The sequence below is a fragment of the Scophthalmus maximus genome, chromosome 2 (assembly GCF_022379125.1).
Source record: "Scophthalmus maximus strain ysfricsl-2021 chromosome 2, ASM2237912v1, whole genome shotgun sequence".
Lineage (NCBI taxonomy): Eukaryota > Metazoa > Chordata > Actinopteri > Pleuronectiformes > Scophthalmidae > Scophthalmus > Scophthalmus maximus.
Genome location: NC_061516.1, coordinates 25,760,451 through 25,901,432, shown reverse-complemented (window position 1 = coordinate 25,901,432; position 140,982 = coordinate 25,760,451). Strand labels below are relative to the sequence as shown.

The window sequence follows — 140,982 nt, the reverse complement described above, 5'->3', positions numbered from 1 at the left end:
ATAAATCTTATCCCACTTAATATCAAATATTGAATCTGATTAAAAAGCATATATAATTCAGCATTAAAAACCTCCTATTCGAAGATAAATTCAAATATTTATTTTTCAGAACTACAATTCCCTGCTTATTAGAACCACGTTTGTAGTTTTTCCGCTTACGGTCGTAAAAAAAGAAGTATTTGTCCTCATTGTCAACACGGTGATGGTGAGGAATTCTAGGCGGAAGTACATCAGAGCTGAGTTTTCTTTTCTCCCTTTTATTTTGAAATAAACATAACGGGGCGGAAATACAACGTTAGGGTTTGTTCTCCTCCTCCTCTCTGATTGGTCCTGACGAACCACCGCCATCGTTTTTTAACATTTAACCAGGGTCAAGTTTGCAGGAATATTACTAAGTTTCCCTGGGAAATTGTCAAAATAAAATATATTTTCAATTATATTTAAATATTATAAAATGTATCATACTTTAGTTTGAAGGATGATTGATTTGGACTTATTCAAATCATTTATATGTGATTAGGTTCAACAACCTTTATCAATATGTAGGCAGGCTTACAGTAAAACACAATAGAAAATGTAAATGATGTTAGAAATTTTATTTTAAAAAGTAATAATTTGAACAAGTATTTTATTCTTTTTTTTTAGAAAATTCACTTGTTGGCAGTTTCATAATTTTGCATATTTCTTATTATCAAAATCTCTCTTGTGCCTATCAACATCCATTCTCTATTACATGCAAATATATTATCATAGTCTTTGTTTTAACTGTCCTGTTGTCCAAAACCCACAAAAACATTATCAATACATTATATTATTATTTTACAGACAAATTAAATGACAACCATTTTGATAATCTACTAATCTTTCTCTGCAATTTTTTGAAAAATAAATACTCAAAAGGTTTTATCGTCATCACCTTATTTTACATTAATGCAAAAATATATATGTTCGGTGTCTCACTGCTGATCGGACTGAACAAGACACATGAAGATATTACCATATCATTTTTCTCCAGGTGTTGACGTTTCATAGACCTAAATTTCATGTACATTCTTTATATTTATGGTCCATATTTTTTTGTGTGCAAATTTGTATATTTTTAGATTAGGTTTTTTTGTATATTGTATATTTTATAAGATAAGATGACATAAGATAAGCTCATATATACCTTTATAAGAAATTTACAAATAAGTAATAGTATGTACAAAATATAACAAAATAATCACATTAAATAAAAAGATATATACATATATATATATAAGGTGTGCTGTGTGATACCTGCCGCTGTAACACCAGAATTTCCCAACTTGGGATCAACAAAGTATCTTATCTTATCTCGTATCTTGTATATCAATGAATTAATTGGATTAAGCAACAATGAAAATGAGTTAGTTGCGCAACATTAAAATACTTCAATCATAATTCACACCTGTCGCTTACATCAAATTCTAAACAAGCCTTGATTCTCAATTAAAACTTGCACTTTTTGATTCCTGATTAGACCTCTATCTTATTTTATATATTTTTTTTTTTACTGTATGGGATATAAGATATGTAATTTAATTATTTGAAATTCTTTTATTTTTTGATTGTTTGATTTGTCAAATGTTCTATTTTTTATATTCGCTCAGTCGTTTTGCACTACGAGTGAAAATATTGTATGAGCCTGTTTTGGTTGATACTCAATAAAGATATGGAAAAAATAATAATAATACAAAAAACAAGCATGGAGAAGCAATGTTTGGAACTTGGGCTTTTATTTTGAAGGCCAGCATCGTGTATCCGGTGTGGACTCGTCGTTCTGTCTACCTGGATTCAGCTGTTCGTTGACCTCGGTGTCAGGTTACGAGTGCGTCATCGTCCACAGAGGTGTCATGCGAGTGTGTGCACAGGTGCGTCCACGTGCACCGTCACCGCGGTTTGTGTTGATCGACTCTGCGCCTTGTTGTTTCCTCCCGGTCACCGTCTTGCTCAGTCCGCTAGCGAGCGAGCTAACCAGTTAGCCAGCACCCATGCTAACGTGGCGGAGGCTGCACGCCGCCAGGACGAGGACGACCCCCGGACTGTTCGTCTCCAGACCGGCGACAGAACAGCGAACGGGACCGCGCGGACGTGCACCGTCGTGCCGAAGCCTGAGCACGAGCTCCCCGCGGCGGAATGACTTCTTCAAGGGTGAGGAGGGAGGACCGGGGGGAGCTTTACGTCGGGGGACCGGGGAGGACCGGGGGGACCTTTACGTCGGGGGACCGGGGAGGACCGGGGGGACCTTTACGGCGGGGGACCGGGGAGGACCGGGGGGACCTTTACGTTAGGGGGGACCGGGGAACCGGGAGGACCGGGGTAGGGTAAGGAGGGCGGACCGGGACATCCACCGACACGTCACAACTTTACGTTCAGAAACCGCCCACATACAACTACAGAACAGGGGAGAAAGTACAGCTTCTTTTGAAAAATATCATTCTTTGCATAAAAATAATACCAGAACAGAACGATTAACTAAAATTAACAATTAATTCAAGTTAACATAAAGATTGAACTTTGGTACCTGCAGGAATTTTGAGGAAAAGTAACAATCTGTATAAAGTTATGAACAGATTATTTTCTGGGGATATTGCAATATATCAGATGATTTTTTTTCCTCATATTTTCTACGACCATAATTCACGTTCACAACAACAACGCGTTCAGGGTTCTGAACAGAACTTTGATTGAATAGGTGAACAGCTGCAGCAGCGCAGCTCAACTACTGCAGGTCACGCTTTACCGTTTCAAAAAGAAAGTGCAACCAGCAACAGAACGGGCTCTTCACCAGCTTACTTTATTCTCCAACATAGCTAATTACTACATGTGCAGCATTGGAGAGCGATGCCGTAAGATTCAGACAATATCCTGAGTTGTGAGAGTTTGAGTCAGCGTCTCCAACACGATGACGAAGGGGAGTGTAAAGTTTGTTCTTTCTCCGCGACAGAGCTGGAGGCGCAGCTGGCGGCCGCGAGGAGGAAGGCGGCGGACGTGCTGCCCGGGAGCCACTGGGATCTGCTGGAGCGGCGCGAAGCGAAGCTGCCCCCGCATCAGGCCGACATCGTGATCGTGGGTGGCGGGGTGGTGGGCTGGTCCGTCGCCTACTGGCTGAAGCAGAAGGAGCGGGTGCGCGGAGGCGTGAAGGTCGTCGTGGTGGAGAAGGACCCCACGGTGAACATCCACATCATCTACATCAGGGATGGGCAGCTTTGATGAAAGGGAGGGCCACACAAATTTTCACCTCACTACCAGAGGGCCAGATATATCAACATGCACTTCCACCATTATAACCGTGTCACTTAATTGGCCTACTGTAGCTAACTAATTTAATAAATAGAACGAAATATATACTGGCAATCAAAGTTTATTATACCAATTTTCAAAAATTGCAGATGATTTGGCTCACTCAAGAACACATGACCCAGACAAGGCTCCTAGTGGGCCAACATTTTTAACATTTCTATTTTCATAAGAAAAACCATTTCAACATGGTTAAGCTGTGAACTTAACACAGAAACAAACCTCCACATTCCTGAGTCATATATTATTTCAGTGCAATGGGTTCTCAAACAATTATGCTACAAAAACCAAAACATATCTCTTTGTTCTGTCTTAATGAGACACTTGTGGCCTCTCCTGCTGGCGCACAATAGACTGAATGTCAATCTCAATATTAGTGCATCCAATCTGCATGAGCTGAAAGAGTGTCTCATCGATCAGTCGGTTTCTTTCTCTTGATTGGATGTGCTTCTTCATTGAGAAGTCGCTCTCGCAGATGTAAGTGCTCCCAAACATGCTGGCCATTGAGAGTGCAAAATCCCTGAGGATTGGATATCGGGACTCTGGTAGTAGTCTACAGAAGGAGATTCCCCTCTCGTTGCGGTTTGCTTGAAAAAACGGGTCTGCCTGTAGTTCGCACAGTTCAAGCTGCAGCTCAGGGGGCTGCTCGCCGACATTGTCGGGGAGCGCCTTCTAGCGGCTGACAGAATGAATTACAGCTGGGGTCTGGATCAAATGTCATGAAATGATAATTTTTATAAATGGACTCACAGGTCGCACAGATAGAGGACGAGGGCCGCCAGTTGCCCATCCCTGATCTACACGCCTCGAATCAGTTAGAAGGACGAGAACAGCAGGAATAACCACATTATTGACATAATCAAACATCATACCTGCTTCTCTTTCTTTCGTTAATCCTTCTTTACATTCCACACTTCGACTCCACGGAGTCAGTTTTCCTGCCAAAACAATAGAAGTTTTCCTCTCAGATGATTTGATACGCCTGTGATTCTCTCCACAGTACTCGCAGGCCTCCACGGTGCTCTCCGCCGGGGGGATCCGGCAGCAGTTCTCCCTGCCCGAGAACATCCGCCTGTCGCTGGCCTCCGCCGACTTCATGAGGAACATCAACGTAAGGGCCACTGCCGGCGCGTCTCTCTCAGTGACTTCAGAGTTTACGGCACAGTTACATTAATGTGTGAGCCGCTTGTATATCAGCCGAGGTTGGACCAGTATCATGTGCTGATATTTCTTGTATTTAAGCTGCAGGTGTTTTCTGACCATGTTATTCTCAAGAGAATTGCATTTAAAATTCTGTCTACGGTGATTTTGTCTTTATATATACGCTCTACGGCGGGATAAGACAGTTAAGCTGTGAGAAATGTTGAACTATTCCTTTAATAACCGTATTGTCTTTGCTGTAGTTCCACCCTGAGGACATGTGTGTTCTTTACAGGACCAACACTGCGACAGCTCTCAGGAGAACACGCACTGTATTTCTACATTTATCAGCCGTAAGGCAGTGTGACGGGAAAAACCGGTGTGAAACTTATTTTTCCAGTCGCTGTCACGTTGCCCCGTCTGTCTCCCCTCAGGACCACCTGGGCGTGGCGGACCAAGACCCCGTGGACCTGCAGTTCAACCACTCCGGCTACCTCTTCCTGGCCAGCGAGAGGGCGGCTCACATCATGGAGGAGAACTACAGCACCCAGAGGTGCCCACTCCCCTTTTATAGAAATCACTTCCTGCTGAGGGGGAAAGTGCCGAAAGAGAAGCTTTGTCCCATTCAGAACTTCAGCCGGAGATGTTCCGATACCATTGTTCTCTTCCCGATACCGTCGCCGTTACCCTGGCCTTTGCGTATCGGCCGTAAATATTGTTGTATTTAAAAAAACAAAACAACGTCTACAATGTATTTGAACAGCTGTTTGCTACCAACCCCTGAATGAAGTGATGTTTATCATCACTCAGGTTAAAGCCTCGACAAACAGACACAGACAGAGAGTGATTGTTGTAGAACTTTTTTTTTTTTTTTCTAGTCATAACACAAAAATAAATTTAGGCATAAACAACAACGACTACCTTTAGACAGCTGTTACAGTGAAGCCACGGCTTTTCAAAATAAAAGACATTTAAAAAGTTTTAAACTGAACAGAAACAGTATAAAACAGCACAATTACCTCTTTTTTAAAACTGTGGACGTGCAGCCGCAATTTAGAAAAACAAATTCCTTTGGTCTGTATCTTTCACAGTAATAGTATGAAACGACAACAACACGTTTCACGTCAGCGCGAAATATTTCTGACATGTTCGCCAGCTCTGGCTTAACGCTTCACCAAAGGAAATCACTTCTTCTTCGCTGCTCTATAGAAAAGTGTCAATACAGCACAACTGCTGTATTGGAGCGACGAAGAAGAAGAAGATGAGATTTCCAGGAAACTAGTATACTTCAGAGATGTGGTATCGCATTGGTACACAGAGTCACGTACTCGCCGATGTCCCAATCTGGCGTTTTTCCGCAGTATTGGAGGATTTTACGATTCTGGTATCGGAATGGGAAACGTCTCTAGCGTTTATCTATTATATATATTTATATATACGTTATTCTGATTCCAGGAATGCCGGAGCCAAAGTTTCTCTTCTCTCTCCCACACAACTCAAGGAGAAGTTTCCGTGGCTGAACACAGACGATGTGGCGCTTGCTTCGTACGGTGAGCGCCATTAAAAAAACAAAAACCTCTCCACCTGATATGTAACTATTTATTACGCACGAAAGACTACAGAGTCATGTTTGCGTAGAAAACGGTGTCATCTCGCCCTCACTCTCATCCCCTCTGGTCCAGGGCTGGAGAACGAGGGCTGGTTCGACCCCTGGACTCTGCTGAACGCCTTCAGGAGGAAGGCCATGTCGATGGGTGTCATCCAGTCCTGCGGCGAAGTCATAGGTTCGTCACGCCGGTCGTGTTCTCTCTCTCTCTCTCGAAGAGATTTTCTTTAAGACAACAAATCACTCACTGCACAGTCGAGCTCCGCATTCCTCCAGTTTGCCAGTGCCGCTGTTGTCGGAGCCGGCGTGTTAAACAACAACTAATTTCACCACAAGACATATTATTCTTTTTCTTTTCAGCTTTTCTCTCTCCTTTAGTGTTATGTTGTTATTCTTGTACAGTATGTAAAAGTTCCTCGAAGTAAAAAAAAAAGAAAGCCCAAAGTCTGATCTGAACCTCTGCCGTCGTGTCTCGTGTGTTTCCTCTTCCACAGATTTTAAATACACGATAAACGCGATGAAGTCGGCCGACGGTGAAGATATGGAATTCAGGAGGATACAGTCTGTCAAAGTAAGAGGGAATGTTGAGTTTGAGTCGTCTTTCTCTTCTTTTAGGTTCAGTTAACATTTTGTGTGATCACCGACGCGACGGGACACTTTTCTTCAGCCTCAGATTCATACATAACGGCTCCGTCCGGTGATTTTTTCTGACCACGAAAAGTCAAAAATGAAAAACTGGAACGTTTATTAGCTATTAACTTATGTAGCGCTATTTTTACATTATATAAAATTAACTCAACAATCTGTACAACGCATGACACCTCATGTACATCCTCAGGTCCTCCATTCAGTTATTTATATTTCATTAATTATTTATCTTACAGGACATACAATATTTTATTTATTTTTAAGTATTTATTATGTAACAGTATATTTAGTTTACATTTTTTTTTAAACATTGGACATAATTATAAGACACTTATGATTAAACTAAAGGATTCACTCTTCTTTTGTAGAAACCTGTAATTTATTTATATGATAAGTTGATGTCTTCAATCAATTTTTTTAACTCAACAAACTGTCCAAAACTTAAATATTCTGAAAAATATTTAGTTAAAAAATTATACAATAAATTTGTCACTTGGTTAATAAATGATTTAAAAAATTTATGGAATATCAGAATTGTTTGCTGATTTAATTTTGCGTCTATTGGCAGTAGTACACCAGTGTAGTGTGTGTGTGTGTGTGTGTGTGTGTGTGTGTGTGTGTGTGTGTGTGTGTGTGTGTGTGTGTGTGTGTGTGTGTGTGTGTGTGTGTGTGTGTGTGTGTGTGTGTGTGTGTGTGTGTGTGTGTGTGTGTGTGTGTGTATTCTACCCTCTTTCAGATTCTTCCCAGCTTTTCAAAATAAGGCACATGTCATAGTGATTTGTGTGTTTTGATCTTTAATATTTTTTTAAATAAATCCTTCTAAATTTGCATATAATCATCTTAAAATGTGACTCAAACATGAAAATGTTTCGTCTCTCAGCCTCTGAGCATTTGTCGGGTCAATGCGGTTAATCTGCCGTCAAATGATGAGGAAGTGCTTTGCTCCTTTGTCACTGGGAACATCAGGGTGTTAACTGTGGCCTTGTGTCGAGCAGGTGCAGATGCCCAACAGCCTGGAGTACCAGCCGGTGGAATGTGCCATTGTGGTGAATGCAGCCGGAGCCTTTTCTAACAAGCTCGCACAGATCCTGGGAATCGGCTCCGGCCCCAAAGGCACCTTCGCTGGAATTCCTCTGCCTGTGGAGCCTCGGAAAAGGCAGGTTATTGACTTAACGGGCGTATTTTCCCTTTTAAAAACCCCAAAACCACCGACGTGCTGTCAAAGTGTCTGCAGCCTCATTAGTATGCCGGGTCCCTGGGCTCCAGTAAATTGGAAAACTGTCCATCTCTATAGAGCCGGCTCTATAGGGTGTTTACTTTCACATTTGATGAACTGTGTGAGAGTCATCCCACCCGACCCTCGATAAGTGGCCGATACATGGATCAGCCGATGAAAAATAAGGACAGTCCACTGTTGTAGCAGTGCTGCTTTTAGTCTATAGGTGTAACAAGAGTCTCCTGACGAGCCACAATCCAACACAAACACGTAGGATCATTTATATTTACTCCGGTGAGAAAAACACAACCAGAGACTATCCCGCATCTACATGCTAAGTGGCTTTCACAACATTACGTCACTTAAGTATTTGGCTCAAGTTTAAACATTTGAACTCGAGTGAATAATGCCAAGACGGGAAATTCAAGAATGGAAAATTTAATGATGCAATTTTCGTGTCACTCACGCCGGGCGACGCGAATGCCGTGAATCTCGTGTCTACTCCGTCCGTGCGTTGACTTTGTATGTAATGTCACTGCATGAGATTGTAAGACATTTCACGACCTGCGTATGCCCTGACCCCGTCTACAGGATGATAAATCTGCTCAGCACCAATGTGTTTGTGATGAAAAAAGTCTTCACAGGTCAAACAACTCATTATTATTATTATAAATAACCTCATTGTCAGACACATTTGGACGTGTGGACCAGCTTCTCTGTAAACCGCGCTCACTAAATCCTTGGGGATTGTGAAGCCCCCGGGACGATCGAGACAAGAGTAGAACCTCCGGGAAAAAGCATTTAAACTCCACCACGGCAAATTAAATAGAACTGAATGACATTATCAGCAGCTTCAGAGGGATTTTACTCTGTAAGAAGTAGAAAAATATGACCGTATGCTGAGGCATGAGCAACTCTTTGTTCTTTTCGTCAGGTTTGTGTACGTGTTCCACTGCCCTGACGGTCCGGGTCTGGACACTCCCTTCCTGGTCGATTACTCTGGAGTTTACTTCAGGAGAGAGGGGTTGGGAGGGAACTACATCGCCGGGGCGTCGCCAGAGGAGGTGTGTTGCATCTCTTTCCTTGTTTTCCTCGACCGTTTCCACACGTAAGAATTGACGTTGATCGAAGATCCAATTCTTGTCCGTCCTCAGGCGGAGGAGCCCGACACCAACGATCTAGAGGTGGATCACCAGTTCTTTGAGGAGAAGATATGGCCCCCCCTGGCCCATCGTGTTCGGGCTTTTGAGAAACTTAAGGTGAGGGGCCGATTCTTCAGACTCCATTGTCCAGAAATCCAAACAGTACGACGTGACGCGGCCTGTTCTCTTGCTCCTCCCCGCAGGTGACCAGCGCGTGGGCGGGTTTCTACGACTACAACACCTTCGACCAGAACGGCATCATCGGTATGCACCCGCTGGTCAACAACATGTACTTTGCCACCGGCTTCAGCGGCCACGGCCTGCAGCACTCGCCCGCGGTGGGCCGGGCCGTGGCGGAGCTCATTCTGGACGGGAACTTTAAAACGCTGGACCTGAGCGAGTTAGGCTTCCGACGGATCCTGGCCCAGGAGCCGATGTTGGAGAGGAACATCGTGTAGAGGGTCTGGAACGTACCCTCCTCAACGCTCTGCAGCCAGCGCCCAATCATTACAACTTTGGTCTCACTTTCGTATGTGTGAATTTTATTCCTGTCAGAAAGAATAACATTGTGCTCTCGAAATCAGTCGATGGAGAGCGGTTTCCTAATGCTGTCCACACCAGACGTGACGCGAGAAACGCAACCCGAGAATATTCTGCCGTTCTCTGTCGGACGTGGACGTCGGTGACCTCAACGCAAAATGTCCTTCGCCACAAATGTTTTGTTCAAATATTTCACTATCATCAGCGTACGGAATGATTCCAAAAACCCTGAAAATGAGACGCGAGTTACATTTTTCTTTTTGTTTAAGTACATACCTGGTAGAACATCAAAGCATTTAAAGACCCCTCCAGTCAAAAAAGTGTTATTGTTTCTGTTTCTGTCCTTTAAGATGTCTGACATTGACTATCGGGACTTGTATCAGAGCACATTTTGTCACTATTGAGGGATTTTCACATCCCTCTCCGTCACAGTCTGAAATGTCAAATTGAAACGAATCCTGTTCAAGCTAGATTTGGTACGTCACTAATACGACAAGCGATCGCCGTCGAGGGCAACTGGGCTCCAGACTGCAAGTCAGCAAAAAAAAAAAAAATATTCAAAAATTTTCTTTGAATGACATCAGTGGTGGAAAATCAAATAATGAAGTAAAAGTACTAATACAAGAATACAGAGGTACTCCATTGCAGGTCAAAGTCATGCATTCAAACTCCAAAGTGAAAGTACACACGTATTATTGGCTACAACTAAAATAAGCTGTTTAAATGAAGCATGTTGAGTGTTACACACTTTGAGTGTCGAACTTTGACATTTTGGAAAATGTCAATTCTCGACGAGAGTTGGATGAAGATAAAAACAGCCCGTCTCATGTTTGTACAATAAAATGTGAGGCTACAATCCAGCTCATTGGCTCGTCCGACGCTCATCGACTAACGCGTCAAATGTATTTGTTTAATCCGAACACAAAAGCCAGAGAGCAACAACGACAAACAGAAGTTTTACACGAGTGTGAAATCATAGAAAATCCATGGAATGTTACGTCGATCGTCGGCCATCTTTAGAATTGTAGGAGTAACGTGACAATGCGAAAGTTGTCCTATTCGTTTGGACTTTTTCTGTAATGTTTGCTCTTTTTTTTTTGGTCACATGTTGAAAGGCTTTATGACTTTGAACACATCTGTCGTGAGTGAAACCGTTTGACGCCCAGCCGACACGATGAGAACCAGATTTAATGAGTAGATCATGAGGCACATGTCCACTCTCGATCTAAATGTCTATCTGTCAATCAAGGAGAAAAGCCCTTTTCTGCAAAGTCTGCGTAGCACACTGACGTTTGGCCCCGATGTCGTTTCGACGGCCGCGAACGTTCCAGTAGTTGACTAGAAGATCAGAACGGCAGCAACACAGTTTTGCATCTTGAATCGTTGTCAATCGTGGCTTCTCATCAATCCGAGACGACTCTCGTGTCACTGCAGGTCGTGGAAATGTGCTCGGCAGATCCGAAGATGCTCCAGCCGGCGGAAAAATGGAAGAGACACTTTTTGTCCCGGCGGCTCTTCATTTTGATGCAAATGTGAGGCGGCCTTGCAGGTTCAAATAGGGGGGGATGGGGGACCTCTGGGGGGGGGGGGGGGGGGGGGGTGCAATTGAGGGATTTCTTTGTGGGGCCCGACGCAAATCCCAAATGTTCTCAGGGTTGAAAACAAAAACAGCATGGGTGCTCCACCGGCCACGTCGGCCCCTTCCATAGATTCACCTTCTGCCACACAAAAGCAGCGGCGGCTTCCCGCGGCCCACAGATGTGCCCCTGTCGCCGTGCTGGTCTGAGAGCCGCTCGGGCCGAGGGCCGCGCGCCGTCACGAGGCCAGTGTTGCTCAAGTCGCTGGTTGCGTTTCCAGACTTCTCCATCTGGGCGATGAAAGGAAGCCGCGGCCGCCACTCCGAGACAACCGCCGTCCTCTGGCAGCTCTCGGTGGCTGGTCCCCGGCGTCTGTGTGCGTGGGGGCATGTGGCTGGGATTAGGGAATTTCACTGTGGATTAAAATCTCCCCCCGACAACGCCTCCGTGGCCACTTGCTGAAAGAAAAGGAGTCTGTGCGGTGAGCAGCGCGAGAGGTCCATGGTCTCAGGCCGCAGGTACGTTCGAACCCAACTCCCCTTGTTTCCGTCAACTGAACTGAGGCCGTCAAACTCTCTTTTAGACCTTTTGAGTGTGTTTTTGAAGTCTTGAGGCAAATTTTGGACATTCAGTTCTGCAGCGGTGCAGACGAGAGCAGCGCCTATTGTGACTTGAGGATCACGGCTGCTCACACATTTGACATCATTTCGAAATAAAACGTGATGGTGAAGACGCGTCTCGCTGCGGTTTTCTCGTTGTGGTCTTCAGCTGAATGTACACTAGTCATTCTGCCAACGATGTAACGGAGAAACGCAAAGAAATGAGGAAACCATCCGTAGCAGCACTTCTGCAAACCCTGATTTAAGCTTAATAACTTAAAAAAATCAAATAAAAAAACTGTAATAGTAAAAGCAGTTAACAACACCATGTTTTAAAAACAGGAGGCTTGAAATATGTGAGTGGAAAAAGTTAGTTTAGTGGGATGACAAAGAAGTTGTTTGTAAGACAATTAGTAACGTGTGACAATCTTTATTCCCCCAAAAAATCTTTACATCAAGTTTTAAAGTTTGTTGAATCTGAATCTTGAGTCTAATGAGCGACTGTTACGTAAGACTCAGAGAAGTGAACCACACACTTCATGGTACACACACACACATACACATACACACACACACGTCATAACTACCCTCAAATAAGTAATACATTTAAATATTTGACTTTTCGTATCCTGTTGTACAGTAGGTCAAACATACCTCTACTGTAATGATGAATCAGGGAAATTAGACGTAATTTCCCTGATTCACTCCCTGTATATTGGCAAACTCTATATTCTTACTTGTGAAATGGATACAAAGTCAAACATTTATCAATTAGCTTTTTTTAACGATAAAAGAAATCATAGAACATCACAAGACTTACGGGGACACAAGTCCACAGGGGAGGAGACCTGTGGACACAACACGGCAAACAACTTCCTCCTTGTGGTCATCAAAGTGAACTGATTTCAATAATCAAATAATAATTAGGTTGTGTTATTGGGGGTTTTTTTCATAACGCGCTCAACCAATCTTGAGGTTTATTCCTTTTTATTTCCACGATAATGAACCGTCCTGATTGTGAACATCTGTGAAGCTAAATTGTAGTTGTGGGAGAGAAGTGTCTCTGAATCACACGGATGCGTCTTCATCCCTCCAGCTCCAGGATGCTCCGGCTGCTCCAGGGCCCCCGAGGTTGCAGGTCCCGCCTGGTGACCAAGGACGGGCGCTGCAACATTGAGTTCGGCAACATCCAATACGGCAGCCACTTTGCGTACCTGGCCGACTTCTGGACAACCTTCGTGGAGATCCGCTGGCGCTTTGTCTTGCTCCTGTTCGTGGCCTCGTTCACGGGCAGCTGGTTCATTTTCAGCCTGCTGTGGTACTGGGTCGCCAAGAGCAACGGGGACCTGACCGGACAGAACCGCACGGAGGGACACGTCCGCTGTGTGGACAATGTCAGCGGCCTCACGACGGCGTTCCTCTACTCCCTCGAGACGCAGACCACCATTGGGTACGGCGGCAGGGCGCTGACCGGGCACTGCGCCGGCACGGTGGCCCTGATCGTCGTCCAGTCGCTGGTCGGCGTCTTCATCAACTGCTTCATGTGCGGCGTCGTCTTGGCCAAGATCTCGTCGCCCAGGAAAAGGGCCAAGACCGTCACCTTCAGCGGCACGGCGGTCGTCTGCCTGAAGGAAGGCAGCCTGTGTCTCCTGATCCGAGTGGCCAACCTCCGGAAGACCCTGTTGATCGGCAGCCAGATCTACGGGAAGCTGCTCAAGACGTCCGTCGCGCCGGACGGGGAGACCGTCATCCTGGACCAGGTGGACATTGACTTCACGGTCGACGCTGGCAAGGACCACTTGTTCTTTGTTTGCCCCCTGACCCTCTACCACGTCATCGACAGGTCCAGCCCCTTCTACGAGCTGTCGGCCGACACCCTCCCCCAGCAGGACTTTGAGTTGGTGGTCTTTCTGGACGGCACGGCCGAGTCCACCGGCTCCTCGTGCCAAGTGCGAACCTCCTACATCCCGCAGGAGATTCAGTGGGGATACAGTTTCCTGCCCATCATCTCCCGCACCAAGGCGGGAAGGTACCGCGTGGACTTCTCCAACTTCTCCAAGAGCGTCCGCGTCGCCACGCCGCACTGCGTCCGCTGCTCCGAGGCCGACGCCGACCAGAGGAACCACAACAGCCGCGGCCGGCAGAAGACCGGCATCGACAACCTCGGCTTCCAGGTGAACGAGCCCGGCGACTTCGTGGACGTCACCAGAATGTGAACGGAGCCCGAGAGGAAGTTGTCCTCAGACTGAGAGTGAAAGCTTGGCGAAATCGGGATGCGGCACACGCATAGTGTTTGTAACTTCCTTTCCGGTGAAGTTTCACTGTTAGTCAGACTTTGTGGAAAACGCAGAATTCCCCGGGGGCGACTTTTTTCAAATTACTGTCGACACTTTTTGCCTCGAAGCGGCGAAAACATTCAACGCTGTTAAACGAGAAAAAAAAACTTGAGCGAGAGCTGAGCTGCTCCTTTCAATGGAAGCGTCCATGGGACTTTGTGACGGTGATGTGTGGAAGCTGGAGGACGACGGATTGGAGGTTGGACGTGTAGAGAAATGAAAGGGGTAAAATACTGGATGGCACAGCGGGCGCCACCGGAGGAGATTAGGGCCTGAGCCTTTTATGATGAAAAAACTGTGGGCTGCAACGGCTGCGCCAGGACAAAAAAGAAATTAGGAGAGGCCTTTAGAGTTTCCTCATTATTCCTACTAATTTGCTAACTTGTTGACTCGTGTGCCTTGATAATAAGGAAACTGCGAACGTAGCTCCGGTGAACGAGACCATTTCAACTGTGACCAGTCTGCGATTCGTAGGTCAGGTTGTGTAACACAGGAACTTCTCAGGGAAACTAACTTCTGTAGGCGGAATAAACTTCTTCTTATCTCATGGCGTACAGTTATTTTCTTTGTCGGTTTCTATGCTGCTTTTCTGCACCACATTTCACAGGGCATTATGGCACGTCCCCACTTCTATCTGACATGTATTGTTGTGTTGAGAAAAGATCGAGAAAAACTCAAATAATATGTTGATTTATTGGACACATTTAAGATAAGATAGCGCTTTCAAACAGGTCTTTTAATTGCAATATTACTATTTTTACATTTTTTATTTTTACAGTGTGTTATTACTACTTATATATAAGATATAAGATATATTAAGGAACTCTGAAAACTGCATTCATCAGTTGTCCAGGATTCAGTTAAGTTTTTGCTGTTGTCCAAAGTTACACATTCTGAGCAACAAAAAAATGATATTTTCCCCAAAAGTGCCACAAAGGAAATGATGACATTTAATAAATCTGGAGAAGAGGTGGTTCAGCACGATTGTCAGCTTGTCACATATTTTAATTTTCTTCAGATATTATTATTATGTGAGTATTCAATGGTGGGAAATTGACACTTTAATAAAAAATAGAATATTGCTGAAGTGGCTCCAGACTTAATATGTTCGTACATGTTTCGCATTCATGGTCGCGACGCTTCCAACAGAGACTGTGTTGGTTTGTTTGTTGTGGAACAAGTGGGAACAAGGTCGAGTTACAGAAGCATTAAGAGATTTATAATACAAATACAGTAACTACATTGTTTGTCGGTGCACAGTAACAGTTCACTGCCGACTACACTGACGCACTGATGAGAGATTCTGCATCTACAGCAGCTGCTGCATTGATTCAAATCATGTGCATGGAGGCATCTGTAAATATTATCCAGCAATATAATATTATACCTAAACTTAACCACATGTTTGCTCCAAATGAATTGATTAGTCAGTTACTTAAGGAAAAAAAGGTAATAATAACTAGTTGCAGCCCCAGAATGAAGTGTAATCCATCCATCGTTATTATGGAGGGCCTTGCCTAGGGCGCCACGCTGGGATGACCTGGAATTGAACCCCCGGCCTCCTGTGCCATGGTCAGCGGTGTGATCCACTGTGCGAGCCCACAACCTTCTTGCTGTGAGGCAACGACGGCGGCCGGCACCGCACCACCGATCCAGGAAGGGGAAAATGACTTTGAAGCAGCTTCTGATAGTTTTTCTCTGAATCGTTGACATGTTTTAGACGATCATGTGGAGGCCTGCCCAGCCGTCTTCCAGTTGTTTCAGATTCCTCTGGACGACTCCGCTTTGTGAGACCTCCATCGCTGGTTGGTCTCGTCCCCACGATGACATGATACCATGAAGGTTCTCTCTGTGAAGCACGCCGTGGCAGCTGGCCCGGCCACCAGAGGGCAGCGCAGCGCCGCTGTGATTTACATCAGACGTCGCAATGAACAATTAATGCTGCGGTGAAGATGTCCTTTTCTTCCCAAACTGTCCCAGATCTGCCAGCAGTCTCTCTTTCATGCTTTCAACGTTCAGCCCCGCAAACTCTTGATGTTCCCCACTTGTCCCCCAAAGTGCCCCGCAGCAGTTCACTGATGGAGGCAGCAACCAAACCACCACCTGATACAGTCGTGCACCGCCGGAGGGATGGAGCTGGTTGTTGAGTGTCTCCGGGGGAGGGGACACACACACACACACACACACACACACACACACACACTAAACAACTGTCAGCGAGGCAGAGACGCCTGGAAAAAAAAAATGGCTTTCATCCCATTTGGATTTACAGAGGCTTCATCTGCATCACAATGAACAGAAGTGATGAGGGGACAGGACGGAGGGAGCCGCAGGGCAACAGTCACACGTTGATGGAGACGATACACTCACAGTCCAGATCTTTCAATCTGGACATAAAACAGTGGACGAGACATTGAAGTGCCGAGTCTCAGCTGTGACACCAGTGGGTTTGACGTGGGCGTAGGAAAGAAGTGTGTGGGCGATGAGGCCGCAGCACGCGACGCAGCGAGGGAACTCAAAGAGTTGTTTCGTAACCACGCGGATGAACGAGCAGACGCCACGGGGAAACACGAGCCGACCGTCCTGACGAGGATCTGGTGCAACCGGCGGGGACCAGGAGGAAACTGGGAACAAGGCGGCGATGCGACAGGATGGAGGATGGAGGCCAACATTCATTTCAAAAATGAGACGGGAATGGAGACACGAAGGGAGATTCCCACAGTCGACAGACGTCGGCGTACAAACGGTAACTTTACAGTAATGATCAGATCTGAATCTAATCTAGAGTAAAGCACCCGGTCGAACACTTAATATGAAAACATTTGTCAGGTAATATATGCTAATAACCTTCGAGTTAAAACCAAAAGAAGTATGGTCGTTCTATTAATATTTCCCCAAGTTCTTTGGGTCCTTTTTTGTGAGAGTGTGTTCGATTAAAAAACTTCAGATTAGATAGATATGAAAAAATTCCTCATATCTGCATGTGAAACCGTTGAAGTGGTGACGAACTCAGACATGTTCACACGTGTGAACATGTCGTCCGAGTCCCTTCTTCACTGTCCCGGCGAGAGCAACGCGTCGACGCGATCGTGTCACGTTCATTCAGCGCAGCAGCACAGAGGAAGTTTCCCAGCAGCCTCCACTCCACCCAATCAACCAATGAACCGAGGGGCCGGTCTGAGGCCCGAGCCTCATTCCTCTCAGCTCAAACATTTGAGCAGATTTTCCATCAGACGCTTTTGACGTGGATGATGTTTGACACCAGCAGAGGCCTCGTATAGAACCGGAGCAGCGTGAGGAGAGGGTCCGGGATTTATGCCAAAAATCTGCTGACAGCTCAGCGACGACTGGGCCCAGTCGAGGAACACGCCCGGTCGTCCGAGACCATCGATCCTCTTCTGTGGCAGCTGATCAAGAATGAGGACCTGAATATCAACTCGCCACATTTCCATATTTCGCAACATCGACTGGCTTAAGTCGTCGAGAGAACGAGGACAGAATAGCTCGAGGTTAAAGGGGCCGATACACTCATAAAAATATGTTGTTACTTCGTTAGTATTTGAATTAATGTCAAAGCAAATCGTGTCGACAACAAAAGGAACGGGTGTAATCACGTTTTCCGCAAATATTTCTGTAGCATTACGTCACCGGTCTTTGTTTAGGAACACCCGTCTTCTTTTTTTGTGATGATCCCATTGGAGCATCTGTGCTGCCTTTCAATTAAATATTAAATGATTAATAATTCATAATTGAGGACCTATTTTTCTCTCTGTGTAATCACCGCTGAGCGTTTCAGTTCCAGCAGCTCGTTCATCCTTCAAAGAACTGAAGCTGCGTCTTCCTGATCGCAACCCTCCACTGAAGGGTAGGAAAGGTCATGAGCCCCGCCCCCCCTACGTGGCAGGAAATGGACCAAACTTAAAGGTCAAAATAAACGTTAAATTCTTCTTTTCCAAAGATGGTTTCGGTCATTTCATTTTCAGGGAAGTTTGACTGTGATTTATAATTTGATGCAATGAAAAAGGGGCCAAACGTCATGATTGACAGCCGAGACTGACTCGTGATTGGTCCGGTGTGTGTGTGTGGGCGGGACCTCGATACCACAGTTCCATCACCACAGCACAGACTCTGGTTCCAAATGATAGATGCCTTGCTCAAGGGCTCTTCAGCCGGGGATGATGAGGGGGAGGGGGAATCCTCCCCCACACCCCAGGGGGGGTTCAACCACCTCTGGGCCCCCCGACACGCAGCAGGGTTCATCCTCTGGGGACCCAGAGTCGCAATTAAACTACATTTTCAGACCAGTTTCCGACACAACTCGCCCAAAAAGAGGCGGGTTCCAGCGGGCGAAGCAGCTGTGTTGACCTCTGCTCAATCCCCCGTGTGGCGGCGGCGGCGGCGGCGAGGAGATTTTGACATTTCAGATTCTGAGACAGAAGAAGAAAAACGTTTACAGTGTTGTTCTTGACGGTATGTCTCGGCTGAACATATTCAACACACACACGCACACACGCACGCACACGCACACAGAGCAGTTGTTGCTCACCGTGTTTCAGTAAATCATACGTTCCGACAGCGTCTCCGTCGACCAGCTGCTCAGCTGCCGGCCGACATGTTCGTCACGTTTATGGTCCAGCAGCTTTTCAGCCGCCCGGGGAGACGCGGACAGCGGCCCCCAATGTACTTAGTATAAATATTTGAGCATGATTTGCCCTCAGCTGTGTCCTAAACACCGGCTTAAAAAGGGTCCGCGGGGACGCGCCCAGGCTGCGTTTCATTCACGTCCAGCATATATCCAGTGTTCTCGAATCCGTCCCGCTTCACAGTAAATGAAGGTCGTCGTCGTACGACACACACTGACCTCCCAGTCAAACGCCTGCTGCCGCGAGGACGAGCACTTTCATTCCTTCTGCCCGTCTCACAGTTGCTGCCTCCGTAAACGTCTGAACCGACGGCGCGTTTCGGCCTCCGGCTTCACGCTCGGAGTCGCGTCGTCCTCCTCGAACGCTGGGTGTTCTCGTCGGGGCCGGATGCCAGGCCGCAGGTACGCGGCGGCCTGCAGGAGTCTCCTCCCGTAACCGAGCGACGGGGTCTGGACCCCTCCGCTGCGACGCTCAGTAGAGGTCTCAGAGCTGCGGGCTCCGGCCGCGCGTTGAACGCAAGGATTCGTGACGTGTGAAGGATTTGGAGTCTTTGTGCGGCACATTGGACAGATTCGTACTCGTTTGTCCGACGTGAGTCAACAAAATACCTGAAGGTAAACGGTCCGTGAGGAAAGTCGAAGTTGGCTTCCAACGAGGGGAAAAACGTGCCACGTTGTGAACACACAAAGTTTCAACACCCTTAAAGTCCCTCAAGACCCCCGCCGATCGATCCGGCGACCCCTTCTGGGCTCCCCGACCCTCCCGTTGAAAACCACTGTCCTGTGCTACTTCGCAGCCACGTCACGTATGTTTGAGACGTTCGCTTTCACTTCACTCGCTGTGGAGCAGATGAATGCAGACTCCGCCCCAGACGTTTGCACCCCGTCGCCATCGAACGGGCGTAACGTGGACGAGAGCAACGTTGAGCTTCGCCGTGGTTGAAAAGAGCCTCCGGATGTTTTCGACTTGCGAAGCGGCCGCCGCGGCGCAGCGCCTGCGTCAACTCAACACGCCTTCAGTATTCATTCATTCATTCATCGTCTACCGCTTTATCCATTTAAGGGTCGCGGGGGGTCGCTGGAGCCAATCCCAGCTAACATTGGGCGAGAGGCGGGGTACACCCTGGACAGGTCGCCAGCCTATCGCAGGGCCACATACAGACACGGACAATCATTCACTCTCACATTCACACCTACGGTCAATTTAGAGTCTCCAATGAACCTAACCCCATTCTGCATGTCTTTGGTGTGTGGGAAGAAGCCGGAGAACCCGGAGAGAACCCACGCATACACGGGGAGAACATGCAAACTCCACACAGAAAGGCCCTGGTTGAACCGGGATTCGAACCCAGAACCTTCTTGCTGTGAGGCGAAGGTGCTAACCACTACACCACCGTGCAGCCCCGCCTTCAGTATGTATCGCATAAATCACAGCGCTGACGTAGACACACATGAACAGTCTCAGCGTAGACGGCGCCGACTCCCCGTGAAGTGTCTCCGGACACTTGGTGCCACTTTGCCCTGTAACATGAATTCATGGCGGTCGCCGTTCGCATCAGAAGCATTTTTCCTCCAACCGCCGACGACCTCCGACCTCCGACACGTGAAATCATTCAGTACGAGGAATCCAACCAGAGCCACGTACGAGGCCCCTGCGGTTTAGTTTAACCATCACTTTAATTTGAACGGACGGTTAAGAAGGAGGGAACGCCCGCCGCTGATCACATGACCCCAAAGGCAAAACCAAACACAACCCCACCATAGAGTCAAACGTTAGCCTCGTCATCTCTTCCCCCTCTCTCGGTGTCATCAGATCGCTTCCCTCCTCCGACTCGTCACCCTGAGAGGCCGTGACGGTCGCGCACAGTGCGTCTGCTGATGTGGTGTCTCCGCACGCCGCCGGAGGAATAAGTTGGCGAGGATGTTATTAGCTCACGTTCACTTCGACATTACTCACGGTCGCCTGGTCGAACAGGACGGACGCATTTCAGTACAATCTTCCCAAAAGAAACATACATTTTTTATTTATTACTGTATTATTATTAAGATTAAATGGATATTATTATTCCACTAGTCATGTACTATTATTCACTTACATACAACACAATTTCATATTTCCTTCCTAAAAATATTATGAATAATTACTGTAGCAAATTTCAGTACAATCTTCCCAAAAGAAACATACCTTTTTTATTTATTGCTGTATTATTATCATTATTATTTGTTTCTTTTTCTAAAGCACATTTATGTTTGGTGTCACATGAATTATCAGACGGGCCTGATTACAATGGTTTTTGGTCGATGTGGATTCAGACAGCACTGTAAAAAAAACAACTAACAACTTGTGTTTCAGTCCATTTCCTGGAAGATTTCCTGAAATTCCCTCCGTGAATTAGCTGTAAAATGAAAAGATATTTCCAAGAAATAACATGACATAGCATGTGTTTCTTAACAAAGCTGAAATGGACAAAGTGTCATTTGATAATTGTTTATCAGAAGAAGAAAAGATTGAAATGTAGGTTAAGAAGAATTTTTTCAATTACACTGCGAAAAAAAGGAAAAGCGAAAATAAAAGAATTCAAAAAGAAAAAGAATTTGAAAAGAAAATGACTTAATAGGTGAAATCATCTGTCCATGCAGCAAAATAAGACACATTCATAATGAATTCAAGGAATATACCATGAATTCAGATAGATACAGGCAAATAACTTTCCAAACAAGATAATTCATAATAATGATCTTCGATTTAAAAGCCACGTATATGGCGTGGCACGTATATTATATTCAACAGCTCCCGTCTGTAGAGATCAGATCACAATATGTTTCTAAGCAGAAGTGCAGAAGGTTTGTGACTCTTGATAGTTGCTGTTGGAGGTGACAGAAGGACGCAGCTGCTTTTCTTTAATTTAATGTGCGATTGTACTTTGGCACAATGTGTTTGTTTTTTTAATAATCTCCCCAGCTGTGTTTTTATTCTGGACTGTATAACTTCTTTCTTGTGGCACAGAGACAGTTTTTGCTCAGTGGTTAAAACTAATGACCCATTTTCCCCTGGTGAGTCTGTCAGGAGCAAGTTCTGTGGAGTTTGCTCCCAATATATGAAAAATCTTACCTTCAGCTTTTATAATGACAACGTGCTGCCCGATCTATCTTGCCTTCATCTGTTTTTAAAGAGAAAATATCTGCTTTGTGTCCTTGTTTTGTAGTTTTTCATTATTTTGTTTGTTCTGCTGAGACGTGAAGACGTTACAGCCTGGAGGTAAAGTTTGATTTCTTCATCATCAGTTTGAAATGCAAAACTAAAACAATTCCCATACTGTTAAAAACTACATGAAATGAACCCGTTAAAAGAATATTTACGGATGTGGATCTATAATGTATAGCAACTTAAAGTCACCAATTATTAAAATGAGGTTAAATGGATATTATTATTCCACTAGTCATGTACTATTATTCACTTACATACAACACAATTTCATATTTCCTTCCTAAAAATATTATGAATAATTACTGTAGCAAATAGCACTTCCACCATTTCCCCTCATAATTAGTGTGAGTCCACGTTGGCGTTTCTTGGAAATATCCCTGCAATTTACAGATCAATATCATGAAAATGCTGTGGAAACATGGGACCAGTAAAATGAGGCGAACAATTGCTGTAGTACAAGCTTTTTTTTTTTTTATTGTTATTGTCATTACAACATTCGGTCAAATCTCAATGCAACGATGGAATGTCAAAGGTGAATCGATGTCATGAGTCTCTCTGACATGCACCTGTAAAAGAGTGTGTGTGTGTGTGTGTGTGTGTGTGTGTGTGTGTGTGTGTGTGTGTGTGTCTCAACGGGTCCGTCTGCGACAGGTTTAAGAAGCGGCACCACATGTATTGATTGTTTTTCCTCTAGAGACCCTGAGTGGACACAGAACTGCATGTTGGGTTGGAGCCGGCGCCCAGTTACATCCGGAGTTCACTCACGTACGTCTGCACTTTAAATATGAAACTACAGCCGGCGGCCGTTAGCTTAGCTTAGCATTAAGACCAAGAAGAACTGAAAAAGACACGGTGTGGGAACGGATTTTCACTTTTCCAATGTTCATAGATTTATGATGAAAAAAATTCAAGTCACTATAAAAAATTCATTTCAAATAAATTTGACTTGCTCAAATTCAATAGGCCAAATTCAGATGCAGAAATCCCTTTGTGTTCTTTTGAGTGATGCAGCCACGTCCACAGACCTCAGCAGTCGACCTTGAGCCGGAGGAAGTTATGGCCAAAGTTAATAAATGCCACCCAAGTTGTAAGATATAAAAGAAAGGAGCTACCCTATAAAGAAATCCTCAGAGCCTTGACATCTGTTTACAATTCATACTTTGAGACATTTCCCAGGAAAACAACGTAATTTAAATGTGAACAACTTGTTTGAAAGTAGAAATATGAAGAATGTTTTGTCAGGACTCTTTATGCAGCTGGGCACCGGCCTACGAAAAAAGGCATTTTCATGTACTTAGTGGAGCTGTCGTACTGTAAGCATGCACTTATGAGTTATTAATGAGCACAAACGTTATAACTACAATCCAGAGCGTTTCCCTTTAGATGCTGAAGGACGGATGGTGAGAAAGAGGAAGACGGGGGAAGAACTGCTCCCGATGGGTTTTTTTCTCATAGAGATTAAATTCCATCTTCTCTCTGCAGCTCAGTTCCGAGTGGGGGCGGGGGGATAGAAATTAAAATAAAATATACCGTCTGCCTTGTGAAGGAGAAGCCGCTCGCTCTCTCCATTTAGCTCGGCGAACGAGGATCTCTGAAGTCAGCCATTTAAAGTAGGATTTACATGAATAAATAAAAATGGCTCGCCGACGTGTGAGCGGCGACACTGTTCGTGAAATTGCACGAGAAGGCTGAAGGCTTTGGGTGATCACACACACACACACACACACACACACACACACACACACACACACACACACACACACACACACACACACACACACACACACACACACACACACACACACACACACACACACACACACACACACACACACACACACACACAGCCTCTCGCTGAACGAACAATGACATACAGGTTTCTTCCTTTCGTCGATGTGCTTCACATCCCTCAGCTTTGAACGTATGAAAAATATGTTAAAATTAAAAATAAGACTAGGGGTCGGGGCTCGATGGCGTTTCATTGAATTCAAGTGAAGGACGAGGAAACTCTTCAGTGAAATGCATCCGACGCGTTTGACTTAACAACTGGAGTCGACTGAAGCCGCGGACGTGAAGTTATTCAGACGAATGATTTGTATTAAAAATGTGATTTTGAATTTTTTTAGTTCGGTTTTATTCAGATTTCGTGGCAGATTTTATATCGTGTCGAATGATGTTTGCCTTTTGTATGAAAGTAAATGTCGCTACTCAAACGGACGTTCTGAAACACTTTACGTATAAAAGGCTTAAACGTGACTCAACGTGCCAAAGCAGCGATCAATCATCAACAAACTTCTCTCAGATATGCTTCGTCATAAACACGTACCACTGTCAAAAAATCTAAGCCTAAATCCTATAGTTATGGACGTTATCTTACATTAAGTCACGTCATTAACCTTTTCCTGTTAATGACTTCTTTTGGGAAAAAGCCTTAATGTAAGATAATGTCCATAATTATAGGTTTTCGAGTTAGATTTTTTTGACAGGCGAAGGTTTTATGACGAAGCATATCTGAGAGAAATTAGGTGATTATTGATCACGTTAAGCCTTTTCACGTACAGCGTTTCAGAACGTCCCTCACTTAAACGGAAAATGTTTCCCCAAAGTTGGAAGGAAACTGTGATGATATTTGATAAACGATTCCTCACGACGTCCCGCTCTCTGTGCGTTTTCCATTAATCTTTACAACTAAGAAAAAGGAACAGGGGGGGGGGGCGAAAGGTTCATCGTGAGGTTTGGTGGCGTTGGAGCTTATGGAGCGTTTCTCCAGCTATGGAATCGCACCCCGAGTCGCCCCCGTCCCGGCGGTCTGCCGCCTCTCCCTCTGCTCCGCTCGCTTCCCTCTGATGGTTGAAAGTTGCGCGTCGTGGACGGAGGACAGGAACGGACGGCGGCGGCGGCGCCGCCTGCCTCTGGGTCCAGTCTTTGCTCACGTGATTTGTGACAGCCCCCGTTTGGTTCCTCGTCTTGGTAGACCTCCTCTTCTTCATCCTCCTCCCCCTCCTCCCCCCCCCCCCCCCCCCCCCCCCCCCGGCCCTCCTCGAACTTACCGGAACGGCGGCTCGGGCTGTTGAGGGTTGGGCCTGTAAAGCTGCTGCACTCGTACCGGCCGCCCGTTAGCCGGCCAGCCGCCCGATAGCTGCCCGATGACCCTGAGGCCGACCGGCTGGCCGTGTCCTGGGAGCGGCGTGCCGGGGCTGAGGATGTGGGTCTGTCCCGGCTGGGGTTCCGGCGGGGGGGTGCCGCTGCCCTGATGGGCCGGGGCCGAGGGAGACACGGGGTAGTGCGGGAGGAGGATGGCCGGCGTGAGGCCGTAGCGCACCTGGAACACTCGCAACGGTCCTTGTGCCACGAAGCCGTTGGGCCGCTGAGGCTCCGGCGGCGGCGGCTCCGAGTCCCTCTTCACCTCCGGGACTCTACTCTCCTCCCCCCCCCGCTTGCTTTTGCACGGCTGCCGCGTGGCCTGGGCGATCTCCTGCGTCTTCTCCGCCTGCGCCCGGCGGACGTGGTACGTCTTCCTGGAGCTCTGGAACGCGTCCAGGAACTCGTCCACGCTCACGTTCCCCTCCATGAACTTCTCCAGCAGCTCCTGTGAAGCAGTGCAGACGAGTGAGGAAGAGAAAAGACGGCATCAGCGGGACGAGGACAACACGCAGCGAGGAGGTCCGAGGTTCAATCAGCTCGGGGATGTTTACCCACGAACCTTGGCCCAGTTCGCCGGCTGCAGCGTCTCACAGTCAGAACATTTTAACGCGGCTAACAACGGTCCGTGTGCTGCAACTGTTACATTTGGCAAACGCTGGAGAGCCGTGTGATCTGCCCCTGCTCCGCGTTCCCAGGACGGGAGAGACGCTGCGTTTCTCATCTGCTCGAGCTTGAGAATCCTGAGAGCAGACGTTGTATTGGTGGATCACCGTCATTGTTTTAAAAAGCCAAAATCTGATTCAGGTTGTTGCGAGGGGGAGGGGCCGGGGACTGGAAGAGCCTCAGGGATTCACTCACACGTCCTTCGGTTTTTCAAACGGCTGCCACAGATTCTTTCTGTCCGTAGACTAATCGATTGTTTCGGCTCTAGATGCGTTCCGCATGTATGTAATGTGATTTGATCCCATTGACCTGGTTTCTGCTGCGCGTGAACGGGCCAATCTGACGATTAACGGCTGTTAAATCTGTGTTTACTTGACAAAAAAAATAAATAATCTGCTCATGGGGGTTTAGATTAATTCTAGTTAATTTGATTAAAACGATATGAAATGTCAAATGGCTTAAAGCTACAGTGTGTAATATTTAGAAGAACTTGTTCACAGCAATGTAATATATTGTCCATAACTATGTGTTCATATATGTATAATAAGTTAAATATAGTTCCATGAGGTGGACCCGACCTCCGTGTGAGTCTCCGTGTTTCTACGCCGTGTCGAATACGGTTGTTGAACTAACCGGTGCAGGAATACGTTGCGTTGAATTTTCAGACGCTGGCGTTAACCGGAAATGGAATCAGACGAAGAAGTGTCCCCTGTCGGTCGCTCAGCCGGTCGCGGTTCGCAACTTCACCACCAGATGCCGCCAGACAATTAAGAAAATTATCCACTGGGGCTTTCAAACTTGTGTATAGATTTGTTTGACATTGTCAATCTGGTTCTTGTCACATTAAAACGTTCCTCACACTAACAGAGCGATCATATAATGATTAATTACTTTCTCAATCAATCCATTAAGGACATCGTTTCCTGGACAGTGTTTGACAACAGCATTTCTTTAAAACCGCACAGTGTGTGTCCACCACCAGTCCGCCTCTAAACACTTCTGCGGCTCTCGGCCTCGAGCGCATTCAGTCCTGCTGAAGATGCAGATCGTCAAAAACACCTCGGTTTTTAAGCACACGTCCCGAAAAAAAGAGCGGTTGTAAAAGGTGCATTTGTTGCAGCTGCGAATTGATACGATTTAACAGCTCTGTTTCTCAGCTCGTCGGCGGTTTTATTTTTTTTTGCAGTGTAAAACTCTCACTCGGCCTCGTTCGCTCGTCCGTCCGCTAACGAGCCGCTTGCCCCCGGTCGACTGCACCGTGTGATTGGTGGACTTTCTGCTTTGCTACACTCGCTCTCCCGCTGCGTCTCCTTCGGCCCACTGTGACGCTGAGAGCTTCTCCATCTGGCGCCGCCGCCGAGTAACCCCGGGTTGCAGCTCGGATGTATTGGCCAATATTCGCCAACCGATGAACAACAGCTGTCACGGGGGCACGTGAGGCAGCGACACAAACGTACGGTGAAATAACAATGACATCGATAATAATGATGGACAGCAAACGTGCGGTTGAGTACCACTCTAAGTGAGAAAAGATTCTGCAGATCAATCAGAAATGAAAATGACTCTCAGCTGCAACTTTTATCAGATGAACAAATATCCGACCCAGTTTTTTTTTTATGCTATTTATGGCAGATTATTTGTTCTGCTGCAGACATCCCATTTATTTTACGACTGTCGGTTGACGAGTCTGTTATTCCAGTCGCAAGACATAAGCTTGAACGGGGGAACGAAGGTGGGGAATCGAGCACACGATGTGTTGCACGTGCACGTTTTTGGAGTTCAGATGTGAACGGCGCGAGTTGAAAACCGCCGGTTCGGGACATTTTCAAATCTGAGCATCGGTACAAAATGGCGTCCACGACTTCTACAGGGAAGATGACGCGCTCATCGTGTAATGTTAACTGACACACAAGTGAAGGGGAGACAGGAAGTGGTCGGACCAGGGACCAGCTGATCAACATTGGGTCGCTCCTCCTCCACGAGGAGAAAGAAGCTGCTCAGAGCATCATCGTAGATGTTCTGGTGGATCTCGCCGTTTGGAGCGAAGCCGTTTTCAGGATTGACTCCGGATACTGTCCGGGAAACAACTGGGTCCCGGTTCCAACTCGACTCGTTCAGTGGAACGTCCGGTGTGGGAGCGTCCGACAGGACAGCGATGATAACCGCTTAAAGCTTAATGATTTCAAAATAAAGCGTAATGAATTTCCTGGTCTATGTCAACAGGCAGAGCCGCTGCACCGTCGGCTCCTGATGTTTGTTTTCATTCACAGAGTAAACCGCTGTTAAACTCCGTCACAGCTTCGCCCCGAGGAGGCGTTTATGTAGATTAGTGCAGGGAGTCTTCAGTAGATTATGTCAACAAAATGTATTATTAAAATCTTTATTTATTAAATGTTCATTTCTCCACCGTTTCCTCGATCACATGAAGGAAATGAGAGGATCCGTCGATGAGTCGCTGGATACAGTGAACCAGTTAGTGTGTGAGTGACAGACAGGGTTGGGTGGTAACAGATTACATCTGGATTATGTAATCAGATTACATAAAAAAAGGTAACTACAATCAATTGAAAAGATGTGTAATTAGATTATAGTTGCAATGTCAAAGGTCTCGAGGATTACATAATTACATTTTAATGATGTCTTTAAAATATCAATAAAATCAATAAAAAAATATATATAACATTAGTCAGTATATTACTGTGTACAATACTCCTCTCAGGTTGTCTGTTTTGTTAATGTTTTATTTTATTTTTCTATGATTTGTAGATAATGCATGAATGAATGAATTTTTTTGGTAAACGCTGAATATGTTTTTGATGTTTAAATACGTTAAAGATTAATTTGTGGAACTCAAAATGTTGCGTCCACAAGTGACGCAAAAGTATTCATATTATATCAGATTATTTTTGTAATCCAATGGATTACATTAGTAACCGATTACATTTCAAAGTAATCTGACCCGACCCTGGACACAGACCACAAGGGAGAGTGACATCATACAGTTGAAACGTTTGTGTCCTCGGTTCTGCAGATTCAGAAAAAAACGAGCTCCGTTTAAAAGCTGCAGGCGGATTTCTGAGCCAGGGAATTTCTGTGGTGAGCGATTTCACATACGACCGCCGAGGACGACAACAAGTTAAAAGTCGCCCCCTTCATCAGATAACTTAATGTGAAACGTGCAGTCAGAGGAGATGGAGACAGAACACGAGGCTGACGAGAGACGAGTCTGCGCCGGAAAAGAAATGTGACGCGACGAAGAAGAAGAGGAACTAAGGTCAAAGGTCGAATTATTCCGAGACGGCGGCTGAAGCCTTCACGTGAGCGGTCGGCGCCACGCGGAGAAAGAAACTAAATGCTGCTCAAACACGTTCCATTTTTGCAACTAAAATTAACTTTTCATTTTGTTTTGTAGCCTCATCTGCGTCCCGACACGCGCCGATTTCACAATGAGCGCGTTGGTGACTCATAATTCCTCAATGCACCACACAATGTTGCAAAAGCGTAACAGACTCGGACAATCTCCGAGAACGGCAAATGTCCTGATTTTCAACGGTTCGTGTCGGAAAACGGCTTTAAAGAACAAAAATGTTCATTTGGAGGAATATTAGAAAAATGGATCCTTTTGCCTCAAACCTCTGACTCGTCGGATCAAGACGACGCGTAAACGAACCTGTGCTGCCGTCGTTGGCATCGACAGACGGTTTTTAAAGCTGTAATAATAATAATGATAATAAGTCCTTTAGATTTGAATAAAAATCAAACCCAGCGTTTTAATGAAGAGGACATCAAATTTCCGTCACGTCACATAAACCTCTCTTCTGGAGCTGCTCAAATAGTCAATCTCATTTGAATTTCAAACTGAACTCTTCATGCAACTACGTTTTAAATTAAACGCTTATTTTAAATGTTGCTTTCCTCCTCCATTGGGTTTCCAATTATATAATCTATTTATAATCTATTTATAATCCATCCAAGGTCCAAAATGAACAATGTCTATAAACAATACGTTATGTTGTCTTTGTCCAAGAATCACTGCAGCACACAGAAGGAAGTCTACTCATTGTAAATGAGACAGAACTGTAGATCTGTCTATCCACAGCTGTGTGTGTGTGTGTGTGTGTGTGTGTGTGTGTGTGTGTGTGTGTGTGTGTGTGTGTGTGTGTGTGTGTGTGTGAGAGCAGATGTCGGTACATGGTCACGTTACGATCAGAGGCAGAACATCAGCGAACCAAACGTTCCGTCTCGTCACCGAGGTTTAGTGGTGATTTGGCACATTGAACATTAATATCCCAGCTAATCTTGCGTTTGCGCCCGGCGCGATTATCGCTTTTCGGAAAAAGTTGGCCCCCGAATGTGACTTTTTTTTCCCCTTTACTCATCGAGCTGCGTGTTTTATAGTTTTAAACTGCAACACAGTTAATCAGATTAACGGTGACTAACTGTTTGGGATGAGCACGTTTAAAAACCTCTGTATCGGAGCTGGGATTTGGATTTTTGGATTTGGTTGATCCGTCCGACTGAACCCGAGCAGCGATGGCCCCCCCGACCTTTTCGCCTCGTGATCCCTTAAAGGAACAGTTCAACATTTTGAGCAACATTTGCATTCATTTCTCTGAGAGCTGCTACACGGACGGATTGGTACCACTCGGTAGCGATTCGAAGCTACAGCAGCCTGTTAGCTTAGCATAAAGACTGGAAACTGCTAGCAGGGCTCCGATTGGACGGTACCAGCTGTCAATCACGCTGTATCCAATACGTACGGTGCTTTATCGTCTATTTGACGCTAAATGGACCATAATGTACAAAATGAACATCATGTTGTATTGAAGAAGACCTTGAAACTAGAGATTGAACCATAAACTCCTCAGGAAAATGTTTTGCTGACGTTTTGAATCCAGTGAGAAGTAGAGTCACTTTCTCATAGAGTCGCCCCCTGCTGGTCAGTACACAGAATACAGGCTTTCTTTTTTTTAAATCAATGATTCAAGCCCAAACATCTAAGATCTGTCTTCAGTATCTAGTGGTAAATAGAAAACTAACTCTACTGTCACTTCTGACACCTGTACAGTAGATACAATGGTCTCCATGGAGACTGCTGCCGTGGATGTTTCTCTCACATGTTGGTCGACTGCTCACTGTACTGTACTGTACTGTACTGTATATTCCTCGTGTCTCTGGGGATCAGGCTGCACAGAAGTGGTCGGGCTTCCGGCTACACTGCAGGAACAGAGCAGCCGACGTGATGAAAGACTCGCGAGAGAGAACATCTGGCCAGTTCTGTTTAGTTTATATATTTTTTTCTCCTTTTACCTCTGAATGCTCCTCAGCGCGCGCCACCTCCTCCTGCAGGAGGTTCTGCACCGTCTGCGGGCTGCGCTTCTGGACACGAGCGTCTGCGAACACAGAGAAAACAATCACTGACGCGTGAGGAGGGCGAAGGGGGAGGATGAGGTACGACTGCACTGAAAAAAATCCAGTAACCAAGAAAACCGCAGCAGAGAAAGAGGATTTTCCAAATCACAAAGAGCCCTTTTGGACTATGTGCTGACGAGGAGGTGGTGGTGGTGGTGGTGGGCTCTTTCTGGCTGGGTTAGGAGAAAAAAAAATGAGGGAATTGTAAATATTCAACTTTGAGGAGCTGGTCTGGAGCTTCGTTGACCACGAAAGTGAAATCCGTATCTGCTCGCGTTCCTTTCTCAGATGCAATATTTGGATTTTCTTCTCTTTCTGCAGGAACACAAATGAAGAACTACGGGTAAATGTTTGAATTTAGCACATTAGCGCTTTTTTCCTACGACACTGTACCTCTACAAGAACCCCCTCCCCTCACAGACCAGTGTTTCCCCTACCGTGGAATTGGGAGCCCCCGCCCCCCCCCGAAATGTCAAATTGATTTTAATAATATATTTTTTTTTCTTTTGTATTTTACATATAATGCCAAGCAGAAGTCATTTCAGGTCACTTTCCTTATACACATTATTCCTCATTCCTGTATGAAAGATTGTAACTTAACGTGATTTGTGAAACATAACCCTAACGAGCCCCCCCCCCCCCCCAAACCAGTAAACCAGTAAACCAGTAAACCAAGGGGAAACACTGCACACTGTGTGAATTACTCATGTCCATGTCAACACGAGGACAACGCAAGGAGCCTTAAACCAAAGCGGAGGGCACCAGCTCACAAGACCATGAGAGAAACCACCGGAGAAAAAAGAAATCTGCCACAAAACATTGGAACCAGCTCGTGTCGACGTGACATCAGGAACCACGAGCAGCGACGTGACGACACGTGACACGCTGAGGTCGGCGATCCGGGGGAGACGCTGACGAGAGCTGAACGTCCCCGGGGGGCTTTTATCTAAGGAGAATAATTCAAATTTTTTTTTCAATCTTGCGTTTCCTTTTGACCCAACGTTTCTATCGGTTGAGAAAATGTTGACGTTGCGTCCACAGGTGCAACGTAGCAAACAGGAACTGCTGGTAGCTGATCCAGTGTCATTTTTAATAGTGTAGATACAAAATATGGGCTTTCAAAATTGTTAAAACTAATAAATGCCTGTTTTAAAGGCGTAAATTACACAAGAACATAATTATTATGGAAGAAAATAGATACAAATCTTAGAATATTTAACTTGGCAAGTGCAACGCCCTTAATCTCCTTCATCAAATAAATAAAAGTATGTCAAGAAACAATGAAAATGAGCAAATGATCCGTTAAAAAATTGATTTCTGGTAGTTGTAGCTTCATGGAAAAAAATGAACCTACACCACGAAGAGCCGCTGAGGCCGAGTGTCACCAACGGCGAACACGCACACATAAGCAGAAATGAATAAACTGTGCGTGCGGCGCAGCGCTCGTCGTACGCAGCATGCGTTCACCTCCCAGGGAAGCCGCTCGTTCGGCCGCCGACATCATGAACAAGCTTGACCCAGCTGACTGGGAAGTGTTGTCTTGTCCCTGCGAGAGACGCCGTGACAACCCCCCCCCCCCGAGTCAGACCGGGTTCAGTGGAAACTGGGGGGCAAATAAAGGTCACAGCAATGACTCCAATAACTCCAGGCCCTCCGGGGAAATCTCCGCACCCCCACATCGCCACAGACAGGCACGCGGCTGCAGTTCGAGTCAAGACGTTCACTCTTCATGTTCCCTGCTTGTCACTCGGCGATGAACTCATTCAACCAGATCTTTGTGGGAGATACAAGACGAAGGACTCAGAGCTGGAAACGCACTGCGGCTGCGGCGAACCTCTTCCGTTGAAGCGGAACAGTCCGTTCCTCAACGTTAATAAACCGCCCCTGCTCGTGTTCTGGCCGCTGTAGTGTGAACACGGACTCTGTTGTAGTGAAAAAAGCGAGTGAGCATTAAGGAGCGGCCCCTTTCTCCGTGACCCCGCGCTTGCAGCTGTTGGGAGACGGGGGCGTAATGCGAGGTGACAGCCAGCCAGGCAAACAAATAGGCACGGAGAAGCTGTGCGTGGCCTACATCTGGGGAGGTGGGGGGTCGGGGACCCGGAGGCCCAACGGATGGTGTCGCTGATGGAGCGACGCGCTCCGTCTATGACACGATGAGTCGATGCAGCGCCGCCTCGCTGAGTCGAGCTCCGTCCCGGCTGCTTTCTTCTCCCACAGTCCAGGGTTCCCATGTTTAAAACATTTCGATCGTCGACTCGCAGACACATCGCAGCCTCCCCCACGTCACTCTTTCTGGAGGAGTTTAACCCTGTGCATGCTGGGAAACATGTGGATAAGTGCACAGGACTTAAATCTGGTGAGCTGACTGAACGACCGATCGGACATTCAGGGCGTTTTCACACCGAGGTCCGAACCAACGCTCGTGTTTTTGTTAGATTGAATACATTCGATCCGATTACTTTTGGTTTCACGTCGCAATTTTTGCGACTTTGCATGACAAACCTACGTCCTGTCGTCGTCACATACGCCCGGCTGCGTTTCCCTGATTCTCGACTCTGATTGGTTTGTAGACTGGCGTGTGTCTGACGTCGGCGTGTTGTCAATTTCCTCTCAGAAAATAAGGTAGACATTTCCTCCATTTGTATAAAAATAGTTTTTCAAGTTGACTTTTTATCGTTATATCGTCTTTAACCATGATTAACCGTTTTATCGTCGGACCAAACGGCCATTCAATATTTCGTCTCCTCCTCTCCCCAGGTGTTAACTTCTTCTAGCTACTAGCGGCCTCAACTTCCTGTAATTGATCCAAAAGTCTGAACCATCCAAAAACATGTTGGAACCAGACCGAGACCCCCAATGTTGGTCGGACCAAACTTTGGTCCGTTGGTCCGGACCGTGGTCCGAGGAAACTTTCACACCTGTTGATTTGGGTTGGGACCAAACTGAAGAGTCCGAAGGTCCTGGACCAGACGGGGTAGACACGGAAGCTCCTTCCTCATTTTTGGGCATTTCTCAATAGCAATGCAAGTTAACTCGTAACTGTAACCCGACGTGATACGACGGGGTTAGATATCTCTTGTGATGTGGAACTGCCCCGCTGCCGACCAAATCAAACACGTTCCAAAAATCGTCCTGTCTGGCTTGCGACAGGTCCCGCGGTCATTAAAATCATAAGTCACCGTCTCCACATCAGAACGATCGGACCCGACCCCTCGAGCGTCGCCCCCCCAACTGTCAAGGTGTCCGGTCCCGTCAGAGTGAGTCGCTCCACCGCGACCTGAGACAACGTGCAGTCAAGACCTACGTCGTCTCGGAGGACTCGCGCTGCGGGAAAACGCTGATCGATGTGACAGTCGCTGTGAACGCACAGTTGGGCTGAGCACCGGCCTCGCAGCCAACAGCTGATGTCCACATGCTAATGGACCCGAGTCCTGTGGTAAACTGAGACACAGGACGGGAGGAAATGTTTAGATGCTCAAAACCCAAAACAGTTCCTCTTTGCGACAACACTGAAAGGTCACATACAAGTGACCTGGTGCATTATTCATAACCCAATTCATATGCATTGTGTGACCGTGTTTCTTTGTCTCACCCACCAAAGGTCGGATTTATACTGTATAAGTACAGACGGCCGTTGAATCAGGAGCAGCTGGACTCGGCTGTAGATTCCACTTACTCCTAATTCAACGAGCTTTTGGAAAACCTACAGTATGACCTGGCCGAAGGAAAATCTCCAAACATATTGGACCACGTATGACTCCATAGAAGCTGTGATGTGCGTCACAATTAGAGCTGCAACTAACGATCCTTTTCATAATCGATTAATCTGTCCATTGTTTTCTCCATTAATCGATTAGTTGTTTGGTTCATAAAATGGTGAAAAATTAAAAACGTCGCCGGGCGAGCATCTGCAGCGGATCCCACACAAATGGGTCATGGTCTTACAGACGGGGCCTCGCAGGGCCCGGACGTATCCCAGGCTTGAAAATGAGCCAGCGACTCGGCAGTGAGTTTCACGCCTGCGGCGCCGCCGCCTCGTGTTCGTCCTCCTCCTTTTTTCCCCCGCTGCTCCCGACTCACGAGTGTGTCAACGGCGTCTCGTGACGCGCTCCCGAACCGAGAGTCGCCGCAAAGTTGCCGTCTTTTGTCGTCGGTTCGTTCTGGGACCATCGGCCTAAAAATGCTGCCACGCTCTCCACTGAGAGGATGACAATCTGAAATCAGAATGACAATAGAAGTGGTTGGGGTTTTTTTTTCTTCCACCATCTGTTCCTTCCATTCTCTAAATGCGGAGCTGCGGTGAGTCCCGTCGATCAAAGGATGTGATCGGCACCATGACATCTTATTTTCCTTAAGACTTTCTTGCTGTTTTTGTTTTTTTCATGGGGGTTGATGATCTTTCCTCAGCCTGGTCTGTCATGGTCAGTGCTGTTCATGGGATTAATCTTGGCTTTGAAGACAGCCGTCTCATGCCAGACCCCATATTTCTAAAAGTGGAAGGCCACATCTGACAGCTTTATATTCTATTTTAAGGATTTTCCCCCCGATTCTCTTCCCATTTGGAAAGAACCGGTTCCCTACGGGCCTCAATCCATGTCACTCCTGACTCCCTTGTTGGTCCGGGGAGGGCTGTGCAGAGTCCACGCCAGAGCATAAATCAAATCCTCACTGTCGCCGAGTGGCTCGTACAAACCAGTCGGATCGTCAACAGTGCTGCGGCAAAACCTACAACAGGGATGAACACATCTGATCCGGGGCCTCCGACGTGACTGAGCCCCATGAAATGAGTGGTCTTGGAGGATTTACATTCGGGAAAAAGAGGGAAAAGACACTTGAGGCTTGATCCTCGGCATCCAAACGAACCGAGGATCTCAACAGACCGACCCGCCATCCACAGAGTCACGCCAATAACACGGCAGAAGAAAGACGCCCCAAGTCATTTCACACCGCAGCTGTTTGCATGTGCTTTTTTTATTTATTCATTTATTCAGGAGTCTCGCGCTTCCAATTTTAGTTTGACGCTGAGCTCTTGTTCCCCTTGAGTTCCATTATATCTATGTCACCGTTAAGCACCAGCTCGTTCGCCCGGATGATGCACGAGTGAGCGAGTGTCTCCGCCGCAGTAGCTGGAAACTCTAAACCCTGCGGTCTGTCCGACGGCTTCAACACTAACCTGCTACCGACTCGACTGTGAGCAACAGCCTCAGCATCTTCCAGGACCTTCAGATATGCATCGGGCACTAAGGCTCACTTCTTTCTTTCTGTTTTTGAATCTGCCCCGAGAGCAAAACACCTCATGAATGTCTAAACCGGCCGCACACGGTTCAGCGAGAAACATGAGGGAACGCTCAGATCTTTCGCACCCTGAGAAACCACGAGCGACATGTTGACAGTGAGCTACAGGGTGTAATCCTTTTATTCCAACTCTCGAATAGGGAAAGTCCCAAAAGTGACTAGAGTCACTGTATGTACTTTGTTCCCCGGCTACAAAGGGGAGGAGGAAGGGAACATAAAGAGCCTTCGCTGTGGTGCGACGATGACGCCACTAACAAACGCCCCCTCAGAATCCCACTGAGATGAACCGCGCCCGGCATCGCAAATACAAAACAATAAGACAGAGCAAGTTCAGTCCTGCGCTGGGACCCGACGCTGCTGACCCCCGGTTGTGCTGCACTAGTGGGCCTGAAGGTTTAAGACACCATTTCTGCATGTTCAAGCTCATCGAGTACAAAACACATGGATTTAACAATGAGGAGTACAGCAGATTGAAGAAGAACCGTACCAGACAGGAAGGTGCCGTCTTTAAAAACAACAGTCGCTCAAACCATGCGACGCAGTCGACGCACAAAGGTTTTGACTAGAGCGAAGCCAGGAGCCGGGCGTGAGGCTCTTCTGCTCGTGGAGCCGACGACCGGTGTTCCGGTCGGAACAAAGCTGTCGAAGGCTTTGTCTCGGTTTTCACGTTTTCCATTGCGCTGTTGTTTTTAAATAGTGAACGTGACACTGAATTGACACATCTGAAGGTTTTAACAAAGACTTCATGTTCATGGCGAGTTGTCACGGTGATTTCACAAGGTACCTCGTTCGCTCCGGGACCTTCTTACTTGCATGATTCTTGCACTTTTTGGGTAATACCTTCATGGTTGAACGCACTTATTTTGAAGTTGCTTTGGACAAAAGCATTCGTTTCTTTCTTGTCATTTAGTGTAACGCAAAACATCTCCTCCCGATAATTGTTCAGGAGAACGTCCGGACTCGCCTGAAAGCAGCCTTATGTTTTTTTATTGTCTAATCTGTGGTGTCAAACTTTTACATTCGCGGAAAAACATCCGCGTCGGTCACTTACTGGGTGCATAAGAGATTTTTATAATGTTCTGGGGATACATTCTGGGGAAGGTTGTGTATCTGATGTAACGGAGCCAGTCGGGAATCTTATAATGAATCAGTTCTGGAAAATCAAATCTGAGCTTGGGATCATTGTCAATATCAGCCGCAAAAAAAAAATCTGTGGATTATGGAGAAGATTACAGATTGGAAATTTGTAATAAAAGTGCACAGTGCAGCACATCAGCTGACATCCGGCATCTGTGTTGAACATTGGTTCAGCGCATCACGAGTCAAAAGTTTCAAACGTCGGAGCCAATGTTTGTGAAATGGTTTAAGCAGCAGGAAGAGACGGATGCCAAAAAACAAAACCAAAAAAAGCTGTGAGAAACTGTCCGAGTCTCAAACTCCACCTGGGAACCACCAGCCACTGCCAACATTCCCCTGGTCACAGATCCGTCCACCGAACAGCAGGATGTACCAAAACAATATCTGTCGGCCTCGATCCACTGCACAGTTTGTCTCTCCTCTCCAGAAACACACCCCCCCCCCCCCCCCCCCCCCCCCATTCACCTTTCTTTTTCCCCCCACTCCCCCCCGTTCTCTTCCTTGCTGCACCAAAACGAGAATCAGATGTTGTGCAGAGGAAGGAGGGACCCCCGCCCATCCTGCTCTGCTGGGGAGGTAACAGGCACGCACGCACACGCACACGCACACACACACACACACACACACACACACACACACACACACACACACACACACACACACAGGAAGTTTAACATTCCTCCCGACTTCCATCGGGCCGGGCCCCGGCAGCTGAGGCAGAGAAATCCTGGCGATGCCTTTCCACGCGGGGCGAAGCCGAGCGCTGCCGGGGCCCGTTCCATTCCAGAGCTTTCACTGGCGGTGGTTCGTGTAGGCAGCAGTTGACATTACTGCTGGAAAATGAATGCTGCGAGATTCATTTCATGTCACCTGCCCCTCGGCTCGGCTGGAAGAGTGGAAGGAATCTTTCTACACTTTGCCCGTGGGGGGGGGGGGGGGGGGGGGGGGGGGGGGGGGGCTTAGAACACTAAGGAGTCGAGGCTTATGAGACATCCTCGGTTGCCGCCCTGTCAAGAAGCTGGACTCGCCTAAACAAAGACGAGGCCCCTCTCTCTCTCTCGGCCGCCGCAAATTCCTTGACAACTGCTGCAAGCTTCCCGCTGGCGTTCGATAGGCTCCATCTCGTTCCCACGGCTACAACTGCAGTCACGCTGAGGCTCCAGGCGACTGCTCGTCTCGCTGACACTTCTCTCGGATGTGAAACCCCCCCCCCCTGACTCTGCGAACAAGTAGCGGGACTGTCACAGCGAGTCAAAAGTGATTTGGCTTTCCTTGCTCTCTATGCCCCAAGACGGTGCAGCACAGACGGACGGGAGTCAAACTGCAATTACGAGGGAAGACAACGAGGAGCCACTGTGGGACACGCCACGTATAATTAGTTTGAACCTTCAGCGGTTTGGGACAATCGCAAAACTTTATGTGATTCATTCCTTTTTTCTTTGTTTTGTGTTCGTCGCAAGCAGTCAATCAGCTGTTCGAGGTCACATTAAGAGCAGCGCTGTCGTCGGAAATTCACTTTCCCCGAGCCCAGGACCCCGTCAGTGACCTCATCAGTGACCCCTTCAGTGACCTCGTCAGTGACCTCGTCAGTGACCCCTTCAGTGACCTCGTCAATGACCTCATCAGTGACCTCGTCAGTGACCCCGTCAATGACCTCATCAGTGACCCCTTCAGTGACCTCATCAGTGACCCGGCCATGACCCCTTCAGTGACCTCGTCAATGACCTCGTCAGTGACCCCTTCAGTGACCTCATCAGTGACCCCTTCAGTGACCTCGTCAGTGACCTCATCAGTGACCCCCACCGGCGTCTTCTCTACCTGAGACCAGCACCAGCCCCTCCCTCCGGCCCCTCTCTTGTCTTTCTGGGTACACTCACCGAGCTGACTCTGTTTCTCCCAGCATGCGGTTGCCAGGTTGGACAGTTCCCGGTACTTCTCCGCCAGTTGGAGCTTGCCGCTGTTGAGGCGCGGCCGCCGGGCGAGACTCTCCTCGGCCACGCTCCGGTTGGAGGTCAGCAGCGTCTCCCGGTCCACCTGGAGCTCCTGAAACTGAACAGAGGTTCAAAGTCAAAAAAAGCCATCTGATTAGATATAGAACTGCAACAGTCAATCGATCAGTAATCAGCTTTTATAATGGATTAATCGGTTCAAGTAGTTTTTATGGGTGAAAAAGTCAGAATTCTCTGATTTCAGCTTCTTGCATGTGAATATCTTCTGGTTTCTTTGCTCCTCTGTGACAGGGAACTGAAAATCTTTGGTGTGTGGACATAACTTAACATCATCTTGGAGTTTTCGGGGAAACACGATCGACATTTTTCACCATTTTATGGACCAAACGACTGATGGATTAATCGATTGTGAAATGAATCGTTGGTTGCAGCCCTACGAATAAAAAGTCGATCGCTTCGTCGCACGACGCGTTTGTCAGCAGAGCGAACGGTTGACACCGTGGTGCCTTCACGGACCCCTGATCATTTCTGCGAACGAGAACCTCGCGAACGCTTAGTTTCTCCTCGGCTGCGGGGAGCGGTCCAGACGTCTTCTTGACATGAACTTCTGTCCCGCTGGTTCACGTGTGTTAAACACACAACAGAGTCCCACCAACTGCAGCTGCATGAGTTCGTCCCGTCTGATTAAAACTCTCCGTGTTCCGTCCCTGTGACGTTCAGACCGTCACCTATTCAAACACGTCAACAAACGGCGGACAAGCCTAAACTTTCCCAAGTCAACGGAACAACCGCAAATATTTGAAGGAGGCGACACAAAGGGGGCGGCGGGAGGGAAAGACGGGGGGGCGGGGGGACGGGGGTCCTCAGCCGACCACCTGTGTTTTCTTTCCCAGCGAGCCGTCGGATGGATTTTAAATGTGGTTTCCTGCATTAGTTCCTGTGTCGTTTCCTGTCGGCACACACACTTTAAAAATTCCCTCACGGGAAAAGTCGATTCCACCGGTGAGAGACGAACTCCAATTATATCAGGGGGCGGGAGGGTCGAGTGAATGTGGCAGGCGATGTCTGGATTTAACCCCTTTGTCGGTAGAAGACCAGTGATGAGTGTCGGTTGTACGTTCCCCTCGGCACCCAGCGATCAGCCAGTCTCCTCTCAGATATCACACGAGCTGCTTCCTGACGCCCGGACTTTTCCGGAAACTATCCGAGAGAAGGCAGCGGGAAAATGTCTGGAAGACGGACTGGAAACAAAGGAATCAGATGTAATGGCCATGTCCCGCCTCCTGCGTGCTCCGCCCCAACACCACGCAACGTTCAGGGAACGTTCCCGTTGTCGCGAACGCGTCGCGCTCGGACAATCTCCCGCTCGTGCTCGTCACGCGTCGTTTTCCAGACATGTTTCCCGGAGGTTCACGTCTGAAAGCGGCTGTAGAAAAAGCAGAACAATCCTGAACCTTTGAGACGCTGCGACCAGCGAAGGTTTGATGCTTTTTGCTTAGAAAAAAATGACAAAAAGATTTGAGTTGATTATCAAAATGGTCGCAGATTAGTCGGACAATGTTTCCGTTGACTAACTAATCGATTATCCCACTAATCGTTCGACTCTGTTACAGAATGAACATGTATTGATCGGCTCCTGTAGCAAAAATACTGACTAATGAGTATCAACAAAAAGGGGTTCAGTACAGGACTGTAACCAATGATTAGTTTCATTATCAATTACTAATTGACAAATGTTGATGACATGATGTTTTGTCCACACCATCCATCATCTACCGCTTTATCCATTGAAGGGTCGCGGGGGGGCTGGAGCCAATCCCAGCTGACATTGATCGAGAGGCGGTGTTTGAATAGGTGACGGTCTGAACGTCACAGGGACGGAACACGGAGAGTTTTAATCAGACGGGACGAACTCATGCAGCTGCAGTTGGTGGGACTCTGTTGTGTGTTTAACACACGTGAACCAGCGGGACAGAAGTTCATGTCAAGACGACGTCACGACCGCTGACATTGATCGAGAGGCGGGGTTCACCCTGGACAGGTCTCCAGCCTATTACAGGGCCACATACAGAGACAAACAACCACTCACTCTCACATTCACACCTACGGTCAATTTAGAGTCTCCAATGAACCTGACCCCATTCTGCATGTCTGTGGACTGCGGGAGGAAGACGGAGAACCTGGAGAGAACCCACGCACACACGGGGAGAACATGCAAACTCCACACAGAAAGGCCCTGGTTGGTTCGAACCGGGACTCGAACCCAGAACCTTCTCGCTGTGAGGCTGAAGTGCTAAACCACTACGCCACCGTGCAGCCTGTTTTGTCCACACGCCAAAGATATTCAGTTCATGTCACAGAGGAGCAAATAAAAACAACTTGAACCGATTAATCCATTATCAAAATAGTCTGCGATTAATTTAGCGGTTGATTACTAATTGACTAATTGATTAACTGCTGCAGCTCCAGTTCACTATGATCTAAATCTGACAGATTCTAAGTTTAAACATTAGAATCAGAAGGTCACAGTTCTGGCTTCAATATGTTAAATGTAGGCTCCGTGCTGGTAACGGGGGGAGGGGGAATGTCACACTGTTACTAGACCATAAGAAAAGCCATCAATTATTAAGAGGACTGCCACTCCCTCGTCGTGTCTCAATACTCAATGCAGTCGCCGCATTTACAGCGAAGAGACGTTCAAGTGTCGCCGGCGCGGACACAAAGCGCGGACACAAAATCCCAAACCTCTGTGAACGCTCCATCAGTCTCGGCATTCCTGCCATTCTGGCCAGCGCGGATACATTTCTTCGCTCAACTGCTTCCTTTCAACGGCCGGTCCCACTCTGGGCCCCGGGGCCCGTTCCATTCGGTCCACGCCGCTCGGCGCATCTGTCTCGCATTTAACGGGTCATCAAAAAAAAAAAGGGGGGGAGGGGGGACGGGGGAGGGGGGGGACGTACGAGTTCCGAGGGGGGAATTTGCAGAATGTGTCCTGTGGTCAAATGAAGTGCAAGTGGCGGGGAAAAAAAAAAGATACTACAGATGTGATGTTCATCAGAAGAATAAAAATAACTCTCTGCTCGTTTCCTCCGTCACGTTTACTGAAACCGGAATCAGAAGAGACGCGCCGCTTCCTGCTCATCAAACAACAACTGCTGCTTCAAGTCTTTGGGGAAGGGAATGGGTTTTTGGTTTTTTTATATATATATATATATTTCGACGCACAGGCTGTAAAACAAAGGCGACAGTGTTTCTCGTCCCGGACAAACGAACTGAGCAGAGTCTGGTTCTCTGCCCGGAGGAGACGACGAGCGGCGCTGTGGGTCCGACGCGTCTGACCACACGAGACGCAGTACATCTGTGCGTTCTCTTTCATCGCAAAATCAGGCTCCGGCCTAATGAGACTTCTGCAGTCGCAGGCGGCAAAGTCTTTTTTCATGAAAGAGAATCCGTCATCGAATCACCAGACCTGCGCTGCGATGACGGGATGAGTTCTCTTCGAGTGGAGAGTCGGCTCCATTACCCTCCCGGCAGCGTTTGGGACGAGGTTCTGCGTTTCGCCCGTAACGAATACGTTTCAGGTTTTAAAAGCAAAGACGATCTCCGTCCAGACGAGCGGAGAGCGGGTCGTCTGTTGGCGGAAGATACAAGGAGCGAGGATCGGAAACGGCGAAAGGTGACGGTGCGTTCGGATCAAACGCTGTGCGGAATTTTCGAGGTCAGTGCAAAAAGACGCGTCCGGGAAGATTCACGGCGAGCGAGCGCCCCGCCCCCCCCCTCGCCTAAACGTCCGGAAATGCTCCTGTTGGCTGTGAATGCGTCGGACTCCGACAATCTCCTGCTGCGTGTGAACGGAACAACTGGGCCCGCCACCATAATTACGACTAATTGTACGATACGCGAATATGAACTCTTGTCATTTTTATCGGCCATGGTGTCCAGCAAAGTCTCGCTGCTTCGTCGGTTCTCGTCGTATGATTAATAAATCACTGGTTTGGCCAATGAAATGTCAGGAAATATGGGAACAATGTCTTCAAATTGTTTGTTTTGTCTGGGCAGCGGCACGTGCGACGACCAATAGGCCTTTGCTGCGAGCTCACGTGATCTCAAAACGACGCTAATATCGTTTAGCGCGATCATTTTCTTAAACGATATGTCGCGCAACAAACATCGTCGGTCATCGTGAGCGGCCGGGGAACAACTGCAGCAAACCGGGTCTGGACGCCTTCTCGTCGTCGTCGGAGGGGCCGGGGCCTCGCGTCTGGGAAGTTCCGCGAGGATGCAGAATTTCCCCCCCATTTTCTTTGACAACTGGATGTTTCCTGGGGAAATGAATCATTGAGGTTTACGCGACCACTTTGAAGAACTAGACAATCGTGTGCGGGACTGTGTGACCTCGGCGGAGGTACTCGCTCCGGCGAGCGCCGTTCCAGTTTGACCCCAAACGACCCCGTTTTCCGGAGGTGGGTCTGGAAAAAGACAGACCCCGTTTCAAAATGCCGCTTTGAACTGAGGAAGCATTTCAAAGTGACTCTCTGCCCCGATCTCCTTCTGTTGTTGTGATCGCGACGTTCACCTCAACCTCAGTGAAGAGCAGCGGCTGCAGTGGATCTGAGGTCACGGGGACCTTTTGTTCTTTTACCTCACAGCATCTCGACCTGCCCACTGCTCTTCCCCTCTCAGGACCTGTGAAGACGTGCATCTTACTAATCCGCACGACAGTTTGCGCGTCACATGCAGGAGGCGCTCCGTGGCACCGACCAAACCAAAACCTGATGTTTCAGATTGCTGCGCATGCAGGCAATCGACGTGTCGCTTCTTGTTTGGACGATTAATGACGGGAGCGCTGCCAAGCGAGGCCGCGGCCGCTTGGAGAATCATTATGATTGATTGAACTCAGCGGTTTGCACGTAACGTCTCGTCGTTTACATGAAATTAATGAGGCCCCCGTCCCAGAGCTCGTATGCGGAGATGATGGAGGACGGGGGTTGTGAAATCGCTCGGCCGCGGCAGAACATATGGCTCACGTGCTTTCTGATGTTTCTCGCACTCGAGAACATCGACGGGAAGAAAATGTCCTGAGTTTCAGGCGGATAAATGAGCCGCCGGGCGGAAAACTCTCTGAAACAACCGCAGGGCGCCCGCTGGTGTCGCGGCTCCGAGTCACTGAGCTCGGCCCCCGCGGGGGAGGGGGGGGGGGGGTCGGATGACCCCCGCGGTTGAGATTCAACCACTTTGGCCCCGTCCGTCGTCCCGGATTCGTACTCGGGGGAAGGTTTCAAATGTCACAATCCTTTCGCCAAGAACCAGGCCGAAGAAAAAAGGAAAAAACGAGCCGTGCCTTTCTTTTGTTTCTAGAGGAAAAATCAAGAGAATCCTGCTTTCGCTCGTCTCGATCGCTCAGGGAGGAAGAAGCGTGTAGGTCAGCGTGTAGGTCAAAGGTCAACCTGTGGGTCAACGCAGCGACACAAAGGTACCGGATGAGCGGCTTCTCAACGCGTGGACCACAGTTACGTGTCGTTCCTTCGCGTGTTTTGCACAGTGAGAGTTCCAACACGCACGGTGATGACGGACCGGCGCACGCTGGTCATGTTTCACTGCTGCACCCACCGCCGCCGCCACCACACCCCACAGCTACGAAGAAGGAAAAAGCAATGAAACTCTATCGCCTGAGGACTCCTGACGGAGTGAGTCAACTCTGTTTGAGCACCCCCAAGGCACGCCTAATGGAAATTGGGCCCCATTGAACAAAGTTTGGAACAGCGTGTGTGTGTGTGTGTGTGTGTGTGTGTGTGTGTGTGTGTGTGTGTGTGTGTGTGTGTGTCTCAGAAGAGGGGATGGAAGTATTGGTTGACACCAGGAAGGTCATCAGCATCATCATCATGTAGCCCCGAGAGATGCATCTCCGGCATGGCATGCAGACTTGACGCTGACAAATATGTGCACGCGGAACCCCATTCAAAAACCCGCCTATTTTCACGTTCTGTGTTCACACACCTCGATGCACACGCGGAAAAAACATCGGACTCCGTTGGTTTCGTAAAGCCCGGACACCGCTCTTCAATTCGGCACACTTCTATCGCACCAAGACACACTTAGCGACAGGGGAGAACACTTTTATCTGAAATCAAACGCGGCTCGCTGACGCCATTCAGAACGTCCATCGAGCGGAGGAGGACATGGGAAGAGTAGTTGGGAAAGTTACGATCTTACGCAAACGGGTGGTCCTGTAAATATAGAAGCGATGCCGAGGGCAAGATTGTGTCACATTAAGTTGATTCGTATCCTCAAGTCATCCTCCGCCTCGCGCGCAGTCCCACGCACAGACGGAAACGACTGAATTGCCCGGTAGTTGAACGGAGTTCGGCGCGAGGGCTGCACCCGGACCACGGCGCGTGTTTTGGGGGGTTTGAGCACTTGTGGATTAAAACACACACACACACACACACTTTCTGATCAATAACTAATTATGATCAGAGACAGGTTTCAGGGGAGGCGACCACTCGCCACGCAGACACTCGACGAGCCGCTCGCGCGGAGAAAAGACGTGAACCGCGACATTTCAGCGACGAAAGAAAAAAAAAACCGTAGAGCAAGAAAATCCACATCAAAGACGAACGAAGAGGTTCAGATGAAGCACCTCGGTTCTCTGGGAGGAGGAGGAGGAGGAGGAAGAGGAGGAGGGGGACAGAAGGGGACACCCACCGTCTCATTCAGGCGGATGATCCGGTCCATTTTGTCGTCGTCCCGCAGGAGCTCCCGCAGCTCGCCGGTGCTCAGCGCCCGGTAGCCGTCGGGACAAGTCCCGCCCTCCGTCACGGTGGACATCGAGATTTCTTCCCGGGGACGGTTCGGAGACACACACACGGCGTCCGGCGCGGTCACATCCCGCTCCCGTCGGAATGCGATGCGATCCGACGACTGGCCCGCATGCACTGTCAAGACGGGCGGGGGCGGGAGCGAGGGGGGGGGAGTTAGACGTTACACTTCCTGTCAGTACCTCCAAAATAAAACACATTTATAGTTTTCTCTCATCGCTCGATTAGAAAGGTAGAAACCATTAAAGCTACAGTGTGTAATATTTGGAAGAGCTTATTCACAGAAATTGAACATATTGTCCGTAACTATGTGTTCATATATGTATAATCACCATGTTTTTTTCGTAAACTCTGAATGAGTTAAATATAGTTACGTGAGGTGGACCCGACCTCCGTCTGAGTTGCCATGTTTGCTACGCGTTCGCGTAGAATTTTCGGAAATGGAAACAGCGGTGCGCCACCATAAAGTGTCCCCTGTCTACCACCAGATGCTGCCAGAAAATTACAAAAATAACACACTGGGGCTTTAAAAATATTCAATTAGGTCTAATTGTAGAAAACAAAAAACAGGAATTTTAATCAATAACATCATCATCATCATTGCCAAATATTATAAACACAAATCCTGATATGCCAAAAAATCCCCATTATGGACCGTGTGTGTTGTGGGGGGGCTGTTAAACATTACACTTCCTGTCAATACCTCCAAAATTATCGATTGATAATTTTTTTCTGGATTAGAGAGATAGAAACCATTAAAGCCACAGTGTGTAGTATTTAGAAGGGCTTATTCACAGAAATTGAACATATTGTCCATAACTATGTATTCATATATGTATAATCACCATGTTTTTTATCAACTCTGAATGAGTTAAATATAGTTACGTGAGGTGGACCCGACCTCCCTGTGAGTCGCCATGTTTGCTATGTCATGTTGTGGAATACTAAACGACTGTCATTCTGTATAATGGCAGTTGTTTAACATTCCTATGTCTCAAACAAAAAAATGATTGAAGATTGAACTTGGTCGTCCCTGACAACGCTTACAGTGACACGCGCAGTGGGCAGACATTCAGTGCCCTGCGCTCTCCACTGCATCGTCGTGGAGTTAATGAGGATAACAGGCGCGAAAATTACCAAGGGTAAAAGATGAATTTGAAATTAAAACAACATTCCTCCAACATAAAGGCGATGTAAACAAGGTTTGACATTCAAGTTGCAACTTTTGATGAGAACAAAAGACCAGATCACCTACTGTACACTGGATGAAGACACAAAGCTGTTTTTGAGCTTCTACACACAGTTAAAGCTACAGAGAGTTCAAGTATTCAAACAGGATATTTCCATGAGCACAGCCGGATTGACCTTCTACTTTGCCTTGGGGCAGTAATGAATGAATGGGCCCCCCGCCCCTGTAAAATTCCTCTGCTAAAATAACACTTGCCCTCCAGGCTGCTGTGTGTTAATCTACAGCTTGAGTTACCGTCGGCTGCTGGTTCTGAACTCAACGTGCAGACAGCGACACAGGAAGTGAAGTTCAACAAGAACATTCATCACAAGAAATAATCTGCTTGGATACAAACAAATGTGCTGATACGGAAAGGTGGCCGCGCCCAGCCAGCGGCTAACACAGTTACTCGTATTTCATGGGAAAATTTTAATTTAATGCTTCTTCACAATATTTCTGAGGTAAATGTTGTACAATTACCAAATTTGTTCTGGTGTTGCTTTCATGTTCTGTTGGGCCAGTGACAGTTTTACACTCTGTTCTATTATATTCCCTTTTTTCAGTTTTATTTGCGTTTGTGAAAGAGTTAAAACTGTTTTTTGAGGCATTGTATTTTATCAAATTGACACAAAGGCTCAAACCTTCTGCAGCTCTCAGAGACTTTTATCAAATGAACATTAAATCACAATAAATTCATTGTTTTATAAAATCCATTGATGTCCATGTTCAGATTCTATTCTGATAAATAGTTATCTCCCTATATAATAATTGATAGCAGCTTTTTGTCTAGATTAAGTTAGCACCTTTAGCTTTAACCAGACTTCCGGTTTACACTTTTCAAAATTAAGAGTATATTTAGTGTCATGGAGAATTTACAGGCACAGCGACATCGAGGGTGCACTCTCCAGCAAACCTGCTTTACATAAAATAATGAAAACAAACCATCTATTTCGGCTATAAAAAATGATGGCTCCTAACGCTAAGTGATCTTGAAAAACGGTTGATGAAAAGAGTCTGTTTCAGTACTAAAACTTGGAGATACAAACACAGATGTGAGTCACAAAGAAAAGCACGAAATGTGTCAAAATAAAGGTTTTATTTACAGTAATTTCATTTCATTTCTAGTTATAAATGTAACAAATACTTCTCCTGAACATGAGACTGAACATGAACTAGTTTGCTTTAACTTTACTTTACCCCCTGCTCATCTGTGAGCACTAAATATAATATAATATAACTCTAATGGAGGCAAAAAGCTGTAAAAAATACACATTGTGATTGTTGATTTACATTAATAAACACTTTAAATGTCCTTCAGTCTTATCTTATAACTACAATATTGTGCTCATAAACAATTTATCAAATGGTAACTGCTCATAAAACATTCCCATAATAATCAGAATTATTTTATTGGTTTATTCCACCTCCAGGCGGCGGATAAGAGGTGAAAGACGGAGGCTATGAGTTCAAATATCATCTGAAAGTTTGCTCACATTTCATCATTATTGTCGCTGAAATGAGTTTCATGCCTTTGAATAAATTTCCCAAACGCTTTCACCCACTTATTGTGTGTGTTGACATATTCCATCATTCCCTCACTTCTCTAAACCCTGACCTGTGGCTCGGTTCCGAACATCCAAACTCCCTCTTCTATCCAATAAACGGCTCAGGAGCAAGTGAAGCAGTAGCGACCGCTGACTGACACTGTGTTATTACTGTATGTGGCCCATGTGAGGGATTATCACACGTATGTAGGTCACCGAACCAAAACATATCCAAATGATTTTGTTTTGCCTTTTTTCCCCCTCCTCTGTCTACGATCTAATATTTGAACTCAGCATGATCGGATTACAGCTCAGTCATACTGTCACGTATTAGCTGGATTGAGAGACTCCACAGAAATGTGAAGCCACCAGGGGGCGCACAAGGCCACCATGGGAACCACGAGGTCACCAGGGGACCCACGAGGCCACCAGGGGACCCACGAGGCCACCAGGGGGCCCCCACATGGCCACCAGGGGGCCCCACATGGCCACCAGGGGCCCCACGAGGCCACCAGGGATCGCACAAGGCCACCAGGGGCCCCCACATGGCCACCAGGGGGCCCCACATGGCCACCAGGGATCGCACAAGGCCACCAGGGGGCACACATGTCCACCAGGGGACCCACGAGGCCACCAGGGGGCACCCACATGGCCACCAGGGATCGCACAAGGCCACCAGGGGGCACACATGTCCACCAGGGGCCCCACGAGGCCACCAGGGATCGCACAAGGCCACCAGGGGGCACACATGTCCACCAGGGGACCCACGAGGCCACCAGGGGGCCCCCACATGGCCACCAGGGGGCCCCCACATGGCCACCAGGGATCGCACAAGGTCACCAGGGGGCACACATGTCCACCAGGGGACCCACGAGGCCACCAGGGGGCACCCACATGGCCACCAGGGATCGCACAAGGCCACCAGGGGGCACACATGTCCACCAGGGGACCCACGAGGCCACCAGGGGGCCCCCACATGGCCACCAGGGGGCCCCCACATGGCCACCAGGGATCGCACAAGGTCACCAGGGGGCACACATGTCCACCAGGGGACCCACGAGGCCACCAGGGGGCCCCCACATGGCCACCAGGGATCGCACAAGGCCACCAGGGGGCACACATGTCCACCAGGGGCCCCACGAGGCCACCAGGGATCGCACAAGGCTACCAGGGGGCCCACCTGGCAATAAGAGTGAAAAAGAAAGTGAAACTAGACGAATACAGATGTAAAGGATGTATGTCTATTGTGGAACAGCTGGATTCTTGTTAGGGTATAATAATTTACATAGAAAAAACACGATCATATGATAATTTACTGCATGTCATGCATTTTAAATTTCCCCTATGGGGGATTAATAAAGGTTCATCTTATCTTATCTTACTGTGTTAGTCCCTATCAAATCAACCAAGAACAAATAATCTTATTACAATACAATGCTTTGCTCAAGACTAAACCACTTGTGTTTTTCATTTTTTTGCTCACCACTTTCTGATGAGAACAGTTTTTCCTCCGCTGACTGCGACAGCACTTTTGACTTTGGAGAAGAGAATCCCCGGTTTGGGTTCTAACTGTTCGCCTGGCAGCGGCCGACCCACATCACCACTTTTGCTGACAGTCGCTGCGGCGGTTTGCCAGACGGAGGTTTGTGTGTATAAACTGTGGTTTCAGCCGACGAGCCGCTGCTTCTCTTTTGTGGACTGGTGAAATGTGTCTTGGACAAAAACACAGAAGTGCAGAAGTTAAGTCTTTCTCACAAAACAATACATTACGGGAAAGGTTGGTTTTTTCGTGTTTTCTCTCCAAGAACATGTGAATCATCATTTGAAGAAACTCTGCGAGATGGCACAGTGCTGACAATCTGTGGGGGAAAAATCGGCAAAATCAAGTTGTTTACTAAGGATCTGTTCAACAATTTGAGGTAAAAAAGTTGAGCATAATTTAACACTTTTAATCCAAAAATGACTATAACTTTTAACAGTAACAAAAAAAAGAGTCAAAGTGGCCACTGCTGCATCTTCACATTCAGAACGATCAATAATAATAACACGGCTGAAGCTTGGAAATATTCTTCTCTTCCGAGACTCCAGTCGTCCAGACCGACGTGGCACTGTACTACAGTATTACAGTATTACAGATACGGTACAACTTTTCTGTTAACCTCAGACACTGATGTTAAAGATACAACATTTATCAAAACGCCCTGATGTTTTCCACGTTGCTCCTGTACTTCATTCAGCAAACTACATCAGAGCTTGAGTTTCATACAAACTTTACATACTACAAAATTACAAAAATAATCTAAATAGAACACGTTTCATGCTGTGAGAGTCTCCGTGAATGCAAGTGTACTTCATTGCAGTTAGAGGAGCCGCTGTCGTAAACCAATGAAGCGAAAACCTTTTCTATTCACATGACACGTCTCTCAACAACAGGAAAAGAACACAGTTAAACACAAGTTGCTGATGATGAATAAAAACCTGACCCGGAGCAAAATGAACACAAACATAAAAAAACACTGTAAGAAAAATTGCAGTTACATTTCTTGTCTCTTTTTATTGAAATTTTTGGATTTCATTGATCTGCTTTGAGTCACCCTCTCATCCCCCAGCAGTCCTTCACATGATTGACTGGTTCTTACAATAGAAATATAAAAGAAAGAAAGGTTGATCTCATAACGTAAACGACGATAAAACCTACAGTTGTTTAAGAAAGTGAAGAAAAAAAATTCCAACGTGTTAGGCCCCGTCCAGCCACTGGAAGAAGGTCCAGACCCAAGTTTCCAGACAGTTTCTGCAGTTGAACCTGAACGTGTGTCCTTTAAAACGTCCTTAGCAATATTTCTCATTGTTACAAAGTCATTGTATATACGTTTATACGACGTGGATGTTCTGGTGGATCTCGATCAAGAAAAGCTTTTTTCGGGCACGAACGCCCGAAAATATCCGGACCCAATTTTCCGGACATCTACCAGAGTTTGCCGTTCAACATACGGAGAAGGAAGCGGGAGATGGTCCGAGTCAGATGCCTTCACAGCGGCAGGGACATGTTCCCGGGAAACATTCGGTCGCGGGGTGGCGTGTACTCGCTCGCCGCGAATGTTCCAGAGGTTTTTCCTGATCCATCCTCACGTGGGCTCATTCTCACAGTTTTCCGGAATTTTTTACAAAGGGGTCTGGCAGGAAAATTTGCAGACAGTTGCGTTGTCACACACAGCCCCTCAGGAAAGGTTTTGGAAAGCAGCTCAAGTTTGGCGGAGATCGGTTGAGAAGTACGACTTGGTAAAAAAACAAAACCTTTAACGAAACAGTTTGAACCACGTCAGCAATGTTGGTTAAACTTAAAAATGAAATAATTTGGACCAAAGTTACTAAAGTAATATGAGAAGGACCAAACCTCTTGCTTTGCTTTTCTCCCTCAGCTGGTGCAAATAAGATACAACTATTTCCTTGATCATGAATAGTATATATATATTATTTAAAATACAAGGAATTCTGTGGTGAGGTAAAATCGTCCTCGTCTCTGTGCTCAGCAGGATCCAGATGAGAAAGTCTAAAAGTGTCATTCTAGTGGATCTCTCTCCCGTTGTGGGTTTATCCCAAGTCGTCGTAGTCCTCGTCATCCGGGTCTTCGTCTTCGGCTCCGATGTCGTCGTAGTCCTCAGAGTCGCTGTCGGCCGGATCTGGGCCGTCGCACGCCGGAGGAGGAGGAGGAGGCGGCGGAGGAGGAGGCGGCGGAGGAGGAGAAGGAGGTGGAGGAGGAGAAGGAGGCGGAGGAGGAGGAGGCGGAGGAGGAGGAGGAGGAGAAGGAGGTGGAGGAGGAGAAGGAGGCGGAGGAGGAGGAGGAGGAGAAGGAGGAGGAGGGACGATGTCCTGCTCGCCGTCCACCTGCACATACTCGAACTGCTCGACCGCGTCCTGCTCGTATTCCGGAAGGGCCTGTTCGTAGTCGTCGACGTTCTGCTCGTAGTCGTCGACGTTCTGTTGGTGGTGGTTGATGTTCTGCTCGTAGTCGTCGACGTTCTGCTCGAGGAGGTTGATGTTCTGCTCGTAGTCGTCGACGTTCTGTTGGTGGTGGTTGACGCTCTGTTGGTGGTGGTTGACGCTCTGTTGGTGGTGGTTGATGTTCTGCTCGTAGTCGTCGACGTTCTGTTGGTGGTGGTTGACGCTCTGTTGGTGGTGGTTGGCGTTCTGTTGGTGGTGGTTGATGTTCTGTTGGTGGTGGTTGGTGTTCTGTTGGTGGTGGTTGACGCTCTGTTGGTGGTGGTTGATGTTCTGTTGGTGGTGGTTGGTGTTCTGTTGGTGGTGGTTGGTGTTCTGTTGGTGGTGGTTGGTGTTCTGTTGGTGGTGGTTGGTGTTCTGTTGGTGGTGGTTGGTGTTCTGTTGGTGGTGGTTGATGTTCTGTTGGTGGGCAGGTGGCTCAGCCAGGTTTTCGTAGTTTGTGGCCTCTGAAACAACAAACGATAGAAAATGAGCAGAACCTTGACCAACGACAACGGTTTAAAAAGCTGCATCATAACCATCCAGTGAGTATTTCTTCCCCCGCTGAAGCACATGTCGTTCGGTCTGGATCGGAGTCCAGTTCCACGGATAGTTATTTCTCACGTTCCGTTAAGTCGTCTAATTTCACTGTCATCAGTGGTCGTGTTTGTTCGGGGGATTATTTTGCGGGGAACGTTTGCGTCTTGTGATCCAGTCAGAGATTCACCTTCTATGAGAAACTGTGTCCGAGGAGGAAGAGCAGGAACGTTGCCGTCAAATTGTCTCTCCTTGTAATTGTTGCTCCTGAGAAATGCAGAAGAGAAACATATCTGTGATTTTTCATAATTATTTTTGCAGTGAGGAGCAATGTGGAACATCTGACTTACATCTTTCTTGCCAAGAGTCAGATGAGAAGAGCGATACTACGCTGCCAGCAGCTGGTTACAGTATTAATAACTGCAAGATACTGCTTTAAAATAACTATGCAAATACTTTATGTTCAATCTTATACACGGTCCCATTATATAGAATAATAACTGGGAAACAGCCTGATTCCCATAAATCATAATCAATATACCATTATACTATTACTAAGCAACAGAACTATTATTCATCATTATACTACTGTGTTTATGTTATCGTATGTTGTGTTCAGCTTCATGTTGAATATTTTGTTGCAGTCTAATCAGATTTTATTCTATCAATGAAAAGTTAAAACGAGAGTTTAGTTTAGTTCCCATTAGTTTTTAGTTTAGCTTAGCTTAGCTTAGCTTAGCTTAGTTAAGTTTAGGTTAGCTTAGGTTGGTTTAGTTAAGTTTAGTCTCATTTCAATTTTGGTTTAGTTAGGGCCCGAGTGCCGACCAGCAGGAGGCTGGCGAAGGCCCTCTTGTTTAGTTTAGTTTCCTACCATTTAGTTTTAAGTTTAGCTTATGATAGCTTAGCTCAGCTTAGTTTAGCTTAGTTAAGTTTAGGTTAGCTTAGGTTGGTTGAGTTAAGTTTAGTCCCATTCCAATTTTGGTTTAGTTTAGTTTGTACCATTTAGTTTTTAGCTTATCTTAGCTTACTTTGATTAGGTTTGGTTTAGTTCCATTTTGTTTTAAGTTAGGTAGTTTATTTTAGTTTAGTTTAGTCTGGTTTAGTTTAGTTTGGTTTAGTTTAGTTTAGTTTGGTTTAGTTTCCTCACAAACCTAAAATACAATCAGTAATTATTATATCAGTGGGTTTTAGAGGTGCTGGTCGGTGGAGTCTGGCTAGCCGTCACCAGACTTAATGCTAAGCTACGCCAACTCTCTCCAGACTGGAGCGTCATAATAGACGGACGTGAGTGAGGCGTCAGTCTTCTTACGTATATTTTAGCGGGAAGATTCTATGTATATTTCCCAAGACGTTGGACAATTTTATTTTTCCCTAAGCAGTCCACTGACATTGAACCTGTAATAACCCACATGCAAAAATCTGTGCATTCAATATTCAATTTGATAATGTATATAATCATGTATTTACCCGACGTTGAAGGCCGATCTTCTCTGGAGATGTGAGACTCTGTGTTTGCCTGTGGGGGGGGGGGGGAAGAAAACAAGAGAGAACAGGCAGTTAAATTAAAGCGAAAGAAACTCTTGATGTCAAATCTTCAAACATCACGAAAGACCAGGGGGCCTCTGCTTCATCGAGCTCATTAACGGAGCAGCAGCAGCAGCAGTCGGGATCATGTTGGAACAAACTGGGACAAAAACAAAGACAACACCATGATAATGAGGTTTCTTATTAACTTCCATCGTAAATAGGACATAAGACCTAACAATACACATTTGCACACAGCTTCTCGTTACACATACTGTACATTTATCTATGTTCTTTCATATACAATTGTCTTTTATGTCCCCATGTGCTATTACAATGATCAGTTTGTTCCCTTTATTTGTTCAACGTTCATCCATACTCCTCTGTGAGATCCTCTGTTTTGCCGCCGCAGCCCAGTTTGCCCTCACAGGGATCATTAAAGTTTCACCCCACCTAATCAAATCCAGAGGGGAAACCGCGTTAATAATAGCAATTCATACAATTACAATATAATATTTTCTCTCTCTTCTACTTTGCAGTAAACTCCTCGGAGTGACACTTTCAGCACTCGTGCAGCACAGTGGTTTCCCTTCCTCTTCCAGCTCTGTAGCTGCGGTGTGGACGTGCGATGATTTAGTAAAAAGGAGCTAGTGAGGAACTGCTCACTTCATTTTACTGTAAATTTCACTGTTTGTGCTCAGAGTGATTATTAAGAGGGAAAGTCCGTGCTCAGTGGACTGCTGCCGGCAGCATCTATAACAATAAAAAACACTTCTGTTTCTTCTGTCTGCCAGCAGCGTGTGCAACGGCCAATAGGCCTGTACTGCTGTTTTTTTTTTTTTAAAGATCTTAAAATGATGATAATATCGTTTATCATGATAATTTTGAAAAAAAACATTTACTCGCGTACTTTGATTTCACGCTACTTTTAAACTCCCACTCTGCTTCAGTTCAGAGGTTGACATTGTACTTTTGTACTTTATTTTTCTAGCCACTTTATTTCAAGATTTAGATTGTGCATGAAAAAAAACCTCAGGCTATGAACATAGTCTGAAACATGACACTGTTTTAGATGAACGTAAAATACGAAAGGAGTTAAAATGAGCTCCACATTGACCGATTACAGCTATAAAACACTATTAACATTCAGTGTCTCTCATCTAATGATATTTTTCACACATGCACGATCTGTTTCTACACCTCAATATGTGAGATTCTATCTATTTTCATACCTATGAGTTTTCATTTCCCTTATAATGCTTGCATTCTTTTACCGCAGTGACATTTTAATGCAGTTCACGTATGAAACATTTTATATCCATTTATCTTAAAGAATAAAAAGCTCTTTATTGATACAATTCATACATATGCACTGCAAAAAAAGGAAAAGCTAAAATGGAAGAAATAAACACTGAATTTGATGAGAAAATTACTTCATACGTGAAATTATCTGACCATGCAGAAAGATAGTTTTACTTGACAGGAAATTTTTAAATGAGACAAATTCCTGATCAATTCAGGATTATTCCATGAATTCAATGACATAAATAAGTAAATATCTCTTAAAACAAGACAATTAAGCTCATATTTCCAAATCTTAGATTTTTTTTAAAAGATGTTTGTTACATGAAAAACCGGATCCATTTTTGTAAATTAGCGGTGATCCCACAATATGAGGGGACATGACACAGAACTAAGAAGTTTAAGGAAGGATGTTATTCATGTATCATAAAGCTGTAAGTGCTGATCACAGGAGAAGTTAAAGTCAAACTCAAGTTGCACTTTCTTTTTACTTTTTGTCACGTATGAGAAAAGAAAAAAAGTTGATCTTGCTTCGGCAGAGCATTCACTGTTTTCACTGGAACGTCGTCTCACCAGAGACACGGTTCCAGGAAAAACTGTTCAAGAGTTAAAATTCTGCGGATTTTCCAGGGTATGTCAAATTATTATTATTTTTTTTTAAATTTATTTAATAATAAATCCCCATCTCGCCCCAAAGGGCTTTGTGGTCAGAGCAGTCGCTGTTGTTCTACTGGATAAAGTATCAAAAGTGACAGAACTTGTTAAGCAAATTTGTAAATTTAAAAATAACATATATCATGTGATATGATGGTATTAAAGGGTATTACTCAACAACGCATAGATGGATTTTTACAAGACTTTGGTAGGGAGTGTTTCTCCAGATGACTAACTTTTGGAGCTGATTGGTCAAAAGTCAAAGTCAAGAAACCCATGGTCCAAAAAAAACAAACACATATTATATCTTTAAGATATGTCCGTAGAGACAATCTGAATTATTGATCAGAAAAATTATTTTCACTCTATGATGAGTGACAATAATTTTTCTGATGTGCATGAATAATTTGCAAAGACAATGACTTCATCCATAATTCATTGGAAAATTATGTCATCTTGTGTAGTAATGCATTAACTTAACCAACCAACAAGATTAGAGACAGGACAGACTTTTTTGGATTAACCAACCATTCGTAGTCATATTGTAAAAATTGTAAAATCACGATGACGTCATTATGAAATGACATTATAACAACATAAAGAAGTCAGTATTGCCCGATTGAGGTATGTACAGTACGTGTGCGGGGTATGCATCGACCCTCTAAAGCTTTTCTTTAATTATTGATTCATTCTAATATGAACATTACTCTAAAGCCCCCGTGTGTAATTTTTGTAATTTTCTGGCGGCTTCTGGTGTTAAAGTTGCAAACCGCAACCAACTGAGCGACCGACAGGGGACACTTTAAGGGGGTGCACCGCTGATTCCGTATCCAATTCGGGACGCAAAGTATTCTGAAACCATTTAGTTCAACAACCGTATTCAACATGACGTAGAAACATGGAGACTCACACGGAGGTCGGGTCCACCTCATGGAACTATATTTAACTCATTCAGAGTTGACGAAAAAACATCCTGATTATACATATATGAAAACATAGTTACGGACAATATGTTCAATTTCTGTGTATAAGTTCTTCTAAATATTACATACTGTAGCTTTAACGTTGCAACTGCAATAAAGTTGTAGCTAATTAAATTTTCCCTATAACTGCACATCATAATGTATTCCTGATTATAGTAGCTGTAAAAAGTATTATATCTGTAAAGTTATTATATCTTTAAAAGTAGAAATACACAAATTGTACTCCAGTAGACTACTTGAGCATAAGTACTTGGCAACATTGTGATGATTGGCAATTGACATTTTCTCCGTACATCCTGTGAGACGTGAATATGAAAAAATAAATAAAAACCCTCGAAACGCTGAATCAAGCGCAGATGAATAAAGTTCCGTTCAGATCTGGTCTGGCGTCACATGTGATCTGAGTGCAGTGATGCTGATGAGGTTTCACGACCCTGAGAATCTTTTCTCTTTCTTTTTTACATTTCATGTACATTTTATAGTTTGAATCTGCTGGAGGAGCACCAGCCCCAGTGAGGCGCTGATTCTACGCCATACCAGTTGGAGTACAGGCAAAATTAAAGCATCACACAATCACTGCATCTCCGTTTAAACACTCATGACATAATGTTTTTGTTTTTTTATCACGTTCCTCAGGATTGTCCACACGGCAGACAGAGAGGTGTGACTTACCTCCTCTGGACAAGCACTTGTTGATGAGGAGGAAGATGAAGCTGATCGCCAGGCTCACAAAGAGGATGCCACAGATCACCCACAGCCACATGTATTTACGTAGAAGCTCCATGGGCGATCTGCTCTCGACGCCGCAGAGGATTAAAGGAAGAAAAACAACCCCAAAACTTTCACGTTAGAGATGGAGAGACACTTTACACTTCCCAACAAGGAAAAAAAACATCTGTGCTGCAGCTCCTCGGGGGCCGTTTGTCGGAAAGAAGAGCGATTCACCACTTCCCCATATCTGCTTTTGACTAAGTCCGCAGGTTATTTTGGGTTTTTGTCTTTTTCACTTTGGCCTTCTGAGAAGCAAACGAGCTTCTCGAGAATCTCCGGGGCCATGTACGGAAGTCCTTCGAGTCGTGAATTTGAGAGGAGAGCGCCTCTCACGAATTGTGTGTATGTGTGTGTGTTTATTTGCCTTATCTCTATGGACAGAATGACATAAATACACTTTTTCTTCTGTCTATCTGTTCGCCTCGCTTCCTCCCTCTGCAGCAGCTTCCTGCCATTTTCCAACACGTGTCACAAACTCTGCCGACTTGCAGGAAAGAGTCATTATAGTTGAAATAGCACACTGATGTTACTTGATCGTAGATTCCTTCCAAGATGTCATCCACATCGTAAGGTTCCTCACCTGTTTCAGGACACAGCCGAGGGCTCCACAGGCGGGTCAACGTGGGGTTGACGGAGGCCGAGGGGGGATGGTGCGATGTGAGACGAGAAGAGTCACACTGTGCAAGGCATATTTGCATGACAGTTTCTGCTTTTTGTCAGTTTGGTGAAGAAACTTGAGGGCTGAGAACTGTCCCCTCCCTCGGCCGTGCTCCAGTGACCATGCGCGTGTTGGTGTGTGTAGGTGTGTGTAGGTGTGTTAACCAAATCTATACATATGTCTGATGTTTGGAAGGGAAAAGACACTTTGCAATGCTTCTGCTCAGGGAGTTTCAAAAATTCTTTTTTTTCCCTCCTTTAATTTTTTTCATATGTTATTTAATTCTCAAATTTTGCTCATCAAAAAGTCACTCTGAACTGTTTCTGTGTAAAACGGGAAACATTTATATTTTTTTTATACGTAGAACTCGATAATTTCATTTTTCCTCTCCTGGAAATTGCTTTTATTTTGAAATGAGAAACCAGGGAATTATCAAAGATACCTATATTTAGTAAGCGCCATACAGGAAATACATAGTGCGCCTTCAAAAATATCAGTGTAAACTACAGAATATTGTGAAAAAACAATATTAGAATGTGTCTATTTAATAAGACTTGACCACCCTGGAGACCAAAAGAGTAGATCATATTGCTCCAGTCCTCACATCTTTCCACTGGCTTCCTGTTGGTCAAAGAATTGAATTCAAGATACGACTGTTTGTTTACAAAGCACTGAACGGTTTAGGGCCAAAATACATTTCTGATCTTCTGCTCCGCTACGAATCATCCAGACCTTCTCAGATCGTGTGGGAAGGGTCTGCTGTCGGTCCCCAGAGTCAGAACTAAACATGCAGAGGCAGCGTTCAGGTTCTATGCTCCACAGATCTGGAACGAACTCCCAGAAAACTGCAGGAAAGCCGCAACTCCCCGGTCTTTTTTTGCCGCTGCCTTTCAGTAAATCTACTACTACTACTATCTGTGACCTTCATCATCTGTCTTTTTCTACTTTAATATGTTTTTAGTTTCTCTTTTTTATTTTTAATTGTTATATTTTAATGTGATTGTATATGTTTTGTACACAGATTTTCTCACCACTTTTAAAACCCGTCGGAAAACACACCTACCGTTTGGCCTCTGACTCTATAACTTTTTTTTGAAATGTTTTAGTATTTACCTGTGCTCTATTAGTCTGTTGTTGTTGTTGTTGTTTATTGCTCTGTATTTATGTCTGCTCTGTTTTTACTGTTGTGCATCTGTTTATTTTCTCTTGTAAGGTGTCCTTGAGTATCCTGAAAGGCGCCCATGAATAAAAATGTATTATTATTATTATTGTTTCTTCCCAGTTGCTTTTTTATGTGAAGCGCTTTGAATTGCCTTGTTCTTGAAATGTGCTGTACAAATAAACTTGAATTGCCTCCACTGATCCATCCATCCAGCAATAACATTATACATTATAACATCTATTCTTCACGTGTAACTGTTGCTACTGCTCTGTATATAATGTTTATATATCTTTTTTATATTTTCTGTTATATTTTGTATATACTTATTGCTTTTTTTAAATTTCTTTCTATATTCTTCTGTCCAATTTGCTGCTGTAATGTCCAAATTCCCCCATTGTGGGACGAATAAAGGTTGATCTTATTTTATCTTATCTTATAGCGATTACGGATTTTATTCTGAAAGTCCAACCGGAAATCGCCGTGTTTTCCTCCCCCTCGCTAGCTTAACTCCGCAGTTTGTGATGTTAGCCTTTTTTGCTGGACGCTCCTAGCCTTGTTGCCCCTCTGCCCCTGGTACCAGCCTCCAGCCCCCTCCCCCCCCCCGCCCAGGAGACCATGGCCGAGCAGGCCTCGGGACCCCCGCCGGCGGCCCAACATGACGGTAAACCCCCTCGTCTCGGGTGCTTTGTGGAGCGGGTGTTTCGGGGGTTGGTCAGCGGCCCAGTGCATCCTTGACAACATGAAGCTACATGAAGCTAGTCGGTTAGCATCATCCGGGGCGACGTGTCACCGGCTGTCACCGGCTCTCGTCGGACAGTTGACGCGTCGCTTGTTCGTCACTGAAGCTTTGTTTTTATTCTCTATGTCTTAATGCTGATCGTAACCGAGCTGACGTCGCAGTCCGTTCAGCCAGATTAGCTCGTAGCGGAGGCTTCGTCCCTCCTGACCGATGCGATCGAAAGGTCGGCGCCGGCCTCTGGCTCGCCCCGGCCCCGCCTGCTCGGACTTAACTCGGGTCATATGGGACTGATTAGCCCGTTGCTACTGCTGTGTGTGTGTGTGTGTGTGTGTGTGTGTGTGTGTGTGTGTGTGCGTGTGCATGTGTGTTGTGTGTGTGTGTGTGTGGCTGGACCACTACTACAGCAGGTCGATCCTGCAGCAGGTTCTACCTCCACCTCTGGTTTCAACCTGGGGTCCGCGGACCGACCCGGGGTCCTGCAGCGATCAGCTGTGAGAGAGAAAAAACAAACAGGAGCGAGGTGTAACAATTCTCAGGTTATACCCATGAAATCAGAGCTGCGTGGGTTAATCCATTAGTAATCCACTACTAAATTTAATCCACTAAAATGTTTTGATAGTCGATTAATCGTATAAAGAAGTGTTTATGGGGTAAAAAAAGTCTAAATTCTCGTGATTTCAGATTCTTAAATGTGAATATTCTCTGGTTTCTTTGCTCCTCTGTGACAGTGAACTGAATATCTTTGGTGCGTGGACGAAACAAAACATCGTCTTGGAGTTTTGGGGAAACACGATCTACATATTTCATAAGTTTATGACATTTTATGGACCAAACAAATAATCAATCAATCGATAAAATAATCGGTAGATTAATCGATAATGAAAATAATCATTAGTTACAGCCCTACCTACAATTAAACTCTATTACCCACCAAAGCTTTCATACCTGCTCATACCGGCTAGGTTTATGAGCAGGGCTGCAACTAACGATTATTGTCATGATCGATTAATCTGCCGATTATTTTCTTGATTAATCGATCAGTTGTTTGGTTCATAAAATAGTGAAAAACTCAATCATGTTCCCAAAACCCCAAGATAATGTTTAGTGTTGTCCACGCAAACTAAATATATTCAGTTTACTGTCACAGAGGAACAAAGAAACCAGAAAATATTCACTTTTAAGAAGCTGAAAACAAAGAATGTTCAATAAAAACTACTTGAACCAATTTATTGATTAGCAAAACAGTTGGCGATTAATTTAGTAGTGGATCACAAATCGATTAATTGTTGCCGCTTTAAATGTGGGATGAGCAATATGGATAAGAATGAGTTCTGAATCAATTTGCAACTATTTTGATTGTTGAATATAAATTTTTGGAAATTTTGAAATAAAAAAACAACAACAGTGAGTTGAAGCTTTTCTTTGGATGTCGGAACAGCTGAAACTGCAAAACCTCACTTTGCAATGAAAGAAGTTGAAATGGGCATTTTCAGTTTTTCTAAGGAAGAAAATGATTGTGCAGATTATTCGATTATGGATGCAGATGTGTTTTGTGTCACTTGCACCTCGTTTGTCCATATTTACAGACACAGCAGTAGCAACTATTCATTTTTTTTTTACTTTCTCTCGACCACTGTATAAGTATAAGATATTACAACCTGCTCCGTCAGTCTCAGACTCTTTATCTGTCGAGCGTCTGATGTTACAAAACGTTTTCAGCGAGCCCTGTTCTGTCTTTTGCCCTCATGAATGATTCATGACATGAGTTTTATCACCGCTTGAGAAACCCAACGCGTCTGACCTTTGACTTGTTCTGTCTCTTACCTCGTCGACTCAGACTCAAGAGATAAGGAAGATGGACGGCGTCAATGAAATTAAATGTGTAGATTTTTGTTTCGCTCAGATCAATATTTAGAGCCAGAGTGTACTGGAGAGTGGAATGTATTAATCAATCTCACATAAAAAAGATCTGCAACTATATTGATGATTAATTCATTGATCCAGCAAGAAAGCAATAATATTCATCTAGTTCCAGCTTCTCAATTTCATAGATTTGCAGATTTTATTAGATGAATTATAGTTCTTTTACGTTTTTAATTGCAAGTTGATGGTGGCACCTTGGGTGTTTCAGTATTTTCAAGACATGATAAATGGATCGAATATTCTGAAGACGAATAAATAATTAAAAACTTTCTTAAAGTTTCAGCTCCGACTTATCGCTCAAAGCTGACTGGTTTATGAGATGATGTTGCATCAAGCATAGTTTGCTTAGTTTTATTGCAAATAATGGTAGTTGTAAGAAGTCAAGTCAAATCTTTATCCACCATCAGTCGGTAAATCCCAAGGATGCAAAAACGCGGAATTCACTTAACTCGAGTTGAAGCCGATTAGCGTTGAGATCCTCGTGACGTCATTGACATCGTTGTGAGTAAATATAAACGACCCGGCGGCCAAACTCGCGTGAGTAACGTGAGGCGAAAATTAGCTACGCGTTTGACGTGAACGCAGCACAAGTCCCGAAGATATTTAGCTTCCCATCATAGAAGCCCAGGAGAAGCAGCATATTCAGATTGGTGCTCGTTTGAAATTTACTTAAATAATTAGTCATTTATCAAAATAGTTTTGTCTTATTTTCTGATCGTATTCTTGCTGCTATTCTTTCTCGTTGTTTTCAACATGTCAACTAACATCTGATGCGTTACTGTCTCGTGTTGTTTGCTCCCCGTCGTCCAGAGGTGCTCGAGCAGCGAGTGGCGGCTCTGGAGCAGGAGAGGGCCGAGTTCATCAAGCTCAAGCAGCAGCTGGAGGCCGAGTTCAACCAGAAACGAGCCAAGTTCAAAGAACTCTACCTGTCGAAGGAAGGTACGGGTCCGATTCATCGCACAAGCTCCCTGGAATCATAATCAGTAATGCAAGAGTCTCGTAATTCTGATTCACCATTGTTTTTAATGCCTCTCCCACTTCACCTGTCTCCTTGTCTTGTCTCCTCTTTTACTCTTTCATCTCCTTCCATCGTTGACGTTGTCTCGTTCCCGGCTCCAGAGGAGCTGAAGAGGCAGACGGCGGCGCTGGAGGGAGCCCAGGCCGAGCTCAGCTCTTTCCAGACGCAGCTGACAGAGGCCCGGGCCGAGATGGAAACCATCAAGGCCGTGGCCACCGTGTCGGAGAACACCAAGCAGGAAGCCATCGACCAGGTCCGCAGCCAGTGGCAGGAGGAGGTGGCCTCGCTGCAGGCCATCATGAAAGGTAACAGCAGCTGATAGTGAAAAAAAAACAAGTCTTAACACAAGTTTAAAATAACTATTAAAATGTTCCCTCCTGGTTGGAACAACATTTATTAAACACTTGTTTATTAGCGCTCTGATATCTTTGGTAGTGAAGTCGTGATGAAACCAGACGAGGCTAATTTGATCTGCGACACAGCAGAGAGTTGACTGTTGGCAAATGTGTTAGCTACTGTAAAATGATGCTGGTGAGATTATTCAATGTAAGATGAATGTAATTGAAGTAATTCTTCGGCGAGTAAATGCCAATAATATGCTGGTTACATCCTATTTTCTATGTCATGTATGAAAATTTCATTAATATTCGTTCTTTCTGGCACTAAATTATTCCAGAGATATCATCTTTGCCTTGTGAAATGTTGTTTGTAGGATTGGGAAATAGAACAATATCAATAATTATTGCAATATGATTTCTTGTCAATTGTCCTGTATATATATATATATATATATATATATCTATTTATATATATAGATAGATATATAGATAGATATAAGGCTTATGTATTGTGCAAGCGCAGTGAGAGAGTCTAAGACAAAATTGATCATCAGATTTGTAAAATGTTTGTCATTCTCTACGTATGAAGTTTAAGATTAAGTTGAAAAGGAAAATAAGGTTTAAAGGGTTTAAAACCACATCCTTCACTACGGAGCATAAATGATATGCTGATGATGAAAGTTAAACTTGTCAAAATTATGTGACATTTGTCATGATAATTGTCGAAAATCGACTTATAGGAAAATACTTCATATCAATCATGATATATTATATACATGATATTTTTGGCCTTATCACCCCCGCCTTAATTGTTGTCTTTCTTAGCTGTTTTCTGATGATAAATATATGAAACAACAACATTATTCTCGGATATTTCAGCATGTGCACTGTGAAATATGTACATAATATATGTATGTACATTCAAGATTAATTACAGCTACAGTTATGTTACATACGTCTGGTTTACCAGCTCAGGGTATAGACTGATATTCCACATTTCGAGTTGCTTACATACTGCAGATGTCTCTGTTAAAGGGCATAATCTTGGAAAAAACTGAAAATATCTTGACTTCAGTATCAAAAATAAATTTTTTATCAATAATAATAATAATAATAATAACATATTGGATTTATAAAGCGCTTTTCAAGTACCCAAAGCGCTTATCAGTATGGGTTTCAGGGTTTAAAAGCTCGCCTAAATTATATGCCTAAATCATATGGCATTTGCTCCGTCTCTGCTTCAATCCACAGAAACGGTGTACGAGTACGAGGTCCAGTTCCACCAGCGCTCGGAGCAGGAGCGAGCCCAGTGGAACCAGTACCGCGAGGCAATGGAGAGGGAAATGGGCGACCTGAGGCGCCGCCTCACCGAGGGCCAGGAAGAGGAAAACCTGGAGGACGAAATGAAAAAAGTTGGTTTTTTAGATGAAAGCTGAATGAAGCTGAAACGATATTCTCCACTTCTGTGCTGAATACATTTTCTGTGGGTTGACCTTGTTGTTGTGAGGCTTGTGAAGGGCTGATATTTTTTGCTGATATGGAGTCTTCAGTTTCTAGTTTTTAGCCACAAATATTCCTTCTGGGGTGGAAAAAAACAAGATGAATGCCAGAGAACAATGTTGCCAGATACTTGAGCCAGCTGGACGGCTCACTGGGTGTTGACCAATACTGAATGTTGCAAGTCGCTGCCTACAATCATATTGGATCTTTTAGATTCAGGGAGCTGATCGCTCACACACTCATGTTACATTATAGATTATAGATTATAGATTATGTTGGTATGCTATGATAACAAAACCTCGACAGTTAATCGTGCAAAGGTCGGTGTTGCTAAGCTAATATATCGCTATATGTAGTAGAAGGGGTGTAGCACCAAATTCTGGGCTTTAAAGACGTGGTATCGGTACATTGATTCGCGTAATTCGCCTTTGCCAGATTTGACGTTTTCTGCAGTAGCGGGACATTTCCGGGCTAGCTAGTACGACTCACGAGCTAACGGTTAAGATTGATTTTATGTGATGGACGGGCTGGCTAGTTACCTTCAAATCAAATTTTTATTGAATTCTTTTCCTGCAAAGACCAAATCTATTGGCTGTTAGACAAAAGATTACAATTTTTTTTTGTCGTACATGACCTTAAATCCAAAACAAACCATATAGATACCTGCAGTTGTGAGAAAAATCATTACATCATCACATTTTAACTTTTTAAAGAAAGCAAACAGAGGTTCAAAATGATTCTGAGAGAAAACGAGTATGAAAAATGTATTTAATTCCTTAAATCTGTGATATCACTTAATGTTTTTGTAGTATTCTACCTTCTATCAGTCTGAATCATTTCCTCGTGAAGAGGATTTGTTTGTACGTTATCAGTCTCTGTGTCTGTAACAATGTAATATCATGTTTTTTGCAGCTGTTAGAGGAAGTGAAGCTGAAAGTCCGTGTAGCCGTTCCACATGTATACATTTTAATTTGGGAATTTAAAATCCCTTTTAAAGGCCCAGGAGGACGCAGAGAAGCTGCGCTCAGTGGTGATGCCCATGGAGCAGGAGATCACAGCCCTGAAAGCCCGACTGACGACGGCCGAGGACCGAGTGAAAGAACTGGAGGCCTCCAAGGTCAGTCGGCATGAAATCAATGAGTCAGTGTGGGACATTAATAACATGTTAACTGGGCGTTATATTAACCACGTGTTGCAGCGGCATTGAATTTTAAAAGGTGGAGTAGAAAACTCTTCCACATTTAGAATGTTATGTAATTTCACAGAAAAACTTGAGGAGTTAAAGTTGTAATGCGATGTCGAGATTATGCCAAGTCATTCAGAATTTACAAAAGAATCACAATCATACGTTAAACCAAGACGCGTTATGTCAAATGACTACTTTCTTTTTTCTGCTTCATTTTCATCAGCTTCATCATTTTCTGAAAGACGGGCAGTGGAAGGTATTAAAGACTTGAAATCTGTGCAGTGAATTCTGTTTCCTAATTTTTATTTTAAAAAGACTTACATTTAAAGGGACAGTAAGCGATTTTGGAGAAAGATTGTTGAAAGATGTGACCGCACTGGTCGGGACTCGAACCTGCAGCCTCGGATGCGGGAGACGGACACTGACCACGAAGCCGAAACCCGCTGAGTCATAGCACGTCTCTTAAAGTGTCTGGGGCTGATGTTTATAAACTGCACACAGTGTTGTGTGGTGCTGTCCGCGGCATTTATTATTATTATTTTTTTTTTCAATTTGAAGAGCCAGGGCTGTTTTTAAAACACACAACCGACAGCTGAGGAAATATTGCAGAATTTCTAGTCAAATAAAAAAAGGGGGGAAAAAACCCTCCAATCTGGCAACAATGGGCACAAGCTCTGAACAAACGCTAATATCGGTTGTCGTGTTTACAACTTGCAGCGAGACGTTTTTGGTTTTTTTTAAACCACAGAGGAGCAACAGTCGACTCCTGATCGAAAAAAATTGCTGTTTTAGAATTTAAAAAGATGAAAGAATCAAGATGAACCAGATTTTCACGTTTCAGATTTTAAAATGAGTTTTTCTTCAACAGGTCAAAGAGCTCAATCACGTCCTGGAGGCGGAGAAGTCGTGTCGCACCGACCTGGAGATGTACGTGGCCGTGTTGAACACACAGAAATCTGTCCTGCAGGAAGACGCTGAGAAACTACGCAAAGAGCTCCATGAGGGTACTTTATGCTTTTTTATTGTGACAGCTCGGCCAGTTTTGGCTTTTATTTATTAATCCTAAATCTTTTGAGTTAATTTCAACGGATTCTGCTCAACACCAGCTCCACTTTCTGAAATTTCACATATTTCCAAAATATACACACAGTGTTATGTTTCTGTTTCTGGCACAGTACTTACTGTACAACAGTTTACTGTAGCACAGCCTCGACCTTTAATCTCTCTCTTCTTTCACCTCCTTCGCATCTGTGCGGCGTCTCAGTCTGTCACAAGCTGGAGCTGGAGCGGCAGCAGCACAACCAGCTGAAGCACACGTGGCAGCGAGCCAACGACCAGTTCCTGGAGTCGCAGCGCCTCCTCATGAGGGACATGCAGCGGATCGAGAGCGTGCTGTCGTCCGAGCAGCTCCGCCAGGTGGAGGAGATAAAGAAGAAAGACCAGGTACCGTATGCGCAGTGTCATAGCGCTACATGATGGCGTGATAAGCTATATCCGCTGTGAGTGGGGAACCATAACGAGAGGAGACTTTTACAGTTTGAGGAAAATATGATGTCATTTAAAAAAAAAAATGTCAGTGTCAAGCATTTGACATAATTTATCCATCTGAGATTTATAATCTCAGTAGGGGCTTGATAAATTAATATGAATTCATACAATACATACAAATACAATTTCCAACAAATGTAGCTGTTTTTGATCAACCGTCGTCCTCACAGTCCCTTTACGCTTCAAGAGCCGGTTTACAAACATGAGACATTTAGGAAAAAAACAAGCACACTGTTGTGAAGATGAGTAACCATTAGGATAGTCTGAGTCATGGGGATGTTTATAAAAATGGAGGTATAATCCTCGGGGTCGAGAAAAACGAAGCCTCAAGCCTGTATTCTCTGTAATGACCAGCAGAGGGCGACTCCTCTGGATGTTTCTATAGAAGTCTGTGAAAAAATAACTTGTTTTATAACGTCAGTAAACTCAACACTTTCTATTACGTGGTTACTGTGTTTAGCATAACATCTTCAATATTTTGCTGTGTTCCATCATTGTAATGGATGATGTGTTGAGCTCAGAACCAAAATATTAGAACGTGTCCGACACCACTGCAAACCACAACCTGAATAATGAACACAAAGTCAAATGAATGCCTGTCTTACTATGTCAATCAAAACTTCACATCATTATATTTCAAAAGGTAATAATTTATGGCTGAGCTGTTTTGTTGGATTGCATTAGAAGTAAAGTAGCCAAGAAAGAATAATATGTGGAAAAAACAACTAACTGTTTGATTTAAATCTTTTTTCTCCATCCAAGGAGGAGGATGAAAAAGAGCGTCTGAGCCAAGTGAACGAGCTGCACGAGGAGGACGGCGGAGACAACACCGAGCCCCTGGACGACATGTTCCTAGGGCTGAGCGTCGAGGAGGTACGAGCGTCACGTAACTCGATACGTCCCTCGGAGATAACTCGGCAGGCTGTTATCGTCTTATACCTCATATTATATTCCCTTTGCGTAACGTGACCGTCAGACAGGCGACATGGCACCTTCACTTCTGTCCTTGTCACTTGACTGAGGAGCAGTGATGGTTTTGAAAAATATAGTTTTGTGCCTCTTCACCGCATCTTCAAAATTCAAACATTTTGGTTTCTTTTATATATATATATATAATACTTAGATCTCACTAATACGGGGAGAAAGATTCTCATTCTTCTTCTCGAACCCGCAGCACGTTTGGTCTGTCGCTAGCAGGCCTGTCGCTAGCACGTCTGTCGCTAGCACGTCTGGTCTGTCGCTAGTACGTCTGTCGCTAACACGTCTGGTCTGTCGCTAGTACGTCTGTCGCTAGCACGTCTGTCGCTAGCACGTCTGGTCTGTCGCTAGTACGTCTGTCGCTAACACGTCTGGTCTGTCGCTAGTACGTCTGTCGCTAGCACGTCTGTCGCTAGCACGTCTGGTCTGTCGCTAGCACGTCTGTCGCTAGCACGTCTGGTCTGTCGCTAGTACGTCTGTCGCTAGCACGTTTGGTCTGTGGCTAGCACGTCTGTCGCTAGCACGTCTTTCGCTAGTACGTCTGTCGCTAGCCCGTCTGTCGCTAGCCCGTCTGGTCTGTCGCTAGCACGTCTGGTCTGTCGCTAGCACGTCTGTCGCTAGCACGTCTGGTCTGTTGCTGGCACGTCTCTTAAAGGGGCAGTAAGCGATTCTAAAGCAATACACTTTTTGTAAAAGTCAGTGAATGTTTTGTCACGGTCCGCTAGCTGTGTGCGCGCCGGGAAAAAAATGTATCTAATTTTCTGGCTCTCATCGCTACGACTCAGGGCTTTTGGCCTCGTGGTTAACACGTTGGTCTCACGTACCCGAGGCTGCGGCCCAGGCCAGTGCATTAAAATCACGAGCAACAACAAAGAGAGAGACAAGCTTTCTCTAAAATTGCTTACTGCCCCTGTAGGGTGTCAGGGAGTGATGTTTACAAACTGCACTCACAATGTTGTGTGGTGCGGCCCGCACCACTTTTCTTTGCTTTTTAAATTCACATAATTGTACAAAAAGTTTATTGGATTAAAATCGTGTACTGCCCCTTTAAACAGGTTTGCTGGTATCCCGTTCGTGTGAACCAAGACTGGTTACTCATGTCCAAAGGATGTTGTAATTCTTTTTGGTTGAAACCCGGTTTGTGTGTTATCCAGTTACTCAGTTGGAGGCGGGTCATGACGCCTGATTAATTACCTCGGTGAGCAACACTGGCCGTCGAAAAACATCTGAATCGTTCGGGTTTTCCTGGCATGTCAGAAATGTTGAGCAGCTGTCTTCAGTTTGAGCAGTTCCAGGTTCCCACATGGCCGCCGTCCACGGAGCCGCTATAAACTGCAGCGGGTCTGGTTTTGATATTAGAGTAGTATTTTCACATGTTGTGTCCTCCTGTAGTCTTGGCTCTGACTCGCATTCGGCATGTTTCAGCCATCTGCTGGTTCCATATGCGCTTTCTTATTTCAACTCGTTTTAGAATTACACAACGTAGTGCTTGCCTTTCTCTGTTGGTCGACATACAGTAGTTTAGGACATGGTCGTGTATTTTAGTCAAAATTTATGGGAATGGTCAGTGGAAAAAATCTGTGAAGTTGCATGTACATTCAGTGTTAAGGCTCATTTGTGCCCAACGTTGGATCCGTATATGCAGACAGACGGATCCTCCTGTCAGAATTCTGCGTCTTATGAAGTCTTACGGAATGGAGCAGTACCACCGAAAATCATTGTTTACAACGCGGACGCTTTTGCCTCTTTTCTATCGATGTACGTTATCAGAACCTCTTCCACAGTTGCCGTATTTGTTTTATGTCAGAAACTCTTGACTCTGCGCTGCCCTCTGGTGGATTGTTTGCTTAACAACCGCACCAACGTCAAGGACGCATGGACGAATGTGGGCTGTGACAATGGTCGGATTTCGTTAAGCAACATAAATAAAAAACCTCTACACGCCGAAACCAACTGCGTTTATCCTTAAAATAATTTTATAAAAAGGTTTAACTGATGTATTTTTTCACCACCTCCTGAAGCTCAGGGGAATGGTGTGAAACCACTGAATGAACGTGTCCTCATAGAACAGGGATCCTCTCATAAAACAGCTGCTCTGTACTAGAGGTTTAAAAACTCCCCCAGTTTCAAAACTAAATTAGTCCAGTAAAGACTTAAAAAAGTCCCAGTTCCTTTCCTTTGATCTTGTCATGGGCATGAATGAAATTTGAAACCACAATAATAATAATTCCTTGTGGGTGTTTTATATTATAATGTTCCCTGGACTTTATTTGCTCTCTCTCTCTTCCAGCCCCACGCAGACCACAGCGCCCACGGCTCCATGCACTCCTTAGACACCGAGGTGGTGGCGGGCGGCCCCATGGACCCCTACAGAGACAACCTGCGGCGGGTTCAGTCGACGGACAGCCTGGGCTCCTCGCTGTCCGCCCAGCAGGGGCTCGGGGGCCACAACCACAAGGCCAAGTCGGCCAGCCACCTGGACGAGTCGGACTTCGGGCCCCTGGTGGGGGCCGACTGCGGGGCGGCGGACGGCAGCTTCGGCGAGACCTCGTCCATTGGCTCGATCAAGCTTACGGCGAGCCACTTCCTGCTCACCAAAGACCAGGAGAAGGCCATCAAGGCCATGACGCCGGAGCAGGAGGAGACGGCGTCGCTGCTCTCCAGCATCTCGCACACCACCAACACCGCCTACCTGCCGCCCGCCGGCTACCGACTGGTCAGCGACAGCGAGTGGAATCTGCTGCAGCAGGAGGTGCGTCCCTCCAGAGGTTTCATTATTAGTTTGAACGTCCTGCTCGGGGTTCAAACGTGGTTCAAATTAAAACATCACGAATCTCATAATCCTGCAGGTTTTGTTCCCAGGAAACGAGGCCAGATTTTGGCAATAACATTTTGCTTACATGTCATCTTTTAAAATGAAATGTCGCTGATAGAAAACTGACATGCTGCTGTTCATAAACTTGCAATTTGGCCGTTTTAAAAGGTGGTTCTGTGTGTTACAGGGGTGTAGCAAACCACGTTTATTAAATATATAATTTTGTGTTGTTGTATTTGAGTTATGTGGTTTTCTCATTTGTCCGTCACCAGGTGAAAAACGCCGGCAGGAAGCTCGGCCGGCGTTGCGACATGTGCTCCAACTACGAGAAGCAGTTACAGGCCATCCAGGGACAAGAGGCGGAGACACGAGATCAGGTTTGTGTATTTACTGTTGCTTTATTCCTTTTTCTATTATTATTGCAAATTCATTTATTTGCTCCTTCTAAGGATTCCTCCCCTTCACTCTCTCTCTTGCAGGTGAAGAAGCTGCAGGTGATGCTGCGTCAGGCCAACGACCAGCTGGAGAGGACGATGACGGAGAAACAGACTTTGGAAGATTCCGTCAAATCGGGCAACGAGGAAACTGCCGCTAAGGTCGGCACACGTGTTGTGTGGATTCTGTGGAAATGTGCTGTCCAGATTGTTAGTTTATTCTGTTTCCACTCTGCAGGATTGTCTTAGGTCACATTTATACTGATTTTTGCAACGTATCGGTAATGACTGAAGCGAATTACACGAATGTTGTGCCTACCCTTTGCCTTTGTCTGTGATCTCAAGAGAAATTCAATTCGCATCTGGTGTGAACACACTCCTTCACACCAGCGAGTTGTGAATCTGCAGTAGATCAGATTGCAGTGCTTCGGGGGGATGTACACAGGAAGTACAATGTTGCCAGGGGCTTCAGCTCAGATGTCACAGCCGGGACTCCGTCCACAACTGGCAAGAAACTCTGCGGTTCAGGTTTCTGACCTACAGAACAGAAGCCGTTTGCAACGAGAAAGATCTGACGGCAACAATGCAAGAGCTCCCACATTCACATTTTAATAATACGAGAGGAGCCGTTCACCTCCCACAGGGTTTTTCTTACACGCCGTATTCAAACATTCGTCTTATCCCAGGGTATATAACAAGATTACCACCGTGTGTGTCTGCACAAGCATATCCACTGGTTATGTAAATATCCTCCTAACCGTCTGATTCTGAATCTCTTCTCTCTCTGCACTGTGCCGTAGGTTTCCGGCCTCGTGCAGCGAGTCCAGGAGTCGGAGGCGCTGCTCGCCACACTACAACAAGCCTTCAGTGACGCTAAGAGGAACACACAGGAGCAAATGGTGAGCAGCTCGTCCCTCTGTCTCCCTGACAGCTGTGTTTGCATCTCTGGTTACTTCTCAGGGTCGCAGAGTTTAAACATCGCGGCAGCATCTTTGGTAGCGCTGGATGGAATTAAGCTCCTCGAATAGGCGCATCGATCGCGTTGCTTTGACGACAGGCACTAGCTTTGATATCGTGGACTCGGCTACTTGGCTACAGGATTTGTTGATACTCGTGAAAAAAATTAGGTTATGTCCAAAGGTTGCTCTTGCCGCCACAACAGGAAACTGCAAAATTGACATATGCAGTGTGAGGTAAAAGTGTAAGTTGATACTATAAGGTGAAAAAATGTCCTTCATAAGTTTTTGAGAATTTAACTTTATTGCATTATCTGACAATTGTTTCTCGTTAGAAATTCACATTAGCGAGCGAAGGCAAAATAACAGAAGCACCTCGCTGTTTAATTCACTACAGTTCAACAGCAGCACAAAGTGAAGCTTCCAAAATAAACATAACATTGAATTAACATCTCTCTAAAAACAACTAACAAAATCAAACATCGTGACATCAGAGTTTTGCGGGACTGTCGTAATAGACTGCATCAGTAGATGAGTGTATATTGATGATGTGTTACTTATTAAACACACACATTTTTTGGGGAATTAAAATTGAGCTGTTGCGTAACATCGCTGGATGGAGCTCTCATCCGCACTTCAGTTGAACGGGACCAAAAGTTGCTCCTCCACAACGGCAGATTTATTTCACTGCACATCCCTGAAAAAAAATGAACGTTAAAAGTCCGGCGGGAAGCGACCGTGAAGACGACATGTGAGACAAACATACTCAGTGATGTTGAATGTTTCGCTGCAAACTGTAACTGCATATTCTCCAATGTCCCGCGAGGGTCTGTGCAGACGAACACGTGAGTCTTTATAGTGAGTCATGGTGCTGCTCTTAGCAGAATGTTAGTTCTGCAGGCGAGGAGTGGATGAAGCGTGACTCCTGAGTCACTCTTCACCGGATCCTCGTGACGGGAGGAAACAAAGTAAACACATGATGAGACGGAGGGACTGGTCTGGACCGTTTGTGTGTTTTACAGGTGGTGCTGGTGAAGTCGAGGGAGCAGGTGGCAGACGAACTGAGCCGACTGCAGAGGGATAACGACAGCCTGCAGGGGAAACACCGGCTGCACGTGGAACTGCAGCAACAGGAGGATTTCCAGATGCCCAACACTGTGCAAGTACGTGAAGCCCACCGCCGCCTCAGCATCCAAACTTTTCCTCCGGCGAACTGTCGAAATCACTCATGTCACAGTCAAGTCCAAAAAAACACTGGTCAGAATCATTATCTTGTTTACTACTTTCCCCACGTTTAAACTACTTTATTTCAGCGTAATTTTTATAATTTTCTGGCGGCATCTGGTGGTAAGGCAAACCGCAAACCAAACTAAGCAACCGACAGGGGACACTTTCTTGTGGCGCACCGCTGATTGCCATTTCCAGTTTCCACTAGCGTCTGAAAATGCAACGTATTCTGGAGCGTTTAGTTCAACAACCGTATTCCACACGACGTTGTAAACATGGAGACTCACACGGAGGTCGGTCCACCTCAACTATATTTAACTCATTCAGAGTTAATTATGCATATATGAACACATAGTTATGGACAATATGTTAAATTTCTGTGAATACGTTCGTCTGCGAACTGCCTCCATACGGATTTTCTCTGGCTTTGGTCTTTTATCTCACCAGACTGCTACGTGATGACGATCCCCCACATTACTGACGCCTGTAACGTAGTTTTGATGATTCCTCTCCAGGAGCTACAAGCGCTGGTGTTGCGGTCGCGCGAGGACATGGTGGCGTTGCGCACGTCCGCCGACCACATGGAGGAGAGGCTGAAAGCGGAGATCCTGTTCCTGAAGGAGCAGCTGCAGGCGGAGCAGTGTCTGAAGGAGAACCTGGAGGACACGCTGCAGCTGGAGATCGAGGGCTGTAAGGAGGAGATAGGTGAGACCGTCCGGTCCGATCATTTACTAACCAGTGATGAGCCAAAACGTTTTCAAAACTCCTAATTTCTTCGGGGATGTATCCAACAATCACCTCGCCTTTTTTTTTTTCACATTCTCTTCTGTTTCTTCCCCATTCGTCACTGTCGTTCAGACATCTTGGAAGGTACGACAAACAACTTTGATCAAGCTCACTGTCACTGCTTGTGTGTGTGTGTGTGTGTTAATGTTAATGTAGCTGTCGGACTAATAACTGTAGATCAGACCACAGCGTAGTGCTTTTCCTCACGTGCGTTCAAACCGGCTAACGTGCAATTCGTAGATGATTCGTCTGACTATATGTTGTCCCACTGTAGATTCAGATATTATCAAGGACACTGATGAGTAACACAGTCGCTGCAGCAGCATTTAATTGAATCCAATTCTTAATCCACTTATTCAGTTTTTATACTTTTGAATTCCCTTATCGAATCTTTTTAGTTTTTTTGTTTTATGGCTAGTCTTTGATTTCAAATATATATATATAGGTACAGTAAGTTCTCACAGATACCCGAACCACAGGGATTCGCTTTGTCGCTGCTTTGTGGCAGTTTTTTTTAAGTCTTTACTCACTTTTGCTTTAGTTGCTCAGAAAAAAATGATGTTTACTCCCCAGTTCCAGGTCTGTTCCTCAGCTACATAAGTGAAAACAGCAAAGTGGAAATTAATATATATAACTGTGTATATCAAAGAATTCGTTTTCATTTTTTTTTTTTTTTTTAAATAAATGCTCCAACATTCCATCTTTAACATGACGGACACTAATTCATATATGAACATTGGACTGTTTGTTAACATCACCAGTGTTTTTTATTTCTTTTACCGATTAGAGAGAATGAAAGATTCAATAAGGGATTCTGCAGGGATTAATAATTGTCTGTGTGTTTTATTTACATAACTTGTAAGTGGATCCAAAATGGCTCCCGCCATTAGAACCCCAGTAAAGTGGTATATGTGTGTGTTATTGAATGCGTTTTTCCCTCCTGAGCTAAACAAACATGTGGATATTAACTTAAGGACGACTTCGCTCGCTTGTTTGGAGCTTCAGCCTGTTTTTTTAGGTTATGAGTTCTAACATGACATTTGAAACTATTACTGCAACTAACACGTATTAAGGATTAATAATATTAATCATATTTTAACCTGTTGTTTGCCTGTGAAATGTCAGAGAAGTCATGAAAAAGAGGTAAACACAAGTTTCGGCGACCCGAGGTGAACGTGTTGTCCCCAAAAACAGCCGCCAACACAACCACAAGTATTAAATATGAAATTATTATTAAATGGAGGAAAGTCTCATATTTTAGAAGCTGGGACAAAAAAATGTGATCATCAAATCAATCAACAATCCTCAGCTGTAGTTTGATTCCCAAAAACAAATGGACAAAATAAACGAGACATTTTTTGTTAATGAAATTTTCAATGAGAAATGTATGTTTGGATTAATCTGCTGGACACACACACACACACACACACACACTGACACACACACACAAAGACAAAAAAAGTCGCCATTGAAATGCATTTATTGAGTTGTCAGTTTTTTCCTTTTGAATGTCAGCTTTTTTATTCTATTATTCATAAGTAGCCAAGTAATCTTCAAAAGAATCAGGTCATTGTTCCGGAGGGATGAATATGAAGGAGTCTGAGATGCGGAGGAGTGCCTCTAATGACGTCTCCTTTACCCACAGCGTCTTTCTCCAGTTTGAAGACGGAGCTGGAGCGAATAAAAGCTGAGAAGGAACAGGTACTTCCTCTTTGACGTGCGTTTTTATTACACCTCAAAAAACCAAAGCAGTATCTGTTATGTCCTAAGAAGTTTTCGTCCTGAAGTTTGTGTGTTTGACCGTTTGTAGTCGGAGAGGAGTCTGAAAGAGAAGACGGAGACGCTGGAGAGCATCCAGGGCCTGAGGTTCCGGCTGGAGCAGCAGCTCAAAGAACTCGTTACGACAAAGGTCCGTTTGTCACCGACGCATTTACCTTCATAACTCCGCCCCCAAAACGCTCCACCTCTTGTTGGCGTGGCCAATCACATCGGAGCTTTACAGACTTTATATATACTGTGTATATATATCTTATATCTCATCCACATATGTAACAGAGAATGTTTGAATGTTTTCAGAGGCGTGGTGCATAATATTTGCTGATTTTAAAATAAAAACAGGTGGTATGCAAGAGAGAGCTTGTATAAAAACTGCATGTTGTAAATATTTTACAGCATTTTTCTGAAATCCAGAAAGTCTTGTAAACTGCTTTGCGAGTTTTATAGTTAAACATTTATCTCAGTATCTTCTGGAATGTTGGAATCGTTCTAATCGTGTGTGTGTGTGTGTGTGTGTGTGTGTGTGTGTGTGTGTGTGTGTGTGTGTGTGTGTGTGTGTGTGTGTGTGTGTGTGTGTGTGTGTGTGTGTGTGTGTGTGTGTGTGTGTGTGTGTGTGTGTGTGTGTGTGTGTGTGTGTGTGTGTGTGTGTGTGTGTTCACTGTAGGGTGCACTGGAGAGTCAGGCGCTGGACGAGCGAGACAAAGCCCAGCGGCTGCAGACGGAGCTGGACGTCAGCGAACAGGTTCAGAAGGACTTTGTCAAACTCTCTCAGACTCTTCAGGTGAGAATGAAACAGTCCGGTTTCAGAAACTGGAAAAAAATACTTTATCACATAATTATCTCATAAACAACCAGTGTCGGAAAATAACTTGTATACATTTCCCCAAGTACCGTATTGTACTGAGCAATGTTCAAGGTACTTACTACTACTTTCCATGAGTATTTCTATAGTTCTTACTTCTTCATAAAGCTGCTGCACATTTCTGAGGAAATATTGTAGTTATTTTTTTCTCGATGATCAGCTGAAACAATCGCTTTATTAATCGATTTCTTACTTTTCTGATAACTGAATCATATTAGTCAAAATGACAGACATTTCATGGTTCCAAGTTCTCAAATATGATAACTTACGACCATATACTACTAAACTGCTATTTAAATTTTATATTATAGTATATGTTTTATAATATAGTTCATATTTTGGGGTTTTATAATAATGTAAATGGCATTTTTCTTTGTTTGCTGATGTTTTATAGACTGAAAAATTCATAGATGAATCAATAAATTTACATATTAATTGAGAATGGAAATAATTACTAGTTGCAGCCTTAGTGTTATTATATCTTAAGCTTCCTGACAGTTTCTGTGGCTCAGATCAGCTCCGTCTTCATCAGCTGCAACATCGAAGAGGCGCTTAAATCTACAGATGCAACAAAAACTATAATACAATAACAAGATACACATTATTCTGAAAGCGTGTTTTAGTTATGGTGAAACAGTCTCACCATTGGTTGGTATTTGTCACTTTCACAAACTCGTGAGTATTTCTCAAGGAATTTATCCTAAAAGCAAAACATCCTTTTCGTGTGTGTTTGTGTGTTATGACCCAAATCCAAACCAAATGATTTCAACTGATCGCTGGTCCTTCGTCCTTGTCCTCAGGTGCAGCTGGAGCGAATACGACAGGCCGACTCCCTGGACCGAATCCGGGTGATCCTCAACGACACCAACTTCACTGACATCAACCAGCTTCCGGACACATGATATACCACTGAACGAAAACTGCCTTTTCAGTTTTTATTAATTCCCCCACTCTTTGTCTCTATCACTGGCCCAATAACATTATTGATCCGACCCCGTTCCCGCTCCTTCCTTCCTGCCCATTGACCGCCGCGGACGAAGAAGTGTGGAAGGGACGAGGATCGGACGCGTGGCACGAGGAGCTCGTGGCCCTTTGTGGAACACACCACGGATAGAATACTGAAGAAGAAGAAGAAGAAGAAGAAGAACACTACTACTAAAAAAAAAAAAAAAAAAAATTGTAAATAACTAAATGTGTGACTGGACGGAGGGAGTGGACGTCCGTCTGTCTGTCTCGTTTCTACTGTAGATATATGACTGTCTGTATTTAGGCTCAACCAAAAAGAGGTTGGTCGTCTTCTTAAGCACTTTTCGTCTGCGACTTCTCTTCCCAGGTTTAAACGGAAAAAAAGGTCGGATGCGTAACTTTTTCTCCTTCTGTTCTCAAAACGGTTGATAGTCGCCTTCCTTGTTTACTCGCTTGTTCTTTCCAACGTCTTCTGGCTATTTTTTTGTCACATTTTCCACTCTATTCTGGTCGTTTAACCCTTTTGCAAAAAAAACAACACGATGAAGGACGGAAAATACTTGCACATAACTTAGGATATAAAAAAAGCAACATAACACAAAGTGAGCAATACGCTACCAGTTCTGAAACATCCTCTACTGTATCTTGTTTTGCTCTTAACTTCTGTCTCATTTTATTTTTTAAGCTGCAGAAATACAGTGAAGAAAAGCGTAAAGTTGTTGGTGATATTTTCAACGGAACCCCAGTTTCTTAAATGTCAAGACGACACTCGATTGATTTCAGTGTAAAGAAATGGTTCAATGGCGGCAACAGCAGAATCGGGTGTCCACATTAAAATGTAAAACGAGGGGAAACTAACTGATTTTAATACACACTTTAGTCTTTTTATAGATTTTGACTCTTTGGATTGATCCTCTTAATGAAATTCTTAAACTTTAATGGAAGAGCGCCGTCGTTCAGACGTCAGGGTCACAAAGTAAAACCATTAAAGGAGTCATATTATATCATATATTCAGGTTCATAATTTTAATTTGGGTTACAACTTGAGAAGGTTCACATGCTCTAATGTTCAGTGAACACATCAGTTTCCTTCAGCTCCTCTTTCACAACACTTTAAGTTTTTGCTCCTGTCTCTTTAAGGCCCCGCCCTCCCTATGAAGCCCAGGTCTGATTGGTCCAGCTGGCTCAACACCTCTGTTGTGATTGGTCCACCGCTTCCAGCATGTGTAGGAAGTTCTCTCGCTTTACCTGGCTGTGGGGGGGTGGGGTGTCAGACTCGCTGCTAAACATGCTTCATGCACATTTGTAATACAGTGATGTCACTATGTCACGGAAGTGACGAGGTGTTTCAGGAGCAGTTTTCTCCCTTTACCGCCGAGTTTGGCCTCTTTAACTTTAGCAGAACTTTTACATACACCCAATCTATGACACAAAAATGAAAAAGCAGAATGTGTCTCCTTTACGAGTTTTGATGAACAATCCTCTAACAAGCTCGTCCCCAAGAGGTCAAGATTGGATTCTTTGCAAAAAAAAAAGTTACGTGTCTAACTGGGAAGTCGTGACTTACGGAAAACTGACTATATATATATGATATATATATATATATATATATATATATATATATGTGATATGTGTCATGAAATGATTCATTCATCACAACAAAAGTTATTTATCTGTGGAGCTTCTGGTGGATTTGAATCAAAGGCTTAGTGTTTTAGGATTTCTGGGGGATCTAATCGTAATTATGTTTTGATTAGTGAATAATCACCTGAATTTAACAATCGTGTTTTTTCGTCAGCTCAGATTGAGCCTTTTATATCTGCAGCAGGAGCAGGCCGTCTTCCACGTGTGGCGCAGTGATTCCAGAAAATGTCCGTGTGAGAATAAAGCAGGGAAATCTCCGAAGTCACCCCTCGCCTCAATGTTCTGGAAGTTTTCTGCTGCTGCGATCTTCCTAAGTGAACGGGAAACTCCGGAACCCAAATTTTCCAGACCTTTTTATTAGTTGTTCGTGTCTGAAAGCAGCGTAGGTTGAATGACGTGTCGTCATCCATTGGCCTTTTTCTGTACCTTTTTGTTTTTCAAAAACTCCTGTCTTTTGGTCACGTCGGGGAAAAAGTACGCAGAGTTTCGGACACTTGTCAGTTGATCTTAAGAAACCTTAAAGGGGCAGTAAGCGATTCTAAAGCGGTCCAGGTTTTGTAAAAAAATCAGCTAATATTTCCTCACCGGCCGTTAGCTGTCGCTTTTGTGTGTGCGCTGAAAAAAGCCCAGGCTCCTTAAAATCCTAAAAATGGTGCGGCCCGCACCACACAACATCACAGCGATTTTCCCCAGAATCGCTCACTGGCCCTTTAAGAGACGCGCTAGCGGGTGACGCCAAGACTCGGAGCTTTTGGCCTCGTGGTCAGCGGCGCGTCGGTCGCCCGGACCCGAGGTCGCGACCCGAGCAGTAAAATCACAACAACAAAGAGGGAGACTTTTTGTCTTATTTTTTTCGATTGGAATAAATAAATGGTAGAATATTGACAGGAAGTCGTTTGGGTTGGGATGCTTCTGAGGATGTGGCTTCGTGACTTGCGTCAGGTAGATATCGTTGTAATATTCAGGCATTTGGGTCAAAATCGAGCACGGAGACGTGTGATTTCATACATAGATTGAAATAATCCATAGACTACTGAGAGAGAAAACTGCACGTTTACAAGTAAAAATAAATCAAAACATTTTTTAAAAATCACACGTTTGTGAAACTTTCTAACTTGTGGTTTGTTTTTTTCCATGTGCAGACTGAGGAAGTATGATTATGAATATGATTCTCGAGAGCCTGAATGAATATTGTCAATGTTGTTGTTTTTTTCCTTCAAATCTCCCCCAAGTATGTGAGCCATTTCCCAGGAGTCACGGTCCACTTGGAATAAAGATTGTGACTCATTTGAAACGGATTTATGGAAAATATGAGGCTGAACGAGATTTTTGCTCCCGGTCGCACTAAATCTCCCTCAAGTGGAGGGAGGGGGATAGAAACAACGACCTAAGATACAAGTTAAATACGCTGCACATGCTGTTGTTTGTTGTTTTCATTCTTGCATGTCAAACATTTTCCATATGTCGCTTATGTCTATACTGTAGATATGGTGAGTTGATATTTATGATGGATTCATGCGACGGTGTGGACGCGTGGGCGAGTTGCACTCGACGGACGGAAAAAAAAAAGAAAACTGTCGGAGTAAACATTTTAACAGTGTGAATCCTGCACATAATTTAATTTTGTTTCCCTCCGATGGCCTTATTGCATTGGCTTGGTGTGTTTTTAATTTTATTTGTGACATTTAATGTCTATGACGGCGACAACATTTCTACTCGGGGCCCAAAGCGGCGGTAATGTGAGAGTCGCCGCAGACGTTCACTCACTCACTCACTGTGGTTCTGCCTAGGTGTTGATTTTATTTTATTCTTTTAACCCAATAATTTCTGACCTGGCGTCGCTGGGTTGTTCGCAAACTGCGCGTTCCCTGAAAGACGATCAAGTAGATGTTAAAAACGAGATGAAGAGTAAAGAATATATAAAAGGGTGAGAGACGTATACAGCTGTACACTGTGTACGACTACTGCTACTTGGTTTTTGGTATAAAAAATACAAATTCACAATGAATAAAGCACATTCGAAGTCCCATGTTTGTTTGTGCAATCTGAATATACACATGTTTTTTTGAAAAGGCTGACTGGTGGAAAACTAGCTTCTTTTCTTTTTATTATGGGGGGGGGGGGTTTGTAACCAATGTTTACTGAAAATAACAGTTTCACTATAGTCTTTATAGTGTCTGTACACAACCTCAAAACATATTTAGCTGTAATATACAGTCAGTTCTGGCATCATACGCAATGACAATAAATTCCTTTGAAAAAGGCTTGTTTCCCATAAATCACAATATTCAAAATTCCACTAAGGGACAATGTTCTGAAAACGGAAAGTTTGTTTTTCGTGCTTTACGTTTAATTGACATTGGTCTTATCGCCTCGAGTTCACAATTTGTGCTTTCCTCTTTTGTGCTTTACATTGGAACTATAAGCTCGGATTAGACTCGTATTTCCTGTCAAACATTAACAGTGATAGTTTACAAAAAATCACAGCATCCAGTTTAAAGTACACACCTGATGGAGTTTCAATCTTTAAAATAAATAAATATATATATATATATATATATATATTATACATCAGCTAGAGGAGATGCAATCTGCCAGATCATATTCAAAATATTGTTAAAGGAAAGCAGATTTTTTTTCCAGCGCACACAAGTCACGGCATCTTTATTTGTATAGCACTTTTCATACACCAGGCAACGCAAAGCGCTTCACAGGACAAAATAATAAGAACAATAAAAAATACAGTAAATATATAACAATAATTAAAGTGCAAAAGCAAAACAGACAAGAGGGAAAAAATGGAGAGAGTACATATATATATATATATATACTGTATATACTGTATATATAGTAAAATTAAAAATTAAATGAAAGGTCAGTGCAAGGGAATGAGAACAGTGAAAACACATAAAAAATGTTAAATGACAAGAAAATTTGTGCTTCCCTAGATTACATCAAAAGCCCTGTCGAAAAGAAATGTTTTAAAATCAGTTGTTACATACATTAAAAAAATTGATCTTAATTACAAATAGCAGTTGAAGCGGGTTTTTTTGCCTATTTGATGAATGTTTTTGTACTTATCAATTCTTTCACTTTTGAGTAATATCTTCATGGTTGAATGCACTTGTAGGTCGCTTTGGACTAAAGCGTCTGCTAAATGAATGCAATGTAATGTAATGTAAAAAGACCAGATTTAAAGAGTGTGGTGGCAGACCTCACGTTTCCTGGAAGTTTGTTCCACAGAACCGACAGGGGAAATATTCGCTGAATTTTACAAAAAAAAGTGTATTGGATTAAAATCCGCCTACTGCCCCTTCAATCAGATTTAAAGGGATAGTTCAGTGATTTTGAAGCGGGGTTGTATGAGTTACTTATGCATAGTTAATATGTTCCCTTATGGAGATGGTGATCAGTGATGTCATTTAACAGAGTTTGGAGGAGAAGTGGAAGTAGCGTGAGTCTGAGTCCCACCGTTGCAGAGGGGACCACTGTAAAAAACGTCTTTTTCGACACATTTTAAAACGTTACCTAGAAAAGAAATCGGTGCAGTGATACAAGTACGCTTAAAAAAGAAGTGCAAACTTAAACGGCTGTCTGGCGGAAAACTGAAGCAGTGAAAAAACACGTCCTTCAGCGTACAATTGAACGGATATATTTTTCTTTTAGGTAACGTTTTAAAATGTGGAGAAAAATAGGGTTTTTTTTCGTGGTCCCCTCTGCAACAGTGGGACTGAGACTCACGCCACTTCCACTTCTCCTCCAAACTCCGTTAAATGACATCGCCGATCACAATCTCCACAAGGAATCATATTAACTATGCATAAGTAACTCATACAACCCCGCTTCAAAATCACTGAACTGTCCCTTTAAGTCAAATAAACCCCCAAAAAGGTTGATTTGCCCCCCCCTCCCGGCCCCTTGAGGCCCCTGGGCCTGCGTCCTGTTATGCTCACCTCTGGCTGCTGCCGCTGCGCTTGTAAAGAACCAGCAGGGGGCAGCAGGCGCTCCCCAGAACCGCGACGCCGCCGCTCACCTCGCTCCACGAAGAAGAACGCGGACTCGGGACGGCGCAGGGGAACAACTCCTCCTGTTTACAACAACACGATGGAGCCGAGACGGTCGACTGCGATCCGCAGGCGCGCGTTGCTCGCCGGATTCACGCTGTGCGCTGTGCTGGGTGAGTGTTGACGCGCCGCCGGGGCCGAACTCCAACTCCCCACACTTTGATTTCGCCTCAGTGGAGGAGCAGGAGGAGCAGGAGGCACCAGGTTAGCCGCAGCTAGCATCCCGTGGACGGGGAGAGACGAGCCAACAACACCGCGTAACGTGTTGTGTCCACACGCTCATCCACAGGTCGCGATCCTTTGTTCACCTCCAACAGCTACAAACAAAACACCGACACCATCTTCCTCCTCCTCCTCCTCCTCTTCTTCTTCTTCTTCTTCTTCTTCTTCTACCTCCTCTTCTTCTTCTTCTTCGTCTCCTCCTCCTGAACTCTCTTTGTACACGCGTCGAGGTCACACGTTCAGACAAGATAAGAGCTTCTGATGAAGCGAGTCGTTAAATTGACTCAAATCTGAAGGGGGTCTGGCGTACGGAGTCGGGGGGCACCGGGCTGCCGCCCTTCACGGCCCGGTGCTGTCGGGACCCACCGGGGGGGGGGCCGTGGAGGAGGAGCGCCTCGCCTGCTGGTACACGTTGACACATTGAGCTGTGACAACGCGTCGCTGGGTGTGTGGGATCTATGCCGAATTCAACATTATATCCTAGCGATGCAGGAAATGTGTGCAAGTGTGCCGATTTAGCACAAGCACCTTCCGCAGTGATGACAAGAGTGTTGAAATGTCAGGTTTTCCAATGGGGCGTCGCTGGGCGGGCGGGTCTCTACGTGTCGCTTCACTTGACGGTGACCAGCAGCGAATCACCTTCACGCTTCTTCTTCTTCTTCTTCTTCTTCTTCTTCTTCTTCTCTTTTACCGTAATAAACAACATCATTATTCACCTTCATCGTTAACCAACAGCGACTGGAGCCGGAAGTCAGCGGCTCCACCTCCTGCGTCCCGGGCCAGAAGATCTCACAGTCACTTCCTGTTTGGATTATTGTCTCGATTAATCGATTAGTCGTTCGTCGATGTTCGTGCAATGTCAAACTCCCAACATGATGTTTAGTTTTGTCCACACACACCAAAGACATTCGGCTCACTGTCACAGAGCAGCAAAGAAAATATTCATATTCATATTTGAGAAGATGAAATCAGAGAATTTGGAAAAAACGACTTGAACCGATTGATCGATTATCAGGATGGTCGGCGATTCATTTAGTGATCGATTACTAATCGATTAACTGTTGCAGCTATAATCTTTACCTGCACCTGCTCATAAAAAGTAGCAACTAGAGCTGCAACATTTAATCGACTACTAAATTAATCGCCAACTATTCTGATAATCGATTAATCGGTTCAAGTAGTTTTTATGGCAAAAAAAACCATGTGAATATGTTCTGGTTTCTTTGCTCCTCTGCCACAGTGAACTGAATATCTTTGTTGCGTGGACTAAACAAAACATCATGTACGATCGACACCGTATGAACCGAACGACTGATCGATTAGTCGAGGAAACAGTCGACAGATTGCGCGACTATGAAAACAGTCGTTAGTTGCGGCGCTCGTGGCAACACAACTGCATGTGTGTGATTTTGATCGGTATTTTGGTTTTAAAAGAACCAGATTTACTTTAGACATTTTGACACTAAGCTTCGTCTTTTCACTTCGTGTTACTGCTGCTCACACTGAAGTTTTTTTCCAAACTACAATATAGATATTAACATATACATATATATATTTATATATATATATATATATATATATATATATATATATATATATTTATATAAATGGATCACATTAAGACTTGTAGGATCAGCTCCAGACCGAGGTTTTTTTTTAGATGTTAAAACCAGCAACAGTTTCATATGTATTTATATATATATTATAACTTCCTCCTTGACCCCAGTGTTGAATAATACAAGTATGAAATTGAGGCTCAGCAAGTTTTGGAGCCTGGTGGTGTGTTGACATCTGACTGGAGGAAGTGGACGACAGGCTGTTTCCCCTCTGTGCCATATTGTGAAATTAATTTTTACACGACTGGCCAACTCTTATTGCTAAATGTCACGTTAGACCCCAAAAAATGGGTCTCCCAGGTTTCGGGACTCCTCTTGTCGTCCATTGTTATTTCAAAAAACACTTCCTGTATCCCAACCTTCCACATCGCTGCTCGCCACTAAATAATTGCGCTGTTGCATCTGTTGCAGTCACTTAACACAATCTCTCTCTCATTCATAATTGATTTCATCAGTCTCCTGGGGGTTGGGGGCTTCTTTCCATAAATTGAAAACCTTTTGTGATTTGAAGAAAATTAAACAGGATGGACGTGTCTCAACTTTAATTTAAAAAAAACAACAGAAATGTTAACAAACAACTTTATTCGGGTTTTTTTTCTTTTCATGCAACTGCTGACTTTATGTAAACATATTAGAAATACGCATCAGGTCGATGCTCCAGTTCGTCGCCCGATTCTTCCTTTGTTACAGTTAGTGACATAATATCTTCTCTTAATTCTGCAACAAAAAGCCCCAAGTCGTTTTAATATTAATCTGCTCCTCAAACTGGATTCAGTGCATTAGTATTTTATGGTCCTAAGAGATACACACCTCCATCAACGTGGCTCCCTGTGCTATTTCAATACGGGGAACCTGCATGTATTTGCGTTCTGATATAAGAGAGACATTTTTTTTTATTCCAGTCGCCAAACCCTCGTCTGCCATCGACATATACGCCGACCCTGAGGTGATGGTCCAGAACGGCACCACGGAGATCCTGCGCTGCACCTTCAAGTCCAACCAAGTGGTCAGCAGCGCCACCTCGGTGACCTGGAGCTTTCAGTCCAGTCAGCCCGACAATCAGTTCTTCAAAGCGCCGTACGTGGTGAGTTCCGTCGCATCCGCTCCGCCGCAGATTTCCCACAGCTCCGGGACGCTTTCCTGCGATTGTGTTATCTGCACCGACACTCGGAGAGAAAGGCCTCAGCCGCTGCTTCGCGCTCATTGTCCCGACGTGGCTTCAATATACACTGGTTCATGTTACTGACACCTTTTTGTTCGTGTGTTGTTTTTATGCATTTATTTACTTGTGAATTTGTCCTGTTTGGTTTCATCTATTTATTTCGTGTGTCATCTTTCTTTGAGCATCATCATTTTATCTTCTTTTTTTTTGTGTTCATGTTTATTTTCATATTCTTGTAGCAGACGGAAGAATCAATTATGACGCTGCTGATGTCAATACTACATACAAAAATCAATACTCCCCTCCATACGACCATGATTCTATTTGCCTCACACCAACATTTGAAAGATATTAATAACCATAGGCGCTCTGTGAGATTCAGACCACCTAAGGATTTATTTTTCATTGTGTTGCACCGGCAGCACAATGTAAATAGTCTCAGCAGAGAACCAGGAAGTGTGTGTGTGGGGGGGGGGGGGGGGGGGGGGGGACTCCACCTCTTGTTTGTTCACAGATCAGTGCAGTTGGGGCGGGGGGGCGTGGCCACCTGTCTGCTCTCACACTCCTGCAAACATAATGAGTGACGTGGCCGCAGGGCAGAGTCACACACACACATTCTTCACATGGAGTTCGTCCACACGAAGACGGCTCAGTTTGTAGATGCATCCCTCTGTGTTGATTTTTGTGAAATGATAATGACTCTGTGTGGCAGTGACGTAAAAAATAACTTTCTGATCATTTTAATGTGAGCGTAGTGTTGTTATTAACCCGCATTTTTTTTTTATGTTTAAAAGAAGGTAATCAGAAGCGAGGGAATGTCTTTCGAAAAAACCTTGTTTATTCGCTCAGGTTGAGTCGCTTTTTGCCTCTTTTGTTGTGAAAAACGGTTAATGCGCAAAACATGAGATGGAAACAACTTAGTGGAATAAGTTCTGACGTAGCGAACACATGACTGATCAGCTGTTTCCTGTCGGACTCCTCCGAGCTCTGGTTGCGTCAGAGCCGTCGTCTTAACGGCCTCGCTGCCGCCGCGGCGTGTTTTTGGTTTGCGACTTCTTCTTCTTCTTCTTCTTCTTCTTCTTCTTCTTCTTCTTCTTCTGTTCTACCGCAGCCGTGTTACGGTCGTCCTACGTGGCCTCTACCGCCGCGTTCTGACCAAACTGCTCGAGTTCATTCGCTCCAAACCAGCTGACAGAAAAAGTCGCGTAATCTGCATTTAACTTTCCAAAGTTCAAAAAGAAGAAACACATCTTCTGTTTCGGTTGAGGCCGCCTGAAAATAGACAGAAAAATACAAGGAGGAGGACAAATTGATTTCCAGCTGCAACTTCCGACCCGGAGTTCGCTGATTCCACGAATTCCGAGCTACAATTGAACGCGGCGGCGAAGTTACGATTTTTTGTCTCTTGTGATTTTTAAATGGCGTCTGCGGCCATTTCATCCGTATCTTCCTGTTGATTTTTTGTTTTCTTGTTTTTGTCAAACAACATGAAGAAATGATGCCGTCAGCCGGGCGGCGTCCCCTCTCGCTCCTGAACCAGATGTTGGCTGCGATGCAGGTTTTTGTTTTGTTGTTCGGGCTGCGACCTGGAAATTCCAGCATTTGCGTGCGTGCGTGCGTGCGTGCGTGTGAACACGCTGTGCTGAACCAGGTCAAAGAAAAATCCACAATAGTCAGATTTAGTTTTCTGCTTTTATCTGCGACTCTGCTCGGTGTAAGCGACGGGGGAAAGATGGCGGCAGGATAAGGAGCTTTTATTTTATAGCTATTACATCTTATTCTATCTGGCTTTTTCTTGACTTCTTGATTTTGTCACTTTTATTAATAACAGCTGTTGTTTTTGGAGCGAGGGAACATTTGGGTACGGTTCAACACAGACGTTAGGGAAGAACCAGGAAAACACGGAACAGTCGATGGATGTGTTGCTGCTCCACGTCCTGGTTATTAACAACTCATATCATGTAAAGCTGTGTACTGTACATACGGTATTGTGTCATGCAGCTTTAGGCCTTTTTTTCACTTTGTTAAGCTTATTGATGGTCGAGGTTCTTGTACAGAAGCTACTTCAGAGTCAGTCTCACTGGGACACGTGAATCAAAATCAAGGATTTTTAATCTGATTATTAACGTAAAACATAAAAATCCACAAAACCAAAACCTGCTCATTTAGACTGTGACACACTGAAATTAGTATTTTCATTGGTTTTGTTTAAATGTTAAAGAACCCTCCCAGTCACATTTTAAAGAATAGAAAAATAATCTGCTATGCCAAAAATTTTGTTTATCATTGATTACCCAATAAAAAGTTTTTTCACACCTGCCGTCCTCTCGCGGATGCTAATTGCCAAAACTTTTTTGATTGGAGACTTTCATGTCTATCATCATTGCAGTTATGATGATGTAATAAATCCTCCATTTCCTCCTCTCGTAGATTTTCTACTTCTCAAACGGGATGGGATTCCCGGGACAGGACGAGTTCAAGGAGCGAGTGCGGTTCATCGGCGACATCAACAAGCGGGACGTGTCGCTGCAGCTGAGTCCGGCACAGTTCAGCGACAACGGCACGTTCTTCTGCGACGTGAAGAACCCGCCGGACGTGACGGGGACGCCGGCCCGCACCGAGCTGCGGGTGGTGCTGAGAGGTCAGAGTGACCGGTGCTTTCAAATGTGCTTCCAGTGACTGAAAGAGGCTCCGTGTTAGACTCGGTTGGCGGATTGTACCATTTAGGATTAATGAAAACCCGGCAGGATTATCTTTTAAACCTTCTCTGAACCTCGGCTTAATCATCTCTAAACCGTCGGGTGTGTAAAGATTAAAGGAGACACGTTTGGCTTTCTTCAGTTTTTCCTTTTCTTCTTGTGTGTTAGAGTTTTTTTTGTGAATGTAAAAGTTCTACAAAGTAAAAAGCCTTAAGGGAGTTCCTCTCCCCGACAGAAAACTCTCTGCCCCCACTACGCTCCTGAAACGCCTCGTCGGCCGTCCGGGGGCGATACTCCTGTAACACGGTGACATCACCATGTTGCGGACGTACATAAAAGCGCGTCTAGCGGCGAGTCTGCAACAGAGCGGGGTAAAAGAAGAGCGAGAGAACCAGAGCTGCCGTCGCAGCCGCAACGCGATAAAGAGACCGCAACGTGGGTGGTTGCACAGTAGATGCGTATTTCCGTTCCTTTCTTCTTCTTTGTTTTTAATGGAGGTTGGCAACCGGCGTCGTAGGTGCCCCTAGTGCTCCGGAGTTCTCTCTGTTCTCTGACAGTAGCAGATATTAGAGACTGTGGCTGGGAAAGGGAAAGAAGAGAGGAAAATCACGTTGACGTTATAAAGATGTAGTGAATGTTCATATTTAAAAAAAACAACATGTTCTTCATTTTGATAGGTTACAAGAAGAAGATGTTCACTTGCAACGTCAACGCAACGAAGTTAAAAGCAGCATTTCAAAGATTTAAAAGTGCATAATCAAAGAAAACACACGAGATGTTGCGACGTTTTTCCGCCATCTTTAGAACTCCAGGAGACGTGACGATGTGAACCGATGGACGACATCACTCTCATCGTGGCGTCGGCCTCAGGCGAAACCTCGAGAACTTCCTACGCGCGCCGGAAGCGGTCGGCCAATCGCGACAGAGTGGAGCCAGCTGGCCCAATCGGAACGGAGCAGACTGGGCTTCCTCGGGAGGGCGGGGCCTTAAAGAGACAGGAGCTAAAACCAAGTGTTGTGAAAGAGGAGCTGCAGGAAACTGATGTGTTCGCTGAACATTAGAGCATGTGAACCTTTTCAAGCAATAACCCAGATCAAAAACATGAACCTGAACGTGAGCAGAATGTGTCTCCTGTAAGATCTTCCAAATAGTTTGATTGAAAGCTTTGAATTGAATCTGCAATGATCCAAACGACACGATTTTGAGCCGAGGCTAAACGCCGTCGTCTTAACCAACAGTCGACAGTCGCCATGTGCGTCACAGCCGATGACAAGTTGATCACCCGACGGCGTTACAGCACCGTGAGACCTGATGTAGATATTTAAAAAAGCCAACTCGCAGCCGTCGCACACGAACATTCCTGTGATATGTTCTCAGTCGTGCGAAGACCACGAGTGCGTGTGGCGGCTTGTTATCGTCACGTGTCATCAGTTTGTGGCTTTGCCCTCCAGGTGGGACTCTGTGTCGAGATCTCATCTGTGTGTTTGTCAGAATATGTTTGTCTACTTCTTTCATTTTCTTTTTATCTCGCAAAGAACTTCCTTGGTACTTTTCCAAAACACACACGGCCCTTTTTTCTTTCCTGGCGGGCGGCCAGGTCTCCGCGACACTCCCAGCGACGACGCCTCCCACTTGACCGTCAACCCAAAGTTTTACCTGTTGGCGTTATTATTTATTATACTTTATTTATACAACATTGAGAGACAGGATGAAAAGATGCTGATCTGGCTTTCATCCAGTATCTCATTTCTATACTATCATTAAAAAAAAGAATTGGGATTTTGAATGACAATTTTAATAATTTGAGTATTTTTTTTAATTATTATTATTTTTAAATACGGTAGAAATAAACTTTCAAAGAAAAAGAAAAGAAAATTAGTCGGGATATAATCGCGTTGCATGAAGTGTGATGGATGCGTATAAAGATTAATAACTGTTGATAACTGAAATAATGAATTACAAAAGTACAATTTTTGAATATTTACTTAACAGAGAATAATCTTTTTTTACATTCCAGCAGACATTATACCAACAAAGCACAATATAACTTAAAATTAATGAATTAGTAAAACAATACGCCCCCCCCCCAAAAAATATAATTATTATTATATTAAAAGTTACTTATTTTCGGTTAAATAACATTCAGTGCACCCCTAGATAAAATATAATATAATATAACATGATATGATATAATATGATTTAAAATTATGTAATATAACATAAGATTTGTAAATTCTTGTTGCTCCCTCAGGGATCTTTTGGGTGTTTCTCTCAGTTTTGTACTTGAGATTTAGAAAATGATTTGTCAGATATTTCGGAACCAAAGGAATCTACGACTGTCGAGTGAGATAGTCCAGTTGAACACAACCAACGTAGACTCGAGATGGTTTTGAATACATGAAGTATCGGTGTGAGAGATTAAAATACTTTTTGTACTTTGTTTGTGTTTGTCCGTGTCCAGAATCTGGAAGCAAGATGATGCTTATAGTCGGAGGAGTCTGTGCGGCGCTAGCTCTGCTCGTCCTCATCGCCGTCAGCGCCTGCGTCGTCATGAGGCTGCGTCACAAACGCCACGAATATGAAGGGTGAGTGATGACTTACTAATGAGATGTGTTATTTTTTGACCGTGCCACAAAACGGCACACACACTGACTCGTCCGGTTGGTGGTTTTAAAAGTTATTTAGCTGCTGCAGCAAGATGAGGAACAAAAAAACAGAACTCGCTTTCAGACTCGTACTGACGTCCGGACATTTTCCCTGAACTTTTCCAGAGGCGCTGTACGTGAGAACGACAAATGTCGCTCTGGAAAATTTTCTGAATTGTCTGGAGCCAGTTTTTCCGAAAACATTTTTCCGCGGTACACGTCTGAAAGCAGCTTTTAACCAGAAGGGGGACGAGGAGGCCACATGAGAGAACTTTGCTGTTAACTAGAGATTTAATCATCAAGCCGTAACGCTTCGCTAACTCTTTCTGCATGGGAGCAGGGTTCTCTCTCTCTCTCCGTGTTCTGACGAGCTGATGTTATTACTAATTATTAACATGTTGGTTAACGACATTGTCAGAAACTCAGTTTTCGATGCGTATGCGCTGAACACTTGCCTGTTGGACGCCGACCTCACATGCTCCAGCCACTCATCGCAGAGACTGTGTGTAAAAGATGGACGACGCGGCGGCCCCCCGCAAATGTGAAGCCAAATCATCTGCATCGCCCCCTGGTGGCTGGCTGCAGTATATGTCTCAAAGCCCCGCCTCCTCCATGCTAGCAGATGGGACATGGACCAAACTTAAAAAGTCAAATTACACGTTAAAAACATTTTTCTTTTAAGAGGGTGTCTGTTATTTCAAGTAGTTCTTTTCACACTGATTTAGGATCAGGTGTAAGTTTTTTCCAATAAATTTTATTTTGTTATTTGATGCCATAGAAACTGAATGAAACATAATGATTGACACCCGAGAGACTGACTGGCGATCCGCGGTAACTCTGCAACTAACAATTATTTTAATCATAGATTAATATATAAATTATTTTCTAGATTAATCGATTAGTTGTTTGGTCCATACAATGGTGAAAAAAGTTGATTGTGTTTCCCAAAACCCCAACATGATGTTTTGTTTTGTCCACACACCAAAGGAGCAGAGAAACCTGAAAATATTAACATTCAAGAAGCGTAAATCAGAGAATTTTTTAAAAACTACTTGAACCGATTCTGATTATCAAAATAGCTGCCGATTAATTTTGTAATCGATTCCAATGGATTAACTGTCTCAGTGCTAATCCACGATCTACTACTGCACGGACTCTCCAAGATGGCGGCGCGTGTATCCGGGATGTTTTAGCTTCATGTTTGTTCAACGGGAGGAGGCGGGAGACGCGTCGTCCATCTTTGCGCACAGTCGTTGGTTCGTCCCGTTGAGAGGACCACGCGTTAACACGAGAGACGCCGTAGAGAGGAAGAGGTTGGATGATGTTTGCTCTGGTGCCAGTCACGTCTCCTCCATCATCATCACACTGTGTTAACACCACTAACTCCTCATCAGCATGTCGGCGGCGGCGGCGTCTCCTCATCGTCCGCCATCTTCTTTTACCACTAACACAACACAAAACTAAACGCTTGACTTCCTCATCAGTTCCTGTCGAACGAATAGACCTTCACCAGCTCTCTTTTTTCTTTTCTTTTTTTTGCTGTTGCTGCTGTTGAATCATGTTTAGTCAACAGAGACGCGTCGAGGTGTTTTGTTGACACGGTTCCGTCTCGTTGAAATGACACAAACAGGCCTCGGATCAGTTTTAAGATCATGTAGCCGGAGTTGAGTTTCTCACGTAGACTTCCTGTAACTGTACATTCTGATGTGAAGTGTCTTTGCTCGAGGTGCACCGATGATGACCTGCTTTTAAAAAAAAAAATAAGTGTATCAAATCTGTGGACTGAATAATTTAATGGAGGGACGGAAGAATCTGTACTGAACTTTAGCACGTCAGCTTTCCTCATTCATCATTCACACATCGTCTCCACTGTGGACCGATGAATATCTAAACTCTTTAATCTTTAACCCAGCAAATCAAAGGTTCTCCATCATAAGTGAGGTTTGATTTTACTGATTTGGTTTTATGGCTGCCACTAACGATTGTTTCGATTATCGAATGATCTGTGGATTAATTCTCGATTAATCGATTAGTTGTTTGGTCCATGAAATGGTTAAATAGGTTTCCCAAACCCCAGAGATGATGTTTTGTTTTGTCCACACACCAAAGATATTCAGTTCACTGTCACAGAGGAGCAAAGAAACCAGACATTGTTCACATGTCAGAAGCTGAAATCAGTGAAGTTTGACTTTAATAAAAAACGATTTATTCGATTACAAAAAAAGTTGGCGATTCATTTAGTAATCAATTACTAAACGATTAACTGTTGCAGCTCTACTCCTGACTCCAGTTAACCTTGTTCCACACAAGCCACACTGTAAATGTTTGAGTTATGTATCGAGTACGGACAAGAATGAGTCACTGATTTGACTTTTATCGCCAAGTAGGTTCCCACATACTGTACAATTGATTTGTTTCGGTGATTTGGTGCATAACAAACATAGTAAAAAGTAAGGGGAAATATGAAGCAAATTAAAGAGCAAGAACTGGGAGTACAAGGGAAAAGATAAACACGGGAACTTAGCAATGAGTGAAACAAACTGTACAATGGCTTCCTCCCCTTACATATATCAGAGCAATAAATAAAAACAAAAACAAAAGACAAACTCAGAAGCAGCAGTTTCCAAATTAAGTGAGATAAAAAAGTTCTGTTCAGAGAATGTGCAAAAGAAATGTTTTAAAAAGAGTTTGAAATGTTAAGTCGGTGTTTACTCAAATTCTTAAACAAATTATGCATAAATGTAGGTAAATCAAATTTTTCTCGCTGATCTGAGCCTCAATCTGAGAATCTACATTAGCTCCACGTTGTGATTTGAGACCGAGACATCATCACTTGACTGTAAATCCCATCATCAGTGCTCCTCTCGCCCTCTCACGCTGCTCATACACTTTGTTTACATCCAGTGTTTCATGTGCTCATCCCTCATTGTCTCTCTTTTATTATTTCTGTCTTGTCTTTCTTTTTTTCTGTCTTGTGTTGACTGTGCACCAAATGAAACGCTCCGACACCTAAACCCCTAAACTAGATGTACGTCCTTGGAAAGCATGAGCTCTCAGGCTCTGCAGCCACGAAAGAAGGCGGAGTCCGGCCTGGAGGGCTGCAAGAGCACCATCCCCCTGGGTCCACTACAGGTACGAGCCGGGGCGGCGCCAAGTCCAGCGGCCGCCGCCGCCGCCGCCAGAGGCGTTGAATTCAAGTGTCCCGTGTTTTTGTCCGCACGAGCCTGAAACGTGCTCCTTTAACGCTCATACGATGTGATGAAAGGCATTTAGTTCAGAACTATATAAGAACTTAAAGCCACAGTGTGTACTAATCATAAGAACTTATTCACAGAAATTGAGTATTCACATATGTGTTCATATATGTATAATCAACTCTGAATGAGTTAAATATAGTGACAAGAGGTGGACCCGACCGTGTGAGTCTCCATGTTTCTACGTGGTGTTGAATACGGTTGTTGCACAATCGCTCCAGAATACGCCACTTTTGCGTTGAATTTTCAGACGCTGCCAGAAACGGTATTAGTGGTGCACCGCCATAAAGTGTCCCCTGTCGGGCTCTCAGTTTGTTGTAGTTTGCATCTTTACCACCAGATGCCGCCAGAAAATTACAAAAATTACTCACTGGGGCTTTAATTTAAGTTATAGAGTTTGTTTTTGTTGCATTTTTCATATTCATCACAAGGTGCTATTTCTAAGAAAAACAAAGCAGCACAAACTTTTTAAAATTAGAGCCTTTCACAGACATATGGTTATCAGCGCTTATGTTAACTGATATGAAATCTTAGATTGCATAGACTAAACTATGTGCATTCATGTTTACATTTTACGTAAAGTTTAATTACGTTTGTTTTCTTAAATCGAGTTCTGTATATTTGTGTTTTCTTTATATTTATACTTATTTATCATAAAGTTTATGGTCAAACTAAAATATCAAGCCTCAATTACATGTCTTTGGCATGCAGGTTTGCAAACGCAAACCCATGTTAGGAATCATGGACAGATTTAAAACATTTGTCTTATAGTCATCGGCCCATCGGTCAGGCTGTAGTTGAAACAAAAGGAAAAAAAACAGAAAAAGATATGAAAGTACCATAAAAATGAACAAAATCTAATTTCACACTAGCACCCGTTCTCTAATGTTTCGGATCCAATCAGACTCTTGATACCTGATATACTGTAAGTACACGATGGTTAAAGAATAAAAAATGTCCCTATGTTCTGTAGATAAACTAATTGATTAACAAACTAATTGTTTCATCTGAACTTCACACAATCACCTGTGTGAATGAGAAGTTTTCTTTTGCCAAAAACGAAGGAAAAAAGAATCTGACCAAATCTCTAATTATAAACTTTTCATAATTTAACTGCAAACCTGTAACAATGCGTGTAAAAAAACAACAAGGTCCTTTTCATATAAATATATGATGTTTCTCTTGTTGTTCTGATTCATCTGAGTATATGTGTCCTGTTCTGTCTCTGGTTGTGTTCCAGGGCCCGGTGATATACGCCCAGCTGGATCACTCGGGCAGCAAAAACTCGTTCCATAAGATGGAGCCAGTGGTTTACGCCGACATCCGTAAAAACTGAAGAGGAACTGGGGACCAAAACAGAAAAAATAAGAAAAAAAAGATTAACAGTAAAGTATCAGACCTCTCTATCAGCTGCTCTTGGGAAGGGTGGGAATATTTCAACAGGGACATCATCGGTGCAGTTTTTTTTACATTTTTTATTATTTTTTAATCACTTTTCCACTGAAAGCATGAAGCTGTTACATGGTATAATAATGTCTCAAAAAAACACTCCGTCACATCAGCCTGGAAATTGTTCTCCGACACAGGGATCAAAGTGAAACTTAACAGGAGTCGTTCCGTATGTTGTTTTTTAATCTTCGTGCCTAAAAAGAAGAAACAAGTTCCGCAGACTGTTGCACCAGCTGAACACCAGTTTGAGCTTCAAGCGTCACGGCAACAGTCGTGTGGAAAAAAATCTGAACATCCCACGGAAATATATGATTTTTCTCTTCATATAGGAAAGAGTAAACATTTTTTCCTCTTTGATTCAGCGCCTATGAAGGTGATGTACTTTATATATTTTAAATAATTTGCATAACAAATATGAATCGGTGTTATGATCCTCACTTGGCCTCAGATGCTCGTTCTGATCCCTCTTACAGAAATAACTTTGTGTGTTTTTATTCATGGAAGATGCCTTCAGTTGCAACATGTCAGATGCCCCTTCTTGCATCAAAATATGTCAATGGGATTCAGATCTGGCCTTAAATTATGAAAATGTTGTTGAAAAACTCGTTTATTTGCCTATATCCGCTTTATCATCGGGCGCTGAATCAACAAGGTGAAATTTGTTGGAAAAAAGTCAATAATTTTGTATTGGGTGTTCTTCATTTTTCACAACCGTTTGTCAGTCTTTTACAAAATCAACACCAATCCTAAACAATACTACAGTTTGGGTTTTTTTAGTGCAAAAACTGCCGTTTCCTTTGAAGCACCATTCAAATGAAATGGGAGCGGGAAAAAACACTACTAACGTAATGTACAGTATCCTGTCGCAATGTGAACTGGCTTTATGATGCTTCACGCATTTGCCCCCGACTAATATACTTTGGACGAGGACGGCCGTACGGCAAGCGGGTGTGGTCATGAACTGAACAAATGTCGTCATCTTTAACAAAGACGAACAAAAGTCTCTGGGGGGAAAGAAAATCAATTCCAATGCTGCGTTCACACCAACGTGAATGGGATCTTCGCGTCAACTCGCTAAAGCTTTTTGTCACAAAACCTAAATATGAACAAAAGTGAATGAAAAAAAATTCTGTTACAAAATACCAAGTTTGCACGTCAGTGTCATAGATGTAAAGCGAAGTCTGTTACAAACGTTGTGCTCCTCTTGTAAATATGAAAGAATCTCGTCCAATGGTTTTATCCATGGAGAAAACCCAGCAATTTGTTTTATTCTAACGGAAAAAAAGGCAGAGGAGACGCGAAGAAAATCCAATCTTTTTTTATTTGTGATACGATACAGTCGTCTACAACATATTAAACCATCGCACCTCCGTCACCTCCGTTGCAGGTGTGTGTGTGTTAGAAACTCCAGCTAGTGCAAACACTGAGCCGAAGCCGCCGCGTTGAATCACTAATGTATTGATTTTATTTTGAAAAGGGGGCAACGCTCACATTCACGTTTGCATGCAGTTGTAATAATAACATCCACCGGCTGCAGCTCGGTACTCGTCATCTCGTCGTAGGAAGCAGCAGAAGAAGAAGAAGCCGTCCGACTTTGTGTGACTGTGAATGCCTCAGTGTTCCTGTAAAGTTGTGGCGTGTTGCCATGGTACTTTTTTTTTTCTTTTTTTAAGCCACTGCCTCCTTTTTGATTTTTACCTCAGTTGAACGTTTTGTGAAACAAATCTTGTGCAGATGAACACATTGGCCCAGCAACAACAAAAAAAATGTAAATGTTCTGCCTGGTTACAAGTGTGATTTTGAAGATAAGATTAAGATAAAAAAGTATTTAATGCTAGTCGTGATAACATGGGCAGTTTAGTTTCCCAGCGTAGTAAAACAAAATGTTGAACTGAGGGGAAATTAATCCTCCTATGAAAACATGGGAGCTCTTATTTTGTTGGACTAAAAAAAAAAAACCAAAATGCTAAATACACTGTTTGCATGCAATGTACTAACAGAACAATCATTACTATGCGAATATCCGTTGTCTCCTTTTTTCCATCTACATATTATGTAAAGCTCTTTATTTTTTGCAAAACTAATGGGCCAAATATCTGATGTCAACAGTAATATTAGGTCAGTTCTCTTCTCGTGCTTTGAAGCTTTAAAATGCATTCCAAATTTTATTTTCCTTTTTGTGTTGAAGCATTTAAAAGCCAAAGTTTTTGTCGTCATTCTGTTTTGTTTTGTTTTCCGAGAATATTCGTGTCGCATCCAGTGGAAATTGCCTTCAGCTTTCAGCTCCTCATTCCGAATGCAGTAAACTTCCTCGCTGACCAGTATTTGTATATATTTCTTGCTCGTGTAAGATAGTAAGATAGATTGTGCTGTTTACTGTAACTCATTCCAGTGCGGTGTGGCTGTGCAAGTCTTTTCCTGGGGGGGGGGGGGGGTCTGTAGATGTCTAGAAAGTTGGCGGCATGCTTAAATGTTTTTCTATCTCTAGTCTTAATTATTCGTGGACGGACGCTCGCAAACGTGTACGCAGCGCCTGCAGGAAGCGTCGAGTCGAAACCGCTTGAATTAAAACTTTCTTCAGTCAACAATATATATATATATATATATATATATATGTGTGTAAAATAACCACTACTTAATGTGACATTTATTCATATCAAAACCAACAAAGCCGTGGTAGAGGACGTGTCGCCCCCTTGTGCTGAAATCGATTGTACAGTTGTGAACGTCGGTGATAATGTAGGTAAATGTGTATTTAGCGGGTTTATGAAAGACCTGACAACACTAAACGCTTGTGGCCACAGTAGCTGTGGGGCTTGTAACGCACCTCAATGAACAATCTGTGGATAGAAATGAACTTTATCATCAACCACATGACAGAAATGTCTAAGAAAAACACTCAATAAAATTAAAACAAATAATTAGCACTTTGTGTAAACAAGTTGATAGATGATGCTAGCGATGTTCCGATCATTTTATTTCTCTCCCTGATACCAACACCTGGACTTAACTTCGCTCCAAATTAACAGTTGCTCTGTGCCGACACGGTTTAAAGAGCAGCGAAGAAGAAGTGATGTCCGGTAGCGTAGCGTTAGCGTAGCATTAGCGAAAGCTAGCGGCAACTTTCAGCAATTTGGCGATATGTCACGCTGGATTGTGCCGTTTTATTTGGTTGGAACTACTTTAAAGACGTTGGCATCAGATCGGAACATCTCTAGATGATGCAAACTTATATTTTCTGTGACGTTTTTCACCGTGTGTTAACACTACCATGCAGCTTTAACGTGCCTAATATGTGATGTTAACACGCTGGCGTTCACGTCGTATAATTCTAAAGCGCAACAAGCCGCCGACTTGTTGTTCCGAGTGCGAGTTACTTGGAATTCTTCCAATACGGACATGTCAACATGCTACCAGGTACATCAAAATAAGGTCCAGTCGTAACACGATTCATTCGGCCGGTCGTTGAACCATAACAACAAAATAAGCTAATTTAGGCTGTTTATCGGACTGCGGCTGAACACATGAGACAGAAACTCCCTGCGACGGAATATCGGACGTTTTTTTCCTGTACGCGCATTGAAATGTTTTGCAAGAGGAAGCCTGAACGTGTTTTGGGGCGTGGTCACAAATGTTGCCCCCGTAACCACGCCCACCAGTGATATCACAGAGTTACAGGCCACGCCCTGAACTGCACTCAGTGAGAAGAAGTTAGCAAAAACAAGATCTCCATCGGCTGCGTAGTGTCTGTATAATACGCGACACTTGTATTTACATTGAGTGTCTTTACATATCATGCTAGCATGTAGCATGTTAGCATGATGAGTTGGCTATAATGTCAACGAACGGTTGAGTGACGGGAGCGCTGTTGTTTGTTTTGGGGGGGGCGTCCTCATTCAATGGAAGTTTTGGTTGTGGAAGTTTTGAATTTATTATCACTATATGAACACTAAATAAAATAATTTATAAATTCAAACACTCCACATTAATAAACACAAACTATAAAACGCCTTTACATTTTCTTAGAATTTGCTGTAGGTGGCGCTAAAATCAGAGTCATTGTGATTCGTCTGTCGGAGACTGAGGAATGTTTGTTCCTGCCACATTGTGTTGGTGAAATGTGGAAAATCTTTTTCACTCATTTTTTATAAATGACTGACATGATTGTACAGCCCATCACCGTTTTCCTCTCATTTTCCATTTTACACTCTGGTCTACACATATAATCAAGTCATTATTACCGTGAATTTAAGCTCTAACTTCTTTCAAACTGTCTCTCCATCGCGGCTTAATAAAACTTATCTACCCTGAACACTTACATTTATAAACCTTCTACCTTCTGACTGAAGAAAATCTTAATCCGGGGCATTTCGACGCAGTCGTGCGGACGCCGTGCACTCGTCTCCCAGGCGCGTCTTTTCTTTAGACGTCCGAGTCTTTTCTGTCACTTCCTGTTTGTTCTCTCCTTTGTCGGCATGTATTTTTCCACGTGCTCACCAAAAAGACAAACCCATCCTGTATGATACCGAAAAACCTTTTCACTGCTGGTCACTTTTCTCCCGTCCGGTGACTCGTTTAATGCTGTTGTAGAAATTGTGATGTGTAAACTATAAGTTATGAACGATTTTCCGGTTTTGGACCCGAGCTCGCGCGCCAAACGTTTTGGCGACTGGGGTGAAAACGCGCTGCGACGTTCACTCACTCCGCTCGCGACGAGTCTTAACGCGCGCTCTCGGCGTGCTTTTCGATGGTAAATAGTTGTGTTATGTGAGAATTGTTTGGTATGTTATGTTGTAAAAACCTGCACTATGTCTTGCGTATCGGAGACAACAAAATGCCCTGTGATATTCTTGTTTTTTTTTGTTTTTTTTTCTTTCCGTTCATCTCTGAACGACCTCGGCCTCCTTGTTTGTTTAACGTCCTTCAAAACTGGAATGTTGTACATTTAGTGCCTTATACATTTCATCAGCTAACTTGAACATCTGCTCAAAATAGAAAAAGATTAGATTCATTTATTTTCCTTTTATTTTGTATGTATTTTTTATACACAATATCGCCTCAGTATCCACTGTTCAAATTTTATATAAAACCTATTCCTGGCCAATCACCAATGTGTTTGCTCTGATTTGTATTGTCCTCACCGAACTGTAAACTGTTAAGATTTAATGCTTTAGGCATAGTTAGATTTTTCTCAGTCATATAATCATCCAAATCCACAAATAGTCTCTGTTTAAAAAAATTAATAAAGTTAAAAAGTCCAGATGCAACAATGTTAAAAGAAACTTTAACTCAAACTTATATAAAAGGTTTTATAGAATCTTTTAAAACACAAATATTAAAAAAATGTACATACAGTTTTTTGAGAAAACTCTCAATCATTGGATTATTATTGTTACTGATGGTTTCATGCGCAACATTTTATCATTTGTTGGTTGAAGTGAAGCTCATTTTGATACTTACTACAGAACTGAAACTAATAATTGTTTTCATTATGGATTAATCTGCTGGTTGTTTTCTTGGTTGATTGAATGAAAAAAATTGTCCGTGACAACCACAGAGTCCAAAGTGAAACAATAACACATCTGAAAATCATTAAAAGTTGAAATCAACTAAATCATTAGAAGAAAAAGCAACTCGAACCAGTTGAATATTCAGTATTTTAATATTTTGATTCCTATCAACTGACTAATTACTTCAGTTCTGCTCATTTTGAAAAGTCGGAGCATTAAATATAATTAAATCTTCATATGCAATGTTTGCAAAAATTCAATATGTGAAATATATTAACGCTGAGGGCGTAAAAAGTGCAGTTATTCCCTCTCACATGTAGAAGAGTAACAGTGTCAAGTGCAGTACCTCAGATCTCCTCAGGTGAAATGTGAAATGAAATGATAAATAAATAAATAAAAGCTGCATCGTCTGTAGATGAGCAGCAGGAGGCAGAGTTGGTCCGCGCTCGTCACTGTCCTCCTCCAGCCTCCCTCAGGGGAATCCTGAAAAAAAATATATAAAATACAGTTTTTTTTAAAAACACTGCTCGTCTCCACACGAGCTCAGTGATGCTGCCGAGCTGCAGGGGGACGGGAAACAAACAGTGGGAATCACTGTGTGTGTGTGTGTGTGTGTGTGTGTGTGTGTGTGTGTGTGTGTGTGTGTGTGTGTGTGTGTGTGTGTGTGTGTGTGTGTGTGTGTGTGTGTGTGTGTGTGTGTGTGTGTGTGTGTGTGTGTGTGTGTGTGTGTGTGTGAGACACCGCATACAGCATAGTAAAGGATGACATGACTGAATGTGAAACCAAAACTCTGGAGACGAGCAACACCAGGTGAGGCTGCTTCTTATTTACTTATTTTATTTCTTTACATTATTTCATATATATATATATACAATTGTGAAGTACTCGTGCTTCAGCCTTCAACAATATTTCAGCAGAGGGTCAGTGCCCAACCCTTTCAACCATGTCCCACAGTCTTCATCACTGGATGTGAAAGCCGCCTTGGTTGTCATGGCGATGGATCAGTTGGCTCACACGAACTCAGCAGCTTTTTCTAGATTCGGCTGCGCGGCATATTTTAGTGTTTTGGTCTTTAAAATGTAAACATCAACCTTCGATCTCAGAAACAATGTGAGTCCCGACTCAAAGATCTCTTACTTTACCAGAGCTTTCAACCATAACAAATACAGACGCAGACTCTTTGTCTTCATCAGGATGTGAAGATTAAGTAAATTAAAACCAGCTCCACCTCGACCAGGTGCAACAGTTGAAACACTGTCCATACTAATTATAGATTATATCAGAAATATACGTAATATTTCTATAACTGAATGAGATGAATGGAGTGGTACTGAAGGTTAACAGTGGCTTTGACATACTTAATGCACGATAAAAAGGCAAATGTGTGGAGAAGATTTTACATTAAATAAACATGCTAAATATTTGTTTTATAGATTTTAAATAAAATGATATCCTATAAAGAACTGCAGCTAAAACATGAATGCATCAATAACAATGATAATAGGCTACTATAGTACAGTGTAATAATACAATAATCTGGCATGGGACATCCTGCATGTACTGAGTACTTTTACTTTGAAGGTGCATTTACTAATGACATTTCTGTACATTTACTTCTTGTACAAGTTTACATGGAAAATTATACTTTAAAAAAACAACTCGCACGAGAGTTTGCAAACAAGTTTGCTTTGTCATTGTGGATCTGCCAAAAAATAAACGTTTATTAAACTTGATGTAACAGCAGTGAAAAGAAATGTCATGTGTGAACAAGACTTAAATATTGATTTGAATCTTTTTTTTAATAAAAACATTAGTAAAAAACTCAAAGGTGATTTTCTCTGAATCATAACATTCCTTTGCTCAAGAGCACTTGGGAGTTTTTTCACTTCCTGGTCACGCAGCCGGTGGAGACGCTCTGCAGACAAACTCATTGTCTGAACATGTGAACTTCCATCATCATTCGTGACAGTGCGGCGCAGCCACAGGACGGAACCGACTCCACACACACTCGTGTCTCCGACTTCACAAAATTCCATCAACAACTGCCGCCGGCGTTCTGCTCTCGCTGGCCGGAGATGAGGAGAACCGAATGAAACATTGTCAGAACAGATTCACATCCATAAAAGGTTCTTTTTTCATCTTCACATGCATGACACATAAAACACGCGGGGCAATCATTTGAACTTTGAGGTCAAAGACGTTCAAATGAGCCAAATTCCAAAAGGAGATCCAGCATCCAAACTATTTCTGAAGACATCATCCAAATAGAGTTGGAGTTTGTACTGTAGGGTGAGGAAGAGGAGGAGGAGGAGGAGGGAGGGGGGGGGGGGGGTCTGGACTTCCCAATCCCCTTATAAGGCGTTTCCATGCGAGCGGTGGGAGTGGGGAAGAGGATATTCTCACAGGATGTGATGGCTGCACGGCAGCCGGAGCCGGAGAGCGATGTGGAGGGACGAGTCGGCCGAGGGTTGAGCTGAGCTGCTGCTGGTCTGCTGCTGGTCTGCGCTGCTCGTTATCGATCTGTAGGTGGGTGTGTGTGTGTGTGTGTGTGTGTGTGTGTGTGAAACTCTGAGGATGTGAAATCGAGAGGGTCAGGAGGTTCTGCAGAGTTTGTCATCAGCTGTAAGTCAGGTAACTGTTCATCAGGAGTCTCATGTGTTGGTTGTTGTTGTTGTTGTTGTTGTTGTTGTTGTTGTTAGAGTACAATATGAAAATACTTTATTTACAAGTAAATCTCCTGCATTCAAACTTAGAGTAGATGACTAGAGTCATTTAACCATAAATCATGATGTACGTCCATATTTCCGCTCTCATCTCTGCAGGTACTTATTCACTTATTGCTGCTGTTACTTGAGTAAAGCATCTTGATCCGTCTCCTGCGTACAGATGTGAACACGCGTGTTTGTACAAAGTGGAAAATCAACGTCAAAGAATCTGCAAACTGCATTTTTATTTCACTTTTTTTTTGGTATAGTCTTAAAAAAACAAGTATTGAAATAATCTGGTGAGGAGAGGACTTTTTAAAGCTACAGACAAACAACATATATATATGTGTATATATATATATATATATATATATATATATATATATATATATATATATATATATATATATACTGGCAACATGTGTTTAGAGAATCAAACGTAAATGTCATTCTGCAGAGAGATGTCTCCACTGACTGATATGTTTTCATTTGTTTGTTAATATCGATGCTTCATATAGTTTTGTCGCTGCTGGAACAAATTTTAACAACATAAAAATATATTGAACTTTTATTATATTGAGTAATATTTAGTCCAGGTGGTTCCCACAAAACAAATCTGAGCAGAGAAAAAGATGAAGAAAAGCAAAGTGCTTGTTTCACAAATTCTTTTCTGTTTTCATACTTTTATATCGTCGGCGCCTCAAACTTGTTTTTTTGCTGTGAAAAAGTAAAATATTTTCCTCTTAAATATTATGAGGTGTCGTTTTACTTCTGATCATGAAAAACAACATTGTTTTATCAGATTGTAAATTGTTAGAAATGTTTTAATTCTCCAAATTGGGTTTTTTAATCTGCCTGCAAAAGCAAATAAATCACAGCTGATTGGACAAAATTAGTTTTAAAGACTTTAAATGTATTTGTCTTTTGCCAACAAATGCGAATGTTTCTCAGTTGCACTAAAAAAACATGTTTTTTTCATAGAAACGTGTCTGCGACGGCTCCAGATCTGCTCCGAGTTTGGTTTTTCGTACTCGCAAACATCGCACGAGGTCGCGGCGCTGAAAGACAATCAACCTTTCAACGTTTCAGTCTTCAGACTCTAGTTAATCATCGAACACGAACAAAAATACTCAACTTGAAACGGAAAAAAAAGCAGATGCCGTTTGTTCACAGTGACGATTTGTAGCGTTTCTAATTTTACAAACCGAGCCGGGGATTTTTTTTTTTGCAGCAGCAGCAGCTCTGTTGTTTAAAACTCATCGTCACCATCCCCCCGGGGGGGTTTTACATCACTCTGATTCTACTCCCACATTGATCTGATAAGCAAAGTTTCATGTTGTCGACTGGAACCTCCTTCTTTTTCCACGACGGCTCGTAAAACCGAAAAGCCGACGCTCTCTGTGACAGAAAGCCCCTCGTGTGCCGCGTATTCTCCGGGCAACAAAACAGCCCCGTCATAGGTCAACATGTCACAGAGTAGGTAGGGCCACTTCCCTCTTCCTTCCCATCTGGTGTCGCATCACCTCGCCGCCGGCTTCCTGCATTCGCGTGCGTCTGGTCTCAACTGATGTGGACTCTCCCTGTGCCGCTGCAGAGCCATGGCCACGTTCCAGCTGCTCTTCCCGCTGCTGCTGGTCAGCTGCGGGGCATCCGCCAGTCCTGCCCGGCAACTCCCTCCATGCCAAGTCGTAAGTAAAGCACACACACACACGCGCACACACGCACATTCCTCACATATCCAGTTTAAATAAATGTTGAACACACAGTTGCTTTTTTATGGACATTCATCCCATGCCGGTTTATTTTCACGGGTTGCCCGTGGCGACGGACATGCGGCACCTCGTCCGTCAGGTGCTCGAGGTGTTTTCAGATTTAACTGTCGGCGCAGATGCAGTTTTATTTGGGGGGGAAAAAAAGGCTTTTTGACGGCAGTGCAGATGTGTTTTTATTAGTTTGAGCTGTCGAGCTTTTCATTCCTGGTGAATCGCGATTCCGGGTTCATGCAAACTCAACTGGCTGCAGTGGCTTTAGTTTCTCTCGTGTCTTTTCCCACAAAAGACCAGCAAATAAGAGCATCGAGGCCTTCTGCTGTGGTTTCCAGCCAACAGGGCCGTCTGCCGGTATTCGATCATAAATTCATCGTGTTCAGACGTAAGTAACTCATTGCCAGTCGCACTTGCAGTGATTCTGACTGTGAGGGATGAAACTTCACAGTGTTTCCTTTCAAGAGAGACCAAGAGCCTGCATGTGCCCTGAGGGGTTCCAGAGCAGCATTCAGTTTTATTTGGGATACGTCTTTGTTCAGGTGTCTTTGACCAGTTTAAGGGGAACGGCTTGTATCAGTTGGCGATGGGAAAAAACCATTGAGCGACACGAGATGTCTCAGCTGGGGCTTCTTCCGAATCGGTGAAAAGGTTTGAATCTGAGAAAACATACGATCAAATCTGACTAGAGACGCACTGAAATTCAAAGGATGGATTAAGAACAAAACAAAAACCCGAAAGTCCAGGTATGAAACTTTGCCTCTCACTCTGTTTCAGGTCATCTTTTTCTAAAAATAGCCCGATACCGAAACACCACGTTTGTTTAATGTGGTGTTTGCCCGTTTCTATAAATATCCAGACATCAACGTCAGACACCGGACAGACAGTGAACATGTCTCTGAGGACGGGTCGTCCTTCACGACGAGCCTGGTAACAGATAACAGATATTCTCCCTCTCTGCGGGAGCTCCTACATTTCTGGACGGCTTGTGATCGATAAGAAATGCCCCTATCACAAACATACCAAGAAGATAAATGTGCACTGGGCCTCAGCGAGAGAACGGAGATACGAGCCGCTCTACACCGGGAGGTCACTCATGTGGTTTCAATTACAATTCGAACTTAATAACTTCATTATTCGAATCTCTTGGGGGGGAAAAGGAGGAGAAGATGACGAAAACTGTAATAAAGATGTAGTTTCTTCAAACCCAACAATCTTTCCAATAAAAGTTTAAGAACTTGACGGGAATGGGAGCTTTGCCATTTGTCAATAAATAGCAGGAAAAAATTTGGGTGTTTCTGTTATTAGAACAACTCCCCATCATGAAACCTCAGAGGACTGTCCTGCTGCCAAGAACCAGCCGTCGACTGACTCATAAATCAGCCCTAATTCAAACATTTGGCCCGTGTTGTGTCATGATCAGGCAAACCTTGGCAGGGAGCCGACATAATCAGACTGTTTGTCTTTGTCCGCAGGTCCAGATGGATGTGCTCTGCAGCGATCTGAGCCTCAGGAGCGCACCGGTCAACCTTCCCCGCGGCGTCCAAATGCTGGACCTCTCTCGTAACCAGGTGCAAAACCTCACCCGGGAAACTCTGGCGTTCCACACCGACTTCCGCCACCTCAATCTTCGCTCGAACAAGATCCACGCCATCCAGCCGGGCCTCTTCAAAGACATGACCGATCTGAAAGTTCTGGATCTGTCCAAGAATCGCCTGAACGTTTTCGCTCTTTCCAAAGTCGGTGTCGGGCCTCTTACGACCGTGGAGTCACTCGATCTTTCCAGCAACGGGCTCTACACGGGGATGTCGGACTACTTCCTGGCGGATTCTCCCTCACTGGCGAACCTTTCGCTGAACGGCAACAGCATCACCAAAATAGCACAAAACACCTTCAGTGGCTCTTTGTCCTTGAGAAGGATCAGCCTCCACAACAACGTCATCTTGGAGATTGAAGACGGAGCTTTCGAATGCCTGCATCACCTGACCGAACTCGATTTGTCCAAGAATTCGATCACGTGCATCACGGACTTCAACCTATACAATTTAAAAGTGCTCAATCTCAGCAAGAACAGCATGGAGCTTTTCCAAAGTGCATGCTCGACTCATTTGTATAACCTGTTACATCTCGACCTGAGTGAAAACAAAATTCTTTACTTTCCATCTCTCCCCAGAGCCAACGTGCTCGAATATCTCGATATTTCACGCAACCACCTCCAGAGCGTCAACGTCTCGGGGAGTCCTGAGAAAAGGAATAATGTTTTTTTAAACCACCTTAAATACCTGGACATTAGTTACAACCAACTCCAGAGCGTCCCGGAGTCCTTCTTTTGCCTTATGAGATCACTCAAGGTCCTGAATGTGAGCAATAACTGTATTGCCGAGTTTTCTCTCACTGTCGAAGGCCTTCTACCAACGGTGAAGATTATCAATCTCAGCTACAATTCACTGCGCAGTCTGACGTTTGGGGAAAACACTCTGCAGTCGCTGGAAAAGCTTTTCTTACAAGGAAACGACCTCACCACCCTGGACCAGCAAGTATTTCAGAGACTTCCAAATATCAACTACCTGCAACTCCAGCAGAACAATCTGGAAATTTGTGACTCGCAGCAAAATCAGTACGAACCGGCGCCGACGGACCAAAACCAAGAGGTTCCTCCCGGTTGTGTGTCCTTTTCTTCTGTTCGCAACTTGCACTTCCTGTACCTCTCTGAAAACGACCTGCAGCATCTGCCTGCGAACGCATTTGCCGACACGCCTCTGAAGTTACTGGACCTATCGCTGAACCCGGGCTTGGACCTGGACAAGGACTCCCTCTCTGGCCTCGAGCACTCGCTGGTTCACCTCCTCCTGAGGGAAAACAACATGTCCAGCCTCAACACAGATCTGTCCTTGCTGTCGAGTCTCAAACACGTAGACCTGTCCACCAACCAGTTGACCTCCCTGCCCGAGTGGAACAAAGAGTCCTCCATTGAGTCCTTAAACCTGCAGAACAACAACCTGGTCACCCTGGAGTACAGCACCATGCTCGCTCTGGAGCACTCTCTGAAAACCCTCTACATGGGCTCCAACCCCCTGAACTGCTGCAGCAACCTGGGCTTCCTCCACATGGTCCAGCGCTCGGCCGTGGTCGTTCCCGACATCGAGATCGTGACCTGCGTTCACAAGGACTTCGCGGAGCCGGTCAACATTGAGAAGTTGACCGCGGGAATGTGTCACGGATCGGGCACCTCCGCGTACGTTGTTGTCGGTGTCCTGGCGTTGTTGGTCGTGATGGTCGCGTTGGGGCTCCTGGTGAGACGTCACCACGCAAGGAAACGAAAGCGCCACAGAAGCTTTAGCGCGTGACATGAGTGAACGATGCACATGCAGGACCATGAAGAAACTCACACTTGGAACTGAACAGATACAAGTTGAATGTAGTTGAGGATGTGGTGTCACCCGAAGGACAGTTTAAAGGCCTTGACTTGACATGGGTGTAACACTACAATCTGAGTGAATAAATCCAGATCTGGGAAACGTAGAAGAAGCTGAGTTGGGTTTTTGCAAAAAGCAACCACAACGGTTCATCGATGAAACACCTACAAAGTGAAATGGACAAACGTATTGAAACCAGAGCTTCTTATGGAAATTAGATTCACTTTGTTCAGAACTGTTTTGCATGGACTTCAACAAAGTTGAGAGGAAGTTGTTTCTGCGGAGTTCGTAGGAATCAGTGACTTTAAGCTAAAACTGAAGGACACAACACTATGAAACGTCAGGCAACAAAACGCTTGGATGATGAAGTATGATGAGATGAAGAAGCACTTGCAGGCTGAGAGTCAGTCAGGATGTTTTCTTATTTTTAAACAGTCCAAACCGTCCTCGAACTTTTATGTAGTTTGCACTTTATATTTGCCTTTGACTTGTTGTTTATCTTGTTCTATATCTGTTAACACTAAGAAATGAATAATACTAAAATTTCGAGCTGAGTGTATGTTGATATAATTTATTTTTTTTACTTTAAAGACTAAGCTGGATATTTGTACTGATCCCAGACCTGTGCTGCTCCCACCAGACACAACAAGGATGAATTTGACGTGAAAATGTTTTAATACCCGTTTCGGGTGAAGTTAAAAAAACTGGCCTAAGCACTGACATTAATAACTGTAATACTCTGATACAGAAGTACAGTATCGTATTGTTTTGAATGAAGAGATGAATATAAACTCCAGCACTGTATAACACTGGGATCCACAGTTTCACACAATTTTATTTCTAAAATCATTATTATTGATATTATCTACAAATCAATTGAAACGGTCCTGTGGTGTGATTTCTTTTTTTTGTAAGCGATGTCAGATATAATTTTGTACCAAATGAAAGACGTTTTCTACACTTTAAAGTTGTGTGAGAAATTATTTGGGTGACACAAAAAAAACACTGTATTGACAATAGCTTATGTATTGCCTGGTTTCCTGTAGTTAGATGCACATTATGGTGAGATCCTGTTAGACGAGAAGAGTAACAACACCCTCATGATGAATCTGTAGCTACTCCACAAAGAAAAGGGGAAACAGCTCCACTGACTGTACGAACAAAATCATCTGAAAAAGGAGCTAATGAACGCATTAGTCTGATTTGATTTACTTACTAACTCAAACTCTACAATTAGCATACAGTTAGCATACAGTTAGTGTACAGTTAGCCTACAGTTAGTTTACAGTTAACCTAAAGTTAGTGTACAGTTAGCGTACAGTAAGCATACAGTTAGCATACGGTGAGCATACAGTTAGCATACCTTTGGTGTAGAGTTAGTATACAGTTAGCCTAAAGTTAGCATACAGTTGGTGTACAGTTAGCAGTTAGTGTACAGTTAGTATACAGTTAGTGTGCAGTTAGCAGTTAGCATACAGTTAGCCTAAAGTTAGCATACAGTTAGTGTAGAATTAGCAGTTAGCATACAGTTAGCATAAAATGAGTGTACAGTTAACCTAAAGTTAGCGTACAGTTAGCATACGGTTAGTGTGAAGGTTAGCAGTTAGCATACAGTTAGCCTAAAGTTAGTGTACAGTTAGTATACAGTTAGCAGTTAGCATAAAGTTAGCGTACACTAAGCGTACATGCATATAAGAGTGATTTTCTCATCTAACTGTCGTTAGTTGAGTGCCAGTAAAAACAACAATATGTTTCCGACCCAAATGTGAAATGTTCTCGGCCGTTTTGGACAATGAGTCAGATAAAACAAGACATTTAAAGACGTCACTTGGACTCTGTAAAAAACCTATGAAGGATATTTTGGTCTGACATTTTACACACTAAGAAATTACACATCAATATTTGACAGTAGTGGCCGTTGAACTTTTACGATGTTTGCTGCTCATCTCTGTTCCACTTTGTAATTGGTGCATTCGAAGTGGCCCCTGTGAAGTGGGAAATTTCTAAACTTACCAACACGAGAGTTTCACTTTCACACGTGCTAATCATGGCAATCTACCAGGTTCATGGTAATTATATCCACACACAACTTCCCCCTCATCTTCCTCAGTGTGTGTAAATGTGTCGTTTCTTTAAAGGGTAAGTTCACCCAAAACACCACAAGGCTTTTTGCGTCATACTTTCAATCTGTGAAACTACCAGGATAGATATTGATCACGTTGGTTGAATTTTGTGTGAACTGAGCCTTTATGAGGTTTTTCCTTTGACAGTTTTGACCTTTTTCTGCTTCGGCTGTCTCCGCCCGGCTTCCCTCCCGTGTTTACATTTGGATTAAGACCTTAAGGTTGTGAACGTGCTGTTCAGCTTTATCTTCACTAACGTCCACCCAAAGCTGTTCCACACTCGGTGACTCAGACCCTCCCTCCCCTCTCCCCCTCACAGTCAGCCACTGAAGATAATTCACCATCCAGGGTGGTGCAGGAAGTTGTCGACGGGCCCGTCCCGTTCTACATCAAAGGGGGAAGAGCCGCTTTATTTATCCCTGTCTGTCCAGACAGAAATAAGAATCTCACGGATGCCCTGGAGAAATATTCCCCCCGCCGGACCTTTCAGTCTCAGGGATGAAGTAGCGATAGTTTGCTGTATTTTTCCCCCCAGCATGGCACTAATGTCAACACGTCACCGGGCGTTTGTGTTGAACATAAATCTGTTTATAGCTGTTTAAACACAGTGAAGTGTTTGATTCGCTTGAGCAGATTCCCGCGTCGTGAAGTGTGTATTTGAACTTGTTCCAAACTATATGTTTATGTAAGGATATAAGATATTTATTTTTATCAGAAAAAAAATCTTAAAAAATGAAAAGAGTTGTTTTTTTCCCGTTAAGTCGCTGAATCTGTAAAATCCATTAACTGTGTCACGTCTTTCTGGATCGATCCATAATTGAGAATTTGCTCATTGAAGTTTCGCTCTGTGGCGTTTGTAGTGACGAGAAATAATCAACATCCCTTTAATGAAAAGGAAAAATTTGATCTGATGTCTGAATTTGACTGATTCCTGCGTCTGACACAGACGATCACTCATCTGGACGGTTTGTATGAAGGTGAAAAATGATTCCGCTCTCTCTGCTGCAACACTTGCTACACGTTACATAACCGACGACCTGAGGCGCCGCGACCTTCTGGTCCTTCATGAGATTTATTATGACATGTTGATCCTTCACTGCTGACGTCAATGGTTGCTAGGGAGATAATTCTTTAGGTCTCTGTCATCAATGGTCCTGGATGTTCTCCGGTGGTTTCCGGAAGTAAAAGTATTAATACAACTCTGTAAAAGTACTAATACCACTCTATAAAAGTACTAATACCACTCTGTAAAAGTACTAATACCACTTTATAAAAGCACTAATACCACTCTATAAAAGTACTAATACCACTCTGTAAAAGTACTAATACCACTCTGTAAAAGTACTAATACCAATCTGTAAAAGTACTAATACCACTCTGTAAAAGTACTAATACCACTCTGTAAAAGTACTAATACCACTCTATAAAAGTACTAATACCACTCTGTTAAAGTACTAATACCACTCTATAAAAGTACTAATACCACTCTATACTAATACCACTCTGTAAAAGTACTAATACCACTCTGTAAAAGTACTAATACCACTCTGTAAAAGTACTAATACCACTCTGTAAAAGTACTTGAGTCCTGCACTGAAAGAATTACTTGAGTAAAAGGATGTATTACTTCTAAAAAATGTGAATCAATGACGTATTTTCTAGTTTATTTTTGGATAAATTGCTGCGTAGTCGTGGGCGGCGACCATCTTGCCCACAGCAAGAAGGTTCTTGGTTGGAATCCCTGTCCGGACCAATCACAACCACCAAGGGGCCTTTCTGTGTGGCGTTTGCATGTTCGTGATGCTGGACGGATGCTGCGTTGTGCTGAGCCGGTTGACGTCCTGAGGCGTTCAGCCAGCAGCGGATGAAAGCAGACGCTCTTCAGAATGATGGACTCCAGTTCTTGGCCATTGTTTATCTGCAAAACTCAACTGGACAACTGAAGCGTTGGAACGCCGAGGCCCACGCGGAGTAGAGAGTCTGGACGGATCACTGGACACAAATTACCAATGACTCTCAATTACTGAACCAGACCAAGTACCCAGGAAAGTCACCTACTGGGAGATCAGATGAGACGGCTTCGCTCCAACTCTGTTTGTTTTTCCAGCGTGGAACCTCGTCTCCGGGGGAACGGTAAAAGAAATAGACAGAAGTGGAAGCCCCTCGACCTGCCGGGAGAAAGGTTGAGGCTCGGTTTTCAATCTGCGCGTACGAACCCACGTCGAAGCTTCGACCCAGAGACCAAAACACATTTCTGCTGCAGCCCCGTCGCAGCTGCACCACCCTGCCGAAAGGCATCATTTCCTTTCAAAGACCTTTCCTGTTCTGCCGTTGTAAAGTTCCACCACGTTTTGTTTTTTCCTTCCCCCTTGTTTATGAGACGAGCGATGGGCGAGAGATTGGATCAGCGGAGGGTTTGCAGCTCCCTAATCGGAAGCAGACCTCAGTCACTTTTCCTCTTCTTTGTGACCGCGCGCGGAGTCATAACTGAACGTTGGCCCGTTGTTTATCATAGCTCAGTCATGCCGGGATAAAAGGAAAACAATTTTTCACGTGAGGAGCAAGTCACTGAGTCACGGAGGAGAAATCGGGCAGGTTTTGGAACGGAAAGTGAAAAGGAGGAAAAACAAAAACACCTTTGTGTTTCTCTCAGTCGACAACAAATTCCATAAACTCCATAACTGGAAAGCTCCACCATGACCCCCCCCCCCCCCGCCCATGAAATTACAGCTGTTTCAAATCCAGGAATCATCTTTGGGAGGATGCGTGACCTCTGAGTGTTTGTGTGTGATCAGCGACTGTGCCTCGCTCCGCGATCTCCGGCCCGGGCAAACCCGAGAGCAGACAGCGGCCCATCATTCATCCAGCGTGATCCCGGCGCTCCCACACGGCGCTCGCTCGCTATCCCGATTTATCGCCAGGGACCATGGGAAAGGTCGGAGGTCACTGTTTATTTTCCATGGTTACATGAATGTGTAATTCTCTGCATATTCCATGTGAAGAAAAAATGATGTTGTTGTTGTATCTTGAGTCATTCTGCCACTCAACAGCTGCTCTGTGTTAAACCGGCGTAGACCCGCAGACAACACACTCTCAGGAAACACACACCCGGGACACACACTCGGGACACACACTCGGGACACAAACATTCGAGACACACACATTCGAGACACACACAGTCAGGACACACACTCGGGACACACACACTTGGGACAAACACTCGGGACACACACTCAGGACACACACTCGGGACACACACTCAGGACACACACTCAGGACACACACTCTCAGGACACACACTCGGGACACACACTCGGGACACAAACTCGGGACACACACACTCGGGACACACACTCAGGACACACACTCGGGACACACACTCTCAGGACACACACTCGGGACACACACTCAGGAAACACACTCGGGACACACACTCGGGACACACACTCGGGACACACACTCGGTACACACACTCAGGACACACACTCGGGACACACACTCAGTACACACACACTTGGGACACACTCTGGACTCACACTCAGGACACACACTCGGGACACACACTCAGGACACACACTCGGGACACACACACTCTGGACACACTCAGTACACACACTCGGGACACACACTCAGTACACACACTCGGGACACACACTCAGTACACACACTCGGGACACACACTCGGGACACACACTCAGGACACACACTCGGGACACACACTCTGTACACACACTCGGGACACACACTCAGTACACACACTCGGGACACACACACTCTGGACACACACTCAGTACACACACTCTGTACTCACACTCAGGACACACACTCGGGACACACACTCAGGACACACACTCTGGACACACTCAGTACACACACTCGGGACACACACTCAGTACACACACTCGGGACACACACTCGGGACACACACTCAGGACACACACTCGGGACACACACTCTGTACACACACTCGGGACACACACTCAGTACACACACTCGGGACACACACACTCTGGACACACACTCAGTACACACATTCTGTACACACACTCGGGACACACACTCAGTACACACACTCGGGACACACACTCAGGACACACACTCGGGACACACACTCTGTACACACACTCGGGACACACACTCAGTACACACACTCGGGACACACACTCAGTACACACACTCGGGACACACACAGGACAATGGTATCAAACTTCCTGCATCTGCTGTTACTGCCAAAAGAAATCAGAGGCACATTTACTCTCCTCGCTTTGAGGTCTGTCCAACAACATTATGTCTGAGAGCACAGGATGATTCAGTTTGTTTTATGAGCAGGACAAACCTTTGGGCACATGGCGGCGAGATACACACAATATCATCCAGAATTCCCCATTTTTTATTGTCCACACACACACACACACACACGGCGAAGAGTTTATTTATCGACCGATGTTCGGAAAGAGGACAACGTAAGTCTGTCTGGCAGCTCGGCAGGATTGTGAAAGTTTGTTTCTCAGAAGGTAGACCGAGGTTTTACTGGTTTTAAAGGGAAGGTTCACCCAAATGACTAAAATATGTTTTATGTCTAGATTTGAGGAGTTTATGGTTCAATCTCTGGTTTCAAATCTTCTTCAATACAGCGTGAGGTCCATTTACTGGAGAGTGATTGACAGCTGGCACCGTCCAATGGGTGCACGGTTGCAGGTGTAGGTGGGGGCGCAGGGGACGAGCTCTCAGTCAGACCACACCCCCAAATTCTACGTCCAATTTCAAAAAAACCAACATGGCGCTGGACAAAATACGCAACTGGAGGCTGCAGCTCACAAACCGACGGGTGGCGTCACGACGGGTGGACACTTGATTTATACGAACAAACACGGGTACAAACAAAACCTCCTTTTGGCGGAGGCAGTTTTAATTATCGCCGTCTGACTTTCGACACCTCGGGTCCAACAAAGAATCCTCTTTTCAACCGACATGTTCCAGTTCAAGTTTGCGTCTCGACACTGAACCACAATGGTTCAAAAGAGCTCCGATTTCCGACAAACACGATTGGTCACAATCACGAACACATTGTGTCGTCGGTGACACGCGATCAACCCTTGGAAAAATGTTTTTCCTGGGGTTTTTTATGAAAAGAAAACCTTTGTTTCTGTTGAGACAATTCCTTTTTTAGATGAGAGGAACCAGTGTCTGAGAAAGACGGAGAGAAATATTCCGAGGACTCGTCTGGACTCACTCTGACTAAAGGGCATAAATACATGAAATCATGTAAACTCAAGCTGAAGGAATGCTGCTCCGGCCCCCGTGATAAATGACAGACGTGTCGGAGGAAACTCCTAACCCGGCGCTTTACACCCATCGTCTTCCCTACAGGGTTCAACTCACTTTCACAGTTCAGAACAAATGCAAACAGACAAACCAAAACACTCCGTCTCCTGGTGCAACGCAACCCAGAGTCTTAGTCATCGGAGACATGTCACCGAATGTCTCCGCTCTGAGAGAAAAGCAGCTGCACTTGTTTGGTTTCTTCGAGAAGGTTTCGACACTCATCTAAAAAGTTTCGTCAGCGGTTTTTTTCCACTGAACTGACGAGCGGCCGGCGAAGCGTCTCAGATGACAGCATCGCGACCCAGAGGTCTGCATCCGCCGAAACGTCCGTCGGCCGAGAATGTACCTCCGGCGGGATGCTGGCCTTCAGAACGATGGAACGGTTGGTGCCAATGTAACTTGGAGCTCGAGTTATAAAAGAAAACGGGAAAAAGGTTTTCCTGGATCGGCCTGTTTAATCCGAATCCGCCCCAAACTTAGGTGGGTTCTTCCCTGTGTCGTGTCCACGCCTCCCCAAAGAATTCAATGGAAATCTATTCCGCAATTTTTGAGCAACCCCGATGACACTCAGCAGGACTCAAACCGCCGCCAAGGTCCATCTAGGCCTTAAATCCAATGAGGCCGCACCAAATCACACACACTCATGATATCAGTCCCCTAAATATGATGGAGTTGTTTCCCATCGAGATCCATGAATCCTGGGAAATTGGTTAAAATGTCATCCTGGATTCGCCCCTTTGTCCGAATCCAAGCCAAAGTTGTAGGGGTTCTTTCTTGGCCCACATCTCATCCTTCCGCCAAGTTCCATGGGAATCTGTTGAGGCGTTTTCTTTTGCGTGCTCCCGCGGACGGGGGTGAAAACGTGACACGTGCACACAAGGGACTTGTCGTACATTGTACAGTAACGAGAGCACGGAGGTTTTTATTCATCTACTGCCTCCATCCCTCTGGAGACCACTCGAAAACACAGTCTTGGGGTTAAACTTCCCTGGACAACAGTTAATGGTGAACGTGAGGCAACTGCTGTACCTCTGTTAGGTTATCAAACACTTTTCATATTATAAAGCAGGAGAGGTTCGGCGCTCACTGAGAAGTCCGTGACTCTGACGTCACATTGACAGTACGCAGCTGGAAACCACAGCGACTCGCATGAATCTGGCCCATATCTTGGCACCATATAAAATATCAGCGATTATTCCCAGATGATTGTTCTCCACGCAGTTGAAGTTGTCCCGGCTACAAATTGTACATAATACCTCTATCTTATTTTATCTCTTGCTACCTCTTCCTCTCTCACCGATACTCCCTACAGGGTACAGGTACATCTTATCTTATCAGCACTTATCCTCTGGGGAACATGAATATCTGTGGAATCGTGCGATATTTCACTTTTTCACTTCTCAGATCGTTCCTAAAACCCCACGGTGATACAGACTGGTGCTCTCTGGTTGTTTTTCAGTCAGGTGAGTCAGCGGAGCAAACTGTTTCATCCTGCGGGACCTCGACACCATTATCCAAGCAGGGGTGCAGGGCGGAGGGAGGACGGTAAGTCAGCACGCTCCTAAGCAGAGCCACATGTTTTCGGGTCGAGGCCAGCCAATCAGCACTCGGCAGGATGGATCCGAGCCCCCAGGAGCCCCGCGGATCACTTTCAACACGAGGGGGAAACGAGCCAGCGTGGAGCTGGACTCTTTACCAGGGGAACGTGTGCAGTAAGGTTTTGTTTTACAAGTGTGGAGAAGCAGCAGAAAAACTCCCAACGCCACGGCACCGAGTCCGACGCACATGAAACCTGGCTCGGATGATTCTTTTCAACGCAATAAATATGTTTTTATATTTCCCAGTAGGAGCCAGCATCAATTCCAGACAGTTTTTTTCGGGGGGAGGGGGATTGCTGCCTGAGCAGATTTCAGGCCAAGTGTAAGTACGTATGTATATGATGGTTAAACATGTCCAGCTCATGACACCTTATAAACCCTGATGTATGTATTTCACATCATATTAGAGTTTAGGTTATAGTTTGAGAGCGGTGCAGTTGTTTCAAGCGGAAACGGAAAAAAAACTCTTTGGCAAAAAACTTAGGACTTGATTTCGGTAAAACCCAAAACAAGTTAGAAAACAGCGAATCCAAGAAACAGTTCAACCTCACAAGAGAAAAAGAATCCGGCTGACGGAGGAACAAATGCAGGCGAAAGAGGAGTGATGGAAAAAGGAAATAAAACAATAAGAGTGAACCACTGATGGTTTTCTTTCTACCAGATCGATAAGTAACACGACCAGCCAACTTATCCGACCGTCTTTACGACAGAGACCAAACAGTCATACCACCTGGAGCCACTAGGGACACCAGAGCTGTGTTAGCCTCTTTAAGATTCTCTTTAAGTTAAAATATCACATTATAGTCAAACAGTAAAAACATTGATAACTGTGACTTAACTAGATTTGTAATGTTTTTAGTTTAACTGTTCCACGTCCACAGGATCGTCCCTGAATAACAACTAGCATGTACGTAATGAACGCTACAGAGGAACGAGGGGTGTCAACACCAAAACCTATTATGCCGTTGAAGTTTATTTTTTGAGTTTTGGATTTGAGGTTTGTAGAGTTGGATTTTGTTTATTTAAGTCTGTTTTTTGTTACCTTAGTTATTAAATACTTTTTTTCCCTTCATACTTTCATTTGGGTTCTGCTCCTTCAAACCTGTGACACTTACCTAACTTTACTTTTGAACTATTATAAAAATATACTTCATTCATTTAAATGCATATTACCCAATGTAAAATATCAGATAAATAATAACGATAATTCTGCTGCTCTTGTATATATGGCGGCATTTGTTTGTATTTATTATTGTACTTAGACCTAACTATACTATTTAACTATTATAAAAATATGCTTAATTGATTTAAATGAATAGTACCCAATGTAAAAGATCGCGGCCCCCCCTGGCCCCCCCTTGACGGCGCCACTGCCACAGTGGTTAAGGTCGAGTCTGTGGCACGTTCACCTTCCTGCTGCTGGGAACAATCACCAACTGAGCCAAATGTGTATTAATGCGCTGCTTAAAAAAATAGTCCCTGCTTAAACAAATTCAACACAATTTCCTCCTGTTTGAGTGTTGTTGACTAAAAAACTACAGCGCTCAAAGTTTTAAAAACTGAACGTAAATATAATACGTGTGACTCGGCTGCGAACACATGTGAACGTTCCTTTTGTTTCAAACTAACAAACATATTAGATATGAAGGGACACGTTCTACTCAGCCGGTTTATTGTGCAGATTATTACATGATTTCTCTCAACAAGTTGTCTAGTTTGAAAAGGTATAAAACAAATGCATAGCTTAAAACACACTACGCAGATTCGTACATCATTTCCACGGCAACTCTTTGAACTCTTGAATATATCTTCCAAAAAAACAAAAAGGTACGTAGCTTTAATTCCACGTTTTTTTGTGGTTTTTTTTACATTACACTTAAAAAGGAGCAGTAACACACACGTTGGACTCGATCCGTCCTCCAGGACTCTTTCTCTCCGGTTCAATCCGCTCCAGCTTTGTTCTTCTCTTCCCGAAAAAAGGTGAATCCCATAAGCGTTTGGGGAGATTTCACAACCACAAGGTTCATCTGATGATAGAAAGTCACTTTCTGGAAAAATATGTTATTGGGAAACATGTTTTGAAACACTGGACGACCTCGGGTCCGGTAGAAACCTTTTTTTGAAATTCCAAGTAATGTGTTTATAAATGTGTAAATGTCTCGCTACGTTCCTGTAAGTAACAACGTCAACCGGAAACAATCGAGCTGTCGTCCAACTGTCTGGGACTAAACCCAAAGTAAAAACCTTTCACTCACTCCCACGTTTTACGACCAGCGCGTCTCGCTGGCAATTAAACCCACATGTGCCATTAGTTGTGGGGAAGAAAAACAAAACTAGGTTTATTATGAACAAACTAATATTTTACACGACTGAAAGTGTTCAGGCCAGTTTCATCTGACAAATCCTTTTTTGCGTCTTCTCCGTTCGAACCCCCGTGGACTACGGCCGGTCGGGCGGGCTGGCCGCCGCCGAGGCCTCGTCGTTGCTGCTGTCCACCTCCTGCTCCATGGGGCTGTCCTCCTCCAGCTGCTGGCTGGTGTAGTTGGTGATCTCCAGGAAGCCGCTGGGCTCCACCACCACGTTGGACTGGCTGGAGTCCGGCAGGATGGAGTACTGGGGAATCACCTGCACGTTAGTAGGTCACACGAAGGGGGTTCCAGTCAGTCCACGTTCTCAGCTGGGTCACACACAGGCAGACGTGGTGCGCCAGTGAACTAACTGGTGAACTGACTACAGGGCCACGGGAAAAACATTTCATCATCATCAAATGTAAAAAAAATATTTGATTTACCCTCACTGAGCACCGCTCTACCCACAGACTGTAAATAAAGATGGCCGACGTGACGGCTCCCTTAAAAGTGAAGCCAAAACATATTGATCGCCCCCTGGTGTCTGGCTGCAGTATGGGTCATAAGCCCCGCCTCCTCCGTGTTAGCAGATGGGAAATGGACCAATCCAAATATGAGCTCTGGCTGCGGTGACAACATAATAAGGGACGGCTACGTGATTGGTTGTACAGTAGATTCGTACTTCCGTTTCCTTCGCTTTTAACGCAACAGGCGCATTATTGGCACCTTTTGCTCCGGACTTTTCTCTTTCCTCCGACAGTAGTTTGCGGAAATAATTAAAAGAAGAGAGGAACCTATGTTGACGTTATAAAAGATTGAGTGATTATTTGTTTTTAAAACCAATATATTCCTCATTTTAATGGGTTTTAAAAAAAACCTAAAGAGATCGAAGTTAAACGCACGATTAATGTTACGTCGCTTGTCCGCCATCTTTGGAATCCTAGGAGACGTCGTGATACGAACCAACGAGCAACCTCATTCTTATCGTGTTGTCGGCCTCGGACATACTGTACCCCCCAAATAAGTTTTTCTAAAATATGTTTTTGTCATTTCAGCTCGTTCTCATCACACGATTTATGTTCACGAATGTGTTACAGACAAAAGTGTTAATTCTTCCGTTGAGTTCGGTTTTAATTAGTTATTTAATTTGGTGAAAATGTCATGATTGACAGCTGAGACTGACTCGCGATTGGTCGAGCTCGTCTATCAACAGGACGATCACTGCGGCACAGACTCTGACTCCAAATGACGGCAGAAGCGCAAAATGGCGGCGTCCGTGTCCGCGATATTTTATCTTAGTTTTTGGGGAGGAAGTGGTGACGCGTCGTCCATCTTTATTTACAGTCTTTGGTTCGACCACATTCCAGCGCAGTTCACTGAACTCACTGTCGTTAAGATCTGTACATCGAGCTCTGTATCTTATGACTTGATGATGTAATGACCTTCTTACCTCGATAACCTCCAGGTCTTCTTTGCTCCTCTGCGCCGCGAGGCCCGGCATGCAGCCGAACTGCGGCGGCTTCGCGTGGGAGCGATGCGTGGCGCCGCCGCCGGAGCTGCTGATGAACTGGCCTGAGTCCAGCGTGCCGGACACGGCCCGCACCTCCAGGGCTTTGCCCAGGGGGCCGCAGTCGCTGGAGGAGTCCACCACCATGGGCTCCGTGCTCGGGTCGATCTCCGCCTCCATCATGGAGATCTTCAGGATGTCCGACACCGAGGGCTTGTCCCCTGACGGCGGCCCCGAGCTCGACTCGGGGACCAGCTTGGCCGCCGCCTCGCCGCTGCTGCTGAAGACCGGCGACGGGTGGTGGGAGCCGCCGAAGGTGATCTTGGTGACGGTGGCGCTCTGCGTGATGATCGGCTGCTGCGGGGAAGATAGGGAATAAATAGAGAACTGTTACTGAAATCCCTTTTGGTCATTCCTCTTTCTTCATTCGAAAAATGTAAGTGTTTTTAATCTGTCAAAGTTTTTGTAATATCAAACAAAAGAAAAAAGGAATTAGAGGAAATATATGGCAACACTCCTTTAGGGCTGCAACAGTATTGATTAATCGATTAGTAAATTAAACGGCCACTATTTTGATAATCGATTAATTGGTAGTTTAATTAAAAAAATGTCAAAATGATCTGATTTCAGCTCCTTAAATGGGAATATTTAAGTGACCTGAATATCTTTGGTGTGTGGACAAAACAAAACATGATGTCAGGGGTTTTCGGACATTTTTCACCATTCTATGAACCAGCAACTAATCGATTAATCGAGAAAATAATCGACAGATTAATTGATAATGAAAAGCATCGTTAGTTGCAGCCCTGCACTCCTTCTCTGTCCCGGTCAGCGTTTGATTGACAGCAGCGAAGAGGCAGAGAGAAGACGAGCAGGTACGTCAGCAGGTTTTTCCGGAAAAAAAAAATAAAATTCCACGGAACTCGGAGGAAGGACGAGACATGAGACGAGACAGGAGCCAGTGAATGTTGGGCCTGACCCAGACAAAGGGGCGGATTCAAGACCGAGACAACAACAGCTCCCTTTTCCCCCGTGAAAGTTTGATTGGTTTGTTCGACGAGACGCGTTTTTCGTGTCTGTAGGTTTTGACAGACACGGAATCTTCAGTCGGTTGAACAGAAACAAGTTTTTCCAGCTCCTCGGACGGAGAGCTCGCGTTACACATTTTTCTCAAAAGGGGATTTATCGAGCAGATGTTTGCTGTACAAACAAGCAATTTAACTTCAGTCTGACTTTAAAACTTTTATTACTGTTAGTCCGATTAATATAATTTACGTCCAAGTGTCAGGGCGATACGAACGCTATGCAAAAGATATTAGGGCTGCAACATGTATCGTTTTATTACAACTATACATCAGTCAGGATTTATTGATTGTTAAGTCTGTATGTCTGAACATGATGAAGGTGTTTGACTTGTTGTCAGAAATAAAACCACAGAGACAGAAAACATCTGCAGCCCGAGGAGATAAAACTATGAATCAACGTCTTTCTTCTTCTCATCAGTCTTAAGAAACAAAACAAAAGGGCTGCTCTGCGTCAAACCGCTCACCTGGCTGGACGCCGTCTTCTCCGTGCCGACCGGGTGGTGCGCCTGCAGCGGCGGAGGGTGGGACATGGGCGTGTGCAGGGGCCTGTGGTGGGACGTGGGCGCTTGCTGGAGCTTCGGGAGCTGCGGCGTCACCGGGTGCTTGACGGGTGCGGTCGGAGCGGCGAGCTTCGCCACGGCCTGTGTGGCCGGCGCGGGCGGCGGTCTGTCTTTGGGGCTCTGGGTTAACGTCTGTGGTTTGGGCTGAATCTGCTCCCGTAGTTTAGGTAGTTTCTTGGTCAGGGGAGGAGTGGAGGGTAAGGCGGCGGCGGAGGAGGAAGAGGAGGAGGGTTGGCTCAGCTGAGGTTTGCTCTGGAGTTGCGGCGGCGGTGGTGGCAGCGACTGAGACTGCGGCACAGGCGGTGGGGCCGCCTGCGTGGAGGGGAAACTGTGCCGCCTCGGCTCGGCCTCCGCCTGGCTCGAAGGCGGCGGCGGCGGCGGCTGAGCGACAGCGGAGTGGGTGGTTTGCTTCACGGGGTCGACAGCTAGTTGGGTGGAGCGGTAGAACAAACCGGTCTGCGGGTCCAAGGTGTCGCCTTCCAGCTCGCCAACCTCCAACACGGTTTTACTCTCGGGCGGCTGAAACGGTCACAGAGGCAGACGAGTAATGAGGGACGGAGGAAAACGACAACACGACAAGCTCATGACATTAAGACGGAACACTTTTTGTTCTGATAATCAGATATTCAAGAATCTGCGTCACGGTATAAAACCCCGCCCATTATCAGATAATCGGTTGTGATTGGACGGGTGAGTTTTCTGCCGATGGGAAATCACTTCTCAGTGGAGCAAATCCAGACGGCGAGTGTGGCGGAGAAGATTTAAACGAGCTCCCAGAATACCTCTGGGTTCCCAGGCTGCTGAAGTCAGCGTGCTCACCGTGTGGCCGACGTGTGAAGCTGCGGCTGCCGAGGAGACGGCGGCTGCTGGTTTGTAGGTGGCGGCGGCGTCCTCCGGGGACACGCCCACTCTGCCGCCTTTACCTGCGGGGGGGGGGGGGGGGGGGTACACAGTCAGACTGTCAGACGATCGTCACATCAAATAAAAGGGCAAAGCACCAAACAGAGAACCGTGCGTCTCGCCAGGTCCAAATATGAGGTTTCCGTGTGAATCTTAGTTCCTTCCACTGAAAAGTGTAATGATGAGCTTCTCCAAGTAAATGAGGAAGTGCCCCGAGTCATTAGTCGCGTCATGTGACGTACCTGTGGCGATGTACTCGCTGCTGCTGGGCTCGGCCTCGGTGGCGGAGGGCCTCGGGGACTCGGGGCCGGGCTTCTTGTCCGGGGCCAGCTGGATGGGCACGGCCAGCTGGCTCAGGTCGATGGTGTGCTGCCGCGGCCTGGACTCGCCCTTCTCCCTCACTGCTGGGGGAGGACCACACTTAGATCCAGCAGTTTCTAATTTGACTGTTCTTGTCACGTTATGATCACTAGTATCACTCTGGTGAATATCGATGTAAACGACGCAGGTTTCAAACTAGAAAGAAAAATATGATTTGCTCCCTGGGGGAAGGAAATCAACGACACACAGTGTGAGTTATGAGGAGAAACACTGAACGTAAAAACAACTAAAATGTTTCACATTAAAAGTCTCATGAGGAGGCGAAGGGGACGAGTTAAATTACCGTGAGTGTGACGCGACTGAGGACATGCACGTAACCTGAATTGATCAGAACAGCTGGAAAACAGCAGGATAGAACATAAAAATGGGAGCACATAAAAAAACAAAACGGATGCTTCTTAACAAATTATGGTTAAAAAATACATGATACATATGAGATTATAGAAAAACTCAAACTGTTCTCTCTGCAGCTGAAGGAACTAAAAGAGACATGACTCGAGAATTCCCTGATTTTTAGGAGTTAACAGCGAGTGGACAATAATGAATTTGTGTTTCATGACCTACACCACAACTGTCTCTTTCGAGACTTCAGGTGATTCCGCGGAAATTTTCCTCATAGCTCTGCCCGACGACTCGTCGACCCAGTTCTACGGGTTTGTAAAGTCCACGAGCCTCAGGCGAGAAAAAAAGCCACATCCTCACTGTGAACGGACGGTTTGTCAAACTTCCAGAGGGTAAAGATTCCATTAATGTTTTGGTTGACGGCAGCTATTAAATAAAGGTTTAAGTTTTCTTTTTCAGAGGAAAGTGAAGAAGAATTAAAGGTGAGAAGCTAAACAACTGAAAAGATTCTGTTTGTTGTCGTTTTGTTTTGCGAGTACATTGATTTGGATCCTGCAGGAATAATATGCTTGACTTTACATATGTGCAGTATTCCGCGTGTGGACGGGTGAGAACTCCCACCCGTCCCGTCCCTTTAAGGGGTTTCCGTGACACTGCGGCTCACCGGTCGTCTGCTGCAGCTCCAGCAGAGCTTTGATCGTGGACGTCGCCGACTGGGCTTCCCCACCTGACACCTCCTGATAGATGATGGTGGGGCTGGACTCCACGGCCACTTCCTGCTCGGTCCAATCCTGCTCCCTGGAGGACACCAGGTGCACTACAGGCTGCGGCTCTGAGGGAACGACGGGAGACGGGGATCATTTAATGTTTTAAAAAACACGTGGAGAAAAAGGGATGAGCGCAGGAAACGCTGAGCGCCGCGGCCTCACCGGCGAAGCCGCTGGTCTCAGTGAAGCCGGCGTGAACCTCGTCCTTTGCCGACCCGTCCGAGCCGGAGGCGTGAGCCTGACCCGCCTCTGCGGCGCGGGTCACCTGCTGCAGCGTCTCGGTGACCAGCTGCCGCGTGTGTTCGCTCAGCACCGCCGTCTGGAAGACCGGCTTGGGCTTGATGAGAACCTGGAGCGAGAGAAACACGGAGAAACGAACAAAGTGGGAAGAAGTGTGATTCTCATCTTTCACAATTTCACAATTTCACATTATCAAGAATATATAAAAGTTAGAAGTAAAGGGGAAGTGGACTTGCGGCGGCTGTTCATTAATCTGAATCCAGGAATGCTGAACTCGTAACTGTGTAGCTGCACCATGTGCACATTTATACTCTCCATCTTTTTATTGCCTTATTTTATTGTATTTATTAATCTAGTCGCTCCACGAGAGATGATCTGCTCTGTCGTTGTTTTCCTACAATGACCATAAAGAATGTTGAAGGGTATTGATATGGTCTGAATACGTATTTCTTACAATTACACAGCAATAATTTGAAGTTTGGGCGTAGTTTAGATCAGCTTCATGATTAAGTAATCTTAATCTGAATCTAAATCTAATATAAATGTAGACATATATGTATTTTTAAAAATGAAATCATAATTTCTGTTTTTTTTCTAAAGCTTCTCCAGAATCTTTCTACGAAAAAACCCCCGCGTACAAAGACAATCGGGTTGAAACTGCTGATTCTGCGAGACAACATCAGCTGAGGTCGTCATCTTCAAGAATATGAATCAATAACTGAGTCATATTTCCACATCTGCTTTGCCGTGTCACCAACTCCTCTGACTCATCTGCATGTTCACTGAGCAGGTCGGACCTGTCACCAGGTAAAACACATTTTCGTCACTGGAAAGTGTTTGATAACTTTTGGTGCTGAAAGTGTTGTTGCCGTTTTGTGTGATCGACTTTGTGGTTCCACTGAAACTGCACCGCCGACCGTCACTGTGGGCGTTGACCACAATATACACTGCTCCTCGCGTATGTCATGTAAAACCAGCTGAGCTCCTGACCTCAGTTTCCTCTTTGACGTCAAAATGCAAAAATTGTAATTGAGACTATGTTTGGTCGACGAGTGTTACACTGACACAACAACACTGTGTGAGAAAGAACACGAGGAAACAAAACTCTGTGTTATTACGACGTCGTGACCTTCGTTAAGGTCGAAAGCTACAAACTTTTCTTCAAAGCTCAGCGAAGAAAAAAAAAGAAGACATCTTGAAACTAGCATAATGGAATTTACCCACTAAAAATATAACATGACACAAGTTCATCGTCGCTCATCAGAGGGTTATGTCAGAAAATAAATACTAGAATTTCTACAGAACCAATGGCTCTTTGTTCGGCTTCCTCATTAAAAAATTCCCCAGGAACCAAAAACAGACGGTGGCATCTGGTTTCACTTAACAGGCCGACGGTCAACGCTGGATATGAGCAAACATAAATGCAGATAACAACGTGTCTATGAAAGATTCACGTCGGTCAACTGATAAATCCGTCGGGTTCTAGGTGGAAGTCCAAGACGCCGACAGGTACCGATAAAAACTGGTGCTACTTTAAAGATGAAGGGGGGTCACAACTAATAACTTCTCAGTTTACGGCTCATATCACAAGATCAATAAAAACGTCCCAAAGCATCTTAACGTCACAGCATCTTTTAACAAGTGTCTAAATATGGAAGCAAAAATCGGTCTCATCCGGCTTTGAAATTTAAAAGGCATTGAATTTCTACTAAGTAAATCTTTTGCCTGATTTTCACTTTTGTTTTTCGATGTTCACAATTTCATAATTACAAAAAATTTAGGTTATAACATTTAAATCATATAAATTTCCCATTTCAGAGTAAGTTTAAAAAAAAACCCCACCTGAACTCAGGACGTTTAAATAAATAAAATTCTCAACACCAGATTCTGGGATCTGAATTTGAGCAACTCAAAAAATGGATATGATTTGAATTTTAAAATGTGAATTTTTTTAATATGAATGTGTGAACATTCAAGTAGAAAATGAACTGAAAATCAGTGATTGAAAATATCAAGTGTTGAATTCAGAGATCACAGAGTCATTCCTCTACCTGAAATGAGGGAAGTGAAGGGAGGAAGAGGAAGGGTTAAACGTTGTTCAGCCGATAGAAGGGGCATTCTTCTCTCTTCTGTTTAAAGGGATGTGTTTTAATCACAGGGCTCTCATTTCTCTGGAACACGCCTCTTACACAGGTGTCGACAGATCCACGACTCAGATGACAGAGCGAGACGGGAGATGCATGAATCAGTCCATCAATCGTTTGTTCCCTTCTTCAGAGAAACAAATCACGCTACTGAAGAAATTCACAATAAACTCCTCAGAAACCACGAACTCTTCTGAAAGTTGAAGTTTCTCCGTGTGACTCGGCAGGTCACAAGAATATCCATGTGATGTTTGGGAATAATCATATTTCTGTTGTAAACAATTCTTAAGGCATTTAAAGGGGCAGTAAGCGACTTTTGGAGAAAACTAGTCCCTTGCTTTGTTGTTTGTTGGGATTTTTTCCCCCGAACGAGAAAAAAAGAAATTGTTTTTTGTTTAAAAAAAAAAGAGTAACTTTTTTTTTTGCCTAAAATAAATTGTTTTCCTGTACAAAAAAATGTTTTTCCCCCGAAAAATATAATTAATATATAAAAAATACTAATTAATGCCCCTTTAAAGTATATATTATATTAATGTCTGACAATTGGGCACCAAGTGGTAGTTAAAAAAAACTGATTGTTGGAATAACACAATAATAAAGGAAAATAATCGTAGAAGCTTCCGATCAGCTGGTGTCCTCACCTGCGTCTTGCCCTGCTGGCCGTAGACGATCTTGGTGGGGATGATCTTGGTGGCGGTGGACCCAGCGCTCAGGCCTTTGGGCTGGGTGACGATCATCTTGGTGATGGGCCTGGAGGAGGTGATGATGGCGGGTTTGCTCCCCTGAACGGCCTGTAAGCTCTTCTCACCCTGACGAAGCGGCAACACAGGGTTTGACATGTCAGACTCACAAACAGCAGCGAGGAAGAAGAAGAAGAAGAAGAAGTAGAAGAAAAAGACAATGACGTGCCGTAGATGTTTGTGAACTCGTGTGTGACGACAATCTGGATTCAAATCTATATAAAACCATCACAATGAAATTTAAAACATCGTTTGGTTTAAAGATTAAAAGACAGTTTGTGAAAACAGTTTCTTTTTATAGGTTATTCTGCTCTAAAAATCATTCATTCATAATCTGGCTCAGTTGGTTGCGGTTTGCAACTTCACCACCAGATGCCGCCAAATAATAATCACTGTAGCTTTAACACTAACTCATCAACATCAAAATGTTGATTGTGTTTCTCAAAACCTCAAGCTGGTGTTTTGTTTTGTTCACAATTGATTATCTAAATAGTTGGCGATTAATTTAGTATTTGATTACTAATGGATTAACTGTTGCAGCTCTAATCTCAAACCGCTGCGCTGAAAGATCACCCGTGGTGTTTGACTGACCCCGGCATTTAGGAGTGTGGTGACCACATTCTTGCCCGGCAGCCCCTGGATGGTCGCTCCTTTCCCCGTCGTCTTCTGAACCACGATGACATTTGGCTTAGACGTCATGGGGATGGTCGTGATCTTCGTCGTCGTGCCTGTGGAGGGCGGAGGAGGGAGGGGGGGCAACAACACTTAATCAAAACCTCCACTGACAGAACCGTCCCTGTCTGGCAGAGGCGGGGTTTGATACGGACGTTGTGGACTCACCGGACACGATGTTGCTGCTGATGATTTTCCCGCCCAGCGTGGCCAGCGACTTGGGCACGACGGTGATGATGCTGCCGCTGGTCGTCTTCACGTAGGTGGTGCCGCCACTGGAGGCCGATATCCGCGCACCGATGTTGGGGCCAACGGTCGGTCTCGTGTAGGTGGTCTGAGCGGCTGCGGACAGAAACGTAGTTTCACTATTTAATAGCCAGACCAGGATACTGCACATGGGTAGTTTTTGAATACTGTACGGCGGTGAGTCGCCGAAAGGGACTAGATTAAATTTCTCAGGGTGTAAAGTGACAAAAGAGCCTCTCGTCACCCACATGTGGGCTGCGTGACCAGTTTGGTGGTCATGATGGCGCCGTTGCTGCTGACGACCATGATGGGGGAGGAGCTGCTGCTGGACAGACCCACCGACGACGGCTTGGGCAGGATCTTGCTGGGCTGAACCTGCTGAGTGATGATCTTCACTCCTGCATGTGCGCACAACAAACACACGTTTGTTTAGTCAAAAAAGTACATACAGAGAATTTAAATTAAATTTAAAAAAAGAAAGAAAGACAGATGAAGAAGTAAGAAGGGTGATGTCGCGTGTCCTCACCGGACTCCTGTTTGATCTGGATGGTGGGCTTGGTGCCGGGCGAAGCGGTGCCGCTCTGGGCTGGGACGACGCCGGCGGCTCCTAGAGCCGAGCCGTGCTGCATCTGCTTGGGCGACTGCTGCTTGGGGAACTGGGCCAGGATCTGAGTTGGCGAGCCCATCAGGGTCTTGGGCGAAGGGAGTCGGGCCGAGGCGACCTTCACCGCAGCCGAGGAAGCGGCTGCAACACAGAGAACAGTGACGCCTGAGACATATTCCGTTTGCATTAAAGGGAACCTGGTTATATGCTGGTTGCTAGGAAGGCCTTACACGGTGCGACGGTCGACATGACGACCGAGGGAGAACACGAGACCACGCTGGTCACGGCGACCGTGTTGGGGACGGTGGACGGGCCGGAGCTGGCGGGGAACACCACCGTCTGCTTCTGGGTGGCCGCGGTCAGCATGGAGGTGGAGGCCAGCTTGGAGAGGGCGGCGTGGTTGTGCGCGTGAGACTTGGACAGGATGTTCGGCACGAAGTTGGAGCTCGGGGAAGTCGTCACGATGATCACCTGGTCAGAACGGGGAAAGATATTTCAAAACTCCGGAGCCGTGTGCGTGTGAGAAAGAAGTGTGTTGGAGTGGCGCTCACCTTCTGCGTGGTGGTATTGGTGGTCTGGATGGTCGGCTTGGTGAAGGTGATCTTGACGGGCGACAAGTGAGGCGGCAGCGAGTTCGCGATGCTCTGCATGATGTTGCTCATCTTGGGGCTGCCGCTCACCGGCACCGTGATGCTCTTGGACATCGGCGGTGGCGGCGGCGCTTTGGAAACCTCCTTCAGCATCACCGGCGACGAGCTGGACGAGTTGGTCCGCCTCCGCTTGCGCGGCTTCTCGTCTTCATCGGAGCAACTTACACCTGCGAGGAAAAAATTGGGGGGCAGGGGATCAGGATATCGCCTGGGCAACAGTGGTTCCGACTCGGGGCGTGTGTGTTGAAACTCACTCTTTACGTAGACGGTGCTCCCACTCGGCAGCACCACCACGTTGGACGAGGGGCTGGGCGGCCGCGGGGATTTCACCGTCGCTCCAATGGCGCCGCTGGTCGATGTGGCGCTGGTGGAGGTGCAGGTGGTGCTCGTGTAGGAGTAACATACGACCACTGCAGGGGGAAGAAATTTAAATAGGTCATTTAAATGTCTAATAGTCTGTTTCAAGGACACCCTCGGTCCAAAGCGTTTCTCCGGCTCACCTTCTTTGTTTCCCGTTTCAGCCGGCAACAGGAGGGAGGCGTTCTGATTAGCCGTGGCGCCCGCCACGGCGTTAGCAGTGACGGTGAACGCCGTCTGAGGGACAAGCCTCGGCAGCAGGGGGACGAGCCGGCGTCCCTCGATGGACCATTCGGACGAGCTGTTGGGACCGGACATGCTGGACAAAGATGTTACACAACCGTTTAGTTTCTTCGGTCACTGTTTTTTTTTTTAAACTACAATTCAAGTGAACTGAACACTAGTTATTCCATTTGCCATGTTTCTCCACCTGATGTACTGCAGATTACAGTTATTCACTCACTGATAGGCGATGGTTGCGAGGCGCTCGTCATTCACGGCCCTGCGAACTTCTGCACGGTGCCGCTCCGTCGAGATGCTGAGGAAAATTTTCACGTTTGTGTTTAAAAAAACAACAACTAACAAACTGCAGAAATTGTTAGTCAAAGTCGTCCGAGGTTTTATAGAATGTGTGTGGAGGGGAAACTATTACCCGAGGATTTTGGTGAGTTCTCCCAGGAGGTCCTTCTTGTCCTTCGTCAGGTCTCCCTGTGCTCGCAGGGCGCTGATGACCCCGGCGTACGCCTCCAGCTCTGGGGGGGAACACACACACACACACACACACACACACACACACACACGTTAAGATCCTTTTCTAATTGTTGTTGTTTTGTTTTTTTAGCAGCTCAGTTTGATCTTACCCAGTTTACGGAGGATTCTTTTGCACTCGTCCCTCCCCAGGTCGAGGATGGTGGGCCACACCACTGGCATGGTGCCAGTCAGCACCGGTTTCTCCAGCTGAATCATGGGCTGCGTGGAGAGACGGCAATAATACATTTGAAAACTTTTATTCATCCATTTATTTATTTTATGTCCTATTGCTTTTATTCTATGTTATTTTATTCGGATTTATTTGCTTTCATGTAATGTCTGCCAAAGCACTTTGTAAACTCCGTCTTTAAAGCTGCTACATAAATAAAGATTATTATTATTATTATTAATGAATACATTTCCCATAAACCATTCTGCTGCTTGTGGTTCTCGGTTTGGTTATCGGACAAGACACTCGAAGAGGTCCCACATCTTCACAACTGACATTACAAATTCCAAACGACTGATTGAATTATAAGGAAAATATTCATCAGATTAATTAATAACAGATCTGTTAATTTTGACTTTCCGCACAGAACACAAGCAATGACTGGCAGTTGGATCAATTCATGGTCACTTTGAGTTCTTTCCATAAGAAAAAATATAATATAACAAAACTTACACGTTAAAAGAATGACACCAAACTCAATTCAAAAAAAGAAATCTAGCTTTTTAATTTCTAATTTTCTAATGGGCCCAAAAGAATTTCGCGAGTCAGGTACAGGAACCGTGTTCATCATCATACAGAATATGAATTCACATATTATAATAAACTTTTGCACAGACAGCACCGCCCCCCAGTGGACAGCTCGGTCACTACAGAGAAAACTGGGAGCTGGAGGCCAAACACACACACAAACACACAATAAGACAATAATCCATAAACAGAACCAAACAGAAAGTCCCGACAGTTACAGAAATAAATCCGGTTCCTGTATTTGAGAACAAGCAAAACAACAACAACAATGTGATGGGGTTTTTTTTTCTGGGTCTAATTCTGTTGATACAACGGGAAACGGATCGTCCTGCTGCTCGGACATTGTAACGTTTCCACAAAACAAATCACAAAGAGACGGAATAACCTCGTCAGAAGGAATCTGCGACATGATAACGTCATCTGTTTTAAATCATCCCAACTGAAATACCTCTGCGATGGGACGATGCTAACTAGCTTGCTAGCTAGCCAAACCTACTGTCTTACCATCTGTTAGCAGGGACAAACTTCACGGCCTTGGTAAATCCCAGATCCAAACAAACATGGCGGAGCGCAACGCGTCCAGTTCTACTTGATTTGCAATAAACTGCGGCAGACGAAAACAAAAAGCTAAACAATCTCTCCGCAAAGATGCGCCAGTGTTTATGTTGTCTGCTAGCTAGCTAGCCAGCTAGCAACGGCTTGGTTGGTCTGTGGATGTTTCCTTCTACTTCTTCTTCGTGAGAAATTGCGTGGGTGCCGGAGAGACATTGTCGACTCGGTGCTGCCATCGACAGGCGGTTTAGCGAACTACAAGCTGCTAAAGTTGATATTATTTACAATAACTTACAGTAAATAAGAATAACAACAGTTTATACGGTGTCCTTCAAGGCACCCCAGGGCCACTTCACAAATTAAAGGAAAACAAATAAAATAATTTAATTGTTACTTTACTCATTATTTAGCAGTGTTGCTGGGAATGATTAAATCTAGTGTTCAAAAGCCCTTTGGGATCAAGTGGGAGTTTTAGGAGTTGTTGTTGTTGTACACGGGATATTGTGTATCTCTGAAGGAGCAGGGACGTAGTTCTAGGGATGAGGTATAAGTGGTGGATGACCTTGGACAGATAAACACTGGAGCACTTTATTAGGAACACCATGTACTTCCCTTTGCTCTCAAAGTAACCTCAGTTCTTCTTCGCGGCATCGATCCCACAAGATGCTGGAAACAGTCCTCTGAGATTCTGCACCAAGTCATCATCATTTTTTCTCCTGCTCTCGTCATGTGGCAACAACCCTCCTCCACGTCACCCATTAGTTTGTGCTGTTTTGAATGTCTTGAGTTTAGCATAGCACCTACACCTGTTGCCACGTACCTATTGGACGGTTCCTGCTGTCAATCACATGGCATCCACGCCCCCCAATGCATACCGCGCTTTATTGTCTATTTCACTCCAAATGAGACTATAATTTTAAAAAATGGACATCATGCCGGACAGTATATAAAGTCCTTGTGAAATATGTTTACAGACGTTTTAGGTAAAATGCGAAGTAGGTTCAATTTCTATAGAAACAGACTTTCTTTTTGCAACCAGTAGAGTTGCCCTCTGCTGGTGACTCCGGAGAATACAGGTGTCAGGCACTTCCGCATTAGCTTCACTTTCGGTGACTACGTCTATTTTTATAAAAAGTCTATGGTTCTAGTCACTCATTGGTTTTGGCAAATATATGTTTAATTTTCACACATATACATATTATTCTGAAATGGGCCAGTCTACAAAATGAGTGTTTTTACTACTGTTAGGAAATTGATGCTAAAACTTACTGCAGTATTTAAGTCAATGCAAAATTAACTTAAGTATATATATATATATATATATATATATATATAACTTTAACTTAAGTATATATATATATATAGTATATATATATATACTTAAGTTAAAGTTGCATTGACTTAAATACTGCAGTAAGTTTTAGCATATAGTATAAGTATTACTACAATGTGGTATTGCAAGTTTTGCGAAGTACGAGCAGCTCTTGAACGCAACGGGATGGAAGGTGGGTTTTCCTCCTCTTTTTTCCCCCCTCAGTCTTTTGGGGAGAGGAAGAGGAAAAGGAGGAGGAGGAGGAGGGGGAAGCATTTCCTTTTTTTCTTCTTCTTCTTCTGCCATTTCGCATCACACAGCGGAGCAAATAATAAAAACACAAAACTAAAACAAGGCTACTGTACAAAAACAGAGGTGATTGAATCAAACGGACCCGGAGGAGGGGGAGGAGGAGGGGATGCGACAGAACAAACCCGCAGATCGGATCAGATCATCGGACTGAAGGATATAAAAGAAGTTCCTTGTGGATTTAGCAGCTCCCCCCCCCTAAAAAAAACTCTTGCCCCCGGACACCAGGAACCGTCTGGAGCGTCATCGTGGAGGCATTTCCTCGGGAAAAATAAGAGATTTCTCTCGTGCGTTTTTTTGAACTTTTTTTTTGCAGCGACTTCCCTGCGACTCTTTTCCAGATGTGTGTTGTGATGCAGACAGCGGCTGGTGGATGAGACCAACTCACACACCACGAAACGAATAACAGAGCCAACTTTTCTTTATTATCTTGCAAATCTGGATTTTTTTTTTCCAGACTTTATTCCCTTTAGAATAAAGGGATTTTTGTCTGCAGGATATAAACGACTCGTCGACGCTGTGTGTGTGTGTGTGTGTGTGTGTGTTGGACATGGCCGGATACAGGAGCCCTCGTTGGAATAAATAAGAATGAAATGTTATTGAGGTGAAGTCGTTGGAAGAGAAAAGGCCCAATGAGTGTCCCACACTCAACACTCACTGACAGGTAGGATGATGCTCTTTATTCTCCTTAAGTGCTGATTCTTTTTGCTTCCTATTCATTTTTTTTTATTTAGTGAATCACAGTGTATTTTTCCACGATTTGTGGTGTGTGTTTATGTTCATGAATGGGGAAAAAAAACTAACTGCATCAAGCCAAACTCTATTAAAAAAAACTCTGATTTAAGCTTCGGCTGCTTGTTGGAATATCTTATTAAGTTCTAGAACTTTGCATAAGCTACACTGCTATTCAATTCTGTCTTCTGACAAATTCGGCACTGAAAGTGTTCGACACAAACCCTCAGGTGTCCACAAAATGATAGCATTTGAAATCGGTTGTCATCGCTTTACCCTGCTCACGCCCGCAATGTGGGAGGAGACGATGGCGTCTGAGGACGCGACGTAATGCAAATTAGAAGTTCGATTTTTTTAGCGATTGTAAAAGATTATGGTGTAGACAATATACGCCGAAGTGCACATAAGCCTTGGGTGTTTGTTCTAATTTCATTGATTTTTTTAAATCTTCGACTCCTATTTGGGGAAATTAGGGCAAGTTGAAATTTACACGATTTCTCAACGGAGTTCGTAAAAAGTGTGTGTGTGTGTGTGTGTGTGTGCGTGTGCTTTACTGAAATTTGACTAATTGAAATGTCCCCAGTGTAAACATATCCCTTGGTATTTATCCTCCCGGAGGATCAGTGGAAGTTCAGAAGACTCTTTCCTCCACATTGATAATAATAATAATAATAATAATAATAATAATAATAATAATAATAATAATAATAATAATAATAATGATAATACATTGATTTATATAGCACCTTTCAGAAGGGGATTCACAAAGTGTTTTCACAAAAACATACAAATCACAGACAATTAAAATCAGCATTCCAACAATGATACTGTTTTCAGGTCACATATCTGTATACAAAAGATGATATAAGAAGACAACATCACATGAAAGCATGTGTTTCATTACCAGCAGTTCATGATGTGGGATTACAAACAGGGCTGAGTGTCTTCACCACAGGCTGCAGTTCTGCACACAGAACCAATCAAAAGTTTAAAAAACCACATTAGCTGGTGCATGTCAGCAGAAACGGATTCTATGATCATATGACTTCCCTTTCATTGACCACAGGAAAACACATGTGACATAAGGAAAGAGTGACATTTAGATTCTGTGCACCTCTGGAATTTTACTGCTGAGGTGAAGGGGAAACGTTAAAGAAACGTGACTTTCTGCTTTTCAGATTCCGTCATGGTTAATAATGATACAAATAATTCTATTCATATAGCACCTTTCAGAAGCAGCGTCACAAAGTGCTTCCACAAAAACATACAAGTCACAGACAATTAAAAGCAGCGTTCCCACAATAACACGGTTGTCAGGTCACACATCTGTTTAAAAAGACGACATCACATAAAAGCAAGTCTATAGAAGTGGGTTTTTAAAAGTGACTTTAAAGAAGACAGACTCCTTTAAGTCACGTTCAGAAATCAGGCAGAATGAAGGCGCACATGAAGTGACGCGACCGCGTCGGAAGGTCAAGCAGAGTCATTCGATTTTTTTTCTCTTTGACCTTCAGCCGCCAGAGAGGACCGGGCCGTCCGTCTGCTCCGCTGCTCCCTGGAACAATGGGCCTCTTCTCTTTAGGGCCTAGTTTCTGACGCTCTCTCATGTTTTTTTCCCCGGCACCGATTTCCACATTACTAGACCATATACGGTTTCAAAACCAGACAGGCAGTTGTGATTATGGTGCCTATACGGCCACATTTGGAGGAAAACAATGAGGTTTTGGCGTCACACCCATCAGAGCAAAGATTAAAACCAAAGCGTAGCTCTTCATGAAGAGCCGGGAGGGAACCGCCAGTTCAGCTCTGCACAAAATGAAAAACACTCCTACCGACTCATCCGCAGCTCGTTAATTATTAACATTCTGTATCTGGTTTGCTGAAGTCTTTCATTAACAGGAATGTAAAAAAAAAAAAAAGCAACAAATCTGTGAAGCTGTACTTCTTGATGAGTGAAAACCACATTTCTGTGCAGCGGCGTTTTTTTTTTGGGGGGGGGGGGGGTGTATGCACGAGCACAATCATGTCAAACCTGGCAACCTCACG

At 44.6% G+C, this 140,982-nt stretch overlaps 10 protein-coding genes and 1 long non-coding RNA gene across 27 annotated transcripts in view; 8 read left to right on the top strand and 3 right to left on the bottom strand.

The window, feature by feature from the left end:
• Positions 1-10,474, top strand: part of foxred1 (FAD-dependent oxidoreductase domain containing 1) — a 12,609-nt gene extending 2,135 nt beyond the window's left edge. The window contains exons 2-13 of one of the 3 annotated variants that reach the window (XM_035624307.2): positions 1-1,849; positions 1,976-2,172; positions 2,969-3,192; positions 4,322-4,432; positions 4,896-5,014; positions 5,917-6,011; positions 6,144-6,245; positions 6,562-6,638; positions 7,711-7,871; positions 8,866-8,995; positions 9,086-9,190; positions 9,277-10,474. The exon at positions 1-1,849 is cut by the window's left edge and continues 362 nt beyond it. In XM_035624307.2, the coding sequence (XP_035480200.1) occupies positions 2,013-2,172; positions 2,969-3,192; positions 4,322-4,432; positions 4,896-5,014; positions 5,917-6,011; positions 6,144-6,245; positions 6,562-6,638; positions 7,711-7,871; positions 8,866-8,995; positions 9,086-9,190; positions 9,277-9,531 (1,539 nt within the window). In that variant the 5' untranslated portion in view covers positions 1-1,849; positions 1,976-2,012 and the 3' untranslated portion in view covers positions 9,532-10,474. Of the gene's footprint in view, positions 1,893-1,975; positions 2,173-2,328; positions 2,434-2,834; positions 2,871-2,968; positions 3,193-4,321; positions 4,433-4,895; positions 5,015-5,916; positions 6,012-6,143; positions 6,246-6,561; positions 6,639-7,710; positions 7,872-8,865; positions 8,996-9,085; positions 9,191-9,276 lie in introns of those variants that run through there. The other 2 variants (XM_035624305.2, XM_035624308.2) reach the window with 2 other exon arrangements.
• A 997-nt stretch (positions 10,475-11,471) lies between these two features.
• Positions 11,472-14,672, top strand: LOC118300157 (ATP-sensitive inward rectifier potassium channel 1-like). The gene is made up of 2 exons (XM_035624309.2): positions 11,472-11,708; positions 12,886-14,672. The coding sequence occupies exons 1-2, from the start codon at positions 11,692-11,694 to the stop codon at positions 14,003-14,005; spliced, it is 1,137 nt and encodes a 378-aa protein (XP_035480202.1). The 5' UTR covers positions 11,472-11,691; the 3' UTR covers positions 14,006-14,672.
• A 7,752-nt stretch (positions 14,673-22,424) lies between these two features.
• On the bottom strand, positions 22,425-46,548 carry vps37d (VPS37D subunit of ESCRT-I). 2 transcript variants are annotated; one of them, XM_047330240.1, is made up of 4 exons: positions 46,281-46,548; positions 39,504-39,669; positions 31,093-31,175; positions 22,425-25,564 (listed from the first exon to the last, which is right to left on the bottom strand). In XM_047330240.1, exons 1-4 carry the CDS (start codon positions 46,401-46,403, stop codon positions 25,022-25,024), a joined length of 915 nt encoding a protein of 304 aa, XP_047186196.1. In that variant the 5' UTR covers positions 46,404-46,548; the 3' UTR covers positions 22,425-25,021. The 2 variants fall into 2 exon arrangements, with proteins under 2 accessions (XP_047186196.1, XP_035481912.2); XM_035626019.2 differs by having other exon boundaries at positions 39,504-39,675; positions 46,281-46,547.
• A 3,007-nt stretch (positions 46,549-49,555) lies between these two features.
• Positions 49,556-50,395, top strand: LOC124851007 (proline-rich protein 2-like). Its single transcript, XM_047337476.1, has one exon. It carries the CDS (start codon positions 49,556-49,558, stop codon positions 50,393-50,395), a length of 840 nt encoding a protein of 279 aa, XP_047193432.1.
• A 1,298-nt stretch (positions 50,396-51,693) lies between these two features.
• LOC124849823 (GATA zinc finger domain-containing protein 14-like) lies at positions 51,694-59,646 on the bottom strand. Of its 2 annotated transcripts, XM_047330481.1 has the most exons (6): positions 59,495-59,646; positions 58,816-58,934; positions 55,148-55,196; positions 53,871-53,947; positions 53,162-53,610; positions 51,694-53,119 (listed from the first exon to the last, which is right to left on the bottom strand). In XM_047330481.1, exons 2-6 carry the CDS (start codon positions 58,925-58,927, stop codon positions 52,757-52,759), a joined length of 1,050 nt encoding a protein of 349 aa, XP_047186437.1. In that variant the 5' UTR covers positions 58,928-58,934; positions 59,495-59,646; the 3' UTR covers positions 51,694-52,756. The 2 variants fall into 2 exon arrangements, with proteins under 2 accessions (XP_047186437.1, XP_047186436.1); XM_047330480.1 differs by having other exon boundaries at positions 51,694-53,610.
• Positions 57,008-58,961, top strand: LOC124849824. Its single transcript, XR_007030399.1, has 2 exons — positions 57,008-57,137; positions 58,780-58,961. It is a non-coding gene; the product is annotated as an uncharacterized LOC124849824 (long non-coding RNA).
• Positions 59,647-61,241: 1,595 nt separating the features above from the next.
• rabep1 (rabaptin, RAB GTPase binding effector protein 1) lies at positions 61,242-83,457 on the top strand. Of its 5 annotated transcripts, none has more exons than XM_035625570.2 (20): positions 61,242-61,395; positions 64,207-64,335; positions 64,516-64,719; positions 66,004-66,164; positions 67,250-67,369; positions 67,662-67,694; positions 68,307-68,442; positions 68,703-68,881; positions 69,749-69,859; positions 72,255-72,716; positions 73,052-73,156; positions 73,259-73,375; positions 74,014-74,112; positions 75,192-75,332; positions 75,912-76,101; positions 76,255-76,266; positions 77,828-77,883; positions 77,993-78,091; positions 78,623-78,739; positions 79,621-83,457. In XM_035625570.2, the coding sequence occupies exons 1-20, from the start codon at positions 61,350-61,352 to the stop codon at positions 79,720-79,722; spliced, it is 2,619 nt and encodes an 872-aa protein (XP_035481463.1). In that variant the 5' UTR covers positions 61,242-61,349; the 3' UTR covers positions 79,723-83,457. The 5 variants fall into 5 exon arrangements, with proteins under 5 accessions (XP_035481463.1, XP_035481465.1, XP_035481464.1 ...); XM_035625574.2 differs by lacking the exon at positions 61,242-61,395 and adding an exon at positions 61,469-61,496; XM_035625572.2 differs by lacking the exon at positions 67,662-67,694.
• A 1,994-nt stretch (positions 83,458-85,451) lies between these two features.
• On the top strand, positions 85,452-103,648 carry mpzl1l (myelin protein zero-like 1 like). The gene is made up of 6 exons (XM_035625541.2): positions 85,452-85,607; positions 88,235-88,416; positions 90,925-91,135; positions 93,655-93,778; positions 96,865-96,970; positions 98,333-103,648. Exons 1-6 carry the CDS (start codon positions 85,535-85,537, stop codon positions 98,426-98,428), a joined length of 792 nt encoding a protein of 263 aa, XP_035481434.2. The 5' UTR covers positions 85,452-85,534; the 3' UTR covers positions 98,429-103,648.
• Positions 103,649-106,422: 2,774 nt separating this feature from the next.
• lrrc32 (leucine rich repeat containing 32) lies at positions 106,423-112,902 on the top strand. 4 transcript variants are annotated; one of them, XM_035626251.2, is made up of 3 exons: positions 106,423-106,577; positions 108,351-108,444; positions 109,995-112,902. In XM_035626251.2, the coding sequence occupies exons 2-3, from the start codon at positions 108,355-108,357 to the stop codon at positions 111,864-111,866; spliced, it is 1,962 nt and encodes a 653-aa protein (XP_035482144.1). In that variant the 5' UTR covers positions 106,423-106,577; positions 108,351-108,354; the 3' UTR covers positions 111,867-112,902. The 4 variants fall into 4 exon arrangements, with proteins under 4 accessions (XP_035482144.1, XP_035482145.1, XP_035482146.1 ...); XM_035626252.2 differs by having other exon boundaries at positions 106,426-106,573; XM_035626253.2 differs by having other exon boundaries at positions 106,439-106,673.
• Positions 112,903-122,636: 9,734 nt separating this feature from the next.
• On the bottom strand, positions 122,637-136,769 carry emsy (EMSY transcriptional repressor, BRCA2 interacting). Of its 6 annotated transcripts, none has more exons than XM_035626005.2 (20): positions 136,536-136,769; positions 135,385-135,493; positions 135,177-135,276; positions 134,988-135,062; positions 134,668-134,843; positions 134,422-134,577; positions 134,069-134,334; positions 133,748-133,988; positions 133,440-133,658; positions 133,162-133,311; positions 132,836-133,009; positions 132,587-132,723; positions 131,897-132,064; positions 129,034-129,220; positions 128,769-128,936; positions 127,624-127,785; positions 127,301-127,404; positions 126,386-127,000; positions 124,780-125,190; positions 122,637-123,606 (listed from the first exon to the last, which is right to left on the bottom strand). In XM_035626005.2, exons 1-20 carry the CDS (start codon positions 136,536-136,538, stop codon positions 123,421-123,423), a joined length of 3,807 nt encoding a protein of 1,268 aa, XP_035481898.2. In that variant the 5' UTR covers positions 136,539-136,769; the 3' UTR covers positions 122,637-123,420. The 6 variants fall into 6 exon arrangements, with proteins under 6 accessions (XP_035481898.2, XP_035481896.2, XP_035481900.2 ...); XM_035626003.2 differs by having other exon boundaries at positions 124,780-125,193; positions 136,536-136,768; XM_035626007.2 differs by having other exon boundaries at positions 122,637-123,594; positions 124,780-125,193; positions 136,536-136,768.
• Positions 136,770-138,166: 1,397 nt separating this feature from the next.
• The window catches only part of LOC118300986 (rho guanine nucleotide exchange factor 12-like), a 30,288-nt gene continuing 27,472 nt past the window's right edge, over positions 138,167-140,982 (top strand). Inside the window, exon 1 of the mRNA XM_035625976.2 lies at positions 138,167-138,868. Coding sequence (XP_035481869.1) covers positions 138,837-138,868 — 32 coding nt within the window. The 5' untranslated portion in view covers positions 138,167-138,836. The remainder of the gene's footprint in view (positions 138,869-140,982) is intronic.

Excerpts from the sequence above, each read along its gene's own strand:
- vps37d (XM_035626019.2), bottom strand. The coding sequence starts at position 46,403 with ATGTCCACCGTGACGGAGGGCGGGACTTGTCCCGACGGCTACCGGGCG. Across the intron at positions 31,176-39,503 it reads GGAGAAACAGAGTCAGCTCG|ACGCTCGTGTCCAGAAGCGC; the intron begins GTGAGTGTACCC and ends CTGTGTTCGCAG. Across the intron at positions 25,565-31,092 it reads GCGCTGAGGAGCATTCAGAG|GAGCTGCTGGAGAAGTTCAT; the intron begins GTAAAAGGAGAA and ends ACTGCTTCACAG.
- LOC124851007 (XM_047337476.1), top strand. The coding sequence starts at position 49,556 with ATGGGAACCACGAGGTCACCAGGGGACCCACGAGGCCACCAGGGGACC.
- LOC124849823 (XM_047330480.1), bottom strand. The coding sequence starts at position 58,927 with ATGGAGCTTCTACGTAAATACATGTGGCTGTGGGTGATCTGTGGCATC. Across the intron at positions 53,948-55,147 it reads AGATCGGCCTTCAACGTCGG|GAGCAACAATTACAAGGAGA; the intron begins GTAAATACATGA and ends TGCATTTCTCAG. Across the intron at positions 53,611-53,870 it reads GACACAGTTTCTCATAGAAG|AGGCCACAAACTACGAAAAC; the intron begins GTGAATCTCTGA and ends TTGTTGTTTCAG.
- rabep1 (XM_035625570.2), top strand. The coding sequence starts at position 61,350 with ATGGCCGAGCAGGCCTCGGGACCCCCGCCGGCGGCCCAACATGACG. Across the intron at positions 68,443-68,702 it reads ACGCAAAGAGCTCCATGAGG|TCTGTCACAAGCTGGAGCTG; the intron begins GTACTTTATGCT and ends GCGGCGTCTCAG. Across the intron at positions 68,882-69,748 it reads AGATAAAGAAGAAAGACCAG|GAGGAGGATGAAAAAGAGCG; the intron begins GTACCGTATGCG and ends TCTCCATCCAAG.
- mpzl1l (XM_035625541.2), top strand. The coding sequence starts at position 85,535 with ATGGAGCCGAGACGGTCGACTGCGATCCGCAGGCGCGCGTTGCTCGCC. Across the intron at positions 85,608-88,234 it reads CACGCTGTGCGCTGTGCTGG|TCGCCAAACCCTCGTCTGCC; the intron begins GTGAGTGTTGAC and ends TTTTTATTCCAG. Across the intron at positions 91,136-93,654 it reads GCTGCGGGTGGTGCTGAGAG|AATCTGGAAGCAAGATGATG; the intron begins GTCAGAGTGACC and ends GTCCGTGTCCAG.
- lrrc32 (XM_035626251.2), top strand. The coding sequence starts at position 108,355 with ATGGCCACGTTCCAGCTGCTCTTCCCGCTGCTGCTGGTCAGCTGCGGG. Across the intron at positions 108,445-109,994 it reads AACTCCCTCCATGCCAAGTC|GTCCAGATGGATGTGCTCTG; the intron begins GTAAGTAAAGCA and ends CTTTGTCCGCAG.
- emsy (XM_035626003.2), bottom strand. Across the intron at positions 133,989-134,068 it reads CCAATACCACCACGCAGAAG|GTGATCATCGTGACGACTTC; the intron begins GTGAGCGCCACT and ends CGTTCTGACCAG. Across the intron at positions 127,001-127,300 it reads CTTCACACGTCGGCCACACG|CCGCCCGAGAGTAAAACCGT; the intron begins GTGAGCACGCTG and ends TGACCGTTTCAG.